The sequence below is a fragment of the Phyllostomus discolor genome, chromosome X (genome assembly GCF_004126475.2).
Source record: "Phyllostomus discolor isolate MPI-MPIP mPhyDis1 chromosome X, mPhyDis1.pri.v3, whole genome shotgun sequence".
In the NCBI taxonomy this organism is placed as follows: Eukaryota; Metazoa; Chordata; class Mammalia; order Chiroptera; family Phyllostomidae; genus Phyllostomus; species Phyllostomus discolor.
This window is the reverse complement of record NC_050198.1, coordinates 98860730-99004908: the sequence shown is the minus strand read 5'-3', so window position 1 is coordinate 99004908 and position 144179 is coordinate 98860730. Positions and strand designations below refer to the sequence as shown.

The 144179-nt window shown below is 42.7% G+C and overlaps 2 protein-coding genes across 2 annotated transcripts; both read left to right on the top strand.

The window, feature by feature from the left end:
• The first annotated feature begins 2955 nt into the window (after positions 1 to 2955).
• LOC114504637 (potassium voltage-gated channel subfamily C member 1-like) lies at positions 2956 to 7762 on the top strand. The gene is made up of 4 exons (XM_028522407.2): positions 2956 to 3654; positions 3933 to 4141; positions 4762 to 5295; positions 5534 to 7762. Exons 1-4 carry the CDS (start codon positions 3519 to 3521, stop codon positions 6353 to 6355), a joined length of 1701 nt encoding a protein of 566 aa, XP_028378208.1. The 5' UTR covers positions 2956 to 3518; the 3' UTR covers positions 6356 to 7762.
• Positions 7763 to 54639: 46877 nt separating this feature from the next.
• On the top strand, positions 54640 to 122528 carry MSN (moesin). Its single transcript, XM_028522165.2, has 13 exons — positions 54640 to 54863; positions 95657 to 95740; positions 106117 to 106212; positions 108112 to 108386; positions 109778 to 109861; positions 110520 to 110666; positions 111694 to 111790; positions 114313 to 114476; positions 117161 to 117291; positions 117556 to 117716; positions 119145 to 119237; positions 119591 to 119815; positions 120444 to 122528. Exons 1-13 carry the CDS (start codon positions 54852 to 54854, stop codon positions 120606 to 120608), a joined length of 1734 nt encoding a protein of 577 aa, XP_028377966.1. The 5' UTR covers positions 54640 to 54851; the 3' UTR covers positions 120609 to 122528.
• Positions 122529 to 144179: the final 21651 nt, after the last annotated feature.

The window sequence follows — 144179 nt, the reverse complement described above, 5'->3', positions numbered from 1 at the left end:
AGTTGGTTCGAGCATCATCCTATAAGCTGAAAGGTCACAGACTTGATTCCCTGTCAGGGCACATGCCTAGGATTTGGGTTTTATGCCAGGTAGGGGTGCATGCAACAGGCAGTTGATCAATGTTTTTCTGTCTCATTGATGTTTCTCTCCTTCTCTCTCTCCTTCCCTTTCCCTCTCCCTGAAATCAATAAGCATGTCCTCCAGTAAGGATATAAATAAAATAAAATAAAATAAAATTAAATTAAATTAAATTAAATAAAAAATATGAACAGATTTCTGTGTTTTTTTGGTGTTTCAGAGAAAGAGAACACAGGAAGGGGAGGAAAGGCAGCCATTCTTGACAGAAAGAATGGCTTGAGGAAAGATAAGGGGATGAATTAATTTATGCTCTTTGGGGAGAGTAGGGAGTAGTCTCAGATGACAGGATGAATGAAGTGGGAGAGGAGTTTGCAAACATGATTTGTGGCCACATTCTGCATTTATGGAGACCTTTTCACATGCCTAGCTCTGTATAGGGTGTAGAAAACAAAGTCCCAAGATGTGGATAGGGTTCTAGTTCTCCAACTTGGGAAAGGCAAGACCTATTCCTCTACTCATGTAGAAGGCTACCAAAGAACAGTGAAGGTGAATGGAGCAGGTAGGCCTGACTAGATCAGAAAGAGGGCCTAGAAGGGTGGTCTTCCTACAGGGATTCTTCACTCTCCTACTTTCCCCTGCAGCCCAGGTTTTACGTATCTGACCTAGGAGGAACAGGAAGAAGCCCAGAGCCAAAAATGATGCAATCATCTTAGGAGACCTGGCTAACTGCTCGTGCAATGGCTGCTTTGGCAGGGCTAGTTATCAGTTTATCTTTAGCCAGGGCTCACTAGTCAGACGCAAATAGCAAGAGGGTTGAAGCATCAGAGGACCTGGTGTTAGTCCAGTTAGGATAACAAAGCAAGTTGTATTTAGGTTAGAATTATGGAAAGAAGAAGCCTGTTTTATGAGAAGTGAGAAGTTTGGTATCTATGAGAGGTTATAGCATGTGTTTGTTCAATTACTGATGAATGATGAATGCCCACCCCGTGACAGACACTTGGCTGGAGAGAGGAGTGCAGGGTAGGAATTTGTAAAGATAAGTCAGTTATGGCTCAGCCCTTGGGGAATTCACAGTTGAGGTGGGTGTGGTGAGTGGAATAAAGCCCCCTGAACAGATTTTCAAGTCCTAATCCCTGGAGTCTATGAATACCTTATTTTACACGGCAAAGGGAAATTTAGGTTCCTAATCAGATAATGTTAAAATCACATTTTCCTGGATTATCCGGGTAGGACCAATGTCATTGTAAGGGTCTTAATAAATGGAAGAGGAGGGAGGCAGAAAAGAAGGTCAGAGTGATGAGGTGTGAGGGCTCAACCGGTTGTTCCTGGCTTTGAAGATGGAGGGAGGGGGCTAAGAGCAAAAGAATGTAAATGGCCTCTAGAAGCTGGGAAGGTCAAGGAAAGAGATTCTGCCTTAGAACCTCCAGAAAGGAATGGAATCCTGCCAACACTTTGATTTTAATCCAGTGAGACTTGTGTTAGACTTCTGACCTTGAGAACTAAAAGATGATGATGATGATGATGATGATGATAATAATATTAATAATAGATTTATGTTGTTTTAAACCCCTGAGTGTGTGGAAATGTGTTCCAGCAACAATTAGAAAACTAATACAATGCAGAAATGGACACATGCATAATAATGGTTTAGTATGAAAAGTGCTGTAGAATAAAACCTCAAAAGCAGGTTGTGAGAATGCAGAGGACAGGACCTTGTCTTGGAAAGAAGGATTCAGAGAAGTTTCCCCCGAAGAGGTGATATTTCAGATGGATGTGGAAGAAGTAGTCAATAGATACCTGGAAGAGGTAGGACAGTTATGAAAGAGACTGGCTGGTTTATGGAATGAAGAAAGGCTAGTACAGCCCTGGCTGGTGTGGCTCAGTGGGTTGAACGCTGGCCTGTGAAAGGTTGCTAGTTCGATTCGAGTCAGGGCACATGCCTGGGTTGCAGGCCAGGTCCCCAGTGTGGGGGGCGGGGTATGACAGGCAACTGATATCTCTCACACACTTATGTTTCTCTCCCTCTCTTTCTCCCTCCCTTCCCCTTTCTCTGAAAGTAAATAAATAAAATATTTTTTAAAAGAGAAAGGCTAGTATGGATGAAGGGCAAGATATGGGAGGGAAGTGGGGTGGGGAGAGTAAGAGAGACAATTGCTGCCTCTACCCTTCTCACTTAGAAAGTGCTGAAGGGCCCAAGCTATTGTCTGCCCTCCTTGGCTGATGTAAGAATAGGCTTAGTGGAGCTAAGGCCTGCCACAGCTGTGTTTGTCACTACCGCCCACTGCTCCCCCCATTCTCACCATGAAGTACACTGAAGGGACCTTCCCCTTCACCAATTCCAGAGCAAGGCAGTGATGAAGAAAGAAGCCAGGAGCCTGCTATCATGTCTTGAGACTCTCAGTCCAATTCTGCCCTGGCTCTGAGGGATGGGCTGAAAAGGAAGAGCTGGGGAGGGTGTTAAACTGTAGTAGGAATCTTCATTCCTCCTAGAAAAGTCTGGTCTGGTGGTGGGAGGGAGGCATGGGGGCTGGGTCAAGAGGTGGGGGTGGGGGCTTTCTTGGAATTTACAATCTTCTGTGTCCTTGATTGGCAAACTCTCATCAGTAGCAAAAGAGGAGACTGGCCCAGTTCCCAGGAAGGGGTACTGGACTTGGAGGTTGAGAAAGAGGGGGAGGAGGGGATGTGGCTTATCTCAAGGGGCTGGGGACTCTGCCAATCCTGGCACAGGCCACAGGCAAGCATGTTTTTTTCTGAAGCTCCTTGTTTTCATGCCCCTCCTTTTCTCTGATTTCTACTCCCATCCTTGGCACCAGGGCCTCTGGAGAAAAAGGAAGAAAAATGACTGGGGGTAAAAAGGAGAAAAAGAAAGAAAGAAAAAAGAAAAAGAAAGAAAAATGAGTGGGCAGAAACAGCTGGATACAGCCAAGAGCACATCTGGCCTCCCAGGCTGTTTTCCTCGCTTCCCCCTCCCCCCACACTCCTTGCTCCTTTTCAGGCTTCTGATAGGAGGACTGTAGTGGATCTGGGGGGATGGTGGGGGAATTACAGTGACGCTGGGCAGGGGTGGAGTGGGGGAGAAAGTTGTTCAAAATATTAACTGGTCGTGTGAGGTGGCCTCTTGGCTGGAGCCTGACCACCTAACTTCCTGTTTTTCTTCCAGCTGCCTCCTCCCCTCCCTCCGCTCTGGGCTGGAACTAAGCTGGGGGAGGAAGGAGGAGCAGCAAAGTTGGCTAGGGTCTCTTGTCTGATTCCCTGCAGGCTGGGGGCCAGGAAGGCCTCCCTAACCAAGCAGGCGGGAACACATATAGCCCTGAGCCGGATTGTTGCCTCTCAGCACTTGCTCTTCTGGCCACAGCAGGAACGGGAGGCTCCTGGAAAACCCCAGCTCCTCGCCAGCTCTTCCATGAGCACACCCTGGTCCTGGGGCCTGAGATCTCTCCATGCAAGAGCAGTCAAGAACTCCAGAAGCGGCAGCAATGCGGACTACACCACCCGCCCCACCGCCTCCAGCCCCACCGCCCAGCCAGCCGTTGGTTCCTTCACTACCAGTGTTCGTGGATCACGCAAAACAACCAAGTGAGTGAGGAAAGATGGGCTGAAACGTGGGGGGAGTGGGAGGTGGGGGTGTGAGGTGTGAGGTTCCCAGGCTGGAGGTGGTTGCCTGTGCTGTCTTCCCTTTTTGCCCTCAGGGACAAACATGGGAGGCCCTAGCAGGCTGCCTGTCAGGGGGTATGGGGACACTAAAATGTGGATCTGGGTAGGTGTTTTGACTCCCCTGGTTTGCCTTTCTGTACTCCTACCACCCTCTGTCTTCTTTGCCCCCCCCCTTTCTTCTTATCCCTCTCTGTTCCCAGGCAAGGAACTCATTAAGCCCAAAGCAATTTTAGGGCGCCCAGTAGAGAGACCAACGGACTCTGCTGCTGCTGATGCTGCTGGTGCTGCTGGTGCTGCTGGTGCTGCTGGTGCTGTTGGTGCTGTTGGTGCTGTTGGTGCTGTTGGTGCTGCTGACGAGTGCCCGGGACCAGGTGCCAGGGGAGTCGCAGTCAAAAATCATCGTTGTCAGGTCTGCCGACCCCCCAGCCAGTTTCTCAAGTCAGGCACTTCCTACTCCTTGTGGAGGCCAAGGGATCTCTAAGGCCCTCCAGCTTCCTCTGTCACTCCCATCTTCACTCCACATTTCCTGCACTTAGCCTCCCTTGGCATCTTCTCTTTTTATCCCCTCCCCCACCCCATCCTCCACCCCTTTTTCAAGGTTGTGGACAGAGGATTAAGAGACATCCCTGCCCCCATCTTACCCATGTAGTCTGCGGTTGCCTGTCTGTGACTCCTCTGCTGTATACCATGGCACAGTTGTTCTCTCAGAGTCACCAGGCATCTCCTAAGATCCCCTGAAAGACATCTGTTTCCAGACTAGGCTGGCTTTTCTCCTGGAATTGCTGGGCCCAGGAGAGATTCTGGCTAGTCACTGTGACTACATCTGAGAGCTGGCTGTCCTCCTGATTCTCGAAGACCCAGGAGGAAGAGACACCTCCAGCTCCCAGCCTGGGGTAGCCTCCCTTGGGTGCCTGGGCTGCCACATCACTTCTGTGGCCCTCAGCCCTCTCCCTGCCCTGGCCAAGCCTGGGAGGGGAGAGGAGAGCCGGAGGACCTCGTCCTAACCCCTGTCATCCCTCCTCTTGCCAGCGGATCCGAGCCAGCCGAGAAGCAGGCTCACAGTTTGCCATGGAGGGCTTGGATGATAAACTGATCCTGAACGTGGGGGGCATGCGCCATGAGACCTACATCAGCACTGTGCGGGCCTTTCCAGGCACCCGTCTCTACAAGCTGACCGAACCACCCCCGCCTGGCACCCCAGCTGCTCAGGGTCCACCAGTTCGAGAGTTTTTCTTTGACCGAAATCCTGAACTCTTTGGCTACGTGCTGGGCTACTACCGTACTCGGCAGCTGCACTGCCCTGCCAACGTTTGTCGGGATGTCCTAGAGGAGGAGTTGGCTTATTGGGGCCTGGCAGAAGCGCCACTGGCACCTTGCTGCTGGCTCAAGCTCAGTGGCAAGGAGACCCGAACCCAGGACTTTCTGTCTTGGGAGGCCTGTGAGAATGCCCACATGGATGAGCGCCTTCTGCTGAACCCCATCGAAGGCCAGGGACTGCGGAATGCTTGGAAGCCGTGGCTCTGGGTGCTTCTTGACCAACCCCAGTCTTCCCTAGGGGCCAAGGTAACTTATTAAACAGTGTTGTAGCACCATGCTAGACACTCTTTCTCCCACAGGGCCCTCCCTGCCAAGTTGCCACAATGGCCACACATTTGGCTTGGTGTTTGGGCCCCGAATATACAAGTACCCGGGAGAATTTGAGGGGATTCCAAAAAGGGAGACAAAGAAGGGTGGGGTCCAGTTAGAGAAGTGGGGATGGCTGGTAAATGGGGGTACTTCTAACATGCCTCTTTTCCCCCAGTGCCTTTCCCTGATCTCCACACTCTTTGCCGTGTGTGCTCTGGTCATCTTCTTCCAGGAGACGGAGGTCCAGCTGGATTACTTCTCTGCCAACTTCACTCCTATGGGACATGGGGTAGGGGTGGGGGAAAACCATCGGCAGCAGCAGAACAATGGTCTTGTTTACCGCCGTGCCCCCCACCTGCTCTACCTGGAACTGCTTTGTGCCCTTTGGTTTGGAACTGAGCTCTTTGCCCGGGCCATTTCCTGCCCTGATAAGGTGCGCTTCCTGTGTAGCCCTCTCAATCTCGCTGACATTTTCTGTCTGTTCCCTGTGCTGGTGGAATTAGTGGTGGGTGACAAGGCTGAACAGCAACCACGTCTCAGCCTAACACTTGGGGCCATTCGTTCTCTCTATGTCCTCAAGCTGGTTCGTCTCCTGGGCTTCCTTGAAAAGTCCCTGGCCATGAGAGTCCTGGTCCATACCCTTCATTCTTCTTGGAAGGAGGTGTGTGCCTTTCTCCTGATTTGGGTGGCTGAGATCTTATTCTTTGGCTTGCTCTTCCTCTATGGGGAGCTCTTGGGCATGTCCACCCCAGGTCAGGGTGAGCCCCACTTTGGAGACATCTTTACATGTCTCTGGTGGACTGTCATAACTCTTACCACTGTTGGCTATGGAGATGTCTACCCCCTCTCTGCTCTGGGCCAGCTCACTGCTGCTGTCACAGCCACTGTGGGCATGTGCACTGGTGTCTTGCTGGTTCCCGTGCTCCTGGTTCGTTTCCAGCGTTATTATGCTGTCGCCCTGGCCCGCCAGAAACTGAGGCCTAGTGGGATTCTGTGATGGGCCCATTGGTCCAAAGGGGTGGACCCCACCTTCCCTTCCTTCCTCTTGCCAGTTTTTGGTTACAGATAAGGATTTCTGGCCTTAGATTTTGACACAGAATCCTTAAAGTATAATCCCAGGTCATGGCAATCTCTGCTAGTCAGTATTAGCTAGCCATGGCCTGAAGGGTAGAATCCGCCCCCCCATCCAACCCCCGCCATTATCAGGGGTGGGGGAAACCTGAAGGAAGAGGGTTAGGGGCAAGGCCAGCTAGGCCTCAGCTTCTCTCTGCCCCACCCTAGGCCTTCCTCTTAATCCTGAAGTGACCAGGAATGATAGGGTATAGTTCTTCCTGAATTCCTGGATTGGTGCTAAATCCCCCTCTCAACAATTTCTCCCCTCCCATCCCCTCATTGCTGTCCCCTATACCTCCAACTAGACCATAGTTTAGATGGGGGACCTTTAGTGATGGTTGCAGTGAGATATTAACATCATTCACCTATGGATATCAATGATGATTGGCTGTGGGTATTGATAGCAACCGTCTGTGGATATCTCACAGCAACTGGTTATGAATATTGATGGTAATCAGTACCAGCAATGCCCAGGCATAGCCAGATTGTAGCATTGGTCCCTATACTGGTCTTGGGACAAATGCTCCTTAGAGCCATAAGGAGGCCTTTGGAGATTCTCAGAGACTAAAAAGAGGCGGGTCAGCCAGGTCTGAACCCGGGAAAGCACTCTAACTCCATAATGTCCTCTTTATCCCATTGTATCTTTCCCTACTCCTTCCCTCTTTTCCCATCTCTGTGATTTTTTAAAATAATATTTTAGATATAGTATTAACCATCATTAATCACAATATATTAGTCAATATTAACCACACTATCTCAGCTACAGTAACACTATGTAGTCACTAGTAGACATGAAATGTTATTGCTACACATTGCATGAACGGGATTGAGGAAATTGGATTTGTTGCCAAGAGTAGGCAAGTGATTTCCTCTTCCATATTTTTTTTAACATTTGTTTGGATATACTCATTTACAATTCTTTTTAATTTTTTTCCAAACACTTTTCAGTACCCACAACGGGTCTACCTCCAATCCTGGCTGCTATTGAATATTCCCACCTTTCCATGTCTTCTTCTCCCCTCTTCCTCCTTTTTCTACTGCCTGCATGCTCTTCCCTCCTGGCATTTCCTGTGGTGCCAACAACCATATACCTCTCCTGGAACTGGCTTTCAGGAGGGAGTGAAGGGACCTCCTCAGGTCTGACTTCAAGTGAAGCCACTGGGGTGTGTGAGGAAGTGCTCCAGGCAAGTGGGCTGAGCAGGGAGGTAGAACTGAACTCTCACTGTTGCTGAAGCTGTGAGTATAATTCTGTTTACAAAACTTTTAAATAAAGTATCTTTTGAACTCTCCATTCCAGGGTCTATCTGTGATTTTGGGGGTAGAGGCTTATGGGCATCAGCAGGGATGGGGTGGTGTAATAAACTAATGACAAGATGTATGGGCAAATTATTTGGTAAGGTAAAACAATTTGCTATCTTTGTTGCATCGTTTCTCAGAATAGACTATTATCACACACTTTGACGAGGAAAGAACATTTTGTTTTTGGTGGGAACAGGGTGAGGTGGGGAAGAAGACAGGCACAGGGGTTGATGAAGTAAAATGGAAGGCTGGCTATGCTGTTTAGAGCATGGTGGTGGAACCCTTAGGCACTTAATCAGATGCGGGAGCTTATGTGGGGAGAGGTTCTCATTTAAGAAACACTGAAAGAAGATCAAGATTATAGCAAAACATCAAAGACAATCTCTACCGTCTTACTGCCTAGAAGTGGAAGATATTGGAACAACTCGCTGCTTTCAGAGAATTCTAGTCCACTGCCCTTAAGTTAAAAATGGGAAAAAATGAGGTGTAGTGAAGGCAGAGGATTTCTCAAAGGCACACAGAAGTAGTAGTAAATCTGAGAGTTCTGTCACTTCAGAGGACTACTATATCAATCTTTGTTAACTTATCAGTATTAAAAGTAGATAAATAGACATTCCAACCAAAAGTAGAGACCACTGTACCCTGTTGTAGGAAGCAGCAATGGTGGCAGTGGGATGAGGTAATGGAGGTGGAACTAGATTGTTATGGAGAGCTTTGGAAGCTTGAATGAGTAGGGTGGGACCTTAGAGTTGAAAGGGCTTTAGGGGATGGCTGGGACCTATTTGGTTAGAGGGAGAATGCCACAGAACATTATAAAAAGAACCAGGTAGAATAAATGTCGGGATTGGGAGAAGCCTGGGAGTTCATAGAATTGAACTCCCTCCTGTTTCAAGTGGGGAAACTGAGGCTCAGAGAGAGGCTGGGACTTGACCTGGCTTATATAGTGAGTCAAGAGCAGAACTAGAGCTGCAACCACTTCTGTACACAATAAGGAACATTACCTCCCTTTGTTTTGCCCTTTGCATCTGGGTAGGATGGTCAGACATTTTAACCAAGAAGGAGGGAAGGGTGAGGGAAATATAGAGTTTCATGATCTGCCTAGTACTTCAATAATAAATCATTATAGAATAACAGTGATGAAAGGCTTAGTATTTGCATATTTCTGTAACAGAATCCTATATCTGCATCTCTCCTAACCCTCTAGAACATAATGCCTTGCAAGAATGAGCCCACAGATTGCCCCAAATTTGGTGATACTCCAAGATTGAGCCAACAAATCCCCTAGACTTCAGGACATTTCCTGGACACTGATCACTCCCCAGTATCTTCTCCTCATGATTTATGTTCTCACTTCCATACTAAAGTCATACTGGGTCTTTTGCCCAGGTATGAATTGCTTCTACTATGAAGAGGGTAGGGAATAGATTAGAATGCAGAAAAACACTTCAGTTTAAGCAGCTCCTTCCATGTTATAAAGAGTTCTTTGTCTCACATGTGAAAACTTCTCAGCCATGAAAGTAACACATTCTCATATCCGCCTTCACAGCCTAGTCACACTCCATCCTCAAACATTCATACACATCTCCTCAAATGTGTGGAAAAATTATTTGATAGGGTAAAAAACATTTTTTACCTACTTTACTTATGGCAGATACCCCCAGCCATGTGCTCCATACAGCCCTGTAAAGTCTCTTGTTACTGATGACAGGGAATGAAAGTGCAATCTCCCGGCACAAGCTTCTATCTGGATTCCTTTCATTAGGATGGGGCGGGGAAGTCTGTGGGCCAACCCTAGTCTTTGTGTCCGGTCCTATCTGGCCAAGCATCCAGTTGTCCCTTTGTGTTCCACTCTTGCCTCAGGTCTTGAGCAGTTAGTTGCCTTAGTAACTACAGTCTAGTTGGGCCTGCACTTCTAGGTCAGACCTATAGAGGGCAACCACTACTAGATTATGAGAAATTATTCTGGGCGTGGCCTTCTCCTCACTTCCTTTTTCAGTGCCTGTAAAATTCTAGAACCACAAGCTGTTAACAGGGTGTATTTAGATAACTTATATTTGGATTCCTTCATGATACAGATAGGGAAATTGAGGCCCAGAAAAAGGATGAGACCAGTCGAAACTCAGGCAATGATTCACCCTGTGGCAGTTAGAATTCAGATTTCCCGAATCTCAGTCCAAAACTCTTAAAACACAGTATTAAGCATCTAAAACAAATACATCATTTTATAGTAGCAGATCTGAGGTTTGAGGGGGAAAAAAACTTGTCTTGGGTCATATAGTTGTGACAGGGCTAAGACTCAAACCCAACCATTCTAAATCCAAGACTCTTGAAAGGTAATGTTAGGCATCTGAGAGGGAATGCAATTTGCCTGAAGTCACAGAGTAAATTACAATCAGAAATAAAGCCCAAGGCTGGATGTAGAACTGGGACTGAATAAGACTTGGGAATTTTAGCTTCTTATCTCTCAGAAACCTCAATAGCTTGGGGATTTGGCATCTCAGAATTAAATAGTGGAGGAAGGGGTACAATACTTCCTTAAGCTGGCTTTTTAGCCCCCAGGAAGCTGGAATTTGGGGCACAGTGTGTATCTGTGGGGGATTGCTCTGTGCACTCCTGTTTTGGCCTCCCCTTGCAGGAAAAAAAAAACCCCTCATAACGAAAGGCTCACCTCATTTCTCCCCTTTCAAATCCTCTGGCTTTAAGAGTGAGAGGATGACTCACTCAGCGCCCACAGTCGCCGAGAACATAATTGCTAGTTGGGACATCACCATAGCACCCAGACATCACATTTGCAGAGTGCTGTCTTGTTTTTGTCAAAGCTCTTTCCTATCCTTTTTTTCATTGCAACTTCTCTGAGCTCTAGGGAGCCAGATGAGGCAGATATCATTAATCCTTTTTTATAAAGAAGAAACGGATTTATGGGAATTGGTGAGGAGGGGACTCTTGGCTGAGCAAGTTTAGAAACCACTAAGACTAAATCCCTTCATCCTTTGATTTCCAAGTTTCTGGATTGTTCCATGTAAATACCCAGAGCCCCAGAGGAAGCATCAGAGTCTTCCAAGTGCTCTTAAGGCAGCTTCCTCCCTCATTTATTCATCACTGAGGTGGAGCCAGATACTATTGGGCCTTTCAACTGATGGTGTTGAATCAATTTTATAATCTTTTCAGAGCACTTTATTACGAGTCAGGAGACCAGCATTCTAGTTTGAGTTCTTCTATTACTTGACTGTGGAGTGGTGGGCCATTTTCATCCTGTCTGTGAGCCTCAGTTTTCATATCTGTAAAATGATGGGGCAGGGGAGTGGGAAGGTTAAGTATATGGTTGTTATGAATCTATGGCTCAGATCATCTAGGACATGAAGAACATTTGTGAACTGTGAGGAATGCCCTCTCTTTGAGTAAAAGGCTGGAGGGTAGGAGCCAGTTGGCCCTGCTATGAGACCCTTCATCCTGCTGTCTCTCCCCTTAGCTCTGTGAGCTTTTCCTCTGGGGGGAGGGGGAGGTTGATCTTCCTGAAGCCCTCAGAAGGACAGCATGTTCTACCTCTACTAACCAGCAGCACTCAGGAAGCATCAGAACTATTTTGGGTTGGAAGCTATTCAGCCACATTCACACTCTAGGGTTGGGAGTGGGTCAGGGAGCATGAGATGGAATCAGAGACAGATGTAGAAGAGTGGGAGGATTAAAAGAAGAGGAAGAGAAACAGACAAGGAGAGAGGAGAGAAAAAATGGAGAAGGGGAATGGGAGAGGGAGAAGAAGAAAGTCATGGAGACAGGGGAGGAAGGAAGAGAGGGGAGAGAGAGAGAGAGAGAGAGGAGACAGAAAGACAGAGAGAGGGAAACAGACAAAGAGAGAAGAGAGAAACAGCAGAGAGGAAAGAGAAGGAATGATAATGATAGTAGGCATGTCTGTTACCAGATGTAGTCCTGGGAAGAACTGCACAGAACCCTGCATCTTATAAAATCCAGAACTGGAAGGATCCTTGAAAAAATCAGGGCCAAAGAAGGATGAGACTTGCTCATAGTCACACAGAAAGCTAGTGACAGTGCCAGGACTCAAATCCATGACTAGAACAAGGTAGCTTGATCAGGCCTCTGAGACCACAGAGGCCTGGTCTTTGTAAACCTGTCTTTGTAGGACTGTGAGCAATGCAATAACGCAAGATTATTGTCCAGCACATTGTCTGCCCTGGAGGAAACACTAGCATCAGAAAGTTCTGTTTTTCTCCCCCCATCAGCTCTCCTCTGTGAATCAAGACACATACCTGTGAGGGCTGAATAGGGTAAGTTCAGTTCACCAATATAGTGATTTTAATAGATTAGAGGCAGACTTCATGGAGGAGGTAACTTTAGGGTTGAGCCTTGAAGGATGAGATCATCAAAAAAATTAATGTCAAAGATGCAATTATCCTTCTGAAAATTTCAAACAACCCAGGGAAATCTAAAGTGGGTAGGATTTGGTAGGTGCAGAAAGAAGGTAGTGGTTATAGCTCAAGTGAATAACAAGGGGCAGAAAAACAGGAGGTGGGCATGGGTAAGGAGGTAGACGAGATGCCCTTTGCCTTTTAGAAGGCAGAGGACATAAACAGGGGCAAGAAGCCCCAGGTAGTATTTACCTCATGAATGTCAGGTGTGTGGATTGGCTTGTGATGACAGCGGAAAGGAAAGGAAGGATTTTGAGCAGGGACAAAGCAAGAACAGAACTGAGCTCTAGAATGATTCCCTCTGGCAGGCAGCCTCATGGAAAATGGATTAGTGGAAAGATACTGACATCAGGGAGTCCTGATCAATGATCTTTGTCATAAGTCCAGACAATAAATAGGTAACAAGAATCTGATGTGGTGTAGTAGGAATGAGTGTGGATGTGGTGTGGTGTAGGGTGGCTTTCTAAAGCTTCTATAGAAAAAAATACTCTATAGTATTTGAATTAAGACAATTGAGGGGAGGAAGGAGAAAGATGAGCAGGTGGTCAGAAAGTTGACCTTCCCAGAACTCCCAGACAGCTGGCTGTCTTTTTCTAGCTTCTGGTTGGACTGTGTGTGTGCATGTATGTGTGTGTCTTTTTTTCTGTGTGTCAGTGGTTCTGAGTGTGTGTATGTGTGTTACTTTGCATTCCTCAATGTGTGTGTGCAGCTTCCTGCATCTGCCTATGGATGTGCATCTCTGGGAGTTTAAATGCATCTATATTTTCTGTGTGTGTGTGTTTTATCTCATCCGTGCTGTGGTTAAATTGATTGGCTAACGGATTGACTTCACATTGCCTTGTATGTCTTTAGATGCAGGAATAGGCATCATTTTCCCTAAACGTGTCTGAATTCCACTTGCTAATCTAGGCTGTGATGAACTTGATTGGTTAAAAGAGCTATTTTGAATTGCCTATGCTCCATGGCACAGCTATGGATTGAAATCCAATTACTGCTGGCTGCAAGAATTGCCATAATGCTTTTGGCTTGATTTTCCAGACAGTAATTTAGGACCCCAACCCCTCTCCATGCAAATCTACCCAGCTAAATGAGACCAGAATTTGGAAACTTTTTTGCAAGCAAAACTCTGGCCCAATGAGAGCTCCCTGCTGCTTTGTAAAGGGGGTGAGGAGGAAGCTGAAGTCCCAAAGGACCCCAGAACCCTGATTATGGTTCAATTTTGCCTAGAGACAGAGGCATGGACTCCAGACTGTCTTTAGGTCTACAGAATTCATACCATCTCTTTTATTTTCTTTCCATTCCAACCTGTGAAATGGGGAGTGTTCTCATCATACTTTTTTTCCACTCCCAGGTGCCACCAGCTCTACCAAGCATAGTAGGCTATCAATATAAATTTGCTGCCTTTAACTGAATTATAGTTGTCTAAGCCAAGGTCCAAAGGAAAGAAAGAGTTTATCCAAGCTCTTGAAGAGAATTATAGGTTGAACCCTGGTTTCTGAATTTCCTGTCAAGAGCTCTTACAACTATGTTGTTGTGCCTCAATATAGCTCAAATTCAGATTTCCAGCAGTGGATGACGAATATGCTGTACTGCCCAGTTGTGTGACTGGGACCAGTCTCCTCCTCTCTGAGCTTCACCGTTCTCATCTGCACCATGGAAAGATTAGACCACAAGGTTTTGAAAGTGCCCTTGTAGTTCTATTTCTAGAAATTTTTGACCAACACTGAGAACATAAACCTGTATGTTCTTGGGTGGGGAGGAAGCAGTTAGGGCCTGTCTCAGAGGCTATGTCATATTCTCCTCCTCTTCTGACTCAAAATCCCTGTTAAAAGAAGTAAAATAACTTTTCCGGTTGGGAAATCTTGCTCTGGCCCATAAGCCACTGGGCCTCTGGGAAGTAGGACAGCATGTCCGGCCTGCAGCTTCCAATGCCTTATAGGGCTAGAACGGCCTAAGTGACTGGCTGGGCAGGTGGGGAATGGTTGGCTGGGAGAAATTCTCCAGTTCCGGAGGATCTAACTCTGAAGGCGACTGCCACTCAGCCCTGGGCATGTTGGCAGGCTGGGCCAAACCAGTGTGTTCTGGAAAGGCCAGGAATGATGTCATGGGACGCTTTGGGCTGCAACAACAGGAAACCACTGAGTGTTTATATTGGCTAGCAGAGCCCAGGCGGCCTGTTTTTTCTTTACTTCCTCAGTCTATCTGTTTCCTCTGATTCAAATACTATGAAGAGGGACTCACTACCCAGGCCGGGGAAAGCGGAAGGGAGGCCCCCAGGAGAAATAGCCTCCTTTCCAGCCCAGAGGACTAGATGATTGGGAGGGAAGGCCAGTTTTACTCTAGCTGGGGCCTTGCCAAGGACAGACCTAAAGGTAGGGAAAGCAATGTAGTTAGGATATGCTTTGAGTACTACAGCTCCATGGAAACAACTTCAGAATTATTGTTAAGACTGAAGTTCTAAACCTGAAAGCCATCCTGGTCTTCTCCTTAGATCAAATCAGTCACCAAGTCTTATAAATTCAATTTCATTGAATCCATTTAACCAACAACAGATTTGTGTGCTAAGTGTGTTGTGTTGTGTTGTGTATATATCTGTGTAGGTAAATAATACAAGCAGTGATGGGATACAAAGATGAAAAGGACAGTTATTACCCTCAAGAAATTGACAATAGAGTAATAGAAGGGCAGTGAGATCTGTTATGTTGTCTTTTTTTACAAAATAATTTATCTATTTATTTTTAGAGAAGGAGAGAGGAAGAGAGGAAGAGAAGCATCGATGTGAGAGAGAAACATTAATTGGCCACTTCTTGTAGGTGCTGAGACCAGGACCTCACATACACGCCCCCACCATGGAGCAAAACTGCAGCCCAGGCATGTGGCCTGACCAGAATCAAACCCATGACCCTTTGGTTTATGGGACAATGCTGCAACCAAGTGAGCCACACTGGCCAGGGCTGTTATGTGGTCTTTTTTTTAATTATTATTGTTCAAGTACAGTTTTCTGTCTTTTGTTATTTGGTCTTTATATACAAGATTGTTGCCTCAGTTCAGGACCTCCTATACTTGCCCCCTGAATGCAACAGTTTGTTAATGGGTGTCCATGTTTCCAGTTTTTCCCTTTCTCATACCTCTTCCACAATTATATCAGTCGATCTACCTCTATAGCTCTACTCTCTCCCATCAAGGCTCCTAGGCAGTATGACAGGGTGGCTCAGAATGTGGTCTTGGTGCCAAGCAGAACTGGGTTTGAATGCCTACTTTATCACTCATTATTGACTGTCCCAAAGCGGGCAGTGGCTTTGCCTTTCTAAATCCCTACTTCTCTAGCCTCAGTTTTTTCTCCATTGACAAAATGAGGATAATGACTACCTCAAATGGCTGTTGTGAGAATTAAATGACATAATGTATGTATGGTGCCTGGTGCAGAATCAGCACTTGATAAATGGCAGCTCTAATAATTCTCTCTTACGTGCCATGTTTTTTTCTATTTCAACTCTTTTTTTTGCCATCTGAAATAGGAGTCTTTCCCTTAAAGAGTAGTGCAACTGGTAGGGAAGAAATATAATCTAGAACAGTGCAATCATCCCACTGAGGCCAGTGAGGGGAAACAATGTGCCAAGGTTATACAAAAAGGAATTCCAGAATCATGGCTAGAACCACTACTACAACTAGAAGGAGGATTCTCCAGAATCCTAACCCAGTGATGGTTCCAGTGCACCATGCTGAAATCACATAACACTAACTGTTGGACCAAACCCTGAGCCCTTAAGATTCATCAACTGATAATGTTCTTGTTCTCTGAGTGTGTGTATGTGCATGGGGGAGATGCATGTGCACATTCATAAGTATTAACTTATTTCAGTTTTACAACTCTTTAAGGTGTGTGCTATTATTAGGCCCATTTAATAGATGAAAAGATAAGCTATGTAATTTTGCCTAAGGTCACACAGCTGGAAATGACAGGTCCAAGGTGTGAATCTAAGTAGCCTGAAATGCCAAGCTGTTGAGCACTTGAAATGGGGTTTACTGTGACTAAGGAACTTAATTTTAATATGATTTTATTTTAATAAACCTGAAATTAAATTTTAATGGCCACTTGAAGCTAGTGGCTACCATGTTGGACAGAGTCTTGTAGGCTATATTGCTTCTCTAGGCTCCGGGAGGATAGGAATCATATCAACCAAACGTTTGTGTCATGACAGTGCCCCACACACATGACATATCTGTTATGTTTAAATTCAGCTAAGTTAGAAAGCTCTTGAGATTTATACAAGACTGGAGTCTACACTATGGCAGTCACAGTCAGTAGGGCCTGAAGGGGACATATTCAAGGGATCATTGTTATCATCATCATCACCATTTTCATGATAGCTGACATGTAATGAGTGCTTACTCTTTGGTATGCAACTGTTCTAAGTGCTCTTCCTATATTAGTTCATTTGATCCTCACAACAACCTTATGCAGTAGGCGTAGACACTACTATCATCACTTTCACCTTGCAGGTGAGAGCCCTGAGGCAGAGAAAGTTTAAGTAATTAGCAAGTTGCAGATCCAGGATATAAGCCAAGGAAAGCTGGTTTTAGAAGCTAATCTCTTCACCATTACTCTATACTGTGAAGAAGGTAGCATTTGTAGGACTCAGTATTGGGTTAGATATGGGGACTAAGAACAGTCAAAGATGAGTATGTGTTCCTTGGTCAGGTTACTCTGGCTGTACAGTAGGATATTCATGCAACTAGGGGACACTGGGGCAGAAGAACAGGAAGCAATAAGGAGAGACTTTAGTTTGGTTCATGGTAGGGTTGTGGTATATGTGGGACTTCCAGGGGAAGATGTCTAGTAGGTGGTTGGCCATGTGGGTTTAGAATTTAGAGAATAGTGCAGGGCTAGAGATAGAACATGGGAAGTCATCAGAATAATCATGGTAATTGAAGTCACATAAATAAATGCGATCTCCCAGAGGTCACGTGTGTTGTTAGCTGATGTAAGAAAGCACTATGCATCACCATGAAGAAGAGATTTTCTGATGGTGGAATTTAGTGTACATTAAGTGTAGAATGTACACTACATTCTACATTTAGTGTAGAATGTATGGGCCCCTTTTGAAGATTGCTGCAGATCAGTAAGAAATAAAAGGATCAAGGACTGAAGTTTTGTCCCTGAGAGGGAACCTTTCCTGGCTTCCCCCATGGGGAACATCATTCTCCCAGACCTGCTCTTCTCCAGTGGTCTCTAGCTAAGACTATCACCATCAACACAACTGGACAAACCCCAAACCTGGGGGTCATCTCTGACTTTTCCATCTCTTTCTCTCATATACAATCTATTGTCAAGGTCTGTTGACTCTTTTTCCAGAATATATCCTGAACCTGACCTCTTTTCCTCATCACCACCAATGCTTGGGTCTAAGCTACTATACTTTTTTTTTTTTTGCCTGTACAACTGAAGTAGCTTTCTTCACTGTCTCCTTGCTTCCGTCCTTTCCTCCTTACAGTTAATTGCCAACTTAGTGTCCAGAATGATCATATTTTTATTAATATTTTATTTATTTATTTTTAGATAGAGGGGAAGGGAGGGAGAAAGAGAAGGAGAGAAACATCAATGTGTGGTTGCCTCTTGTGTGCCCCCTATTTGGGGACCTGGCCCACAACCCAGGCATGTGCCCTGACTGGGAATCGAACTGGCAACCCTTTGGTTCACAGGCCCACACTCAGTCCCCAGAGCTGCACCAGCCAGGGCCAGAATGATCATATTAAAACAAAAGTTCATGCTGCTCCTCTGCTTAAAATGGGCCCATGGCTCACTCAGCACACTCAGGACTTATAATTCTATTAAAGATGCCTTGGCCTCTCTTCTGGACTGCAGACTCATGTTTGAGATCTCCATTTGGATGTCTCACTGATAAACTAAAGAAGACTAAAACAGAACTTTTGTTTCCCTCCACCCCAAAGCTTGTTCCTCCATAATCTTCCCTATCAAAAAAAAAAAAAAAAGATGACATTACTATGTATCCAGGTGGCAAGTCAGAAACCTAAGAGTTATCCTTGTTTCCTTTTTCTCTATCATCCCTTAAACAACCAGTCCATCAGCAAGTCTTGTTACATTCAGAATGTATCTCTAATGTATCCACATTGTTCCTCATTTATTTCCAATCAATCAGGTCTGAGTTCCTAATACTTCTTACTTGTGCAACTGCTCTAGCCTCCTAACAGGTCTCCCTGTGTCCACCCTTGAACTTACAACCCATTCTCCACAAGTAAACCAGAAGAATCTTTGTAAAACATAGATCATACCATTACTGTGCTCAAAACCCTCTAGTGGCTTCCCATCACGTGAGAACCACAAGCCAAATTCTTTATCATTGCCCACAAGCCCTACAAATGCCCTACATGATCTGGTCCCTGCCAGCATCTCCAATCCCAATTCCTACAACGTGTTGCCTTTGTCACCACAACCCAGCCATGCTGATCATTTTTTGATCTTTGAACAGTCTAAAGTTCATTGCTACCTTTTCTTTTGTCACCTGATTCACTCCTTCAGGCTCAGATGGTCACTAGCTCTAGAATTCCTCTCATCTCTCACACTAAGAAATCCCTTTTGTGTGTCATTCTTTTTTTAAAGGTCTTTTTTAAAAAAGACTTTATTTATTTTTAGAGAGAGGGGAAGGGAGGGAGAAAGAGAGGGAGAGAAACACAAGGTGTGGTTGCCTCTGGTGCATCCCCTACTGGGGACCTGGCCCACAAACCAAGCATGTGCTCTAGAGAAATCAAACCAGCCACCCTTTGATTTGCAGGCTGGCACTCAACCACTGAGCCACACCAGCCAGGGCTGTGTGTCACTCTTATAGCACCCTACTCTCTTTTTTACACAGCATTCACCCTGGTTTTATTTATTGGAATGCTTATCAATTTAATCATGATATTGTATATCTTAGGATTCTATCTTACATGCTTAACATAGTGCCTGAAATATAGCATTCATTCGTTTGCTTATTCATTTAAAACATACCTAAAATCCTTGTTCTCATAGAGCTTATATTTCAGTGGGACACATAGTGAGTGGTAGGTATTATATCTAATATTTATTGGATCTGCATTCTTGAGCTTCATTAGAACTGTATTACTTAGTTTATTCATTTATTCAACAAACATCTATTGAATATTTTCAATGAAGCAGGCACTTTTGCATCCTCTCATTTAATCCTTGAAACAGCTCTGTGAAAGAGATTTCACCATTAACCCCATTTCTAGGACAGAATAACTGAGGTTAGAGAGATTTAGCAACTTCCCTGAGGTCACACAACTAATAAGGAGTCAGGTGCAGGCAGTTTGACCACAAAGTCTGCTAGCTTACTCATCACACTACAACACAATGCTTTTATCACATCAGTTCTGGCCTAAAATGATCCACAGAAACATCTGCAGGCTCCTAACACTGAGGGAGACTTTGAGAAAATGAAGACATACAGAATGCTCCCAGCCTAGACCAGGCTTGTTATGCCCCCCTCCTTGCATTTTCCATCTCTTGTAGTGATAGTGTAAATATCATAATTAGTTTCTATTTGACAGATGGGAAAAGAGAGGCTTAGAGTCAGGGGTGGAGTCACCTAAAGACATGTGGGCAATGAAGAAGGATCCTGGTACCCAAGGAACCATAGAATGGGGCACTAGAGATTAACTCCAGGAAGGGGAAGGGCACTGGTAGCTATACAACAAGTAGTGGATTGTCACTTTAAAGCCTGGACTCCTGGGGATAATCTAACCTCTATGCCTTTGTATGAACTCTCTTTTCCCATTCCTCCTAACTGTGAGCCAAGCATAGTGTATCTGGAAAATAGGGGGCAGAGGAGATGACTCTGTGGTTCATACTCTCCCACCATAAAGGCAGATATAGGGAAAAGACTACAACACTGAAATGGGGGAAAGCTGCAAAGACAGGCAGAAGAGGGCACAGCTCTACCAAATTGGTCTTCCCTGAGGTCCAGGGCAGAGATCTTTTTGCACAGCCACCTTCTGCTTAGTGCCTCTAAATACCACAGGATGGTAGAGACAGACATGGGATGGAGATACAAAATTGGCAATTTCTGAGTATGGCCTGAGCTGGGCCTGTCAGTGATTATGAGACTATGTGTGGTGTTTGCACGTGGGTGAAAAGAGAGCAGTGTGGCATGGACACAGGGCAGGTCTGGGAGGGGAGGAGATACAGAGTGGGATGTGGCAGAATGAATGAAGAATTTCTGCTCGGTTTTGTTGCCAGAACACAGTATGACTATGAATTTCTGAGAAGCATGTTCATACATGGGGTAGGTGTGTGGGAAGTACAGCTTATCACATGCATGGTCTGTGCATATGTGTGTGTGTGTGAAGTGTCAGGAGAGGAGGAGTTGTGTTAGTGTCATTATAAAAAGTCTATATGTCTAGATGTATATGACAGTTTCTGTGGTATTCAAGGAACACTAGATATAGGCATTATACCTGAGGAAGATGTTATATATAGGGTCTACAAAGGAAACATGGAGTGAAGGGTGCAGTGTGTGAATTTTCTTTTTTACTACATTTATTGGGGTGACATTGGTTAATAGTATCATATAGGTTTCAAGTTGACATGTCTATGATACATAATCTACATATTGCACTGTGTGCTCACCACCCAATGTTAAGTCATCTTCCATCATGTACATGGTCCAGCACAAATAATGCCCCTTTTTATTACAAAATCTTTTATTCAAAAATCATAAGCACATACTTCTGTAACATAACAATATCACACTCAAGCAAAGCATATGACATTTTAGGTGAAATATTCAAATTAAATCTACAAATTATTACACACATATTATTACCCTACCAACCACACTCAAGCAAGCCTTACTTCTGCCAGACCCTGTATTTGCCCTACTTTACCCCTTACTATCCCTCATCCCCTTTCTTTCTGGTAACTGCCATGCTGTTTTCTGTGTCCATGAGCATTTGCTTTTCTTATTTATCATCTGTTGTTTTCAGTATGGTTTTTAACTTTTTTCATAATATTCTCAAGGTCTACCCATATTAACTCAAATGGCAGTATTTCTTATGGCTGAATAGAATTCCATAGTATGTATGTATCACATTTTCTTTATTTAATTATCTATTGAAGGACACTTCAGTTGTTTTCAAGTCTTGGCCACTTGATAATGCTGCAATGAACAGAAGGGTGCATATGTTTTTGTAAATAAATGTTCTAAAAAATTTCGGGTAACATTTGAGATTGGCTTTTAAAATTCAGCATAATTCTTTGAGGTCCATCTAAATGGTATTAATAGTCCATTGCCTTTGTATTGCTGAGTACTATTCCATCTTATAATGCACCATAGTTTGCTTAACCATTCACCCATTGAAAGACGCTTGAGTAGTTTCTGGGTTTTGGCTATTATGAATAAAACTGTTATTAACATTCATGTACAGGATTTTTTTGTGTGGGCAGACATTTTCATTTGTCTGGGGTAAATGCCTAAGAGTGCAACTGGTGGGTTATGTGGTAGTTGCATTTTTAGTTTAACAAGAAACTGCCCAACTTTCTGAGAGCTATGCTATTTCACATTGCCACCATCAATGTATGTATGAATAATTCATATTCTTCATATAATTATTAGCATTTGGTGTTGTTATTGTTTTTTATTTTATGACCTGAGCTATTTTATAGTATCCATCTCAGAGGGGTTCATGTGTATAAAGTGTCTGGCAGAGCTAGCTAAATATTAGCTATGGTCATATCTTATTACAAAGATAGCGATAATATGGTCTTCATTCTACTAATATTCATTATTTTATGGAAGACAAAGACATGGAACCAAGACTGAAGATGGAGGATGGCCAGGGAAGATATCCTAGGAAAGGTGGTCTTTAACTAAGCCTACAAGAGTAAGTTGCCTTAGCTAAGACAGGGAAAGGTGTCATGGATACATTTCAGTAAGAGAACATGCAGGGTACAGTGGCCAGTGTTTAATATAATTGTAGGCCAGGGAGATAGGGGTGGAAAAAATCCAGGGATGAAGCTGGGAAGAAGATGGTGAAGGATCAGGCCAGGATTTACATACTAGAAAAAGTAGTTCAGAATCAACCTGATAAGCACTGAGGAGCCATGGATTCCCCAAGAGTGACATTTGGTCAGGTGGGAGACTTTCATAGTGCCTCTTAATTCTTAGGGTTTCCTGCCCAGACTCCCACTGGCAAGAAGGTGTGTACTTCCTGGGTCCTTGGTGGGCTCACCATACTCCCCTTTCAAGGGCTTCTGTTACAAACAGCTATATACATATTGGACATATTTACAAATCCTGTCCACTTCATCACCAAACAAAGCCTAAACATGGCCATAAACATTTAATCACATCTCAGTTTTTTTAAATCTTCTTTCATTATTATTCAAGTATAGTTGTTTCCATTTTTCCCCCACCACTCCCCCTGCCCTAACCACCCTCACCTCCTACCCTCAATCTTCCCCCCTGTGGCTTTGTCCATGGGTCCTTTATACATATTGCTTGATGACCCTTAATTTCTTGGCCCTGTTATCCCCCTCCCACCTCCCCTCTGGTTACTGTCAGCTTGTTCTTTATTTCAATGTCTCTGGTTATATCTTGCTTGCTTGTTTGTTTTGTTGATTAGGTTCCACTTATAGGGGAGATCATATGGTATTTGACTTTCACCACCTGGCTTATTTCACTTAGCATAATACCCTCCAGATCCATCCATGCTGTCACGAAGGGTAGGAGCTTCTTTTTTTCTGCTGCATACTATTCCATTGTGTAAATGTACCATAGTTTTTTGATCCACTCATTTAGTGACGGGCATTTAGGCTGCTTCCCTCACTTGGCTATTGTAAATTGTACTGCAATGAACATTGGGGTGCATAGGTTCTTTTGGATTGGTGTTTCAGGAATCTTAGGGTATAATCCCAGCAGTGGAATTGCCCATTTTTCCATTGGGTTGTTTGTCTTCCTGAAGTGGAGTCATGTGAGTTCTTTATATATTTTGGAGATCAAACCCTTGTCCGAGGTATCATTGGCAAATATATTTTCCCATCCATCTGGCTCCTTTTTCATTTTGCTGATGTTTTCTTTAGCTGTGCAGAAGCTTTTGTTTTGGTGAAGTCCCATTTGTTTATTCTTCCCTTTATGTCCCTTGCTCTAGTGGACATATCAGTGAAAATGTTGCTGCATGGAATATCTGAGAATTTCCTGCCTGTGTTCTCACCTAGGACTTTTATGGTGTCAAAGTTGATATTTAAGTCTTTATCCATCTTGAGTTTATTTTTGTGTATGGTGTACATTGGTGGTCGAGTTTCATTTTTTTTTTTTGCATGTAGCTAGCTGTCCATATCTCCCAACACCATTTGTTTAAGAGGCCATTTTTACCCCATTTTATGCTTCTTCCCCCTTTGTCTAATGTTAATTGACTGTAGAGACATGGGTTTATTTCTGGGCTCTCTGTTCTGTTCCATTGTTCTATGTGTCTGTTCTTAGGCCAGTACCAGGCTTTTTTGATGACCATGGCCTTGTAATATAGTTTGATGTCAGGTATTGTGATCTCTCCTACTTTATTCTTCTTTCTCAAAATTGCTGCAGCTATTCTGGTCGTTTATGGTTCCATATAAATTTTCAAAATATTTGTTCTATATCTGTGAAATATGTCACTGGTATTTTAATAGGGATTGCATTGAATCTATAGATTGCTTTGGGTAGTATGGACATTTTGATGATGTTAATTCTTCCAGTCCATGAACACAGTATATATACTTCCATTTATTTGTGTCTTCCTTAATTTCTTTCTTCAGTGTTACGTAATTTTCCAAGTACAGGTCTTTTACCCCCTTGGTTAGGTTTATTCCTAGGTACTTTATTTTTCTTGTTGCTCTTATCAAATAGACTTTCCCCTCCTGATTTCTGATTCTGATATGTCATTGTTGGTGTGCAAAAATGCCTTCAATTTCTGAATATTGACTTTGTATCCCACTGCTTTCCCAAATCCACTTATTAGGTCCAGTAGTTTTTTTGGTGGAGTCTGTAAGGCTTTCTATGTACACTATCATGCCGTCAGCAAACAATGATAGTTATGCTTCCTGCTTTTCAATTTCAGTGCCTTTTATTTCTTTTTCTTGTCTACATCTCAGTTTTTATTAAAACAAATGAACAAACAAAAAACCCCTGAGAGTTCCATTCTTTAACTCCTTGCTCCAGTCTACCTTGTTTTTCCCCAAGCCTCTCTCTGGCTTTCTTGCTCTGTCCTCCTGTTACTGCCCTAGTGAAATTCAGAGAGCCTTTGTTGCCTCATCTGTACCAGGAGGTGTGTTAATGGTCTGACATTCTCTAAAGCTATTTGTAATAATAGGAACTCTTCTTACACTTTTAGTTTCTAGTGGCCTGTTCTTCTGCTAATCTCATGAGAACTCAAGCACAACTAATATTAGTTTCGTTTTACTAAGCAGGAGGCTGAATTTCTAAAGGATGAAGTCACTACCCAAGTTTACACATTTCAGGGGCAGTGTGGGCCTTAAATGTATGTGGTCCTATGCCTTACCACTTCTTCACCTTCTTGGTTAAACCTCCTTACTTTCTCCCCTACTGGTCCTTACAACCCCCAAATGAGAGGTTTTACTTAAAATGTTTCTAGTTCTTAGCCATAAATCCTGCTAAAGATGACTGAGATGGGACAGTCAGAGAGACATCCAGACAGAGCCAGGAATGGAACATGTTTTTCCCTTCACCCTACAGTAACATCCAGAACTATGGTGGCAGGTGAGGTGAAGTCCTTTAAAGGCCCTAAATCAGGGGTATCCAGTCTTTTTGCATCTCTGGATCACACTGGAAGAAGAGGAGTTGTCTTGGGCCACACATTAAATACATTGCAACATGTAATCACAAAAAAAATCTCATAATATTTTAAGTAAGTTTACGATTTTGTGCTGGGCTGTATTCATAGCCATCCTGGGCCATATATGGCTCACAGGCTGCAGTTTGAACACCCCTGTTGTAAATGATGAATAGATTGTGGTTTCCCTGCCTATATGTAATTCAAAATAAAAACAATAATAAACCATTGAAATCAGTACACGAAGTTCATTAACATTTAGATATCTCTTATAATGACTTATTTGAAGTCGTTTAAAATATCAAATAGAAAACAGTTCTCATTTTGGGAGCCATTTTTATGTACTTGTTTTGAGAGTGACTATTTATTGGCCTATCTGCAGTACATGGTGGGTTTGAGTGCCTGATGACAGCATTGTGTAAATATGAGGGCTGCTTGATCTCACTGCCACGCTTACCTTGATCTTGGTCTGTCATGGCCTCTGGGAGGCCCTGTCAACTCCTACCCTTGAGAAATTGTGTTCCATTAGGACTACTCCCAGGACTCAGTTCAAAAGGTCTATAGCCACACAATGTTGGCTTGTTGCGGAGGTTTAGGGCAGGAGAAGGAAAGTAGACTCCTCTTTTTTTCTGGCTCTCACTCTTCCTGTCTCTGATTTTATATACCTTTTTCACTCTTTCATTTACTTTCTTTCTGGCCCTCTGTATTCATTCCTATCTCAGTCTTTTCCTTTTGCCCCAGGCTCTGAAATTGTTTCTCCTTTAATGTCATCTTTTCTATTTCTCTCTTTGTCATCTCTTTCCTTGTCAATTTCCCTAATATCCCAGTGTCTCTAGCTTCTTAATCTCCGTGGGTATATGTCTTGGTCTCACCTCTCCCTGTCTTTGTCTTATTTTTCTTTCCCATCTCAAAGCCCACAAGCACTTTTAGAGAGGATAAACTTTATATCCTGAGCTCTTTCTTCAGAGGAGTTAAGAATGAAGTCTTAAGGCTAAATTAAACTTTTCAGGCTTGGGTGGGGCCCTCCAAGGAGACAGCTAAGGAAGAAGGGAAAACTGGCTTATTCAGTCAGAGGATGGAGCCTGGGGTGGGAACTTGGCAAAGACTGTGAGTTCCAATGTTCAGTTAGTGTCTTGGCCGTGAGCTCTCTGACTGAGGCCTTGAGGCTATTTTTGGAAGCTTTCAAAATATCCCAGAAGGCTTCTACCCCCTCCATTCAGCTTGGGATACCAGAGGATACACTGAAGATAGAAGAACTGAAACTTGCCTCAGCTTCCACCAGCCCTAAAAAAAACAATAGTAACACTGCCCCAAAGTGGGCATTATGGAGGGAGAAGGCAGTAGCGGTAGCAGATAATGAGCTAGCCAGAGAACAGGAAGGAAGTGTAATAAAACACCTCAAATTCCAAGACCCCAAAGTGTCCTAGCTGGAAGGGCTACTAGAGGTCAGCTGGTTTTGCTCCCTCAATATTTATATGTAAGGAAGACTGGAGAGGGCGCTATTGATAGCTCTCAAAAAAAAAAGGAAGGGAGAAAAAAAAGACGCCCTTAGATTCATTCCTTTCACCTCTGCCCTAGTTTACAATCTCTGGCATGAATTGTTATTACTTCTGTTTCTTGGCCTTTTGGCTAGGATCAAATGTGGCATGGATTGTTGCAATATCTTGATTATTTTATTTCCAGACTATCTCTGGGTGATCTAGACTCCATACTGGCTAGAGAAGCCTAGCATATTTTGAGATGGGGCTGGGAGTGGAGAACCAACTCTGACTATGTCACTGCTGCTGAAAGCTTTCCTGAGCTTCCCCTTACAGTACCGGTTAGAATAGATCCAAAATCCGTTAGCCTGACACACAAGCCTAAGTCTGTTTGTCATTTAGTCCTTGGTTACCTTCCCAAATTCTTCTCTTGTAGAATTTGTTTTTTGGAAACTTCAAAACTCTCTGTCATCCCTTCCCACATTCATTCTTTCTCTCTCTCAAAAAGTTAATGCACGTCTATAGGTAAAACATCAGACAGCATAGTTACCTATTCCCATCCAAAGGTAACCACCTCCTATGTCCCTGACTTGATTCCTGTTATTCTCAATGTCTCACTTTGATGCAGACATAAGAACCTCCTTGTTGTTCCTAGAGCCCATGAACTCCCACCTCAGGACCTTTGCCCTTGCTAATCCCAACACCTGGAATGTTCTTTCCTGAGATGCCTTGTTTGTTCCCCCAGTTTCTTCATTTTACTACTTAATTGTTTCCTTTTCAGTGAGGCCTTCCCTGACCTCTCTTAACTAAATTTTTAGCTGCCCCCCCAACATCTCCTATTAACTTCCCTGCTTTATCATTTAGCACTTATCACCATCTAATTACTACATATTAGACTGACTTACTTGTTTATTGTGTGTCTTTCTTACTAGAATATAAGTTGCACCAGGGCAGTGATTTTTTTCTACTAATACATCTGTACCCCCAGCAACTAATAAAGCACCTGTTACATCATAGATTTTCAATAAAATATTCATCGAGTGAAATTTAAAGGTCATAATCATAAATTCTCTTATGTATTTGAGACTATGTCTACAGTCTATTCTGACAAGCTGATTTGTTTGTTCTTTCTTTGGTGCAAATGACTTTAATTGCTACAGGTTTTTTTTTAAAGGATCATCAATTACATTCTTTTTTTTAAAGATTTTATTTATTTATTTTTATAGAGGGAAGGGAGGGAGGAAGAGAGAGAGAGAGAAACATCAATGTGCAGTTGCTGGGGGCCGTGGCCTGCAACCCAGGTATATGGCCTGACTGGGAATTGAACCTGCAACGCTTTGGTTTGCAGCCCGCGCTCAATCCACTGAGCTACGCCAGCCAAGGCTTAATTGCTACAGTTTTTTATAGTTCAGGTATACTGGCACACTTTTGGGTTGTGTATATGCTGTTTCTGTCCTCGGTCTATGCGAGACCAGTGAGAACTCTTGCTCACTCCACAGATCTCAGCTGAAGCTCCATCTTTCTGTGAAACCTTTTCTGCTTATGCAAGGTTGAATTAGATACCCCTCCTCCACTCTGTCGTAGTCTCTCTGCCAGTATATTTTATCACCCTGTGCCTTATTCAGCTATTTATGTACCTGCCTCCCCTCCTAAACTGTGAATAACCTGACAAACCAGGACTTATTGATGGTGGTATCCTTATAGCCTAGCATAGTGCCTGCAATTCAGTAAGAGCAGCTGTAATTGGACAGACCTAAATTTGAATTCAACTCTACTACTTCTTAGCTGTGTGATCTTGGACAAGTTACTTCACCCTTCTGCATCTTAGTTTCATATCCTGTAATACAGGCGTAATGATACTTACCACATAGAGTTGTGGTGAAGTTGCAATGAAATAACTTTGTATGCAAAAGTGCTGTAACAAATATGTGTTACTGTAGTTACCTCACTTGCTCCTGATGAGGGAAATAGGGCAAGTATTATGAGCTCCATTTTTCATAGACCCAGAGAATTGAAAGTGAATTTCCCAAGGTTACAGGATAAATAAGTGGCAGAGCCAGGTTCCCAATCTTGATCTCCCAGATTAAAAGATTGCTCTCTGTCTGGAAAGTAGAAAGGTTATGGACTCCATGGCTCCTGGCTCCTAAACCAGCATATGGGTGTGGTGTACTACCCTCAGAGAAGACTGGTACCTCTTTGGCAGCAGGCCTGGCCCCACTGAGGGAAATTGAGAGCAGTTCCTCTTTGTCCTCAGCTCCTCCTTAGCCCTGGGGTTTTTAACTACCTCAGCTTCTTAATCAGGGAAAAGGAGGTAGTCCCCTACTGTCTGAGGTTGAAGTGAGGAGAAATATGAAACTTTTCTTTCATAAGGGGCAGCTGAAGGCTGGGCCAGCTCTGGGGGCATTCTAAGAAGGAAAGCACAGGAACTGTTGCACATAGTGCCTACTGTTTACCAGCCACTTTCTTATGTGTACATTCATTCAGGTAATAAACATTTATTGAGTACCTACTGTTTGTCAGGTGCTATGCTAGAGGCTGGCAGCGCAGTGGTGAACAAGAACAGAGGGGCAAGACACATATGGCAAACAGGTGATAGCCATAAAGAACACATGGTAATGTTCTCATTTTATGGATGAGAAAACTGGGTCTCAGAGAGGGGATATAAATCGATCACAACACACTACTGCTGGGATCCAAAATGTATGTTTGTTGTGCTAAACTTGCCATTCTTTCCAATATACCTTCTACCTCCCTGCATCTGGTGCCTCTAAATCATTTCCTTCACTTAGATACATAATTTAACATTCAAATGGCACCCTTACACACATACTCCTGTGAGGTAACGCTTGCAAGAATTCCCTATCAACATGTCATGACAGCATACCTGGGATCCTGAGAACACATAAGCTGCTATTGGCATATCTCAGTTTATAAGTTTAATCTAGCAGTCTCCTAGCAGGAAGCAGAGGAGAGTGGGTACTAGATCGTGAGTTCTGATGAAGGGCAGGATATAGGAGGAAAGGTATAGTAATTGGAAGGAGACCCTAAATGTATAGAAGTAAATATAGATTAATATTTTTATAACCTTAGCAGGATAAGAGAAATAACAAAATGAGTGTTGGTAGAATTGACAATAAAAATAAAAAATATTTTGTGCTGTAAAAATTAAAATCAAAAGACAAAGGACAAACTGGAGACATATTTGCAAGATATTTGACAAATGAAGGGCCGATATCTTTAAAAATATAAAGACATTTTATATATAAATAATAAAAAAACACCTCAGGAAAAATCGAACAGAATATATGAATCAAATACCATATGATCTCACCTGTAAGTGGAACCTAATCAACAAAACAAACAAGCAAGCAAAATATTACCAGAGACGTTGAAATAAGGAACAAACTGACAGTAACCAGAGGGGATGGGGGTGGGGGATAATGGGAGAAAGAAGGGGAAGGATCATCAAAAAACATGTATAAAGGACTCGTGGACAAAGCCAAAGGGGGGAAGCATTGAGGGTGGGAGGGTGAAAGTGGTGGCAGGAAAATGGAGACAACTGTACTGGAACAACAATAAAAAAAGAAAAAAATAAGTGTATTAATTTAAACCAAAAAGATATAAATCAATAATTTAAAAACAACAAATATAAATGGCTAACTCAACATGAAAAAATGCTCCACCTCACTAGTGATTAAATAAATGAAAATAAAGGCAGAGGGGACTTTTTTGTGGTCTAGCACATTGGCAAAGATTAAAATGACTGATACCCCAGTATTGGTGGGATAAAAGTACTTGCATGCACTGCTCATGAAAACAGAAGTTAGAACAATATCTCTGAAGATTATTTGGCAATATGTATCAAAATTTAATTTTTTTTTTACCACTGGACCCACCAAGGAGTAAATGCAGACCAGTGTGTGGAGATACATGCATAAGGTTATTCATTACAATGCTGTTTGTTATTACAAAATTGAAAACAACTCAAGTGTCTTTTGTTAGCAGAATGGTTAATTAAATGTCAGTACATCCATGCATTGAGACACTATGCAGCTACTTAAAGTGGTGAAATAGATTTATATTTGTTGACATACAAAGATGCCCATCAGAAATATTAAATGAAAAAAGCAGATTATAAATCAGCATATCAGCATGTAGAGAGTGTAAGTTATGGTGTGTCTGTGTGCTTGTGTGATATTCTGAATTATATTAATATAAATATCATTTCTAGTAGTTCACTTCTATATTGGGCAATGTTCCCCAGGGTCCAGCTTCAGCATGGCATATTAACAGGCACACAGACAAATAACAAATCAGGGTCTGTCCAGAAGGAATTAAGCAGGCTAGAAGGGAATGGGCCCAACTCAGGGAAATAGCTGAAAAAGCTGAAACTAGAAAGGATAAAAATTATAAGGAAACTGATTTAGACTTAAATAAAAGAAGCTCTTCAAATACTCTAGTCGTCTTGTGATTGAGTAGGCAGGCTGTCTAGCTAGGTATGGAAAGTGAGCTTCTCACCACTAGGGGTGTGTAAAGAGAGAGTCAGCAAGTCAGTTAGATGGCTTCCAAGTCAGTTCCCTTCTAGTGTTTGAGAATCTCATACTTGACAAATGTTGTGGATTTGCACTGCTTGCCTGGGGCTGATTGGAAAGGTAAGAAGAGCACGGGACCCTGGCAGTAAAGCCTAGTTGGACCTACAGTGAGTTCAAGTAAAGACCACAGTCAGCTTAGTGTCCCTCCCCTATCCCATTCGAGAAATTTTCCCTTAAAAATTCCCTAACTGACCTCCCTGCTGCATCAGCCCCTCCATTTTCCCACAACATCTGACCACTGGGAACTATAGGACTTCCAGCAAGGAGACTGACACTCCCATAATTCTTCCCTCCTTTTGGGTCAGAGAGTTTAAATTGACTCTATTATTAGGTCGAATAGGAAGGTGACTGACCAACCAATCTCCCTATTTTAAGAGACTTCCCCAATGTCTGATTTTTCACCATTAGTGTTTTGTCCTTTGAATCTTGAATGCTTTCCAAAATTCCTTAGCAAAAATGCCAATAATTCCGGGAAGGGGATCACCTTAAGCTGCCAGGAAAAGAGGAGGGGTGGGGAAGGGCTTATGCATTCTGCTGAAGGCCTCTTCTAAGTGTCTAGAGGAAGTTTTGTGTTCTGGGAGGCTGAGCAAGGCAGAAGAAGAAAGGAGGCTTTTGGGGAGAAATTTTTCTACGTAGGGGCCAACCTATTCTGTGATTAAAACTTACAACAGCTAGACTGAATAGTTCCTAGGCCTGGCTGTGCAATAGAATCACCTGAAGAGCTTTTGAAAACACTGATGGCTAGACTTCACTTAAGCCAAAAGATTCTGATTTAATTGGTCTAGGGTTGGGTCCAGACATGGTTATTTTTGCATGTCTTCCTAACTGATTCCAGTGTGCATCTAGCGCTGTGAACCATTAAGCCAAAAGATACCCAGTCAGATGTAATCCTGCTTGAGGGAAAATGAGTTCGATTAGCCTCATGATCCCCAGTAGGGCAGAACCATGGGGAAATGATGGTGCTACCACACTGCTCCCCAGTTACAGCCCCTTGCTTCAAGAGTATTTAGGGGCAGGATGGCTAGTTATTTGTGTAGATGATCCAACTTTCTGGTGTGCCTGGAACTTTTCTGGTTTTAAAACTCAAAGTCCCACATCTTTGGCAAGCAAGAAATGTTGGCCCCCTACACAGGGTGACTACAACTATTTAAACCTTAGGTCATCTGAGCACTGATTGGGACAACCACTTCTTTCTCAGTTTTCTCTTCTGTGAAACAGGGATAGCCTTTAAATGCTTGTTCTGCTTCTGTTTCTGGCTGATGTAAAATGCAACAACGTTAGTGAAAGGGCCGAGTTATCTATAAAGCATTGCACACACCAAACTACTGGATGGAATGTAATAAGTAATAAGCAATACCTGCCAGGATGAAAAGGTCACAGAATTCTTGCCAGGTAAATCTGCAGTGTTTATTGTGGTGGTGGACTGGCTCTCATTTGTTCTTTTCTTCTCTCCCATGAGCTCTTTTACCTCTTTCTCCAACATTTAAAAAAATCTTAGGATATCAAAGCTAGAAGGGACTACCAACAACTTTCAGTCTTACCTCACCATCAAACAACTGGAGAGATGGAGGCAAGAAAAGTAAAATAGGTCTCGTTAGTGTCAGGGCTGTAAACTAAAACTCAGCACACCTTGATGTCCAGCCCCTTCATTCCAAAGTTATGTAATATTGCCCAATCACCTCCCTGACTCCCACAAGCCCATATCATATGTCCTTTTGGAAGGCATTGCATTTTTAAAAAAATATTTTTAATTATACTTGGCATACATTATTGTATTAGTTTCAGGTATACAACATAGTGATTAGACATTAATATAACTTACGAAGTGATCACGCCAATAAGTCTAGTCATTATAATACTATTGACTATATTCCCTATGCTGTACTTTATAGTCCCATTACTGTTTTTTATAACTGGCAATTTGTACATCTTAATCTCTTCCTTTTTTCCACCCAATAGGAGGCATCTTATTTAATTTCTCCCACAAACACTGAGTACAAATAAAAAAAAGCCCAAGAGCTGTGGAAGCTCAGGGCAAGGGAGCCAAATTCAGCTGGGAAAGTGATGATGGTTAGGTAGGACCTCTTAGATAAGGTCAGCTGATACTAGAAAAAAAGTAGTAGTTCTTTAGGTAAACAGAGGAGAAAGCCAGCAGAGGAAGGACATTTTAGGTGGTGAGAACAGTATATCTAGTGGTCCAGTGGAGTCATAAAACATGGTTTTTCAGTTCAGTCAAGTGTTCGGTGTGGCTGGAGAGCAGGATGATAAATAGCTAGACAGAATGAGGGTGGTCACGTATGCCCTGCTAAGGAGCTTGGACTTGAGCCTGTAGGTGTCAAAACACCATTGAAGAGTTTTAAGCTGGGGTCATATATGTAGTTAAGTTTCTTTAACTAGTTATAATTTCAGGACAAACAGAAAGGAATTAACAAAAATATGCAAAAGTTAGTTATCCTCAGTCTCAGAACAAAGCTAACACTCACTTTCTTGGCCCAAGCTGCCAAGTAATAAAGCTGACGCCTAGCCCTGACTCATCACTAGGAAGCATAGCTCCTGTGTGGAGGTTCAGCCCCACCCTACCCTGTCTGGGCTGAGTCTAGGCTGAGACAGGTAGATTCTGGGCCCAGGCTGGCAGGCCTTCAGGCCATCCCTCCCAGAGTGTGCCTCCCACGTTGCTCTGGGGCTAGGGGCCTAGGGGTCCCTCTAACCATAGAAAGTACTAACCCTGGCATTGCATCCCCAAGATCTCTTCTTTGGCTTTTGTTCCCATCCACATAGCAGAATTTTTCCCTATCTGTCTTCTGTGTTTCATATAATTACCCTTCCTACTCTCAGGTCTCTATAGCACAAGGTTCTTTTTCTTTTTCCTCCATGGAATTTCCCTGTTGCATATGCATTAGCTGACAGTCTAATGGGGAAGGCAGACAAAAGTAATTATTGGACGGTAATTTTGACATCTATACCTAGGTGTCAAAAGCATAGGTGGAGGATAGAGAAGGAAAGGTGTTTTGTAGGGCTTAGGAAGCTTCCCAGAGAAAATGATATTTGGCTTGGGTTGTGAGGAATGCATAGGAGTTCGGGAGGTAGAGAAGGATTACAAAAGTGATGAAACAATAGGCACAAAGGGAACAGAACTTTGGACCTACCTGGGGATGGTTAGGTGTGGTTCTGACATAGAGGAAATACATGGTGGGGTGAGCGAAGGCAGGAAATATGGGTGGGAATGTTGAGATGAGATGGCTCAACTACCTCCTTTCCATTTGAATGATTCATGCGTACCTCAGATTCATCATGTCCAAAAATGTCATCATCTTCTTCTTGCCTTACAAACTGGTCCTCTTCTAGGGCTTCTAATCACTAAGTTTTACCAGTTTTACCTCTTTAACCTCTCTAATGTATCCTCTTCTTTCCGTTCTTAATACTACCATTCTAGTCCAGAACTAAAGAATGAGTATACCTTTTCCTGCCTGCAATGAAAACTATGTGGATGATCCTGTCTCCCTTTTTACAGGGACTCCAGGATGATCAGAGCCAAATTCACAGCTAAACTGTGTGACACCTACTAGCTTCATATCTGTGCTTTATCCCTACTGATATGTCTTTCTCTCTCACCATTATCAACAGGGTTCCTCAGTTTTGACTTGCTGATGCGCATGCATGTTTTCCTGATTTTAAAATTTTCCTTATATATTTTTATAACTTTACTGTGTTTCTGTGGTGAGTAACCTCAGATCATTTGTGGAATAAGCTGAGGGATGGATTGAGAGATGGTTGGCCCAGAGGAGATAAAGTAGTTCAGATCGTCATTATTTTTTGTCTGAACTATTACAATGGCTTCTAAACTGAGTTCCATACCTAGCACGTTATCTTATTCCTTCTAGTCTGTATCCTTCTGGCCTGCAACATTATCCTCTCTAAAAGAAAAATCTTCCCTTGCTGGTGCGGCTCAGTGGATTGAGTACCAGCTTGTGAACCAAAAGGTTGCTGATTCCATTCCCAGTCAGGGCACATGACTGGGTTGTGGTCTGGGTCCCCACTTGGGGGCATGTGAGATACAACCAATTGATGTTTCTCTCCCTCTCTTCCTCTGTCTCTAAAAATAAATAAAATCTTAAAAATAATAAGCAAAACCTGATCAAGTCACTCCCCTACTTTAAAACTATCAGCAATTCCTCATTACCCTGAGGATAACATTAAAGATCCCTAGTGTGAGGTGGACAGGCCTTTGTGAACTTATTACCTATCTGTCACTTATTCATACTTATTGAGTACTAACTATATTATGTGACACTGTGCTAAGTACTGGCACTCAATAGTGATAAAAATGACACTGTTCCTGCCTTAGGGAACTTATGGTCTACTTGGGAAGACAGACTAATCAATTCAAAACTCAAATAAATGTATACTTACAAATTGTGCTAAGTTCTCCAGAGAAAGGTTGGCTAGTTCTCTGAGGACATATGCCAGGGTGCCTAAGTTATAGGAAATTCTACAGGAATTGACATTTGATCTAAAGGAAGGATTGGGTTTGTATTAACTAGGTAAATTGTAGGGGGTGATGAAGCATGTGTCCCCTGCAGAATAAATAGTATGCAGCAATCTTTTTTTTTGAAATTCATAAAATCATTTATTTTAGGTAAAACAGTTAATGCCTGATTTCAATCTGATAAAAATAATTTAAATAAGCACATTAAAAGGCACTTCAATAATAAAACCTGCAATATATTTTTCCCTTTTAAAAAAGATTTTATTTATTTATTTTTAGAGAAGGGAAGGGAGGGACAAAGAAAAGGAGACAAACACCAATGTGTGGTTGCCTTTTGTGCACTCCCTACTGGGGACCTGACTCAACCTAGACACGTGCCCTAGCCTGTGAATCGAACTGGCAACCCTTTGGTTTGCACACAGACACTCAATCTACTGAGTCACACCAGCCAGGGCTCCCCGCCCCCCGTTTTTAAAATTGCTGTTCAAGTCTCCATTTTATCCCCGCCACTCTCCCCTCCCCCAGTTCTCACCTCCCACCCTTGATCCTATCCGCCTTTGGCTTTGTCAATGTGTACTCTATACATGTTCCTTGATGACCCTTCCCCCTAGTTCCCCCATTAACCCATACCCTCACCCCTCTGGTTACTGTCAGTTAGTTTTTTATTTCAATGTCTCTGGTTATATCTTGCTTGCTTGTTTGTTTTGTTGATTAGGTTCTACTGATAGGGGAGATCATATAGTATTTGTCTTTCACCACATGGCTTATTTCACTTAGCATAATACCCTCCAGATCCATCCATGCTGTCACGAAGGATAGGAGCTCCCTCTATCTTTCTGCTGCATAGAATTCCATTGTGTAAATGTACCATAGTTTTTTGATCCACTCATTTAGTGATGGGCAGGCACTTAGGTTACTTCCCTCACTTGGCTATTGTAAATTGTACTGCAATGAATATTGGGATGCATAAGTTCTTTTGGACTGGTGTTTCAGGATTCTTAGGGTATAATCCCAGCAGTGGAATTGCTGGGTAAAAAGACAGTTATATTTTTTTAGTTTTTTGAGGAAATTCCATACTGTTTTCCACATGGCTGCACCAGTCTGCATTCCCGCCAACAATGCACTAGGGTTCCCTTTTCTCAACAACTGTGCCAGCACTTATTGTTTGTTAATTTGTTTATGATGTCCACTCTGACTGATGTGAAGTGGTATCTCATTATGTTTTAATTTGCATCTCTCTGATGGCTAGTGATGCTGAGCATCCTTTCATATGTCTCTGGACCCTCTGTATGTCCTCCTTGGAGAAGTGTCTGTTCAGGTCCTTTGCCCATTTTTCCATTGGGTTGTTTGTCTTCCTGAAGTGGAGTCATGTGAGTTCTTTATATGTTTTGGAGATCAAGCCCTTGTCCAAGGTATCATTGGAAAATATATTTTCCCATCCATTTGGCTCCTTTTCATTTTGCTGATGTTTTCTTTAGCTGTGCAGAAGCTTTTGTTTTGGTGAAGTCCCATTTGTTTATTCTTCCCTTTATGTCCCTTGCTCTAGTGGACATATCAGTGAAAATGTTGCTGCATGGAATATCTGAGATTTTCCTGCCTGTGTTCTCACCTAGAACTTTTATGGTGTCAAAGTTGATATTTAAGTCTCTATCCATCTTGAGTTTATTTTTGTGTATGGTGTACATTGGTGGTCGAGTTTCATTTTTTTTTTTGCATGTAGCTAGCTGTCCATATCTCCCAACACCATTTGTTTAAGAGGCCATTTTTACCCCATTTTATGCTTCTTCCCCCTTTGTCTAATGTTAATTGACCGTAGAGACATGGGTTTATTTCTGGGCTCTCTGTTCTGTTCCATTGTTCTATGTGTCTGTTCTTAGGCCAGTACCAGGCTTTTTTGATGACCATGGCCTTGTAATATAGTTTGATGTCAGGTATTGTGATCTCTCCTACTTTATTCTTCTTTCTCAAAATTGCTGCAGCTATTCTGGTCGTTTATGATTCCATATAAATTTTCAAAATATTTGTTCTATATCTGTGAAATATGTCACTGGTATTTTAATAGGGATTGCATTGAATCTATAGATTGCTTTGGGTAGTATGGACATTTTGATGATGTTAATTCTTCCAGTCCATGAACACAGTATATATGCTTCCATTTATTTGTGTCTTCCTTAATTTCTTTCTTCAGTGTTACGTAATTTTCCAAGTACAGGTCTTTTACCCCCTTGGTTAGGTTTATTCCTAGGTACTTTATTTTTCTTGTTGCTCTTATCAAATAGACTTTCCCCTCCTGATTTCTGATTCTGATATGTCATTGTTGGTGTGCAAAAATGCCTTCAATTTCTGAATATTGACTTTGTATCCCACTGCTTTCCCAAATTCACTTATTAGGTCCAGTAGTTTTTTGGTGGAGTCTGTAGGTCTTTCTATGTGTACTATCATGCCATCTGCAAACAGTGACAGTTTTGCTTCTTCCTTTCCAATTTCAGTGCTTTTTATTTCTTTTTCTTATCTGATTATTGTGTCTAGGACTTTCAATACTATGTTGAATACAAGTCATGGAAGTGGACATATTGTCTTGTTCCTGATCTTAGTGGGAAAGCTTTTAGTTTTTGCCCATTGAGTATGATGTTGGCTGTAGGTCTCTCATATATGGCCTTTATTATTTTGAGGGATGCTCCCTCTATTCCCACTTTGCTGAGTGTTTTTATCGTAAATGGGTGCTGTACCCATTATCAAATGCTTTTTTGTGTCTGTTGATATGATTATATGATTTCTGTCTTTCCTTTTGTTTATGTGATGTATTACATTTATTGATTTGTGAATATTATATCACCCTTGCATCTTTGGGATGAATCCCACTTGATCATGATGTATGATCTTTTTAATGTATTGCTGGGTGCAGTTTACCAGTATTTTTTTTTTTTTGAGGATTTTAGTGTCTATGTTCATTTGCAATATTGGCCTGTAGTTTTCTTTCTTTGCCGTGTCTTTATCTGCTTTTGGTATTAGGATGATGCTGGCTTCATAAGAAGTGTTTTGGAGTCTTCCCTGTTCTTGGATTTTTTTGAATAGTCTGTGATGGATAGGGGTTAGCTCTTCCTTAAATGTTTTGTAAAATTCTCCTGTGAAATTGTTTGGTCTAGGGCTTTTGTGTGCCGGGACTTTTTTGATTACTGCTTCAATTTCACCAGCAGTTATTGGTCTCTTCAGGCTTTCTGTTTCTTCTTCATTCAGTTTTCCAAGATTGCAGTTTTCTAGAAATTTGTCTATTTCACCCAGGTTTCAAATTTCTTGGCATATAGTTGTTCATAGTAATATCTTGCAATCCTTTTTATTTCTGTGGCATCAATTGTAATCTCTCCTCTTTCATTTCTGCTTTTGTTTATTTGGGCCCTCTCTCTTTTTTTCTTGATGAATCTGCTTAATGGTTTATCAATTTTTTAATCTTTCCAGAGTACCAGCTCCTGGATTTATTGATCCTTAAAATTACTCTTTCAGTCTCTATGTCTTTTAATTCTGCTCTGATCTTGGTTATTTCCTTCTTTCTTGTTGCTCTGGCCTTTGTTTGCTGTTGTTCCTCCAGTTCTTGTAGATGTAGGATTAGGCTGTTTATTTGAAATGTTTTTATCTTTTTCGGTAGGCCTGTATCACTATGAACTTCCCTCTCAGGATTGCCTTTACTGTGTCCCATAAGTTTTGGACTATTGTGAGTTCATTTTCTTTTGTTTCCAGAAACTTTTTGATTTCTTCCTTGATCTCATTCTTAACTCATTCATTGTTTAAAAGCATGCTATTCAATCTCCATGAATTTGAGTGTTTTGAGATTTTTGCTTGAGGTTGGTTTCTAGTTTCAGGCCCTTGTGGTCTGAGAAAATGCTTGGTATGATTTCAGTTTTCTTGAATTTATTGAGGCTTGTTTTGTGTCCTATCATGTGGTCTATCTTTGAAAATGTTCCATGTGCATTTGAAAAGAATGTGTATTTTCGTTCTTTGGGATGAAAGATTCTATATATATCAGTTAAGTCCATTTAATCTAGGGCATTGTTCAATGCTGCAATATCCTTATTGATTAATCTTGATGGATTAGACAAACATAATACATTTTAGAAACAGAAGGAAGGCCAGTGTGGTTGGGCTAAAAAGCAACAGGCAGAATTGGTGTAAGAGGTTGGAGAGGTAGTCAGGAGCCAGACCATATAGGGCTTATAAAGGTCTGATGATTCTGTTCTGCATCATAAGAACAAAGGGAAGAAACCATTGAAAATTTTAAAGCTGGGGAGTGAAATGATTATATTTCCACATTGAAAAGATTCCTCTGGATGCTTTGTGGATAATAGACTGGAAGGAAGCCTGAAAGATGTGGGGAGATCAGTTAGAAACTGACCCAGGTAGTGACAGTGGAGATGGAGAGAAGTGGGGTGATTTGAAAGATATTTAGAAAACATCTCTCAATGGACTGAAATGGAGGGGGGGAAGGAAGAAGATGTGAAAACAGATTTGAGAAAGAAATCAAAAGGGCTTTTAAAAGTGTTAAGTTGGAGGCATCTGTGAGGTGGAGCCTCTTTGCCATATCACATGACCCTGTGCTGTAACCTCATCAGAAATCTCTAAATTTCTATAATTTCTCTTGCTTCCTTGACTTTGTAGATCCTGCTTCTTCTGTCTGATGCACCACTCCTTCTGCCCATTCTCACTTTCCAGAAAGAAGAAGTAGGGAAAGAAAGTCTCCAAGTGAATGTGAAGGATGTATGTTTGTGTGCGTGTGTGTAGAATAACTGAGTGAGCATAGTAGCTAAAAGTGTGGGCCCTCTATCATAGCATCTGGGCTAATATCTAGTCACCTTCAGGTGCCAATGACTTGGAGTAAGTTACTTAATCTCTATCAATTTCCATTTCCTCATCTACAATGTGGAGCTTATAATACCTATGATTTTAAGTTGTTATGAGGATTAAGTAAGTTATTAATACACATCAAATACTTAGAAAAGTACCTGACATGTAATAAACACTCAATAAATTGACTGTTGGTTATAGTTAATGTAGTTGTGTGAGTGTGTTTGTGGTGGTGGAGGGTGTGGACATGGGCAATGAAGACACTAGCATGACTAGGGAAATCTAACTTTATTGAAAGGGAAAGTTGGGGTTGGTTGTGGACTGGGAGGGAGGACCAAAGATCACATTGTTTGTAGTTGCCAAGTGAACACTTAAACTTAGGCCAGGATGGCAAATCCTGTGGTCCTTTTTCCTCAATTTATGTCTTCCTTTCACTGGGAGAAAAAATGGGGAGAAAATGTTTACTAAAAGGCAGGTTGATTACTTCAGCAGGGAAAAGTTGAAATAATCAAGACTTAGCCTAATGGAAGAGATAAGATAGGTCCACCATCACTATGTTGTACATCTGAAACTAATATAACACATGCTAATTATAATTGAAAAAAAAGATAAGCCTAGTATATGGGAGAGTGTATATAGCAGTAGAGGTAAGAGGTAGTTAAAAATAAGGCTATTACTGGGTTTGGTGTCTGGGCAGCTGGATTCTAGTTACAGCTCTTATAATCACTGGCTGTGTGGTCTTGAGCAGGACTCATACCTTCTCTTATTTTTTTTCATATTAGGGCTAGGAATCTCTACCTTGTTAAAGCAATAAATACCTAAGATAAGAAGATATAACATGTGGGAAAACAGACCATCACCACCACCATCTACAAATAATATATGAGCAAGCTTGTAACATTGCACATGGCACATGGTGGCTGCTCCAGAATAAGTTCTAGGGTGAAAATCTGCATCTGTATATATGAAAATAATCTGTATATTCCTGTGTGAACAGACAGGTAGCTGAGATGGAATATTAGACCTCCTTTTCTGAGACATAAAAGTATAGGTGTTCCCAGGCTTCCAGCTTCTGTCTACTACCAAACACTTGCTGAGAGGGTATTAGCTTCTTTTGGACTCAGGCACTTGGATAGAAGGTCACTCCATAATGAGGGACATTATGGAGGGATGATGTATAAGGCATGCTCAAGCTTCATTTATTTATCTAAACCAACCAATATCAATTGAGATCCTTTTTTGTGTCAAGACTATAGTCCATGCTGAGGCTGTGATGGTGAACCAAACAGTTCCTGCCCTTATTAAAATCATGGTCTAGTGGGGAGTGGCACAGTTTTTAATGGCTTCTATAACAAATTACTACAAACTACTGGCTTAAAGCAACACCAATTTATTCTCTTACAGTCCCAGAGATCAGAACCGTAAAATGGGTCAGCAGGGCTGCATTCCTTCTAGAGGATGTAGTGGAGAATCTATTTCCTGGACTTTCCCAATTTCTTGAGATTATCTGCATTCCTTGACTTGTAGTTCCTTCCTTTACATTCAAATTATGTAAATCCTCATCACATAACTCTGACCTCCTCTCATGCTTCCCTATGGCACTTATGAGGACCCTTTTTTTTTATTAATTGAACTTCTTGGGATGACATTGGTTCACAAAACCATATAGGTTTCAAATGTATAACTCAGTAAAACATCATCTGCACATGACATAGTGCACCCATTACCCAAAGCAAAAGCTCTTTCCATTCCCATTTATCCCCACTTTGCCCACTTTTACCTATCCCACCACCCTTTCTCTCTGGCTATCATACTGCTGTTTGAGTCTCTTCAGGGGGGTCAAACTCATTTTCACCGGGGGCCACATCAGCCTTGTGGTTGCCTTCAAAGGACCAAAATAATTTTAGGACTGTATAAATGTAACCACTCCTCAACTGTTAAGGAGTTGAAATTACATTTGGCCCTTTGAAGGAACCACAAGGCTAATGTGGCCCCTGGTGAAAATGAGTTTGACACCCTTGGTCTATGTGTTATATGTTTTGGCTAATCTCTTCACCTTCTTTCATCCACTTCCCCCACTCTCCTTCCCTCTGACAGCTATCAATCTGGTCCATGTATCCATGTCTTTGTTTCTCTTTTGTTTCTTAGTTTATATTGTTCATTAGGTTCCACATATAAGTGAGATCATATGGTATTTGTTTTTCTCTAACTGGCTTATTTCACTTAGCATAATGCTCTCCAGGTCCATCCATGCTGTCACAAAAGATAAGATTTCCTTCCTTTTTGTGGCTGCATAGTATTCCATTGTGTAAATGCACCACAGTTTTTAAAGCATTCATTCATTCGTTTGTTTGTTTGTTTGTTTGTTTATAGAAAGAAGGGAAGGGAAGGAGGAGAAGGAGAGAAACATCAATGTGTGGCTGCCTCTCCAGTGCCACCTACTGGGGACCAGGCCCACAACCCAGGCATGTGCCCTGGCTGGGAATTGAACCAGCGACCCTCTGGTTCGCTGGCCCATGTTCAACCTACTGAGCCACACCAGCCAGGGCTGTACCACATTTCTTTTTTATCCACTCATCTACTGATGGGCACTTGAGCTGCTTCCAAACCTTGGCTGTTGTAAATAACACTGCAATGAACATAGTGGTGCATATATTATTTAAAATTAGTGTTTCAGGATTCTTAGGATATATTCCAAAAAGTGAGATCACTGGGTCAAAAGGCAGTTCCACTTTTAATTTTTGAGGAAACCCCATACTGTTTTTCATAGTGGCTGCACCAGGCTGCATTCCTACCAACAGTGTACTAGGGTTCCCTTTTCCCAAAATCTTTGCCAGCACTTGCTTGTTGATTTATTGATGGTAGCCATTCTGGCTGGTGTGAGGTGATATCTCATTGTGATTTTAATTAGCATTTCTTTGATGATTAGTGACATTGAACCTTTTTGCAAGTGCCTATTGACGATCCATACATCCTCTTTGGGGAAGTGTCCATTCAGGTCCTTTGTCCATTTAGGTTTTAATCCTCACCTGAGGATATATGTATTGATTTTAGAGAGAGAGGAAGGGAGAGAGAAACATTGATATGAGAAAGAAACTTCAATTGGTTGCCTCCCATATGTACCTTCATTGGGGATCAAATCTGCAACCTAGGAATATGCCCTGATTGAGAATTGAACCCACAGCCTTTTGGTGTACAGGGTGATGCTCCAACCAACGGAGAGCAACCCTGTCAGAGCCCTTTACCCATTTTTTAATTGGATTATTTGTCCTCCTGATGTTGAATTGTATAAGTTCTTTATACATTTTTGAGATTAATCCCTATCGGATGTATCATTGGCAAATATGTTCTCCCATACAGTGGGTTCCCTTTTCAATTTGTTGATGGTCTCCTTTGCTGTGCAAAAGCTTTTTAGTTTGATGTAGTCCCATTTGTTTATTTTTCCTTTGTTTCCCTTGCCATAGGATATATATGGGCAAAAATATTGCTGCAAGAGATGTCAGAAATTTTGCTGCCTAAGTTTTCTTGTAGAATTTTTATGGTTTTGTGACTTACATTTAAGTCTTTAGTCCATTTTGAGTTTATTCTTGTGTATAGTGTAGATTGGTGGTTGAATTTCATTTTTCTTGCGTGTACCTGTCCAATTTTCCCAACACCATTTGTTGAGGAGATTGTCTTTACTCTATTGTATGCTCTTGCCTCCTTTGTCAAATATTAATTGACTATAAAGGTGTGGGTTTATTTCTAGGCTCTCTATTCTGTTCCATTGATCTATGTGTCTGTTTTTATGATGGTACCAAGCTGTTTTGATTACAGTGGACCTGTATGATGTCAGGTAGCATAATTCTTCCAACTTTGTTCTTCTTTCTCAAGATTGCTATTGCTATTCAGGGCCTTCTGTGGTTCTATATAAGTTTTTGGAATATTTTTTCTAGACCTATGAAATATGCAATTGGTATTTTAATAGCAAATGTGTTGAATCTATAGATTGCTTTGGGTAGGATAAACATTTTGCTGATATTTATTCTTCCTATCCATGAACACAGCTTATGCTTCCACGTGTATCTTCCTAATTTCTTCAGTGCCCTATAGTTTTCTGAGTACAGATCTTTTACCTCCTTGGTTAAATTTATTCCTAGGCAACCAAAATAGTTGTTTGTGTTGTTGTAATAGTAAATGGGATTGTTTCCATAATTTTTGTTTCTGAGAGTCCATTATTGGTGTATAAAAATGCCACCAATTTCTGAATATTCATTGTGTATGTTGCTACTTTACTGAATTCATTTATCATTTCTAGTAGTTTTTTGGTGGAATATTTAGGGTTCTCTATGTACAGTATCATGTCATCTGCAAATAATGACAGTGTTACTTCCTTTTTTCCAATTTGGATGCTTTTTATTTCTTCTTCTTGTCTGACTGCTGGGACTAGAACTTCTAGCACTGTGTTGAGTAAGAACAGTGAAAGCGAGCATCCCTGACTGTTGACATTGGGGCCACCCAGATAATCAAGGATCATCTCTCTACTTTAAGGTCAGCTGACTAGCAACCTTAATTCTATCTGCAACCTTAGTTACTCTTTGCCATGTAATATTATATATTCAAAGATTCTGGGTATTATGATGTAGGAATTTTTGGAGAGGCATTATTCTGTTATTTTGCCTATGACAGGGAGGTAGACATTAAACAATTAAGGACATAGATAAAATAAATTATTGAATGCATTATCGCAAACTATAGTAAGTGCTGTGGAGGAAACAAATCTCTGAGACTGAGAATAAATAATTTCTTAAGAGGGTAGGACAGAGGGAATTCTATTTTATAAAGAATGTACAAGGAAAGGATTTATATATTTAAGCTTAAACCTAAAGAAAGGGAAGGAGCCAGCTATGCAAACAGCCAAAAGAAGAGTATTACAGGAAGAGCATACCAGGTGAAGGAACAGCAACTGCAAAGACCCTAAAGTGAGAAAAAAGTTCACATGGCAGTGAACAAGAAATAGAAGTAGCCCAAATCTGGCCTTGCCTAGGGAGTGGGAGAGCTCATGTAGGAGCAGGACACCTTGAAAGGGTAAATGAGATGATAAATAAGTAAGTGCAATGTGGTAAAGGGGTTTCATTATCTTCACCTTCATTCCCCATACAGTCTTTGAAGTCATATCCTTAGAAATAAGAAGCAGTCCCCCAACATAACCAGCAGGAAACTCTATGATCCATGGGGTATACTGTGTTGATTCAGCTTCCTAGAAGATGGAAACAACCAGAATGTGGAACACCAGAGGGCTGGTGTACTTGTAACTCAAGGACACAGCCAGCCAGTGGGTGGATACAGACAGAATCCTTTGCCCAGGAAGCCAGGATGATCTCATTTTCATGGCAAGCATCATTAATCAGGAAGTCTGGAGCTGGCAAAGTTTCTGGGAGATGTGGAGAGAATTTAAGCCACAGTCCTTAACTTCAGGAGCTGTTGTTGGAGATCTGGAACACATGTGACAGAAACACGACCACCCCAGATTCTAGAGCAGCAACTGGACAATAGAAGTCAGCACTTTCCCTCAGTCTCAGATGCTGCCCTGAACGATCATAGGTACTTTGTCCAGGCTTGCTCTTGGCACAGAGACCTACAAGCCAGGGTCTGTACCTTTATTCCTCTCCTTAAGAACCACTCAGCTTCTATTTTCAGGAGATGTCCCCAAAGCAACAGAACTATAGGACCATTCTTCTTTTTTTTTTTTTTTTTTCTAACATGCTTGATCATTATTACTCTTGTGTTTGGAGATCCAATAGCAAGAATACTGGCCTGGGAGTCAGGAGAGCTTGGTCTTCCCCTGATCCAGTCCATTTGCTTCTTTTGGCCTTAGTTTCCTTACATATGAAATGGTGACATATAGTGTAGATGACATTAAAGTTGTGTTATTCTAGGATTCTGATTCCTGTTTTCATTCTTTAACAAGATATGGGAGAGGTTGGGTTAGGCAATGATGAAGGATCCATCTAGCTCTATCATTGGGTGTTTCTATCAGAATAATTGGCTGCATGTCTTTGGACCTGGTCATCTGGCAGCACATTTGATGCTTTGTTTATCTGAGGAAAGTAGAGCCAGCCTTCTTGGCCCCTAATCCTAAAGCCTTGGAAAAATTGAGACTGAGGGATTTGGGAGTAATATGTATGTGAGAGGAAGTGGAGAAGGGCTCTTCTACCCCCAAGGCATTATACAGCAGCACATCCTCTGAAGCCACTGGGGAGGCCCAGGAACACATGATGTGGCTGGTACTGAGGGGGACATAAAACCTGGTGGAAGGCCCTGCATTTTCCCTGGTGAGACAAATCTATCCATGGGTTCTTTTTTTTAAAAAAAAAGATTTTATTTATTTATGTTTAGAGAGGAAAGGGAGGGAGGGAGAGAGAGAGAGAGAGAGAGAGAGAGAGAGGGAGAGAGGGAGAGAGAGAGAAACATCAATGTGCGGTTGCTGGGGGTTATAGCCTGCAACCCAGGCATGTACCCTGGCTGGGAATCGAACCTGCGACACTTTGGTTCGCAGCCCGCACTCAATCCACTGAGCTACGCCAGCCAGGGCTTATCCATGGGTACTTATCTGTAGATTCACATATGAATGGGTTGAACATAATCAAAGTGTGTTTGAGGAGTGGGGAGGAAGAAAAGGGCTCTCAAAATATAATTGGGAACATTTGAGACCTGTATTTCTTAGATAATAGAGTGCTCTAATATTTTCTGGTTTAAAATTGGGGGTTAAGAAATGTGAAGAAGTATTTCAGATAGATGAATTTACATATCTGCAACTTAAAAATAAACATTAAGCCTATGCACCCACATATATGTAGATGGACACATAAACAGGCAAGCATGGAAGCATACAGAAAACACACACATGGTCAAAAAGAGGCTTATCTGGGCCTAGGAAGACCCTGAGAAGAGAAGGAATAATGAGATAAGAATAGGAGGCTCTGTTTGTTAGTTGCTTTTGTCTCCTAACAGGAAAAATTGAGGCAGTATAAAGGGGAAATAGGGTCTTTGGAGAATCTGGATAAAATGCAAGTTGATAGAACTGCAGGCTAACATGAGAATGGCAGATTCTCTGGCCCAGCTGAGCAATCTGTCCTGAGCTTCAAAGACGTGCCTGCACGCACACTGGGCTCCTTCTGAGTGGATCCCAAGTGTGATCCCTCTCTGGGAACAACTACAGCCCAGCCTGGAATGGATAAAAAGGAAAAAAGCAGTAGTTGACAAGACAAGGCAGGATGTAGGAAGGATGTCAGGTGAGCACTGAGGACCGCGGGCACTACTGGAGCTGGGGGAGGAAGGAAGCACAAGGACTGAGCACAGGCACAAGGTGCGCCTCTGAAGATGGCTATGGTGCCCGTGTGGAGGACGGCCACGTGGAGGGTGGCCTGGATGTGGCAGCTTGGAGGCGGGGCGGGGTGGGGGCAGGGAGAGTCGATGAGGGCCCACTTAAGACCTGGGCAGTGGAGATGGGAGGGAGAGACGCTGTGACAGAGGGCAGCGCTGGATGAGCAGAGGGCAGGAGTCCCGCAGAGCGGAGTTAAAGATGAGGACACGGTGGCGCACACAACACACAGACGGTGCTCACAGCAAAACCAGCAACAGATACAGACCCCTGGGAAGGGAGAGGGTGAACACGCCCAGCAGAACCTCGAGTAGAACCAGGCACCTAGCAGGCACCTGCTCACTGACGGAGGAAGGGTGGGGCGGACAGATGGATGGTTTCTTCCAGGTGTATCAACTTTGACCTGGGGGCCATTCTTGGAGGGGTCCTATGTTCTGAGGGGGCTGCTTGCTCTCTGCGCCCTACAGGCAGACTGGCCACATTCAAGTGACCTCTGGTCACTGGTCACAGGGAGCAGGGCTGGGGGCCAGGGACTCTACTGGCAGACTGGGGCACCATCCCTGTGGGGCTAATTTCATATGCCACTGGGACACTGGCTCAAATTGCATTGATATTGGCCAGCTGGGGAAAGCTCTTGAAAAGCTTGCAGCTTTATTAGAGAAAAGCCAGAGAAAAACTCTCTTCCCTTTCACTGTGGTCCATTAGTATGATTAATAATAAATATTCCTAGGCACTTGATATTGGCAAGATGCCATATCACTGCTGTTTATTATTACCCGACCGCTATCTCGAGCTGTCTAGCCTGCCCACTGAGGTGCAGGGGTGATACGAATCTTAAAATGCACCTCCGTCCTTGGGTTTGTTTTGTCGGGACACAGGTGAGGTTCATGAAAAGAAGGTGCATTTTGCATTCACAAGACCTGTGCCCAAATCCCCGCCCCACCATCAACAAACCATGTGACTTCTGGATAAGTCACTTTGCTCCTCATAGCCTCAATTTCCTCATTTCAACCTCTAAAGATTCTTGTTAAATGTTGAAATGGCCTCCCCACAGCTCAGCACATGATATGTGCTGATGTTATCTTCTGCCCTTTTGTTCAAACCATAGCTTTTGCTTCTAAGAAGTGGGTGGAAGATTAAAGATGTTTAAAAGTAAGATTTCTCTACTGCTGTTGTTTGTCCTCTCAACCATATTGTACTAAGAAGCCCTCTTTGTCTGGTGGAGACAGTGGTATATTCTTCTGCCTATTCTATTGTTTGTGTAAAGGGCACAGCTAGCCTAGTGCTTGGGCTCCTGTCCTGGGGGAAGGAAGAGAGAGAAAGAAGGCCTCAAGCCAATGTTTGTCCTCATCTCTCTGCCACAATTTCTCTTCTAAGAATGGAAGAGAAGAGTAACATCAGCTTCATAGTTAATGCCTTCCCCAAGCATAAGAGAAGAGCAATTATACTGAGTGAAGCAGAAGACGCCTACTTTAAATATAAGGAAAGACTTTCAAAACAGTGATGAAAATGAAAAGCAGCCCTCAGAAACTACCTCTTGCTAAGTGGCCCCAGGCCTGGCACTAGCAGCAGCCAGCCTTGATTTGCAGTTTGGCCTCATCTGAGCACCTACAAGCCCAGCACAATTAGCAGCCATCTGCAGATTGCTTTATAGCTCATGCTGGGTGGCCCTGGGTAGAATCTGGGCAGTGGCTGACCTTGGTCTGCACCTCCAAGAGGCTGGAAAGCCAGTGTGCATCATGGACAGCTTCTGATCATGTCAAAGCACCACCTCTGACCCACTTACAAAAGCAACACATTCAAGGGGTGGACTCAGCAAGCAATAGAGCTCTGCTGAAGTAAGTCCTGCTTGGTGGGTTGAGCTCCTGCACAGCTGATCCTCCAAGGTGGTAACAGCCAGTACATGCAACTGATTGGCCTTTTGGGTAAATCTCTCCCATTGATCTACTAACAGCAATCAAGGCTCAACTACAAAAGGAGTGTGTACACAGCCTACACAGGGGAGCACATACTCAGTGTGGGTGATTGGGGAGGCTGTGCCACTGGAACCTATAGGACACCTACTACATTAGGCCACTCTAAACTTGGGAGATGTAGCAGTTCTACCTAATATATGGAAACACATACAGGGTAGCTGCCAAAATGAGGAGACAAAGAAACATGGCCCAAATGAAAGAACAGAACAAAACTCCCAAAAAAGAACTAAGCAAAAATGGAGACAAGCAATGTACTACATTCTGAGTTTAAAATACTGTTTATAAAGATGCTCAGTGAACTTAGTGATGACCTCAACAACATAAAAAAGAACCAGTCAGAAAGGAAGGATACACTAAATGAATTGAAGAATAATTTACAGGGAATCAACAGTACAGTAGATGAAGCCAAGAATCAAAACAGTAATTTGGAATATAAGGAAGCAAAAAAACCCCCACTCAATTAGGTCAGCAAAATGAAATAAGAACTCCCCCAAATGAGAATAATACAAGGAGCCTCTGGGACAACTTCAAGCGTATCAACATTCTCATTATGGGGGTGCCAGAGTGAGAAGAGAAAGAGGAAGAAATTGAAAACCCATTTAAAAAAAAATGATAGAAAACTTCCCTAACCTGGTGAAGAAAATAGACATACAAATCCTGGAAGTGCAGTGAGTCCCAAACAGGCTGAACTGAAAGATGCCCGCACCAAGACACATCATAATTAAAATGCCAAAGTTTAAAGACAAAGAGAGAATGTTAAAAGCAGCAAGAGAAAAGCAGTGAGTTATCTACAAGGAACTCTCATAAGACTGTCAGCTGATTCTCAACAGAAATTTTGCAGGCCAAAAAGGATTACCAAGAAATATTCAAAGTGGTGAAAAGCAAGGGCTTACAACAAAGATTACTTTACCCAGCAAAGCTATCATTTAGAATTGAAGGACATATAAAAAACTTCCCAGATAAGAAAAAAACTAAAGGAGTCCACCACCACCAAAACAGTATTATGTTAAATGTTAAAGGGTCTTCTTTAAGAAGAAGAAAAGAAAAGGATAAAAAATATGAACAACAAAAATGGCAATAAATAGCCCTGGCTGGTGTGGCTCCGTGGATTGAGTGCTGGCCTGTGAACCAAAGGGTCGCTGGTTCAATTCCTAGTCAGGGCACATGCCTGGGGTACAGGCCAGGTTCCCAGTAGGGGCCGTGTGAGAAGCAACCACATGTTGATGTTTCTCTCCCTCTCTTTCTCCCTCCCTTCCCCTCTCTCTAAAAATAAATAAGCAAAATCTTTAAAATGGCAATAAATACATGTCTATCAACAACTGAATCTAAAAACCAATAAATGAACAAGTGGAACAGACACAGACTCATAGATACAGAGAACATTTTGATAGTTGTCAAATGGGAGGGAAGTTGGGGAACTGGGTGAAAAGGTGAGGTGATTAAGAAGTACAAATTGGTAGTAACAAAGTAGTCATGGGACATAAAGTACAGCATAAGGAGTATAGTCAGTAATATTCTAACAAACATGTAAGGTGTCAGGTGGGTACAAGATTTATTGGGATGATTACTTAGTAAGTTAAATAATGTCTAGTCACTGGGGTGTACATGTGAACCTAATACAATATTGCATGTCAACTGGCATTTAAAAATAAAGATGATTTAAGAAAAAAAACTATCACCATTCAATGGATTGGGGGGCAGGTGCTTCCTTATCCAAAGTACTCCTAGGATTCAGGACTGTTCCCTACCCAGTATCTCTCAGGTATTGCCTCTCCTGAACTATTGTGTCCTCTGAAGGGGGAATGCCATTTAGAATGCAGAAGTTTCTTTACTGCAGTGAGCTTAGGTCTTGGGTGGGAGGTGATTACAAGTCCAATCTCATTTCTCTCTTGAGCTTGGCATAGGCTTTCACATAAATCAGCCTTATGCAGTTTATGCTTGCTATTCCCTTGACTTTGACACTTAAACTCACTGCAGCTCCAGAGCAGTCTCAGCACCAGAGCAGTCTCAGCCCCCTAGGAATTCTGAACCTTTGTACCTGGATCCCATGCCTGGCCCTAAAGCTCAGGTAAAATCTTCTCCTTTTTCATCTCCTATCCCCTGATTCAGATGTCCCCAGCTTCCTTGGAATCCAGCTTCAGAACGCCCCTGAACCACTCTTTGCTCATACTGACTGTCATCTAGCTTTATGGCTTGAAGAATATTTGCCTGTTTCTTTTTTAACTTTCTGAATTCAGCTCTTCTAAAAACCCTGGTGTCTTCATACATCTTACTTCCCACACCAAGGGTAGCCATATCTGTGGGGATATTTAGCCCTTATTCCCATGTCTTGCTTCTAGAAACACTGGCAGAAGTCTCATCATATCTAAATGTAATTGTGAGGATTACTCTGGTTCCAGGAAGATTGAGATAACTCAGTTTACATGGGATCATAGTAAGGAGTGAGTTGGGGAGAGATCTGAAGTTCTGGCCATACAAGCATGAAATGTTTTGCAAAGAGGTAGCAAACAAAGGCGTGTTTCTCTGGCTATCTTGAAGAGCAAGAGAGCAAACACCTCAGCTGCCTCTGTTCTGAGATGGGTTCCTCCTAGCCAGAGAGTTTCAAGTCTAACCTTCAAGTAACATCAGCTACTCGATTATAATCACCATAACCAGCTTCTGTTTGGTGAAGTGGCAGGGGAGACACTACTTCCCTGGGGCTAGACTTCAAAATTTCTTGCTTGTGTTATTGCAACAGGTTAACTGAACTTGTTGTCTTCTCTATTCCCCTCTGAATCCATTCTCCACACCGGTAGCCCAATCTTGGGTAAGTCTTTTCCTCTTTCTGGTCCTCAGTTCCTTTGACCTTAATGGAGGCCCTGATAGTCTATGATTTCCTTCCATTTCTCACCTTCCCTTCCCCAGAGGGCTAATTCTTCTCTCTCAGTCCCTCCTTCCATCAGCTTTCTTAGCTTCTCCACCCTTTGACCTCCTTTACCCCACTAGGACTCTGGTGCTCCTTTTCCCTTTTAATAGAGTGTTCAGCTGCTTGATGCAATCTAATCAGCGCCCCCCCCCTCTCGTGTGTGTGTGTGTGTGTGTGTGTGTGTGTGTGTGTGTTGGGAGGGGTTGTTGGCATGGCACATGGAGAATGACACACAGGGGGTTTCCACTTTCCAGAATGGATAATGAAAGCTGGAGTCTCCAATCAACTGCCCCTCCCCCTTTAGGCACTTAGCCTAGTTCCAGGCCCTTGTGGGCTCTAGGAGAATATAAATGAGGGAATCAGTGAGTTCTTTGAACTTCTGGGAGAAAAAACGGCCATAGAAATGACAAGGAATGTGATTGGCTGCCATTGCTACCCCTGCTGCTGAGGCTTTCCGGGGAGTGCTACTCTTCCTTAGGTCAACTTCTCAGCACAAGGAAATGGTTTGGGAAAGGAATTTTATTTATGTTAGCACACATCAGTGGATCTTGGCAGTCATGAGAGAAACTGAGGCACATTGACTCATGAATGCTGTTGAAGTGGGAATGAAGAGAAGCAGGAAATAGGACTGTTGATTCCTGAGTGCAAATGCAAGGGCAGTCTTTATGACACCCTACTAGACTCATGTATTTTCCTAGGGAGTCTACTTTGTTTCTCATTATTTTATAATTTCAAGTGGGAAAGGATGTTGGAAGTCCAGGAGTCCAGCCCTTTCTTGTCATAGAAGGGAAAACTCAAGTGCAGAGAAGAGAAAGGACTTACCCCAAGGCCACACAATGGTCACAGAGTGAGTTAATGGCAAAGCTATGACTAGAAGCCAGGTGTCCTGACCACCCCTCTAAAATGTCCTTTCTGTTGTCCCAAGTTGGCTCATCATCCCTGAGGTATGTGGAACTCTGCTTCAGAAAGGTTACTCAGAACAGTTGCCGGTGGATAGGAGGAAAAAGGACTATGGCTAATCACTTTCAAACTAAAGCTCAGACAACCAGTTAACTGCTACAGCCTAGAACATGGCCATCCTGGGATTCTGTGACATTGACAAGAAATAGAGAGGGGCTAGCAGGCACAACTCAAGGGAATGGACTGGGGATGCCTCTAACCTTGTGTAATTATAGCCTTATCAGAAAGTGAGTTACGTAGATTGGTGAATGTATCTGGGGAGGGGCTAAAGGATCAGGACAGTGATTTGAAGAAAGTGGAGACTGGGATTTGAAGGGAAACAAGTAGTAGAGGACAGATATTGGGGAAAGAAGCCCAATTCTGATGAAAATGACAATTGGGCAAGGATGGGGAGGAAATATGATGGGAAAAGGGATATAAAGTCCTACAGAAGAGAATTGGTGAAAGTGTTGGATGAGTTGAGGCGCTTTAGCCAAGAGAGAAAGAGAGGTTCAGAGGGATATTGGCCCTTCAGATCTCTGAGGAGTTGTTAGGGGCAGCAGGTAAGTTGTGTGGCCCCAGGAAGCAAATATGACATCCACAGGCAGAAGCCACAGAGGAAAGGGGTTCAGATACACACAGGAAGAACTTTCTAAGAGTCAGAACTGTCTCAAATTGGAACGGGCAGTTTTGACAGCTAGCGAGATCCCCATCAGTGGAAAGTTGCAGTCAGGGACAACTTAAGTCTCAGCCAGGGTGCGGCCCAGTGTCCGGCCCTCCTTTGGGGTGGGGCTGGATGGCCCGGATACGGGGTGGGGGGGAAATAAGCGCTGTGAAGGGAGTGGGAGAGCGCAGGGTGGGTCTGGGTAGGGGGTGGGTGCCCCCCTTGGGGCACCAATGCCCAGTCCGACCCCCACGTGGCTGGCGTAGCCCGCCAGGGAAGGGCTGGGCTGGGCGGGGCGAGGCTGGCGGCCGGCAAGGAGGCGGGCGCGAGGGCGGGAGCGGCGCGGAAGCCGGGCCACATAAAGGAGCGGGCGGTGCGACGGGGGCGGCTCTTTCCTGGGTGGGGTTTGTGAAGTCGTGGCCCGTTAGCAGGAAGCCGAGCAGTCGCCCGGACGCTAGCGAGGGACCCAATCCGAGCCCTTAGCCCCCGGAGTCCGAGCCGTGTGTATTGCGTGTTCAACGCTGCCCGACAGCTCCTAGCCAAACTTCGCCAACTCTGCCGCCTTTGCCGCCACCATGCCCAAGACGGTGAGTGCAGGAGGTGGGCGCTGCTAGCCCTGGAGACTCTAGCTGACCCTTGTAGTCCGTTGATGATGGCCGAGGGCTTGGCCAGCCACCCGGCCAGCTGGGGATGCCGCACCCTTCGCCAAGGCCTGGGGTGGGGAGGGGTGTGAGTGGAGTCCTGGTGTAGCGCGCCTTCGATGGGGGACTGGGTTGAGGTGGTCCTGGGCTAGAAGTGTGGACTGGGCGGGGCAGGCCTCTTTCTCAGATTCCAGTTCCCTGCGTCTGGGATGCGACTGTAGGGTTTCCTTGTGGGGCCCAAGTTCCCTCTTGTCCCCGACAGGCTATGGGCACAGGGAAAAAGACTCTGGTTCGGAGGGGAGCACGTCCCCCAGTCCAGGAATTGGCACCTTGTGGGGAAAGGCTGTCACTGTCCAGGAGGGACCTTGGGAAATGAGAAGCTAGGAGGAAGGAGATGTTAAGGGCGGATCCCACACCCTTACTCATCTTTCTCACAGACTCCCCAGGCAGCCTCAGCTGTTTTCCACTAGGAGAAGAGGAGAGTTGTGGAGGGACTCATTGAAGCTTCTTGCTTTTACCCAGGAGTGCTAACACTTCACTAGGCACCAGTCTGAGGAGCAGGTCTTCCCTGTTCTCTAAGGGGAGAACACTGGTTTCTTCCTTTTCTCCACTTGCCAAATCCCTGCCCTTCAAGCCATTACTTAATGGCTCTTTATCTCTTACTTTCCCCTCTGGACTGTTCTGTGAGGTGTAGATTCTCTTCTGTGGGGCCACACTTTTCTAGAGTGGTGGTAGCTTCTAGGATCTGGTCTCCACCCCACTGGCTGTTATGAGAAGAGAAGAAGCCTCTTGGGAGTGGGGCCTAGGGGGGCCGGATGCCCAGGAGGGAGGGGCAGGGGAGGAGTGTGCCTGAATAATGAGCCCTGCTTGCTTTTGTGCAAGTCATGCCAAATGGCTGCTGGGGCCTTCCCTTGCCCAGGGAGGCCTGGTGACCACCCTAGTTTGAGTCCTTTATGCCAAGCAGCTTGTTGGGCTGGCCCAGAATATGCAGTTCTCCTAGAACCCTCTCCCTAGGACTACCTGAGCTTTGTGGAGCTGAGATAGTGACTAGTAGCCTTGAGAAAGGGCCGAGGGTCTCTGGATGAGCGGAGCAGGAGAGAGGGGGCAGTTTTTTGGGTGTGTGCTGAGCTTTGGTTGCCACGTTGCTGTATTCCAGCCTTACTGCCAAGTCATTCTTGCCCTTCCCGAACCCTGTCCTTCAGAAAAACTAAGCTTTCAACAAGTATGTCATTCTACCATCACTCTTTGTTAAATTGCTTTTGGTTTTACGGCGTGAGGCTTTTCCACACTTGTCCCCCCGCTCCCACCACACACAAAGCATGAGAAAATGGTTTTGAAAAGAGAGGGTAAATACCCCCACTGTCTCTGCCAACACAGGATTATAAAGAACCTTCCAGGAGCCTCTCCTTGGGTTTATCTCTCTGTGGTTGACTCCTTGACTCCTCTTAAGGTATAGCTTTGTCTAAATAGGTGGGTGGATCTCTGGGAATAGACAGTCCTGTGACTTCTCTTGTCTAGTGGCATTTCTCATTCTCAGTTCTGTGATATCTCACATTTAAACACAACTTGATGGTCCTGGAAATTGTCTCAAAGTGGCTTTAACCATTCAACTCATCCCTAGTCAAAAGTGGCAAAGAAGATGGCGTGGTGATCTGTTTCCTGGATGTGGAGAGAGATGAATATCAGCTGTTTGAGGTCATACCTAGTGCGCTGAATGTACCTGAATACTGAAGGCATTTTTTATACAGATTGACTGAAACTTGAATCAGGTTGGAAGGAGAGGGCTGAATTTTGATGGACAAGAAGATCTGGATATTTTTCCATGTTGTTTGACTCAAGGAATAGTCAACTTCTAGGAGAAACAACAATATCATGCCTTTTAACTTGAAAGAGATGTCAGAGACTATCGATTTAATAACTCCCTCAACTGGTGAGGTTATTTACACCTACAGGAAAGGACCTACATAAGGGCACATGGTGAGAACCAAGACTGGGGTCCAGGCTGGTTGGTACTTATTACTTTGACCCTCTATTCTGACTCAGTGATTGGGTTCTTAAAGTTGAGCCCTCCTCTTGCCCAAAGCAAATTGCCACCCTTTTTTAGGCCTTTCTGGACCTGAGATAAAAGGAAGTGGATAATTTGGGCAAAGTAACCAACATTTGCATTTGTGTGGTCTCTTGGTGAGAGTTAGGGGTGTCACAAGGTGCCTCCTGTTTTCTCATTCCTCATCTCAATGCTGAGGTGTTTAGTTCACTGCATACCAGTTCCTAGCTTTAATGAAGGAAGAAAATTCCCCTGTTCTCTACTCCCTCTTCAGTAGTGTGCTTTAGGCTATTTATGGAGTATGACAGAAAGGGAAGGGTAGTGGAAAAATCAAATCCATTCATTCATATGAACCGTGTCTACAGTGTTTCCAGGGTTAGTTTCACTTTTGCAGCCAATTGTCTCCCAGTCAGCCCAACCTCCCCTAAATCTGTTAAAACATACCCCTCTGCACCCCCTTAGCCAATCCTTAGATTCTGCTTCTAGTTGCCAGTTTTCCTGGGTCTGCTATAGTAGCCAGAATGGAGAACTAATTAACTGCTATTTACCCTTTATGGTGATTATAAGAAATTTGAAAAAAAAATATTTTTCTCCCTCCCTACATTCTTTAACTGATTTTAGATCACAAAGTCTTTGGGACACTCTTGGGTTCCCTAAAAAGAGGTTGTTTTGAATTTTCAAGGTGTTGTTGAGTTTTTGGTTTGTTAGAGTTGAAAATATTCTTTATGATTGTCAAGTCCAACATTACTCATTGTATAGATGGAGAAACTGGGACCCCCAGATAGGGAAGGACTGACCTAGAATGATGCAGCATGTCAGTAGTAAAGCTAGGACTTGAATCTAGGTCTTAGATGGTCAGTCTTGGTGAAATCTCTTCAGTTTGCTGGGATTTTAGCCCTAGCTCAATAGGTCAGAGGAAAGATGATCAAGTAGTCATTGATGGGACCATCCATGTCAGCAGACATAAGGCCCAGTTCCTTGAAGTATTTGAAGGCTTCTGGGTTTGCATTTCAGCTAAACTTTAACAGGGGCTATGTGGACTGTTTATTCTCCTGCCATTCCTAGCATTGCTTGAGCCACTCGAGTGGCACTAAAGTGGTACTTGGTGAATAGGAGGAAAAATCTCAGTTTTTTAACCCTTGAACTAGCCCTGCCTACAGACTTTAGGGTGGGGCAATGGATCAGGAATGGGGGTTATGTGAGAGAATGGTGACTCTTTTGATCCTGCATCTCTCCAGTTTGGTTCTCAAGTTTACTTGGCCCGTTGTGAAGGTGTAGGTGATAGAGACAGAGCAGGGACTATCTTGGAGATTTCCTTTAGGTTTCTTTTTGAATAGCCCTCTGTGCAGAGAGGGGATAGTGGGACAAGAGGGTCTTTTTTAAAAAAAAGATTTTATTTATTTATTTTTTTAGAGAGAGGGGAAGGGAGAGAGAGAGGGAGGGAAACATCAGTGTATGGTTGCCAGTCATGCACTCCCTACTGAGGACCTGGCCCGCGCAACCCAGGCATGTGTCCTGTCTGGGAATTGAACCAGTGACCCCTTGCTTCACAGTCTTGTGCTCAGTCCACTCAGCCACACTAGCCAGGGCACAAGAGGGTCTTTATGGGACCCTTGAAGGTATCAACTAATTTATACTCTCTCATGTTAGGTTTGGAGAGGGGAAGGTTGCTCCGTGAGTGGATGACAGAGGTGGTATTGACCAGTAGTCTGCTAACTCTCCATTATTCTCTAGCTTCCTATAACAATAGCTTGTTTTAAGTGTGTTCCTACTTTTCACTCTCTTCCTCTTTTCAGGGGATTGCTTTACTTAATGCTGGATCTGGATGGGACATTTGGAGGTCATCTGGTCTATCTCCCTGATTTCAAATTGAATTCTCTCTAGATGAGACGAGATGAGATGAGATGACAGCTACGTATATTCTGAACTCTGTTCTAATAGTGTTGCTTGACAACAGTGTGTCTAGGTCCCTTTGTATTTTCCTGGGAGTCCCCCTCACTGGAATTTATAGCCTCAAGGTCTCCAGAGGGGAGAAGATCTAGTATTCCAACACTACTAGGGTTGGGCTTTTCATGGCTAGAGTTACTGAAAATTGGCATCATTAGTGGTTCGGCACAGTCTGTTTCTGATCTTTCAAATATAGAACTGAGTTTATCATGTACATCTTTTCCAACTCAAAATCTTTCCTCCCTGCTGCTCCACCCTATTGTTCTGTCCCCATAGGGAAAACAAACAAACAAACAAAAAACCAGAATACAAGGGCGGTCTCTTTTGGGGTATAGTCTATTGGTCAAGTGAATGAGTTGCTCCTGTCATAATTGACTGGCTTTGATGTTCATCCCTCCTCCCATTTCATGCTTGATAGAGCTGAAAAACTTTAATTCCAGGTTCTGATTTGTGGTACTTGGAGGGTTAGCTCAGGATTCCATTGACTTGGAAGGTGGGTATTGGGAAATGGCAAGTACCACTGACCTGAGAATTTTTCTTGTTTCTTTTTCCATGTAAGAAGAACATCTTCCCTGTCTTCAGTGAACTGACCCAAATAAATGGGCCTTAAGCAAGTCCCTTCTTCAGGCCCTCTGCCTCTCTAGCTTGTCATAAGGGTACTGTACTAGCAGTAGGTATACTCTGGGGACCCTCCCAGTACTGATGTTCTTGAGACATTCTTTCCTCAAAATTTGAGTGCCTTCTCTGTACCAGGCAGTGCATGCTGGCAATCCAAAGTTGAACAGCACTTGCTAAAATATATGTTGTTGTCCCCTTAACCTCTGGAATGTTGTTTCTTTGTGGATACCAAGTTGAGTATGGAGAGTTTCTAGCTTGGGAGTTGGTTTGTTTCCTTAGTAGCACTGACAAGAACACTGAGGAACAAGAAGAAACAAATGAGACTATAATCTGAAAGCTGTGGGTTGACTGAAGTGTCTCAGACAAACACTGAAAACTTCATGGCTTCCCTCACTTTCTTCTCACTGTCTGTTAGTAGCATAGACCCATTGTAATTCTGCCGACAGGTCAGAAAACTACTGGTTATATTTCAAGTTTTCTTTTAACCTCATGAATGTAGTAGTTTGATATATTGGTGGACATTAAAAAGCTGGTGGGCATAAACTAAGCTCCTAAGGTATCTACCACCAGCTGTTCTGGGATACAGCATTTCAGATGTCTCTGTACTTAGGATGACTGAGAACTTCCTCAGTCTTAAGCTTCCTTTTAGCCAATTGTTCTGGATCGTCTAGGTTTCTCACAGGAGCGTTTTGAACCACAGATCAACTGAACTGGTTTTAAACATTTTAGCACAACCTTAATGTTTTAAACAGGGACGCCAAACCCAGAAAATGGAAGTGATTTGAAGGAATTGGTAATAGTACTGGCACTAAAATCCAACTTGGCCTGGCCTGTGGTATAGGGGAGGAACTTCTAATGTCTGCCTTCTAAATGGTACTCTGTGCAGGGTGCTCAGTGTTTTCTTCCTCTGTGCTGAGGGTGAGTTGATCATACTGTTATTATGGTCATGAGAAGAGCAAGTTCTTGTTAGTGTGTAGAGCTGACCTCAGAGGTTACTTTATATGGACATGGTTTAGGCTCCAACTGTGCCTTTGGGATTCTTTGTAGCACTTCCCAGGAAGGTGAGTGTTCGGCTTTGACTGTGAAGGGTGGTGGAAGGCGGATGTGTACACTAAAGGGAGGTGAGGAGAGGCCAGTAGCAAGAAACTCCTGCTTGAGACTAGGCCTCACTCTCCTAAGTCTTTATAGAATATAGTTATTTATTTTCCATATGTAGATCTAGAGGCTCCCCCCGCCAGCTTGTTAGGGATCACATGAAGTTGGTAATAGTTTGGGTAGGAGAAATTGGCTTTCCTGATTCCCAAGGTAAGTGGTCTCTCACTGGATTTGCCTGTCTTGGAGCATTGGCTCTTTTCACCTAGGGGACACAAGAGTTCCAGAGAATTAGCTTGTGTTGATTATGTTAGCAAGATGGCTACAGTGGAGTTCCCCTATATAGCTTCTGCTGCAGTAGGTTTCAGTCAGTGGGTGACTCAGTTCTTCTGGGGCCTCAGAATGACTTTTTTCTCTTCCTTCCTGCCCCTCACCCAAATTCCCCACTTTCTCTTTGCCACTTAAAATTTGAGCTCTGACCTCTTTGTATTCTTACTCAGTACTCCATCTTAAGCTGTTCTTGAGTTAGGAGGATTTTATGGTACTTTCCACTTTGGCGACAATATTCGCTGCTGTAGCAACCATTTGAATACAGACTGCAGTCTCCTGGCCTCAACCCTCGCTAGTCACCTTTAGGTGCTGTAGGCAGGTAGATAGCCCAAAAAGTTTTTTTTCAAGCCTTTATAGAAAGGGGGCATAAAGTAGTGGTGAAAACCAGACTCTGGAACCAAACTGCTTAGGCTCAAAATTCCAGCTCTGTGACCAAATTAGGTGTATAGCTTTGGGCAAGTTACGTAACTTCTGTGCCTCATTTTCTTCAACTGTAAAGTGAAGATAACAATACCTATCTCATAGGGTTGTTGTGAGGATGAAATGAGGCAATTCATGTAAAGTGCTTAGAATTGTGCCCAGCATCTAGTAAGTGCTGTGAAAATGTTACCTATTATAATTACTGCTATATGCCCAACCCTTTTCTAGGTAGGATGGTAAAAAGAAGGCAGGCAGCTGCATTTTCACCATTTATTGAGTGGTTACTTGGTACTATTTACTATAATGGATGCAAATAAATTAGTGGAGGATACAGTTACTGCCTTTGTAGATCTCCTTCCTTCATGTTTCCGTATGAGCTAAACCAAGGAATAGAGCTCAGTGATTACTCTCTAGGTCCACAGCCTAAAAACAGCCTTCAGTTCTAATACCTTTGCTATGAGATAGGTATTTGGGATAGGATGAAAATGAGGGGAGGATTTCTTAGTGTGTGATAGTGATAGGTTAAGAAGTGTGGCATTTTCTGGCCAGAGCCTACCTACAGCATCTGGACCTTAAATTTGGAGAAAGGGCCCTTTGGGTTACTTTCAAGGCATAGTTCTTTGGCTATGTGTGATGACATGCCTAGATTTCATGCTCCTTTCAATGGGCTTCTTGTGGGATAAGGTTAAGTGTTGACATATGTCCTAGGCCACTAGTATGGTGACCTACCCCTGTGCTTGCTTTGTAGTAATGATTTGCCAGGTAGCTCCTGTGATTGGTGACTTTGAAGGTTGAAGTTTCTTTTCATCCCTGGTAACCCTTCTACTTTCTGGGAATTGGAGAAGATACTTTGTGTGGCCAGGGCATCAATCAGGGCCTAATGAAAGAAAAGTTGAGATTTGGGCATTTGCTGATACAAAGCAAAGTATAATCCTGAGGAATCCTTTCCTGCATAAATATTTGGGAGGGGCCAGGTCCTGGGAGGGGGAGCAAGGCTTATCTATTACCAGGCCTGGTCAGCATTTCGTTCCCTCTCTTTAATCCTGGCCTCACTTAAATACCTGGGAAGGATTGAGGCTTGCTTTTCTCCAGCGAAGTGTGTTTAGAGAAGGCTCCTGACCCTACTGTCTTGGTCTACTTTGCCTCCCCATCCTTTTTCAGAAATTTCAGCGTGAAGGTTAGATGAAGTACAACCAGAGTCTCGTAGCGGCTGTAATTTTTAACTGGGGTTGACTAATCTGTGGTATGGAGTTGGAGGGTGGGGTTAAGATAACAGCCAATGTGGGTGTCATTGGTTAGGTTGTACAAATTGTTGCTATCTTTAAGGGTTTTAAGTGAGCTAAATTCCTTTCCAAACCTCCTTGCAGATACTCCTGAGAGACTGACGAGCTTATAGCAGTTTTCCTTGCCGAGAACAAAAGATTCTTAACCACTTGGCCTTTTATTTTTTTCTCTAACATGAAAATATCAACAGTATGAGAAATATGTACCCATAGTACATCCAAGTCCCCTTCTTCAGGTGACTTCTTGGCACCTGGACCATGGTAGACCTAACATATGCTTGTTGAGGATATTCGCTGTTTTGCCTCAAGGTTACATTACACATCTCTGCTGGTACTTGGAGAGCTGTTCCAGCAGGGCCTGAGGTGGGCCTGGGAGAAATCTAGCCTGGTTACCTTTCTCTCTGCCATAGCTTGGGCATTTTCCTAAGGTTGGGAGTTTGCCTCCTGGCCTTAGGCCAGTTGCCAGAGGAAACCAATGACTAAAGGCTTCCTCCCTGTGATGTCAGCTTCTGGAACCTTTCCTGATGATTCCCTACCAGTCAAGTATGCCTTATTTGGCTATTTTCTCCCCCCTCAAATGCCCTTCGCCACCTCAACTAGTCATCTGTTCCACTTTGATACAGGGAACACCTTCCTCAAGTTTGTATAGTGTCACCTGCAAACTTTTGTCCTTGTTTAGGTAGGGCCTGTTTAGAGCAGGACTTGAGACTCTTTGATGGGGGTGGGGGATGAGTAGGAGAGGAGAGAGGGAGATGGGAGAGCTCTGGAATGGGTGATTTCTTTACCCTGCTTTTTAATTTCCCCTTGCCCTCCTGACCCTGTCCAGTCACCACACTCGAGCTTCTTACCTAGATTTTTGATAGTTTAGGAGTAGCCTTGCTTGGCCTGAAAAGGCTCAGATTATGGGGGTGGGGCAGAGCAGGGTGGGTCAGGAGCTCTCAACAGCTGAAACTATTCTTTTGGAGTAGGTAGAGCTTTCCATTTTGTAAGTTCTTTGTGTGTGCCTTTTGTATTCCTAGGCTTCTCACTTGGCTTTCCTGAGTAGGGTGGATCCCAAGACCCTCTGGCTCCCATCCCCAGAGCTGAACTGTCTAGTGCTAGGTTTGGAGAGCTGAGCTTTTTGACACTTGGAGTTTGGGGCACTTGTGTAGATTTTTTAAAAATGCCGTTTAGTAGAAATGTCGCAATAAAAAGAATAGTGGACCGCCAAATCAGGATATCTGGTTTTTAGTTTCTGCCTTTGTGTCCTTGGGCAAATAACTCTTACGGGCTTTCATTTTCCTGTCTTCAAAATGAGAACATCATTTTTTTCTGACTTCCTAATTATTTGTGCCCAGTCTTTAAAAAGATAATAAAGGGTTCTTGGAAAGAGTATAACAGAACGGAGAGTAGTGACTATTTGGAGAAGTTGCCATCTCTTCTTTAAAATGGCATTGGGAGTGTCATCCCCCGCCCTGCCCCCTCCCCAGCTATCAATGTGTAAGCATCCCTCTTTATTTCAGTAAGCTCGGCTTAGAGGTATTGGGTCTACCTACTACAGAGGTCGCTGTGGCCATCTTGGCTTGGAGAGACAACTGTTGACTGAATGTCTTGGGTGGGGCCTTAGAGTTCAGCCTGAAAACTATAGTTGCTGGCTATTTTCAGTCATCGGTGTCTCCAGGAATAATAGAAGACTCTTGGATTGGTTATTGTTCTAGCAGAGAAGAGGGAGATCAAGAAACAAACCATAACTGAATGCAAACTATATTTGACTTCCTCTGCTTCCCCCCCCCCACAACATCCCTCTCTTTATGGCTATGAAATTACTTTTGGTGAGTCTTAAATTGGTAAGCTTCTCTTCCCCTTCCTCTGTCTGGTCACTGCTGTCTATGTTGCCCTTGGATGGGGAGAGCTAGGTGATAGGGGCTTGAGTGGAGTGAAGGGGAGGGATTTCTAGTGAGGGAGATTGCTACATGCCTAGTTCAGCCTTCAAAGGATGCCATATTTTGTGAATATGACTTCTTTTGATGTTCGACTTGTAGATCAAAGGAGAGGGATTTCTGAATTTCCTTTGAGGGCCTGATAGGGTAATGGGGCATGATCACGTTCCGGGACAGGGTGTACCCTTGGCTGGATCTGTTTTCACTCTTCTTCCTCCTTCATGACATTTTGTACAGTACTTGCTAATGAATCAAGGGTCCCAGGCTGTATCTCCACCAGCTAGGAGTTGGTCATGAACATGATCTTTATCTCTCCTGAGTCCCTTTGAGGGAGAAGAAAATTAAATTCTTCTTGACACCTGTCCTCCCTCCTTAGGGAAAAGTTCCTAGGGCAGTTTTCAGAGCAGGCTTAGTTAGGTAGAGCTGGATAATGCTTTTGCATAGAAGATCCTTCCCCAGCATTGAGCTGGAATGGCTTCTGGGCCATGCAGGAGCTTGCTGCTGGGAGCAGCTACCTTTATGGCAGCCTTTAGTTCCATGTGGGGCCTCACATGGGTAAAAGATTCCAGTTGCGGGTGGTAGATTAGAATGACTGTTAGCGAGAGAGAGAGTACGCAAGCAGGTGTAGGTGAGGGGGAAGGGGAGAAGGAAAGAGGAGTCAAATGGGAGAAGAGTTGTTCTTTATTTTTCTATTTCCCCTTTTTATAAAACTCAGCATGGTATGTGACAAAGTTTAGCAAATAGAGGAAGAACTCTTCTATAAGCCCACCATTTTAACACAGCAATTATTATTTATGTATATTTCTTGTCACACATCACGTGTGTACCTTAATTTTCCATGGTGCAATTGTGGTGTACATAAGAAAATCCTACTCCTTTATCCCTACTTAATATATCAATAAAAACTTAAGTAAGTGGGATTTAGTTTTTTTTAAATCAATATTTTAAAAAAGATTTTATTTATTTTCAGAGAGAGGGGAATGAGGGAGAAAGAGAGAGAGAAAACATAAATGTGAGGGGGAATCATCAATAGGTTGCCTCCCATATGCACCCTGACCATGGACTGAACCCGCAATGCAGTCATGTGCTCTGACCAGGAATCAAACCAGTGACCTTTGACTTTGTGGAATGACACCCAACCAACTGAGCCACACTGGTCAGGGCTAAAAGTGAATATTTTAATGGCTTTACAAGATTTCTTCCAATGGCTGTCATAATTTACTTGACCATTTCCCTTTAGGGGGACATTTACGGGGACATCCCAATGTTTGCCAATATTTATAACCTGGCAGTGAATGTGAACAAGAGAAAGTTTAAACCCCTTAGTATGGTATATAGGAAGAACCCTTTGACACATGGCTCTAGCTTAGCTCCTTCTCTGTACTCAGCTTCCACTTCTCCTCACATGTATACTTTGCCATAGTTTTGTGGGATCAAGTGTCCCCAAGTAAGTTATACCTCTTGTATCTTTTAGCTCTAGCATATGCTTTTTCTTTTAGCTTGAAATGTCAAGTGTCTCTTCTTTACCTCCCTTCACTCCATATCACCTGTACTGGAAGCTTTCTTTAATACTCCCAGATAGTATAAATTACACCATCTTCTGTGTGCCTGCTGTACTTTGTAAAAATTTCTATTATCATACTTATCAAGTGGTATTGCAGTCCTCTGGTCTCCCAGATTTCTCTAGTAAACTTGTGTATTTGAAAGTTTCTAATCCCCCCCAGTCAAGAAGGGGTTGTTGTGCATGTGGAGGTAGTTAGGGATGGGCAGGCCTTTGAAGAGCATATAATCAGTGACAAATATGCAGAGAGTGAAGCAGCAGTAATGCATACAAGGGACTCAACAGTGTTGGATGAACACCTGGTAGGACATACTATGCACTAGTAATAGAGAAAATACACCTTGGAGAAGGGCCTCAGGGTGCATTAGCACTTAGAGGGAAGAGAGACCGGAGAGAGTCTTCCTGGCGTTGACCCACCAGAGTAAACTTCTTAAATTATTCCAGATAACAGTTTCCCGTCTGTGAAATGGAAAGAGTAATAGCACCCTACTTGTAAGGATTATGGTGAAGATTTAGGCACTAAAGCATCTGAAAGCACCCTGTCAGGTATGGGGCACAAGGGAGGGAGAGTAGGCCCAGTTGGCTTCTTAAAGTCCTGCTTTTTGTTTCTTTCCCATCAAGCCTCTGAGCCCAGAATGTCAGATGTCTTAGTTTCTAGGAGCAAGCATTCCTGTAGGTGCCCTACAGCCTGGTGCTTTTAATGAGAGGTATGCAGGGAAGTCTCATCTCCCCACTCATCTGAGAGCATGGCTCCAACCATTCCCAGCACAGCCCTACTCAAGAATGGCCATAAGTGGCTGGGGAGGGAGGTGCCACCTGTTCCTCAGCTCTTTAGCACCATATGAGTGGTACTACAGTAGAGGGTTTCCTAATATCCCTTTTGGTGGAGGTGTAAGTATTTATGGAAGCTGCAGAGCTGCAGTGAAACTGGGTATTTTTCAGGCCTTCTGGCCCCAAGCCTGCCATGCATTGTTAGAAGGACATGTCTCTGCATCTGTCACTGACTATATGCTCTTCCAAGGCCTGTCCATCCCACTCGTGTTGGGCAAACAACTTACGGGGAACAGAAAAACCAGATTTAAGATCTTAGGGTGGAGATTCTCCTCTATCAGGAGTCCTTTTTTTTTTTTTTTTTTCCACATAGTACCCATGGCTTCTTGCTATTTTGAAAACCCACAGTCCACCCCAGGATTTTATGTTTTATGAAGGAAACAGATTACCTGGATCTATGGAAGATCTGTTGGTCAACTATAAGACACAACCAGGGAAAGGGACTTGCTCAAGGTCACTTAGTGAGTCAGGGCAGAAGCAGGTCTTGACTTCAAGACTCTCAGGTGGGTATTCTTTTCATTCTGTCAGCTTAGCCCGCTAAAGAATGTAAGCTTCATGAGAACAAGGATGGTTTCCCTTTACCCACTGTATCACAAGTACCTAGCATAGTGCCTAGCATAGAAGAGGTGTTCAACAAATGTTTGTTGAATAGATATTACATTAATAGCTACTGTTGCCAAGTTGGAATTGTCTTTAACAAACTCTTTTGGCCAGGTGTTCTAGAAAGCCAAACAATTCTGGTGGCCCACTAGAAATTACATAATGAGGACCCAGCTGGGCCCTGGCAGAATGGAGCTGAGTAGTGCCAAGGAATGGGGAGGAGTTGTCCCTCTTGTGCACCTTGGAGAGCCTGTTTACCTGTAAGTTGCCAGCTTGTTCACAGACTATTTCCAGTCCCATTTCCCATGTCTTTACACAATACAGTAGTGTTCACACCAGGAGGCAATATTGAATCAGACATTTCAATGAATTCTAACAGGGAACCATGCAAATATTTCTATCTGCCTTTGTGAAGCAACCTTGAGTTTGGCCTTAGAGTACCTATTTGAGGCATTACCCAGTTAAATTTTTTTTTGTACCTGCGCTTCTCATTATGGCATGGCTGGCAGGCAGGGCTGCATTGTGTATCATAGTCCTGACAGGTTTGTGCTCTCTAGGTTTAGGGATTGAGTTGGCTACTATGTCCAGGGATGGGCAGGGCCAGGAACAGATCAGGGAAGGACAGCAGAGATGTCCTGTCGATCTCAAGTTGGGGCACTCAGAAGCTGAGTTCTTCTGTGGTTGCTGCTGTTGCCACCATCACCTACATTGCCTTAGGGCCCAGAGCTTCACATCTTTGCAGATTTGGGCTTGTTTTAGTCAAAGCAGGCTAATTTGGGGAGCAATAGGAGGTACTCTTCCTTTCCCCCATTTCTGAGAGAGGGGTGTAGGTTTTAGAGGTATAGGTTTTAGGCCTACTAGATAGGTTCTGTGCTCTAAAATAGCAAGAGCCTCTGAAGGTCATCTTGTCTTTATTGTAATTTATTTAAAAATGTTTTCTTTTTAACTTTTAAATTACAATTGGCATTCAGCATTATGTTAGTTTCAGGTGTACAGCATAGAGGTTAGACATTTCTATAACTTATGAAATAATCTCCCCAAAATGTCTAATACCCACCTGGCACCACACATTGTTATTACAATATTATTGACTATATTCCTTATGTTGCACTTTACATCCCCATGGTGGTCATCTTGTATTTAAAGGAATTTCTTTTCTGTGCCGAGCTAGACACCATACAAGAAATGTTAATAGGCAGTCTGTGCTGCTTGGTAGGGCAGACTTAAATACAGGCAGACTTCATTTATTTTACAATTTTTGATTTATAATGTTTTTCATTATGAAATGAATACATAATTTGCTATAAGAAATGAGACAGCACTGAAAAGTATAAAATCCCCTGTCTTCTTCCTGTGACTATTCTCTAGAGAGAACCATCATTATTAAGCAGTATGTGAACTTCTTTTAAATGCATTTATACACATATATGTTTAAACACACATTTAAGACAAATCTATACTATTCTACAACTTTTTTTCTACCATGTGATGGCCATCTTTTTACATCAAATTAGATTTTAATGTCTGTATGTGCTCATTAATAGGCAAATTATCAAATGAGTGCAACACTTAAAATCTATGCAAATGAAAAGGGCCATATTCTTCATTGAGTGGAAAATAAAGAGGATATTGTAGGGGTTGCCTGCCTGAAAGAAAAGGCTTTCTGGGGAAGATGGGAGTTGTGGCCCTTCTGTTGGGATAAAAGATGGGGTGATGAAAACTGTTCCCCTTTCTAAGTTGATTAGGTCTCATATCTAGAGATTGCTTTGATTTCACCTGTGCCTAAATGATCTTAGTGGAGTGATTGGCCATATGATAGACCACTTTTCTGTAATAAAAGTGGCTCCCTCCCTCTTCTCTGGCTTTGCCAGTCTGGGGTAGTTTATTTCCAAACAGTACCTGACTGAGAACCCTGTTCCTCAGAAGATCTCTGGCTGTTGTAGCTGTCTGAGGTTAGAAAAAGAAGCTGTGTGTGTGTGTGTGTGTGTGTGTGTGTGTGGCGGGGGTCGGGGGGGGGGGTGATGGGAATGTGTCTTTCCAGTCTTCTCCAAAGAAAAGCAGTGAAGCTGGATTAGATTCTGTCTCCTCTCATACTTACCAGGGATCTAGTCCAGGTGGCAGGAAAGTAGAATATTGCAGAATACTCAGCGGTAGTTGAGCCATTCAGTTGAAGAATTGAGGAAGATAGAAACTTGTGATGTATACATAACCATAAAATATATTATGAAGAAAAATTCTAGCCCAGTGGCTGCTCCTGGTCTTAGGAGCTTGCTAGCTTGAGGATATTGATTGTGTTGAAAGAGCCAAGCCAGGCAAGGAGAAGCAGAATTACCAGAAATGCAGGCTCTCTTCTGCTCACTCATGGCATGCCCCACCTTTCTCTTGCCTTTTTAGTTCTCAGACTTTCACAGTGGGTGGAGCAGAGCTTCTGCTTGTGTAGCCTTTAATCCGGGAGCCTTGGCCACCAGAGGTTGACCTTGACTGTGTTAGGTCTATGGGCCACTGCAGGCATTATTGCCTTCCCCTTTAGATAAACAGGAAGCTTTAGACAAATTTTCAGTGATTGGAGCTTTTGAATCCTTGTGGGGCAGAGAGATTTTTAGTGATTGGAGCTTTTGAATCCTTGTGGGGCAGAGAGAGCCAGGCTATAAGATCAGACACCAAAGAGGGAAGGGTATACAGTCTTTTTTTTAATCATTTTTAATTTTTCAATTACAGTTGGCATACAATAGTATATTAGTTTCAGGACATACACCCCAGTGATTAGACATTATATAACTTACTAAGTGATCATCCTGATAAATCTTGTACTCATCTCGTAACCATACATAGGTACTAGACTATTACCGACTATATTCCCAGTGCTGTACTTTACATCCCCATGACTGTTCTGTAACTAATATTTTGTACTTCTTAATCCCCTCACCTTTTTCCCCACCCCTCTTAGCCCCTGTCCCACCTGGCAAGTGTCAAAATGTTCTCTGTATCTATGAGTCTGTTTCTGTTCTGCTTGTTCATTTATTTTGGTTATTTTAAGATTCACTTGTTGGTAGATGTGTATTTATTGCCATTTTATTGTTCATACATTTGATCTTTTCTTTTTCTTTAAGAAGACCCTTTGACATTTCATGTAATACTGGTTTGGTGGCAATGAACTCCTTTAACTTGTTGTTGTCTGGGAAGCCCTCTATATGTCCTTCTATTCTAAATGATAGCTTTGCTGGGTAGAGTAATCTTGGTTGTAGGTCCTTGCTTTTCATCAGGTTTATTATGAAGGCTTGGATCCAAAGTATCTCCATGCATTTAGACCAAGCTTGTAGGAAGTTCTGTGTTTCAATGCTGATTGGCTTTGTGACCTTGGGGAAGTCCCTTAAGCTTTCTGAACTTCCCATTATTCATTGGTAAAGTGGGGATGATAATGTTGGCCTCAGAGATGTTGGGAAACTTGAATAAGACAATACTGGAAAGTCCTCAAATAGTAGTTCTGGAGAAAATCAAACATAGAGGATTCAGGTGCTCAGAGAAACTTAAATCATGATTTAACAGCCTCTGTTGACAAAGCTAGTAGAGTGTGTCAGTGGATGAAAGACTTCCACCTCGCCATTAAGGATAGTTATTATTCTTAAAAGGGAAAGGCTTAGTTATCAGGAAAAGTTCACTTCTGTGGAACAGCACACAGACCGTTTGGGATCAATTATGTGTTGTTATATAAGCAGCTCTCAACTATCTATAACAAAATTTTCTTTTCCCAGCTACCAGTGGACAGCCTGTTCTAAGTCATGTGAGTCTAGGGAATGCAAACTTCCTTGGTTCTTCTGAGAGCCCAAGCAATACATAATTAGTTAGATGAATTATTGAAAAAAATATCAAAATAAAGTGGTGAGATTGCTATAGCTGAGTTATCCATAGGTGGTGTAAATAACTGAACTTAACCACAAGGAAAATGGTGAACTTTGATCTCTGGAGCAAGGAAAGTGATGGCTTCTCTATACCCTTACTGATAATCCCTCTAGGTGTAAACTCAGGTAGGGGTAACAAATTTATGAGGCTGGGGTTGGGAGAGAGGCAGCCCTTCAGAGTGGAGGTAGAAAAGAGCAATCTCATGTATGAGATTGCTATATATAGACTATTATTCCAGGGAGGATTTGAAGTTTTTCTCTTCCCCTGACTCCACTAGGGTTCAGCCTTTGTCAGGAAGAGCCAAGACTGAAGAAATCTTGAAACAGCTATTACAGACCTCTCTGGGCAAGTTCCTCTGGAATCTCTAGCTATTGAACATCCCAGAACAGGGAATGCTAAGATTAGGAAGGTAGGAGGGAAGTTTAGGGGATGGCTTCCTGCTTTCCAAGTAGTTCCCTGTTTAAAACAGCCCTGTAAATTGAAGGAATCCCCTTTTCAGGTTGTCTGGCATTGCCCTGCAATGATTTTCTAGTGTTTCTAGCTTTTTTCATCCCATGTCTGGACCAAAAAATGAGTACCCAATACAAATGCTGAAAATTCTCTACATTTGTGGTATTCATTATAGTTGTCAAAGTCCTTTTACTCCTACTATTGTATCATTTGATATTAATTAATTCCAGCTGGCAGATTAGGAATCATCTCCACTTTCTAATATGGAGAAACTGAGGTTCAAAGAAGTTAAATGACTGCAAAAATTACTCGTCTAATGAATAAGGAATATAGAACGTGAGTGAGAAAACAGAAGACTTCGGTTTTAGATTTTGCATAGGGTGGGGTGTGGAAGGGGACAAGTGCTGTTTCATAAAGTCCTGGACTTGAGCTGTAGTCATGGTTAGGTCAGGGTTCTGAGGCTAGAGAGGAAGTTTCAGCTTTGAACACTTGGCCCTTCCCCTGTTCCAGTAGTTGCCCAACCTCCCTTCAGTTTTCTTCTTCAGAAAAATTTCATGACTCAAGGATAAAGTTTAGAGAGAATTCTAGTAGTTGAGCCTGTGTGCAGATGTAATGTTGTTTGTGTTCTGCCTGTTTGGAGCCTGGCTTGACTCTTGTTTTTGAAGCTGGCTTCATGTGTCACCCTTCTTGCTGGAGTCAGACTACTGCCTTCAAGGCTAGATGAGCTTTCCACCTGGTTGAGCCAATAACTTGGCTTTGCCTTGCTCCTGGACACGTAAATGTAGCTTGTTAGGAAGTGGGAATTGTTTGGGGATTACTTAGACATAGCTAATGTAGGGTCTTCTTTGTACCTTGGTGGGAGCATGAGCATTGGTCCAAGTTGTTGCTGAGTGGAAGAGGCATTGCAGAATTATGGAAAGAGCACTTTTCTGATGTTGAAAAGCTGGAGTTTAGTCTGGGCTCTGCTGCTAACTTCCCAGGGCAATGTTGGCTAGTCCCTTGCCTTTTTTGGGGCCATGGCCTGTTCTATAAGGAGTTGGCTTGGCTAATATTGGAGAGGAGACAGGGCCTTTGAACATTCAGGAGTATGGCTGAGTGGAGGAATAGGCAGGTGAGGGTGGCAGGAGTCATTGCAGGCCTGACCTGAGTGAGGAGGGAAGAGGTGCCATAGAAAGGTAATTCTTAGGGATCCCACCAGAAATAGGCGATAGGATGACATTAAGAGATAGATGGTTTAGGTAGTTCCTGGCCAAATAGTCCCTGGTCATAAGTAGTTGGTAAGCCCTCAGGAATGTGACACAGTCACATGGGAATGTGTCACAAGAGCAGCCAAAGGCTATGGAAGCAGGAAAGGCAGTTCTTCCTTGTCACTATCCTCTATGTGTAGGGTGTGAAGTCCTTAAAGTTGGGCCATAGAGACCAGATGTGGCAAATGGATAAACACTGTTAATAATGGAAGATAAGCCTGGTTCTTTAGAAGAAGGAAAAGTCATAATACTTGCTTGATATCAAAGCATGTAAAGTTGAATTTACTAGTGCTGATACATTTTTTTTTCCTTGTGGATTTGAAGCAATATTTGGAAAAGGAGGAAATTTGAACTTATGACTCTAGAGACCCTAGGAGCAAGAAAGGAGGTCAAGTTCAGCTATTAAAACTGCCTTTCTTATAGTGGGGGACTGAGTTTTGCATTGGGCCAGCTAGGCTTCTTTCCTTCTCATCTACTTGGGAAGCCCAGCTTGCCTATGCAGTTGGTCTTTGCCAGCTTGTGGAAGCACAGGTAGACTTTGATTAATTGTTCTGGCTTTAGACAAGAGTATTTTTTAAGAGCTTCCCTAAGATATTCTAATGTTGGGCCAGTGTTGATAACTACATTCCTAATTGAAGCTTCTCCATGTTACATGTGAGAAAAGTCTGAGAAATAGGAGGCCTATGCCCATGGCAATACAGAATCGTTACAGCTGAGCTGAGCAGAGTCTCTGTCCAGGGGCTCTTTCTACTCCCCTCTGATAGCTGGAGGTAAAAGTTGCCCTGACAACTCATTTGGGAAGCTTTTAAACTTGGCCATTGGGATATGCACCACCCTTAACCTGAGTGCTGAAGGAAGGAGCAAGGATCAGAGTAACTAACTGGGCCCAAGGGAGGTAAGCATCTCTTTAGAGCACCAATTCACTGTCTGGGCATGTGCGGACCAGTGGTGGTGGCGGGGGGGTGGGGGGGATAGAACAGGATGGGAAGTGAGTAATGCTGTGGGCATTACTCAGTTACTGGGAACATTACAGTTAGTTGGTGAGTAAGAGCCCAAGGACGACCTGGTGGTGGCATTCCTCAGGTTTATATAAAGTGCTGGCCTGGGACCCAGCCCTATATTCAAGGCAAGGTGCTTGGGAAGTGAAGACTGCTTGTTCACTGCCTCCTGCTTCAGCTGAATGGCCTTTACACTTGACTAGACCCTAACCCCTGCTGCTCTTATACTTTTCAGAGTGCACCAAGCTCTCCCACAAGCTCTGGCACCATATCACGGTGTGGTCTTTGATTATTTTTCCACTGTTTTATATGTGGTATCCTGATTAGAAAATAAGCTCCTTGTATGGTAGGAAAGAGAACTTTGTTCTAAACTCTCCCAGAGGCACAAGAACATGTTTAATGTGGAGAACCAGGTAGCACCAGGAGGACATCTTGTTTTGTTTTTCTCCCACTAGATTACAAAGGAAATTTTCATTTGGGGAGAAAGGTGACTGGGAGTTTTAGTGTACATATAGCATGCACTGCATTCTCAGGGATCCAATGATTACATGTTTTCACTACTAGATGGGGAACCCCTTGAAGTAAGGGCTTGTCGTAATCTCTGTATTCTCAGTGCCCAATACCCTGCCCCACAGTTTGCAGGTGCTTAATAGCTGCTGAATTGCTTTGAAGGCATTTCTTCTGTCTCCTCCCTTGAGTCAGACCAGATTCCCTAGAAGTCTTCTGCCTCCTGGGGGAGGAATATGGAAGCTAATGGGGAGGAAAGGACTACTTCTGAGCATTGGCCACCCTTGGCACACCTTGAATCCAGAAGCCCATAGTTCTTAGGTAGTGGTTGACTTTTAGGGTATGCATGCTTTCACATGTACGTGATTTTCTTATTTTTGTCCTTTACAAGAGAGGCAAGTATGAGGAGAAGGGGTATGGTGTGGAAAATTAGAAGGTGGGTACTCCTGAGTGGGTTTTTTTTTGTTTGTTTGTTTGTTTTTTTACCACCTAAATTGTGAGAGAAGTGCTAACTGGACCCTGAGGATCCTAGATGTAGTTCAGAGGAGAGAAAGGCTTGTGTGTAGTTTTGGCTATTAATGGAGGTTTTTAACCTTGGAGCTCTGTGATTGGCATTAATTTCATTCTTAGCAATCCCAATCACTGAGTTTGGCTTCTCTAACTCAATTTCCTTTTGTTCTCCAAAGTTTTTCTAAGGGGATGGGGGGAAACAAACAACTTATGTCCATCCCTTTATTTTCTGAACCCTTGATAGGTCAGTTAGGATAGTTTCCTTTTTACTTTTTTCTTCTTAATGTATGCCTCATGTTCTTCAGGGCCAGAGGTTGGAGCCAGAGGCCTAAGGGCCAGGCTCTGTATGGCTCAGCCCCTGGCCTGGGGCCTATTGAGGGGAATCAACTTGGCACAGGGCCTTTCTGATATGTGAAGGAGCCTTTGTGGAAGACAGCTAGTGGTCTAAGCTGATTACTTACGTCACCACCCCTCCCCAGTGGCTTTACTTAAGTAGGAAGAAGGTACTGTGTATTATTGTCTGGGCCAGTTATCTGGCTAACTTTCAGATAAGACCCTTGCTGCCCCATTTTCTATGGCAAATAGAATGTGAAGAGAGCTATTAATCTGGGTTTGTGGCCCTGCAGGTTATGGGTGGAGTTACTAGCCTGATAATAGTTGGTCTAGTCTAGCAATTGGCAAATTTGCTTGCTTAGACCTGTTTTTGTATATATTGTAAGAATAAGTTTCATATTTTTTATTCGTTCATTTAAAAAATTTATTGTTGTTGAAGTACATTTGTCTCCATTTTCCTCCCACCACATCCCCCTGCCTCATCACTCCCTGCCTCCCACCCTCGATCGTACCCCCTTTGGCTTTGTCCAAGTGTCCTTTATACATGTTCCTTGATAACCCTTTCCCCTTTTCCCCCATTATCCCTTCCCTCCTCACCTCTGGTTACTGTCAGTTTGTTCTTTATTTGAATGTCTCTGGTTATATTTTGCTTGCATGTTTGTTTTGTTGATGAAGTTCCACTTATAGGCGAGATCATATGGTATTTTAATTCACTCTATTTTTATCGTATAAAATTATGTGTTGGCTACAGCTGGAGCCTGGGTCCTCTGCACAGAAACTCTGGTATGGGTCTTTACAAGATGGTTAGTGAATTCCTGATACGGAGACTTGTTGAACACAGTCTCTTCCCAGAGGTCAGGGGAGAGATAGTTGTAGGTCTTAGAGATATCATCAAAGGTGTCCTGGAGGAAGCTGCCCAGGGTGGCAGTGTAGCCCCTAGCCAAGGTGTAGCAGTTTTTGATACCGGCCATCAGCAGTGGCTTCTTGGGCAGAGGGGCCGAGAAAATGCCAGTGCCCCTGGGGGCGGGGGTAAGGTATACCAGGACAGAACCACAGTGCCCCGTCACTTTGCAAGGGTCTTACTGATCTTGCAGGCCTTACTGATCTTCATATAATAGTCTTGCTACACAGGGATAATACAGAGCTTGGCCGGATGATGGCTGAATGGATGTCAGTAGCTACCTCCTTTGGAGCACTTAAAACCCAGATGGACATGTCCATTGTAGTCCCCTGATGATGACAAATGCCTTGAACTGGGACCTCTGGCCAGCATGGGTTTACACCAGCATAATTTTCAGTGTCTCCAGGAAAAAAGTCAATCATTCAGATTCCTTGATGGGCTGGGAAGGAGAAGGCATAGATTTGTCCCAGAGACTTGATAGTCATGTCCTTGACCAGGAGGCCCAGTTTGGTGATGATGATCCACCAAGTAGTAGACTACTACTCCTTGTAGTCTGCATTGCCTCTGTGAACTCTGCATCCTTGGCTTGGCCAAAACCTCAGCCCAGATGCTGCTGCTGATTGCTCCACGGAAGTCACAGCATCCTCCAATTTCAGGACCTATTAGGCCTCTGGGTCCTCCTGCAGCATTGATGTTATCCACCATTTGGTGTTTTTCTTGAAGAAGCCACATTTTAAAAAAAACATTGTTTAAAAAGTAAGAAGAGGAATATGCAACAGAGATCATATGTGGCACATGGAAACAGTTCAACCCCTGGTAGCCTTTACACTCCCAACGTATTGTACACCAATTTCTTATAAACTCATGACTCCGTTATAGTCACCTCTTTTCTGACCCAGACACATTTGTTAGACCTTTGAATCCTGATTTATGATTGCGCTGCTTGTCACCATCCCCCTCCATGTTGGTCACTAAGTAACCAAACCACTCTGTCTCCTTCTCCTGTACACTTGGAATCACAGTCACGGGGGGGAGGGGGTTAAATTAGAATTGTATCCTTCTTGGAGTGGACAGAACCTCATAGATGATGCTTTCCTCTAGCTCACACCTCCTATGTAAGATTTAGTTTTTCATCGCAGATGGCCTAAAATCTGATAAGTGTGCAGCTGGTGTTGATAGTAATTAGGGAGATTTGAAAACAAAAACACAACCATCCAAAGCTGTACTCACCAGGGGATTCCAGAGTTGGGCCTAGTTGTTCCTGTTCCTTCCCCCACACTTCATCCCTAGCTTTGCTGAGCCTCCTAAAATCAAACCTGGCTTTTTGAGAAGGTGCCTCCTTTGTGTTCTTGTGAGACCATGCCTGAACACAAGGAATCCTGGGTACTTTTGGAGCTAGATACTGAGATTTTTTGGGGTTTTCAGGAGGGGGTGATACTACAGTGTAGCTCTGTGATAAGCTTACCCAGACAGGGAGGCATTCCCAGCTCATTCTGTAACACTTACACTCAATGTTGGTGTGTGTGTGGGGGGGGCACACTGTGTTAGCAATTATGTGTTTATGTGGGTACATGCCTTTTTGGGCACCCATGCCCATTCATGCCAAGTCTTTGGGAATACTGGAATGGAGAGAGTGTGGTGCCAAAGCTGACTCACTCTCCTGGAAAGGTCAGGGATTAGGAGGAGTTGCACGAGATCTGCCCTGGAATGCATTCTTTTCTCCTTTTTGCAATGCCTACCCTTCCCCAAACATACCTAGAATTCTAGATAGCCATCCAACTCCAGGTTACTAGGCCTGGGAGATTCCACCACTGAGCTTTCTGACTAGAGATAACCAGAGCACAAGGAGGTAAACAGCACTCACCAGGGGTGTCCCTCTTCTCCCCTTCCTTAATGTCCACAAAGCCTTGTACCTCTCTCTAACCCCAAACAGTGTAGAAGACTTGTTGAATATGCACAAATGTTTCTGACCCTAAGGACTGAAGTATACAGCCAGCCAGTCAGTGAGTGTGGTTAGCTTAAAAGTTTTTAAGGTGACAATTAATGGTGAGTGTGCCAAGTAGAGTTGCCTTAGCTTTTCCTGTGACTATTTTGGGTTCAAGCCTGGTCAGCATTGATCAAGATGACTTGAGACAAAGGAGGGTAGTAGCCATCAGATAAATGAAGAAGGCCAGTTAGGTAGAATCATTTTGAAACATTACTTATAGCATTATCTGTAGCTTCATGACCTTGGGTGAGGCATTTAACTTTTCTGAACCTTATTTTTTGATCTTTAAAATGGGGATAATAATGATATCCACTTCCTCAGGATTTATGAGAGAGAAACAAGCTTTTAATTGTGAAAGTACACCTGGAAGGGTGCTTGGCTTATTGAAGGTGCTTGATAAATGCCCTGTTTCTCTTAGTTTCTTTCATCGTGTTTTTTCCTCTGTAAATATTTGAGATCAAAGAATTTTAGGACCCTAGTTAGGCTTTGTCTCTAATTTGTAAGTGTGCTCCCTATACTGCAATATCTCTGTACGATTGTTTTAATAGATGAGGAAACTGATATTTGTAATAGTGATTGATGCCAATGACAGGCATAGTTTGTAGCAAACCCCAGTGTGCCTTTTGCTGCAGTTAGTTGGGGACAAACAGTCTGAGAATCTGTGTGGGTGTGTCTGTTGCTTTGTGAACAGGAACTGCAGCTCTAGGGAGCCTTGAAAGTCCCAGGATGAGCGAATGGGAAAAAGTAGAAGATGTGTATGAGACCCAGGTTAGACAGGATGGTTATTGGGTGCAAAGAATAGAGGATGTGCAGAGGAGAAAATGATTAGAGGAACCTTTACTCAAGAGGGCAAAACAGTTTGTGAAATTAGTGGGTCCACGCCTCTTTGCAGAAGCCAGGCAGCACTGGCTGAGACCCACCCCAAGCCCTTGCTGTGCTGGTAGCTTTCACTTCCTCTTTGGGTGTGTGTGGTGGGGTGTGGGTGCAGGGGGCTATTAGTTGGGTCACCCTTCCAGGTCTATCTGTAGGGTAGATAGGTTTTCCATGTGGACTAGAAGTAAGTTGTGGTATACTCCCTTGAGGTCTGGAGAGTGGTTCCCTCAAGGTTTGTGGGTGTTGGGATAGGGAATGCTCATTAAGTTAAGCTGGTGCCTTGGTGGGGCTGTGCAAAATAGTCAGCTTCCTACCTATATTTTGTACATTAGACCACCTTGTCTGGCTGTGTCTTCAGGGGATTCTATCTCTTGTCTGTGACACACCTCTTCCTCATATCTGCTGAGGTAGTACCTCATACTGTAGGGGCAGAAAGGTCTTAAAATTTATTCTCTTCTCATAGATTCTGAGAAAAGACTCTGAGTTGGCAAAGGAGGCCTTGGTTCTTAAGTTTGTGCCCTTGGGAAGGTTTTCAAATACAGTATATTTCCCTGTGGCATTTGGAGGGCATGCATTTTTTTTTCTTGCCTATTTGTCTTTGTACATGCTTGTTTCTCTCCCCTGAACAACATGTTCTGTGACAATCTTATTTATCCTTCAGGACAGGTCAGTTCTTCCTCTAGAAACCTTCTGCCTTCCCACCTTTTCCATTTTGGCCTGGGTCCCCCTTTATGTTTCCATAGTTCCCTCTGATTACCTCTATCACAGCCCTTGCTGTATGGAATGGTTAATTCCTCATTTCATTTGCCTGCTTGTTTGCCACCTGTAAACAAAAATAATTTCATGTACTCACTCACTTGCTTTTTTACACATGCACATCTATAAGCAATCATCTCAAGGCCTGCTCTATCCTGTGTCTGATAACTTGGCGGTATATGAACCAGCATGTGTGCATATTTATATGTGACAGTGTCAGGGATGTGGGTGCTTTCTAAAACACCTGAGGTAGGTTAGAGGTGGCCCTGTTAGCTTTTCTAAGTGTTAATAGAAATGTAGGTAAAGCTGTAGGGCTTGCTTTGGATTATGGAGCAACGTCTGGAGCAATTGCCTGGGCCATTAGGGAGGCTGCTGAGTAATTTCTGTAGAGATTTGGTGTGCCTCTTTCCTGCTGCTATCTGATATGTGTATGTGTGTGTGTGGGGGGGTGAGTGGTTTCATGCATACTCACCTCAGCATTAGGGGGTGCGAAAATTGTGTTTATGTGGTAGGGGTGCTAAAAACCCTAGTACTGTTGGCTAGATAGGTTAAAAAAATTTTGCCAGTCTCAGTAAATTGGTAGCTGAGTTTGTGGCTGGAAGGGCAAAATATGGCTTCATCAACAACTCAAAAATACAAATCCATTTCTTTTTAGAGAAGTTATAGTAACCTAGCTAGGAACCAAACCTAATAAGCTGGGTGTTGTGTCCCTGTTCTCTTACTGCCCCACTCTGGGACTTTTGCATAATAATCATAGATCCACAAGGAGTTCAAGGGCATTATTTGGGTTCTCTATACCTCTATTTCTAGGAAGGTGATCATGATAAAAATGAAGACTGAGCTAGTAGCTATAAACAGAGATTCTTAGGGCAGGTATAAGGCAAGGAAGATGCTGAGAGTCGGTATTTTGTTAAAGCCTATGTAATAAACCTTGTTCCTTGATGGAGCAAAAGTTAGATTGTGCTGTAGGATTACATATGGGGAAGCATCAGGCTCAGTGGGACTGGGGTAATTCTATTTTGGGGGTGGTTAGCCAAGGCCCTCTATACAAGTCTAGCCAAGTGTCATGCTGCATTGAACATCTGCACTTAGTGAGGCAATGCTTTAGAATGACATCTGCCTTCTGACTTCTCACCCTGGATAACTGAGGAGGCCCTCCCTGAAAATTCAAATTAACGTTCAGCCACATTTTTGCTGCTTATAGTTTGGGAAAGGAAGACAAGGGGAGGGGCAGGGAGTAAGCTAGTCAGAGAGGAGTAAAAGGAAATTGAACAATGTGTGGGTTCAGGCTGTGGTACCACCTCATCATCCCTTCCTCTGAGTTTCTTGGGGGAGCTGTTCATATGGGTCTAAAATAATTTTCTTTTTCCAAGTAGCCCAAGCCACTGTAGGTCCATCAAAACTCTGCAAATCATGCTGCTTTAGCAGAAATACTGATATTGGCATCTAAAAACCATATGTAGTGCAACTTGTGCTGTCTGAGAATCTTTTTTGGTTTTGTTTTGTTTTATCCTCACCCGAGAATACATTTTTATTGATTTTAGAGAGACAAGAAGGGGTGGGGGAGAGAGAAAAATGTGATAGAGACACAGGCCTCCAGTATGTGCCCCAATCAGGGATTGAACCCGCAACCTAGGTATAGGCCCTGACTGGGTATCGAACTCACGACCTTTTGGTATATAGGATGACACTATAACCAACTGAACCACCCTGCCAGGGCTGGGAACCTTTTTTAAAAATAAATTTGTTGTATTTTTGCATCTCCTCTTTCATTAATCAAGGTAGAACATCAGCATATTGTCTTCTAGTTTTCAAATGTAGGAGAAGTTGCCAATTTGTGTTTTTCCAGAAAATTCATTTTTCCGGAAGTACTTTGGACTATCACCCTCTGGCTCTGTGCATGGATCCTCTGATTGTGGAAGGTGCTCTCAGTGTTAACTGGTCACCTTCTAGTCCTTATCTGTGAAACTGGGAGATTTACTGCAGATTATTCAGCCTAGTCAGGCAGAGAATGCCAGCCCCATCCCCAGCCAACCAAAGCCTCCTTTAGGGAGGGGAAGTGTGGTAAATGACAATATCTTTCCCCAGGCAGTCACGTGTTCTCTGAGAACAGGATGTGGGGAGGGCTGGGCCCCAGTCACAGGGTATGGGGGCGGGTGCGGGAAAGTGGGCTGGTGGTGTGGCCATGTGAGTTGGTGCTTGTCTCCTTGGCTCTGAGAGACATGAAGAGCCCCTGTATTTTCTAGTGTTCACTCATGTGTACACCCACCCACCCATAGCATGTCTGTGTTCTTACCCTAAGAAAGAACTGTAAATACTTGTGAATGAGGCCCAGCTCTTCAGGCTGCAGAAACTCAGTGCAAGGAGTGGGTGCGCCCAGGTTGCCTGCTGTACCAGCCTATGCGTTGTGACTTCTGAAGCCATAGGCAGTTTTGGCTAGGTTTTGTCCTGGGAGCTGGGACCCAGTAGAGAATGAGGCTGTGGTGTTACTCTTTCCCAGGGCCCTAGTCATTCCCCTCCCCCAGATGGCTTCTTAGCACACAGAGGTGATTTGCATGTTCAGTTTCCTTTTAGGCCCCATCCTCTTCTTCTCCCTGCCCCCACTACTTCTGCTGGGGACCTTTGGAGATGTTCTGCCTGGGGCGGGGAAAAGAGGATGTAGCTAGCTTCCTGTGCAAGGGAGGGTGTGGCGCCCGCCTTCCTGCCTGTCTGCCCACCCGCCCAGACGCCATTTACCCAGTACTTGAGGAACTGCCTAAAGAGTTCAGTTCAGTCACTAGAGGCTGAGAGGCTCTCTGGGGTTTAGGGACTTTGCTTCCCTTGGTCTCTTTATAGTTCTCTACCATGGGGATTACCAGGATCCGTTTTTCTGGGATCACAGTGCTGAAAAGGCCTTTAGAAGTTGAGTGGTCCAACCACCTCATATTACAGATGGGGAAGCAGAGGTCTGGAGAGTCCTTTAAGGAATCAGTGGCAGAATTAAGATGAGTAGAATTCTGGAAAGTTAGACCCGGATCTTCCCCCTTCCACCAAACTGCTAGTCCAGAAATTTGCAAACTGGATTTGGCTGAGCTATGTGGGGAGCTGTAGTCTGCCTTCAACCAGAACAATTCTACTTTTATATACTCCATATTTTAAAGTGCCTTGCAATTTTTGGTTTGGGAGAGTGAAAAGGCAGGAAGGTGCTGGAAAAGTAACAAAATTTAGAACCACTGAGCAAGACAGTTCATCTGGGGGCACTCTGACATAGGTTACTGGGACCAGACTCAGAACAAATTTCTTGGTTTGTTGCTCCCACCTAATGGTGTGGCATCTTCCACTACAGGAAAGACTACCTCTACCCTGTGCTACCTTGATCTCCTATCCCAAGGAGAGCTCTTCTTGTAGCACCCTGAAACAGAGCTAGAATCTAGTCAGAGGCCACTAGATTTCTTGAATAAGATAAATAACAGCTAAGCCTTTGGAAGGACACTCTTGTAACCTTAATAAGGGAAACTTGGAACAGTAATAGTGTATTGGTAGCTGGGGAGACCTGGGTTCTAGTCTTGTCTCCTTCACACTTGAGCAATTTGAGGTTTACCTCATTAAGCCTCTATTTGTCCCTTCTATAAAATGGTGCTTCTCTGCCTTTCCTTTCATACAGAGTTGAATTTGGTGAGACAACACACGTGTACAAGTGCCTTTTAAACTGTAAAGAACAGTGCTAGGATGAAGCTAGGATTATTATTCTATAAGGGTAAGACAGAGGCCATGGAGGCATTTCGGTTGGATAATGAGGTTGCAAGAGAAAGGAATGAAAACTTACCAAACATTTAATACATATGGTAGTTCCAAGCTACATCCTTTATTGTAATTAAAGCTAAGGTTGTCCTCACATTTACTTACTCCTGTTTTACTTGTAGGGAAACTAAGGCTTCAAGAGTTCTTGGGCATGGAGTGTCCCAAGGTTTCCTTCCAGAGCCTGAAATCTCTGTCAGATATTTGTGAAGAGACCTTAAGAATTTATTGTGGTTTCCACTGGGGCTTTCCAAACAATTCCCTGCCCCTCCAGGCTCTCTCCTCTGGTGTAGATGTTGCCTTCATGTTTCAGTTCAGGGCTCTTTAGCCCCAGCTTGCCTTGGTGGTACTCCAGGCATACCAGGTACCCTTGTTTTGCCTTTAATTGATGGAGGAGTCCTTTGGGTCAGCCACTCTTTCCTTGAGAAGAGGGGCTTTCTACTCCCATGAAGAGCTGATACAGAGAGCCAGGGATTTGTTGGACAGATGTGGCTCTTGGCCAAGGTCATACAGTTGCTTTCGTTTATTAAGACTCAGTTTTCTCATTTGTAAAATGAGCTTAAGGATGCTTACCACACATGTGTTTCATGTACTGGTAAATATTTAACAACAAACTCTCTGGCGAAACCATGATTTATACTGTTTACTGATTGATTCTTGTGGTGTAAATACCCTCATCATGGCTGATTTCACGCTACCAATACAGCTTTGAAGGAGGAGTTGTGAAGAGATGCATGTGATCAGGTCCAGTATGAACTGGTTCCAGTGCACCATTGTTAATCACAGCTATAGACTCCCATATTCACCTGCCACCCTAGCTTGCTCACATCCATATACAAATGCAGGACCCTCTCACTCTTCCCTAGTGAGAAGAAGGTCTAGAAGAGACCTAGAAGAAGGTCTCTTCTCTTCCCTAAATTCCTAGAGTATGTAGGAAAGGGAGAGTGTCATTTAAAGTCTTCTCCCTCTGCTGCTTGCAGAGCCCAGTCTGCTGGGTCCTAATTTGAGGTCCTCGTAATGAGGATCTCTGGGCCAGAAAGCCTTTCAGAACCAGACCTCTGGTCCTACCCCTTATCTCAACAGCATCTGTGCCAGGTGATGTTTCTTGAAACTTCCCATAGGATAAAAATCGTTTGGAACAAAACTACTAGTTCTCAAGCTCCTCCTCTGGAAACCCTGTTTTAGTGTCTTTGGAGTGGGGTTTAGGAATCTGGGTTTTTAAACTAATGCCCCAAATGACTGTTAAGTTTGGGAAACACTGTATTAGCATTGCATAACATTCCGCCAGGTTGGCATCATTATGCCCATTTTATAGGTGGGAAAGTCAAGAGATCATGGCTTGTTATTAGTGAAGCTGGACCTTGCTTGCACTAAGGTTTTCAGTTTTCTCCTACAACAGACACATTGCTTTAGTGCACAGTAATATCTGTGGTGGTGGGGGTGATGATACTAAGTGGGGAGCAACAAGGATAATCCTTGCCTTACTTTACAAACAGGGAGACCAGTTGCAGAGGGGTTTGGGGAACATAGCAGAACTGATTGCATTCCTGATCTTCTGTGGATGTTGACTGTGTTCAATTTTGGACAGTTGTTTCTCCAGGCCCAGCAGCCAGATGTCTCAACAGTCGTTCTCTACTTTGTGTTTCCCTTCCCCAAAGCATCCCTTTACCTATGTGAATACCAGCTCATGAATGGCTGGTCGGTTCATGGAGCTGTATTCTGTTCCAGACATTCCCAGATCTAGCTGGGACTTAGATTTATCTGAAGCTCTCAACGTCTGATGCTTGAGCTCTGCTTCTCATATAATAAATCAGAATCTCTGTGGGTGAGCCCGGGGGATCTGTATTTTAAAAATTTACCCAGGTGAATCTGATGAGTCAGTTTGCAGACCCAGTCTGTGATTGTTTTGGATACCAGCTGAAGGAGTTTGGAGGTCCTGGTAGGTTGTGTTGAGGGGGTGGGGACTTGTATATATTGGTAAGACATGATTGAAGAAAATGGCAAGGCAGAGCCCAGAATAAGTAAAGAAGATCAGGCACCTTTGAAAAAGGACAAGGTAGCATTGGTGCTCTGTTGATTTCTGCCTCCCCTCATAGCTCTGCTTCTTGAGGCAAATCCCCTTCCCTCTCAAGAGAGAACACATTTAAGATACTGCAAGTGTATATGTGTGTCTATTTGACGTGCATGGTTTCACATGGTCTAATCAACTAGAATTCCAATCACATTTTAGAATTTGCCCTCAAAGTGAAAGAGTCCTTTATCCTAGAAGGACTCTCTGGAGGTCTTCTTGGGTAGACCTTAGTTTCCTCTGCAGCTGAACAGGTTTTTATTTTAAATCATTCCTGAGAGGTAGAACATTTGTAATACTAAGGCTGAAAAAGGAGGGATTAGTAACCATCACATTCTACTGATGATGGGCCAAGTATCTTCATGTCTATTATTTTAACTTAAATTTCCCAATAACCCTGTTGTAAGGTTGATATTATTAGACCAATTTTATAGATTAGGAAACTGAGTTTCAGAAAGAGGAAGGTCAAAGAGGCCCCAAAGACTCTCTACTATGCCATGCTTTGCTCCTCAAAGAGCAGACATCAGTATTTCTGGGATGAGAGCTCCAATTTTGTGGGTTCCTCAGATACTGAGTTTGGCTGTTGGCTGACCTGCAAGGTTGGCAGGAATCTGACCTTAGCCTAGCTCTGGGGCTCAAAACAGAGCTTCTTGACCTGGGGTGGAAGCCTTCCCCTGCCCCAGCATACTTGACTGATCATGACTTCAGCGATGTTACCACCCAGGAGCACATCACAGGGCAGAAATCCCATGAACAGTGGATGGAACCTAAGCTGAGGCTTGAATCAACTCCAGTGTGCTTCAGAGTTGTGATGCTGGAGGTTGCTGGAATTTGTTACTGATCAGAGAGAATAGAGCCCTCTTCTGGTGCTCTAGGCAGAAGAGGCATCTTCAGGCAAGTTATAAATGTTCTGTTTCCAGTCTACAAGTACCTCCTGTGAAACTTGCAGGCAGGAAGCTGGGTCAACCAGGAAACTGATTTGAGAGACTGAGACCCAGCTGGGTGTGGCCCTGAGAGGTTTAACCCATTTTGGAGATTTACTTTAATGATGACTCTTTCCTTTAATTTCAGCAGTTTCAAATTTTTATGGGAATTGAAGAATCTGTTGTTCTTGGCTACCTGGATATAAATCTGTTCCCTAAATTCCCCTGCCTCTTTCCTTGCTGAGCTCCCCTCTCCTCCCTCCTCCATTCCTGCTGTCCCTAACCTCCAGCTTGGGTCTTAGCTATGCCTCTTACCAGGGACCTTCCCAATCAGTTGCTACCTAAGTTTTGGCAAAAGAAACTGTCCTATAAACAAAAGATCTTTGAGTTTCTTTCTATGTTGTTGTAAAAGGTTTAGTCTCCCTAGAATAGATGGTGGTGAATGTCTCAGAGCCTGAAAGTTGGGGCTGCTCTTTATTGAGAGCTAGATTTCCAAGCATTGTTAGCTTGGAGTTTTTAATGGAAGCAAGCTGAACCAGCCTTCTTCACATAGTCCTTCCAGATCAACAGTAGTTAGCCTGAAGAGTCTACTGTTTTCTAAGTTTGAGGGTGATTCTATGGCTTATTGAGTAGGACATTTGATCAAGAGCCAAGTTTTTCATTTCTGTTGTCATACTGCCTAGCAGCTGTGTGACCTTAGGCTAGTGCCTATCCTTTTCTGGACCTTAGTTTCCTCTGCAGTATATTGCAGAGTTTGAATCATGATCTATGAAGTTCCTTTCAGATTTGACAGTTTGGGATTCTGGACTCTTTATTCTCTTGGAGATTAGGGATGAGAAATTCAGAGGGGTATTATTATTGTGGAGGAGCCAGATGAGAGTCTAGGATGAGTGGATTGAAACCTTGAAAACGTATAAAGAGGAGCAATGACTTGCTAAGGAGGTGGTGGGGCAGCCCCCATGCCTAGGACAGAAAGATGAGCTAGGGTGGGAAGTAATGGAGTAGATGTTGTTTGTTCCTGCGGTATGGTTTGGCTGAGCTGATTTTGAAAGTAAGTCCTGGAGTTAGACACAAATGATGAAGAGCTAGTTTCCTTCCTGACCTTCATGTGGAGAAGAAGGTAATCTTACCTTGGCCTGAGATTGAGCAAAAGGCTTTGCAATTAAGTCTGGGTTACCAGGGAAGCTACAGCTTGCTAAAGTAATCTCACTGTTTCTGACCTTTTCAGCTTTGGCTTCTACTGTGAGCTCTTTTCCCATAGTGACAACATAGCTATGTTATCACTGCTAAGAGGGATTAGTTATGTTTGGGGTTGCTCCCTTAAATATGTGCTAACGAAAGGAGTAACAGTGTCCAACTGCCATTGTTTGACAGTTGAAATGGTTGTCGGAGAGTTTTTAGAGGGCAGAACTAAGCTAAAGCAAGTGAAAGGGGGCCCTTGTCTCCCATACCCTTTGCAGCAGTTGGAGTGGTTCAAGTTATTGTTGACCTGTTAAGGTATGAGTGTACGTTGGGTTGGGTGTGGTTCTCTTTTCTAGAAACTACCGAGAAAAGGCACAGGCCTAGGAAGGGTTAACCCCAGGCAGGTCTTGTTAGTTGTAACAGTTTGGAAATTGGTAGGAAGAGGTCAGGACAGGACTGTTATTCCAGGTACCACTTCCAAGTCAAAAGGAAGAGGCTGAGTTGCTGAGAATTGAGTGAGTCAGTGGAGGAGGAGAGGGAGGGAAAGAGAATGTCTCCTAGGGTAGAGATTCAAAGCAACCCTTGTTTTCCTCCTTATGGAAAACAGCTGCTTGAGGCAGTGCTGTCATCCCAAGAGGCAAGACAGACTAGGCCTTGCTCTACTCTCACTCCAGTCCTGGTAGCAGGAAATGGTGGGTGCTGCAGCCTAAATAATTGGGATAGGCAGTTTGGATAACACTGTGGTGACTACTCTTTGTCCAGTGAAGAGACTGAAGTTTTGGGATTGCCCTAGTAAGGCTTGTCCTACCTCTGTTCCCCCTCCCTCACTTACCTTTTCTTTCTTCATACCAGTAGCGCCACTGAAAGCCCAGAACAGGTGGGCCCTAATGGAGTTTGGGGAGGTAGCAGATGGGGGGAGGTGAGGTCATTTAGCTCAGACTCAACTGACTGACTCATAAGCTGTGCTATGGCGAGTTGGCCTTCGCAAGCAGTGCTTCCCAGATGTGCCAGGGGTCCTGTGTCAAAGTGTTTCGGCCTTGGCCAAATTAGTTGCCAAGGTGGTGTCTGAAGACAGCAGTGAAATCAGAATGGCATACAGGTGGGTGGAGTCATGAAAAGAGTTCCAAGAATGTCCAGAAAACCCATATTCACTACTTGCTGGTTGAATACATGTGGTTTCAGTGATGTTAAGTGAAACAGTGGGTGATAGGGCTTGGCACATAGGTGGTATTCAGTAAGTGCTCATTTCCATTCTTATGTCAACTGCCTGTATGTACTTCAGCTTCCCCACCCATGAAGTGGCACCCTTTGGCTTACAGGTCTGTGCTTCAGGCAAGCTACTTGTGATTATTCAGCTCTCTCTGCTTTCATCTCTTTCTCACCCAAACTCCTCTCCAGGAAAGAGCCATCCTGATGTTCAGGAGCAACACATTATTCAGAGGGAACACATTGCCCTCATCTTCTCACTGTGGCCTGGCTACTGCTCACCTGGTTGCTTCTAGCTCTAGGCAAAGAGAGAGTCCACTATTTGAAGCTGTCCAGCCCCATGGACCAAAGTACCCCAGCTGCTGAGGTCAAGGAAAAGGTAGCATCTGGCCTGGGTTTTTAAAAAGATTTTATTTATTTTTACAGAGCGGGGAAGAGAGGGAGAAAAAGAGGGAGAGAAACAGATGTGGGACAGAAACATTGGTTGCCTCTAGCACACCTCCAGCCAGGGACCTGGCCCACATCCCAGGCATGTGCCCCAAGCAAATCAAACCAGCAATGTATTGGTTTGTGGGACAGTGCTCGACCAGATCCACATCAGCCAGGACCCTTGTTATTTTTTTTTCCTTAGGCCAGCCAACTGGGGACACAGAAGAGATCCCAGTTTGTTGAGAACTTTAGATGGCAGATCACTGTGATGGACTTGTTAGTCCAGTGAAGGGCTTGGTGTGGGAAGTGTCTTTGTTCAATTGTTTAATAAATAACACTGGATTTATTGTTCTTGGGCTGGGGGTAGGAGGGCTAAGTGTGTTTGGGAGGGTGACACCCCTATGACCACACCCAGACTTTATTTTTTGTTCCTTAAACCCTTAATGTTCTCCAGAGACAGTCCACACCAACTCTGTCTGTGCCTAAATCTTCTGGGACAGGCTTAGGCAGGGATTAAGTTTTGTGATGGGAGCCATCTTGAAATGCTGCCCCACCCAGTCTAGCTCCTCTACTCTTAAGGAGCTGAGGGGCTGCTTAAAACTTCTGACTTCAGAGGCTTTATTTTCAGGCTTTTACCTCCCAAACTTGATTACCCTCTTCTGCTTAAGATTGCAGAGGCTGGGTTCAAAAGGTTAGTAGGTACTCACTAAGGCAGGAGTGTCAAACTCATTTTTACCAGGGGTCACATCAGCCTCGCAGTTGCTTTCAAGAGGCCAAATGTAATTCCAACTCCTTAACAGTTAAGGAATAGTTACATTTATACAGTCCTAAAATTATTTCAGCCCTTTGAAGGCAACTGTGAGACTGATGTGGCCCCTGGTGAAAATGAGTTTGACACCCCTGCAGTAGGGTGAGAATCTAGTGGGCCCTGTGTGGCTTGCAGCTCATCTTACACACTTGGGTCCCAGATTAGTCTAAGGGAGACCAAGAGATCTTCTTTGATCAAGATAGATTTCTGTTCCATCTGTCACCTTTAGGTTTAAGTTACGGTATTATCCTACTCCTCTCTACCACCAACACACAGAAAATGAGGAGCACGGATGCATGACCCTGACCACATGACTCACATTTTCTTCTGAGTTAAGTGGTGGCAAGAATAGAAGTCCCTTTGTGTTTGCTTTTCTTTCTACTTTTTTATTTTTTAAGATTTTATTTTTATAGAGGGGAAGGCAGAGAGAGAGAGAGGGAAACATCAATGTGAGGTTGCCTCTTGAGCACCCCCTACTGGGGACCTGGCCTGCAACCCAGGCGTGTGTCCTAGACTGGGAATTGAACCAGAAACTCTTTGGTTTGCAGGCTGGTGCTCAATCCACAGGCCCTCTTTCTATTTTTTTTTAATGTAAGATTATTTGTCTCCACAGTAAAATTCAAGAAACCTCATACTACCCTCCCTGGAGAAGCAGCCACAGTGGAATGGCAGAAACCCTAAGCAGGAATTCTGGGGAAGTAGGTTCCAGCTTGGTTTCAGCTGGACATCTTCAGAGTTAGTTCTCTGCTGAGAACTTTAGAAGAGCTCTTGTTCTGAGGGAGGACATGTGGACAACAGTAGACTCTCTGACATGTTTATTCCTAACATAGGCTGGATGCTTTTCTATTAATTGACTTATTTAAGATGCATTTCTTTTTATTATTATTTATTTATTTTTCAATTACAATTGACTTTCAGTATTATATTAATTTCAGGTTTACTGCATAGTGGTTAGACATTAATATAACTTACAGGTAAACTCCCCAGTAAGTCTAATACCCACCTGGCACCATACATACAATTATTATAATACAGTTATTACAGTATTATTGACTTTATTCCCTATGTTGTACTTTACATCCCTGTGACTGTTTTATAACTCCCAATTTGTACTTCTTAATTCCTTTTCTGTAACGAATTTGAATTCAATATTTGGGCCTGTGGGCTAAGCCCCAAAGATGCTAAATTGACATAACCTGTGATTCACATCCTTTGAAAAATCTTCCTAAATAGTGTGAATTAAAGGGAACTCCTAGGCTGTGGAATGTGGCCCTGGAATCCGGCCCTGGAATCCCATCCCTTTCCTCAGTTTCCTTCCTGGGTGCATTCTTCCAAAAAGCCCTGTTCACATTCTGCCCCACCCTGCTCAGGACCTCCAAGCTGGCTGTCCATTGCTGACAGGATTAAGGCCAAGCTTTCTAGCATAGTCTTCAAGGCCCTCTACTTACTCAGCTTCTTGCCCACTCTTCACTTTGCTGGCCTCATTCACCCTGGAGTAGGCTTGCATGCTTGCTTCTTTATTGCTGTCTCTTGTGGGCCATCGTACATCTCTCTACCTAGGACATTTGAGTGGTCTTACCCCTAGTCCCACAGACTCCTTTTTTCAAAATCCAGCTTATACTTAGAGACCAGTGCAAATACCACTGAATTGTGTTTTCTTAAGATTTTATTTATTTTTAGAGATGGGAAGGGAGGGAGAAAGAGAGAGAGAAATATCAATGTGTGGTTGCCTTTCACATGGCCCCCACTGGGGACCTGGCCTGCAACCCAGGCATGTGCTCTTACTGGGAATCAAACCAGCGACCCTTTGGTTTGCAGTCTGCACTCAATCCACTGAGCTACACCAACTAGGCTGAACTGTATTTTTGTTTCATTTTCACAGAAGGCTTTTTCTGTCCTACTATGGCACTTCTTAGGATGTCTCTCTTATTAAAAAAAAAAAAAGATTTTATTTATTCCTTTATTTTTAGAAAGAGAGGAAGGGAGGGAGAGAGAGAGGGGAAGAAATATCGACGTGTGAGGGAAGTTAGTTGCCCTTTGAGTGACCTGGCCTGCAACCCAGGCATGTGCCCCAGTTGGGAATCGAACCAGCAACCTTCCAGTGTGCAGGGCCGCACTCAGTCCACTGAGCCACACCAGCCAGGGCAGGATGTCTCCCCTTTATACAATTTTCTGTTACTCAGTAAGTGCCTTGTGGTCAGGGATTGGTCCTACAACTCTATTCTAACCATAGCTCCTTAAACACAGTGTTCCATTAATATTCGGTGAACTGAAATTTATAGGAAGCTCCCTAACCTGGAATCCTTAGACCTCCATGGGATCTGTAGATTTAATTAAAAGTCTGAAGGATACAACTGGACAGAGGAAAATTACATATTGGTTTTCACTCTTACTAAATTTAACCCCTTTTCCAATAATGAATATAGTTTAAAAAAAGGAAGTAGTAATGGCAATATCTGTGACTTTGCCACCAATGGAAGTCAAAGGTACTTTTATATCACAATTTAGTTAGTATAGATATCTCAGAATATTATTTATGCTCAACACAATGTTGAAATTAAGATGGTAATAACTAATAAGACCCAGTGTTAGGTAATTATTTAAAATGATAATAAAGGTGTACATATTAAATTCTGATAACTACTTCAATATAATTGGGTTCTTTTTATCTACTTTATTTCATGCATCTTTAAATATTCTGAGGAGGGATCCATAGATTTCACCAGACTTTCCAGAAGGGTCCATGGCACAAGATGTAAAGTGTTACCACTTTTGAAATCTGTGTGCTATGCTATATCTGTCTCTTATATCCCCTTGTTTAGTACTATTTATTTAGTCAACATCTTGTGTGTATCTACTGAGTCTTGTGTATTGGAGTGGTAACTCTAAGTAGGACAGTAGTAACCTTGAGGTAAGAATGAAGTCCAAGGTACTAAAAGACCCACTGTCCCTTTTCCACTTTTTCCTATTCCCTCAGTCACTGGTGTTTTGAAGTCTCTCCTGACCCAGCTCAAGGGTGGGTGATTTGAGGCTAGATGTTGTGGCCAAATTCTAGCCCACTGGGCCTCATTCTCCCTACTTGATGAGGCCCTATTCTATGGAGGTCATTGGATTGGCAGAAAGCCAGTCCATGGTGAGGGTGAAGAAGTAGATATCTGTTTAAATCCAGTAACACCAAGTCTAGGTAGCTAACCTTGTCCATTGCCTCCCACTGGTGTACTTGCCTTACTTGTTCCTGCCTTCAGGGCCTTTCCTGTCCCATTGTCAATCCTGAAATAGATTTCCTCCCTGGCTCCCTGGCGAGATTTATTTACAAAGTTGTTCCCCAGGCCTGGTCCTCATCGGAATTGTTTCGCTAGCAAAATGGCTGTCTGGCCTCCTCTTCCCCGCTAACTGACCCCTGTGCTCAGGAAAGGCCCAGAGGTGTCAAAGACTGATAAGGCTTAATGTTTTACCCATTCCATGGGGATTTTCATATTTGACAATTCTATTCTTAGTCTCCTCACCAATAGTATAAGTAGTATGTGAACATCCTAGAAAAATGTAAAATATAGTCATAAGATCAGCACCCCAAAACTAAGCCTAACACACTTGGATATGATTCTAATCTTCTCCCTATGCATAGTTTTTACAAAATTGAGCTCATATCATCTCGTTGCTTACTCTTCCTCACTTAATATTACTGAGGTATTTTTCCTGGGCATGAAATACTGTTCATAAATATTTTGTACGATCATTTAACAAGTCATCTTGTGTCTGTACCATATAGATTATTTAAGTAAAATTTCCAACAATTTAAAAACTTTGATTTCTTTTTTTAAAAATATTTTATTTATTTTTACCAAGAAGGTAAGGGAGGGAGAAAGAGAGGAGGAAAAACATCTATATGAGAGAGAAACATTGATTGGTTGCCTCTTGTATGTGCCCCAGCTGGGGACCTAGGCAGCAACCCAGCCATGTGCCCTGACTGGGAATTGAATCAGCAAACTTTTGTTTTGCAGAATGACATTGAACCCATTGAGCCATACAGCTCAGGACTGATTTCTTTTAATGGAAGACATTTTACACTTTGATGTAAGAGATGTTCACCATATTGGTTTAAATTAGAGGTTTGGACTTAGATGTAAATTCACATCATGTGTTCTCCCCTTAGTAGAGATGTGACTTTAGACAGATATCTACTTCATCACCCTCACTGTAGAGATGATACCCTCTACTTCACAGGGTGAGTATTGATATTAAATTGGGTGGTACATACTGACTAGTAAGATTCCATACATGAAAGCTACTGCTTATTGCTGCTATTACTACTGTTACCACCTGGGAACTACCAAGTTTGCAGCCAAAGGAAGAAATCTGTACTGAAGAAATTTCAGCTATAATTGACTTGGGCTAGGGGATCTATTCATAAAGATAGAGGATACTTTTGTTAGTGCCTATGAAATCCTGTGTGTGGCTACCTCCTTTTTTAAAGATCTAGGGCTCTCTTTGTTCCTTTTTCCTCTGCTGACTTGGTGTTGGTAGCACTTCAATGATACCCAACCTACTTCTGCTGAAGCTTCTTTCCTCGCTAGTGCCTAAGGAGGCCAATGAGGCATGATACAAGAAACATTAATAATGCAAGTTAGTATACAGAACCGTAGACATCAGTACCAAAATGGTCCTTAGTTATCACCTAGTGTAATTGACCCCAGCACCCCCATTCCTTCTCTGAAACAGATGAGGGGAACTAAGGTTCAGGGAAGGAATAAGACTCATCCAAGGTTGTAGATAGTTCCAGTTATAGTACTAGGCTTGGAACCCAGTGTTCTTTATCCTGTCCTTAAGTTGGCTCTCCAAAGACCAGTGCTGCAGATAATCCAGGCTGTAAATCAGAGGTGGAGACAGAACACTGTGGGCTTAGGGCTGGCTGGAGTAGGTGGGGAAGGCTTCCTGGAAGAAGTATAGTCAGCACTTTCTTCCTCTTGATAGTAAGCTGATTTCCATTCATTTTGTTTGCCCCTTGCTAAGCATTGCTCTGTTTCTGTGTTTTTTTATCTTCAGTAGTAAGCTAGTTGGAAACCGAGTCTGGGTTATTGTTTGTTCACTCCAATATCTCCTTTCCGTGCCACCAATATCTAAGTTGCTCAGGTTCTTAACATCCTAGTTCTATCTTCTGTGGTTGGGCAGAGACACTTGTCGCAGACTCTGCTGAGCACAGAGCCAGACCACTAACTTGCTTCCTTTGATCTCATCCTAGATCAATGTGCGTGTGACCACCATGGATGCAGAGCTGGAGTTTGCCATCCAGCCCAACACCACCGGCAAGCAGTTGTTTGACCAGGTAAGGGACAAACTCATTGCCCCTTAGCCTCTTCCACTTTTCCCAATGCCCACTTCTTGGGAAATTCTTTTCCTACTTGCTTCTCTAAGATAGGTCTTAATGACAAAGGAGGCAAAGTTTAACTTTGGCATCCTGTACCTTGGATGGCTCTGATTAATCCTGTCCTTGGTCATGAACATGGCAGAAAAGAGAAGCAAGTTGGGTATGATTCCATGCCAGATGCTCCAAACAAGGAAAGGGTTGGGGGGCTGGGTGAAAAAGGCAAAGGGATGAAGAAGTAGAAATTGACCCTGGCTAGTGTGGCTCAGTGGATTGAGTACTGGCCCGCAGACCAAAGGCTTGCTGGTTTGATTCCCAGTCAGGGCATATGACTGGGTTGCAGGCCAGGTCCCCGGTAGGGGATGCATGAGGGGCAGCCACACATTGTTGTTTCTCTCCCTCTCTTCCTCCCTTCCCCTCTCTCTAAAAGTAACAAAATCTTAAAAAAGAAGTAGAAATTAGTAGTCACAAAATAGTCATGGGGATATAAAGTACAGCATAGGGAATATAGTCAGTAGTACTGTAATAACTATGTGTGGTACCAGGTGGGTACTGGAAATATCAGGGGAGCATTTTGTAAAGTATATGATTATATAACAACTATGTTGTATACCTGGAACTAATACAGAATAATATTTAATGTAAACTGTAATTTAAAAGTAAAATAAAAAAATAGAAATGTTAGCTTACTGAGCCTTCCTCTGAACTCTGAAAGATGTAAGCGATCTCTTCTCCATTTTAATGATAAGGCTCAGAAATTGAAGAACTTAATTCATCTAGCTGGTATTTGGCTGGGATTTAAACTCCACATTCTTGTCACTGTACCACATGGCCTTTGTCACATGTATGTTATTGTTTTCTAGTACACAGAAACTGACTTAATGTCCCTGAGGTTGTATACTTTATGTACATCTCCCTCAAAGGAATATTAGGATTTAGGATACCCCTGAGGATGATTAATGCAATAGGAGGGTGTTTAATCTCCTTTAGTCATGCCATGAAGATGATATTGATGTGGTCATTCCTATCTCCAACCCAAACGGTATCCCTTTGCTGCAAGTCATTATTATCAGAAGAGATGTGCTATGGAATAGCCAGGTGGAGGCCACAGAATCTTTCAGCATTCAAAATCTCTCCAGGGGCAAAGGGGATATGCTTTCTGTGACCAGAATTTCAGAAGTGAAAATGTAGCTGGGATTCCTCCCGATGGGTTATTCTGACATTGTCCAGGATGTTAGGACCACATATTACCTTGATGAATTTTCCAGGCACTCTTGCTTTCCTTTTTTCTTTGCCCTCAGAGTGCCTCTATAGTTTGAGAGCTTCCCTAAAATTGGGAAGGGTAAGGAAGAAAGACAAAAGAGGTTATATTCAAATGAAATAATTCTATTCCTACAAATACTCCTGACTGGTGAGGGGGAAGATAATTATGGAGAGGATGGAGATGGTAAGGGGCTATTTTATTTCTTTTTTAAGATTTTATTTATTTATCTATTTTCTTAGAGAGAAAGGACAGAAGGGAGATATAGAGGGGGAGAAACATCAGTGTGTGAGAGATACATCATCAACCAGTTGCCTCTCACACCAGTGCCCCCAACCCAGGCACATGACCTAACTGGGAATCTAACTGGCAACCTTTCACTTCATAGGCCAACATTCAGTCCACTGAGCCACACCAGCCAGGGTAGGGCTGTTTTCTATTCAGGTCTCCCTGTAAAAGGAAGAAAGGGATGATTAGATATCTGAGGAAATCTTGGTAGGGCATACCCCTCTGGGTCCCTGATATCACATGGTAGACTGAGAAAACTGTTTATGCCTAATACAGATGAGAGTTAACATTTGTCCAAGACTTACTATATGCTAGGTACTGTGACAGGCATTTTGTGTACCCTATCATTTGACTGTCACAAAGTCCTTTGAGTGTGGAAATTAGTGTTGGCCCCATTTTACAGAGGAGGATACACAATCTTCATTTTCCTAGCTAGGCCTTATGAAAATTGTTGAACCTCTCCTGTTTGGCATTTTCATTAAAAAAAAAAAAAGTTGGTCTAATGCCTATCTCAAAGGCTTTTTGTGAGGTTATGAATGAGTATATTATTTATCACTTGTCACCCCCCTAAAAAACTTGTTATAGTGGTTTATAAGGATACATAAAATTCAAAAAGATAAATTAGAAATAGGTGAGAAAGACAATGAGAAAATACAAATAAGGAAGCAAGTGTTATGTGAAGCATCCAGCGTGTAGTAGAAATGTAATTAATGATAGCACCCAAATGCCATGATACTTCTTGTCTTGTTAAACAGATAGAGTGGAGAGATAGGCTTGAAGATCCTCAGAGTATCCAACTTTGAATTTAGCTGGAACTTGCTTTTTTCTGGAGTTTTTGTTTGTAATAGTGAAGGGTAATCATTAATATTTAATTTGTGAAAGTACAAACTAGTTAGAGGAACATTTAAACACACATTTACTACAATTAAAGTACTATGCTAACATTCACATAGCTCACAAGTAATTACAGTGCTAGCCTAGAATGAGTGCATTTTGATTATATTAAGGCTTTGCATTCTCCCTTTGTATGCAGGTTGTATTTTATTATTATTTTTTAAAATTTTTATTTATTTGTTTTTTAAAAGATTTTATTTATTTTTAGAGAGAGGGGAAGGGAGGGAGAAAGAAAGGGACAGAACCATTAATGTGCAAGAGAACCATCAATAGGTTGCCCTCTCGCACGTCCCCAGCCAGGGACCTGGCCTACAACCCAGGCATGTGCACTGACAGGGAATCTAGCTGTGACCTTTCAGTTGATGAGATTACACTCAACCCATTGAGCCACACAAGTCAGGGCTTGTATGCAGGTTTTAATTGGAGAGCTTTTAAAGGAACAGACTGGTAAACTTGAAAGGGCACTGGATAGAAAGTTAGAAATCTTGGGCCCTAGGGCTGGCTGTATTGCTAACTGTCCTGGTACTTTATACAAGCCTTTTTCTTTTTGGGGCCTCAGTTTACCCATCTGTACAATGTCTAATTGATCTCTCAAGTCTGGTTATCTTTCTGCCTATTGAATTTATTGGGGTGACACTGGTTAACAAAATTATACAGGTTTCAGGTGCATAATTCTACAACGCATCATCTGTACACTGTATTATGTGTTCACCACCCCAAGTCAAGTCTCTATCTATTGCCATTTATGGCTATCTTTCAAAAATGTATCTCCAGCATTTGTTTCTGCATTCTACATCCCTTTCCCATTTCTAAATCCACTGTTTTGAGTTCATATGACTCCCTTCTATAAAAAAGAAAGAAATGCCTCACTTGAGTATGATTAGCAGTTGGCATATGTGTGAGGGAGGGGAAGAGTACCTGGCATGCAGGACATCTCCTACTGGACAGGCTTCTTAATGTCTCTGGGACTAAAGGGAGAGTGTCTGTATATTCCAAAGGCTATTTGGCCCTTTGCTTCATAAAGCAATGTCACTCTGGGCAGCAGCTATAGAGGGGAGTATCAGCCATTGTGGGTTTTATGGTGCAGCTGGGAACCAGAGGCTTCTTCAAACTCTACCCAGACTCCTTCCCAGAGCCCTGATTTACACCCTACTCTTCTCAAGACAAATGACGCCATGTCCTGTACTCAACACTGGGGGCTTTGTTCATTTGCATTGGAGGGGGATAGCTATGGAGAGTGAGGAAGGCATAATTTAAAGCCCGGGGCAGAAAAATCCTTGAACAAAGAAGTTTATTAATTTCGAAAAGTCCCAATGCCTAGTCATTCTTTGTTAGTGTTGGTTTGGTTTGTGTACTGTGGGTGTGGTTCTGAGGAGAGCCTAGATGGTAGGGATCTCTGGCCAGATTGGTATGCTAGTTCTGAAAGTTACTGCTTCCCAAAGAAAGCCCTTGAGAAACTTTCATCTTTCATTGGTGGAGGAAAGGAAAGGGAGAAAACCAGGAAGTTCATGACTTCCCATCGTGAAGACTGGTCATTTTGAGAAATATCATTTATTGAGTATCTATTATGGAGTAGCCCTGGGCAAGTGCTTTAATTCTCACAAAGATCCTTTCTATGAGAGGTGAAAGAACACAGTCTAGGTTATGTAGTTAGTAAGTTGTGATATGGAGTTCCAAAAATAAAGCTTTTCCCTGCTGTACTACCCTGTTTAGAGTGAATAAGGCTGTTTGGCTTGCAGAACACACAAGAAGAGATGTGCCCTGGCCAGATAGCTCAGTTGGTTAGAGCATCATCCCAACATGACACAAGGTTCTGGTTCAATGCCCAGTCAGGGTACATATAAGAATCAACCAATGAATGTATAAATATGTGGAGCAACAAATCAATGTTTCTCTCTCTCTTGAAAATAAATTTAACAAATTAAAAAAAAGGAGATGTGTTCTCTGTGTTGGAATCTCTGAGAGGCTGCCTTAGCAAGGAGAGGGCAGTTCTGTGAAATCAAAAGGGGTAGAGTTGGGACCCCATAGGTTAAAGCTACAAGGAAAAAGATTTGACCTCAGAGAAGGAATTGAACATCTGGCACTTTTGGGGCCAAGGACAGGAATCCACAGAAGGATATGTTAATAGTCTATTGGGGGCTATAATCTCTCCAACTAAATTGTTGAGGCATAAGGGAGGAAGTTCATTCTGTCTGGCCTTTGAGACTTACCATTCAAGGAGGCCTTCCTGATGTAGCTGGGAAGGAGCTGGATTCCTTTGGGGGAGTTGACAAAAGCTTTGGGGCCATCCAAAAACCTAGCAATTATCTGGCTGATGACCAGAGAGGAAGCCAACTGGAGAGGAAACACTCTTGTTGGTACCAGCAATAAATAACAGGCAACAACGGGAAGCCATAGCTTGAGGAGGCCCAAGGACTGGTGGGAAACGGGATTGAGGCCCCTAGTTCCTCCATTTTACCTTTGTTTCTTGTCAGTGTCCTCACAGGTAGGGAGGGGAGAGAACATGTTTTGTAACACTGTTTTCACCTCCACTTCTAAAGCCTGAGGTTCTTCCGGGGGCTCTTGAGTACCTAGGTGACACTAGGGGGCAGTGCCGCCATAATGAATTCCTCTTTGAAAAACCTTTGCTTGGCTCCTCTCCAGCCAGAGGCTATAGCTGTATCTCTAGTGTAATTTCACCTGCCTCCTTTCTTCAAGGTTTTGAGCTGTAGAAAGGAGATGAAATCTCAGAGTATCCATTAATTCATCTATTCACTAACTGATTCAATATTGACTGAAGGTCTACTGTGCCCCAGGGAAGATCTCTAGGTCCATCGGATACTATCTTTGTCCTTAAGGAAAGTACATGCAACTCTTCCAGACAGAAAGAAAAAAAAATGCCTTTGAAGCTCAGGTTGTGTCTAGAGGTGGTATATAGAGCATGGGATTTGATGTTGCCCTTGGGTTCAAATTCTGTCCCTCTATGTCAGTGATTTTCAACCTTTTCATCTCATGGCACACATAAACTAATTACTAAAATTCTGTACCACTGCAAAAAATGTTTTTGCCTATCTGACAAAAAATAGTTATAATAAGTATAATTTTGATACATTCACACTAACAGCTATTGTCATATTGGCTATTGTCATTTTTTCATTTGACAATCTAAGGGAAAAGAGGTCAGTGCCCCTGACTAAATAGTCAGGTATTGCATGTCTTAAAAATTCTTGTGGCACACTGGTTGAAAATCCCTGCTCTATTTAGCTGTGCAAAATTGGATGGCTCATTTAACCTCTTAGGACTTTACTTTCCTCAATAAAATGGTAATTATACTAATCTCAGACATTTTTGTGGTCTTAATTAATCTCAAAATAAGTAAAGTACCTGGTACATAGCAAGCATTTTAATGTTGGTTCTTATTAAGGGCTAAACAAGTAGGTGGAAATTGCTTTGGAAGTTCAGATAAAGGGAGCCATGAGAAATAAGGAAGTTTTTCTAGCTCAGTAAAATCCTTAATATTTGTGGACTCTGCATTGAAGGCAGCAGCCCTTTCTTCATTTTCTTACATTTGATTTTATAAAATAACTCATATCTATTATTATAATTGTTGTGTCTCCATCTTATAGATGAACCGAGGCTTTGAGAGGGAAAAAGATCTGTTTAAGGTCCGATAGCTAGGAAATAGTATCAACCTTGAACTAAGCCTTATACCATTTCCAGCTTGCTTTTGTCAGCTGTGTCCTTTGTGACCTACCTTTTCTTTGCCTGTTCCCATTATGAGTAGATGCAAGTTTGGTCCCTAAACTTAGAACTGTAGTTGAGCTCTATGCTATATAGCAGGTGGCCACTTGAACACAGGCAGTGTGGAGTAGCAGAAGTAGCAATGGTGGCATCCCCTCCTGGAACTTTATACAGTTGTGCATTGATTTGCTTTTAGGTGGGCAGCTGATGTAGCTGCTGCCAAGGCTACAATGGGATCTCAGTGGGCCTCAGGTGTTTGGGCATTGATGCAGTTTTGCAGATAATTTCTCACCCACTCTTCCTTTCGGGGCTCCAGCCCTGTTTCCTGATCTTTTTTCTGGGCTTCTGAAGTGGCAGATTACATCACTAATTTGTTTACTCAGATAGATTCATAGGGTGTATAGGGAGGGGGTGCTGAGGACTCCACAATTGACCTGATCTCTCCTTCCCTCCACAGACCAGATACGGGAAGGCTTCACATGCAAAAGAGAAGCAAAAGGGGGCTCTTTCTTACATCCAGATGCTTTTGCTAATTAGGGAGGATTTTCTCAGAAGCAAATCTTTTCTCCTCACTGGGTCTCAGTTTTCAGGTTTGTGCTGCTTGGACCCTATAGTGTTCCACAGCCTGTTTTGTGGGTTTGTATTGTGGGACTGAATAGAATCCACAGCCAGAGTCTTACAAACTGAAGCTATAGTCCCTCTCAGTGTATGTGGCAGTTCTAGGAGGTACACAGAGCTGTGGAATGAATGAGATTTAGTATCTTGGAGCATCAGTTTTACTTGTAGATGCTATCTATTTCATTATTAAACCATAATGATTTAAAATTTTGTAGAATGTAAAATTTGCACAAATGATTAAGACTAAACCTGTGGCTTCAAAGAAATTTTGACTTGCAGTCCCCCCACCCTTGCTCCCTCCTTGTGGCCCTTGGGTATATGTATCCATTGTTTTATGCTTGTTAGGGATTTCTTCCATGGCAGCTTTGAGAACTACTATCTCAGGCCAGATGAGCTGGCTGTCTGGGGTCAAAGGGAGCCAAGAAAGATTTTTTTTCCTCAGGGGTGGAGCCATTTCTCAAAATAGAAGAATAGGATCCTAGTTACTGGAGCCACAGATGCTGTTCCTGGAACCAGGATCTAGATAAGCTCTTCCACTAGAAAATGAGGTTTCTCCTGCCTCTGGAGTGGATGTCTCACCTGGAAGGAAAACTGGAAGCAAGCAATGCTTGGCCTCTTTTCCAAGACTTGAGGTTTCCTTATAGTCTAGAGTCCAGGGGTCATCTGTTGTATCCTTTGTTCTTTTTCAGTCTCACTTCTGCTTTCAGACCATATTTCCTCCTCCTACACACACCCTTACTTCCTTACTTTGGGACTTCAGTAGGGTGAGAGACATTGCTCATCTCTGCAAGCACTGGAGCCTAAGGGAGTGGAAAATTTATATGCATCTGATTTCTCTGTGTTCTTAAGAGAAGACGCCATGCTTTGAGAGATTAAAATTCCCTACTGATTCTGAAATATATTTTTTGGGGGTAGCACTTTAGCTATTACTTGGTCCAAGTTTTCCTCAGAGATACTCCAGATCCTGGAACTATTTTGGCACCCATAATCCTCCTCTCATCACACTTTTACCAATCTCACTAGTGAAACAGAAAATCTGGTGCAAAAGAGGCTCAAGAGCTCACTCCTGGGACCTATGGGACTAGTCGTGCAGTCTGTGCCTGTTGTACTTTTTAGTTCTGGGGTCTCTGAGCCCCTACAATGGACCTGTTGACACAGGTAAGGGACAGCTGATGCTCTACCAGCTCTGTTCCCAGTTTGTTCTACCCTCACTCTATGACCTAGTATCCTGGCCCTCTTTGTTGATCTTCAGCATCGTTGGTGGGTTTCTTTCTGTACTGGAACATACTTCTGCTTACTGATTTCATCTGGACACACTATCCATCTGCAACCCTGTGTAAAACCATTAGAACTGTTAGTTGGCCCCTATTTTATACCTAGGGTGAGATAAGAGATGCTTTAAACAAGCTTTCCTGTCTACACACTCATCCTCTATCTTCTGCAAAAAAAAAAAATAGCCAATATCACATTTGAACATTAACATTATGTATTCTCCATATAAAACCTGCTAGCAGTTCTTACTGCTTATTGACTTAGACTCAGGGATTCACCTTGCCATTGAATCATGGAAGTCTTTTGATCTTTCCTTACATGCCCACACCCAGTTTATCTTTTCTAAACATGCTTCTGGTTACCTAAGTCAGCAAGAAGTAGATGGGAAATGGGATTGTATTTCTTAATTATTTACAAAAACCTAATTAATAGAGTGATAAAGCTTGAGAGAAGAAAGAGGCCATTTATGCCACACCACTTGTAGTAGATGGGGAAGCAGAGGTTCAGAGGGGAAATGTACTGCCTTGAGATCACAAAGCAAACTGGAGACAGAAGTGAGACTTTCAGGTTCCCTGACACCTGCTTTGAGATATGAAAGGTAAGGTCATCAGTCTTTACTGCCCCAGGGAGCAGTGAAGGTTGATGACTTGGGAAAGTGGCTTCTCCCCACAGTGGTTGTTGAGGGAGCCTAGTGGGAGAGACAGATGGTCAAATTTCATTACCTGTCTGGGATATCTGGACTAAAAATGAGACATAGCAGTTAGTCAGTTGAGAATGCTAGGGCTCCTAAGCTCCTATGAGCCTTTGGCATTAGGAGAAAGCATGCTAGAGAGGAAAGGGTAAACGTTTTGGAGTCAGCATGTCAGCATTCTAGTCTAGGGTCAATGGATTTAGAAAGATTGCCTCTCTAAACCTCAGCTTCCTCATTTATAAAATGGAAATATAATAGCTGTCTCAGGGTATTTCAGTGTTCACTACTTGGCATATACAATAGGTACCTAATATATATATATATATAAAGTTACTTTTTCTTTGGGGTCCCTGAAACTCTACATTGTAAGTTCTGAGATCCTGGCTTTGGAAGCACAGTAGAAACTTTGTGGATACAGTAGAGGGGTGTGTGTATCTGTGCATTTTGAGGGGAGATAGTGATATATTCACAGGGAAGGATGTCAGTAGCACTGTGTCCTTGTTCCCTGTTTCTATTTCCAGGTAAATTTTTTCATCTCACCCCTACACCTCTACTGCCTTCCACTCCTCCCCTGCCCCAACCCCACCCAAAAAAATAGAAGATAAAACTACCTGATGCCAGCATGGCCTCATTAGGATGTGGCTCAGCTTCATTGCCTTCATCCCTTGTGGTAGGCATGCTGGGTTTTAGCCGTTGGTCAGAATTATTAACATGCTAATGTAGGGGACTGGAAAACAGATCCCATCTATCTTCTCCTGGCCAGCCCCACCTTCCTTCCCACTGCTCAGCTAAGAGGCCCAGAACATCAGGGGGCCCCTCAGCTACTACACTGAGGTACTCACTTTGTTTCCACCCTCATTCCCATTTTTAAACGGAGTGATTGGTAACAGAAATCATGACTGGGCTCTAATTAGGGCTGGAAAGAAACATCTCAGCCCCCAGACACAGCACAGCTTTGGGGGATATAGATACCCAGTCCTTGCTCTGTCTCTTCAAACATTTTTTCTTGGGGCACTGTAAATGGGACTCAATCTGAATGTTGTGGGCATTATTTTTAGTTGCTAAAGATAGAAGAACAACCCAGGGGAACAAGATGCAGGAGTTAAGCCAGTAATCTCTACCTTCAACGTTTAATCCATCCTGGGGTTGGGAAGCTGCATGGCATAATAGAGGAAGGGAAGTGGCAGAAAGCACTAGATTTGAGTAAGTTTGGAGTCAAACAGATCTGACTCTGCTACTGACTAACTGAACCTCTACTTTTCTGAACCTTACTTTCACTATCTGTAAAACGGGCCTAATTGTAATTATATCATAGGGCTGTTATGAAAATTAAATGAGATAATAGATATAAAGTTATTGGTGTTATAAAGTTAGTGCTCATAAATAACAGATCCATTCCCTACCTCAGAAATACTTTGTGCAAAGAGATGCTGACATCACCTCTTGACTGCTGTTCAAGTGTATTTTCTTTCCAGACCCTGGGCACCTTATGTCCTTTAAGGTCAGGGACAAAGTAGGCTCCACATTTGTGTCCTCTGTGCCTGGCACAGGCTAGCCATTCAATCAGTGGTTGTTTTGTGTTTTCTCTTTCAGGTGGTGAAAACGATTGGCCTGAGGGAAGTTTGGTTCTTTGGTCTGCAATACCAGGACACTAAGGGTTTCTCCACTTGGCTGAAACTCAATAAGAAGGTAACTGCTTACCCCACTCTTGGGTTTGGAATTCATTCCTCTTCCAGGTCTTGCTCACAGGAGGTGGGTAACATGTGCTAGCTGGCAAATCCAAGGCACCTAGGGCTGTGTTTTTCACTGGGCCATTTGTTGACCACTAGATTAAAATAAGGGCAGAGGACTCAGCCAAAGCAAAGCTCTTGTACTCTTTCCACTTTGACTTCTCACAACAAAAATGATCAGGATCCTAGGAGGAACATATCTTTCCATTCCTACTGGGAGCTCTGTCTTCAACTTTGACTTATTTTACACCATAGCTTTTGGTTCTTCAGGCGGAGATTGGTATCCTTTCCACCCCCTCCCCCCCAAAATTCAAGGGCTTTAGGAAATTCGTTAAAAAGAGTCACATACTCTTGAACTGGAATCTCAAAGATCTCATAATCTTATCTTCTTTCTTTCCCAACCTTTCAACTGATGCTTGAATCCAATACATAGGTTCTTTCTTCATTTTCTATCTCAATTGATTTCCAAATTCGAGGACTTGAGTATAGGTCAATTTAAGCTCTCCACTTCCAAGTAGCATCTCTGTTGGAACATGGCAGTCCTTCATCTCAATACCCTCAAACTGGCTGCCTTTGACCTTGGAGGTTTCCATTCTTTCCTGTGGCTTATTATGCTGATTGTGTCTAGAGGTTAGGTGCCTCACCTTCTGGCTGGCAGTCTTGTTTTCCCAAAGACTGGAGACTTTTGCTGGAGAAATGTGGAACTGTTAGGAGCCAATTTCAGGCTTTAAAAGGCAACCTAGTTTGTTTGCTCACCTAGTCAATTCCCAGGCTTTAGTCATGCATCCTGGTCTTTCCTTTGCTAATTTATGGAGTTGGGGGAGCCTTAAAGGAGAACCTGTTTTAAGTCTCCTCTTAGAATTTGCAGGCTATATGAGGTGTGTCCACAAGGTATCTAGTCATCCTGGATGTATCCAGTCATTGTACATCCAGGTATGTACAGTGTAATATGAAAAGGAGACATTTATTGATGAAGATACAGATACAGAAAACATTGTACATATGACAACAACACCTCAGTCCCCTTCAAAGGAGGCACCTTGACACCTCACACAGTTTTCCCAATCGCCATCAGCTGCCCCATGGTATTTTCCTGAATCCCATCAACTGTCTAAAATATCTTGCCTTTCAAAGCTGATTTTAGTTTTGGGAAAAGCCAGAAGTTGCAGGGCGCCAAATCTGGGCTGTAGTGGGGCTGAATCACCTGGATGATTTCACGTTTCTCTAAAAAACTGCATGTGGTGTGATACATGAGCAGGCACATTGTTGTGATGAAGCTGCCAATCGCCAGTTGTCCATAGCTGTGGCCTTCTGAATCATCCAAATAGTTTCCACAGAGGAATTTTCAACCTTAATAGAAAATTTGATGCAGATTCTTTGCTCCGCTTGCTCAGTCGTTTTAAATGTGACAGTCACACAGTACACATGCTCACTCAATGGCATCTATTGCCTGCACTGACCGGTACAGTGAAATTGTTGTCGTTTTTCATGTATGCACATTCCAGTCCACTCTCCTTGGCTGTCAGGTTACATCGATGTCATGCAAACTATTCTCGTTACATTAACAGTGGCTGGAGTTTTCCTGGACAGACCTTGTACTATCAGATGATAGTGATTTGGGGGCTTGTGACCATCTTCCTTTCAAGAACAATTGCTCAGCAGAGAGCAATTGTGAACATGGGATTGAGTCCCCAATGAAAATAATATGTCTCTTTTCTGAATTACTAGGAGAGTTGCCCCCTGGCTCTTTGCAATTACCCAAGTTGTTGAACTTTCAGTGTCTTCTCCCCACCCTACAGCCACTCTGCCACCCAAAACTCCTATTTTTTGAGAACCCATAACTCCTTGCTGCTCCTAGGTGACTGCCCAGGATGTGCGGAAGGAAAGCCCCCTGCTCTTCAAGTTCCGGGCCAAGTTCTACCCTGAAGATGTATCCGAGGAATTGATCCAGGATATCACACAGCGCCTGTTCTTCCTTCAAGTGAAGGAGGGCATTCTCAATGATGATATTTACTGCCCACCTGAGACTGCTGTGCTGCTGGCCTCCTATGCTGTCCAGTCCAAGTATGGTGACTTCAATAAGGAAGTTCACAAGTCTGGTTATTTGGCAGGGGACAAGTTGCTTCCACAGAGGTAAGATTGCACCTGGCTGTCTTCCCTGGCCAGAGGGCCTGTGGCCCCAGGCTGATCAATTTCTATTACACAGGGGCTGCCAGATATGTTCCTTCCCACTAGGGTCTGTCTGAAGACCATGTTGTTATGGTAGTCAGAGAGGCACATTCGCACATGGCACCACACCCTGTTGTTGTTTCCTGGGCTCTCACAATAAAAAAACTTCCCTCCTGCCCCACCCTCTGTTTTACTGATTATAGAACTTCATTACCCTGGAAACAAATTCTTATATTGAGAACTAGAGATGATTGATTTTTCTATTCTCCTTGGTTCCATTTTCCTTAACACTTTGTACTGACTTAGATTTCTTATATCAGAGGTTCACAGGGGAGGGAGAGACATATGCAATCCAGGGACAAGGGTAGCTCAAACAGTCTTTTAATAATGGTAATCAATGGCCAGAGCTTTCTGCTTTTGTAAACTTCAAAGGTGAACACTCTAAAACACTCATTATTTTTGTTTTAGCGTCACAACAATGCACAAAATGAATAAGGCAGGCATTATTCTTATTTCCTGGCTAAGGAGAAACAGAGGTGCAGAGGTGTTCTCACTGACTTGCTTGATACCTCACAGCTCATTTGGGGCAGTGCCAGACCTGGAACCCTAGTCTCTTGATTTTTTAACCCTAGTTTTTTTGCCACTGTATTCAATGGCCATTTTCATAGGCTTTTTTTTTTTATTGAAAGGAAAACTTCTTCATTCTGGGAGCCTCTGTCCCATTGGAGCTGTGGCATATGCACAACTGACCTGAAAGTATTGGGGATAGTAGTTGTGTCCTGGGACTCCACCTGAGTCGCTGTCATGATGCCTGACATGGCATATTTGAAAAAAGCCTGTGTATGATCTGGATCTGAGAGGTTGAGCCTGTTAGTTTTTTTCCCAAAGCCATTTGGGCTCAGTTCTCTGTTTTCTAGCCCCAAGCTATAATTTCATCCCTGAGCAGTATTCTCACAGACACAAACTGTTGGTTCCACAAAGATCTAGAGGAAAGTATGCATGCCTCTTTGAGGCCCATCCATACTCTTAGCCACACAAGTCAGAACAGACTCTTGATACATTACTGCTTTACTTGGGGACCATGGCATTATTGGATTTTCTGGTTAAAGGTGTAAAGGAAGGTGTTACCATTGTTTTGCTTGGTCACTCATTCTTGTATCTTTCCTACCTCTCAGGCAGTCCCGTATGTCTAATTAATACCTCCTGCTATAATTTAAGTCTGCTTTCAGTTTAACCTCTGTGGGCTGACTCTACAACCTCTTTGTATCAACACCTTAGAGAGATAAGTGGGCTTTCCTTAACCCATGCAGTTTGGGTTTTGTGCTTCAACTACCCATTACCCATTGCCTTTCCAGGGTCCTGGAACAACACAAACTCAACAAGGACCAGTGGGAGGAACGGATCCAGGTGTGGCATGAGGAGCATCGGGGCATGCTCAGGTAAGCTTGCCCTAGCAACTGTGGGTTTCTACTGCTCTCACAGGGAGAATGAGAGTTGGTTCTGGGGGATAACAGGCAGAGGACCAAGAACATTGGGGATGTTGGAAAGGGAGAGATAGGAATATACTGTATAGGTGAATTTAGAGATAGAAGGATAATCAGAACCATTATAAAGCTATATTTTTTTGTGAATGATGGCAGTTGATAGCCCAGTTTTGACCATAACAAAATGGAGGGTCCCTTAGGATTCCCAGGGAGCATCTGGACCACTAGAGGCCCCTCCCCAAGAAAATAGCAGGGAATGAGCTCTCTCATGGCAAACCATTTGGGGGCTGTCTAGTTGAGGAATGAGTCCTGTCATTTTTGCCATCACCACCTCACATAGGCTCTGTTAAGAATCTGCCTGTATAAGAGGCTTGCTTCTATGACAGCTAATATGCTAGAGGATAAGCAAGGTTCAGTTCACCCTTACTTCCCTTGGGAACTTCATACCTCATGCTTCATATTGTGCTCTGTTCATCATCACCTGCTTGCCTTCCATCCCTTTTCCCACTCTTAATGGCAAGATACTTGTCAGAAGTGCAGAGCAGATAGGCTTTCTTTCTTCCTAGGTCTGATTCACGGGTTCCCCTCTGTAACCTCTGACTCTGTTGTTTAGGGAGGATGCTGTCCTGGAATATCTGAAGATTGCCCAGGACCTGGAGATGTATGGTGTGAACTACTTCAGCATCAAAAACAAGAAAGGCTCAGAGCTGTGGCTGGGGGTAGATGCTCTGGGTCTCAACATCTACGAACAGAATGACAGGTATATCAGAGGTCTCTTAGATTATTTTGGCCACTCTGACACTCATCACAGAGTAAGCCTGTACCTCCTGGGTCCTACTTGGGTAGTTGTTTTTCTGCCTAGTTTAGACCAGCCCAGATAATTGCACAACCTCGCTCAGACCTCTAAATCTTACACTGACTAGACTTATACTATTTACTATGGTGTCACTGGCTACATGTGGCTACTGAGCACCTGAAATGTGGCTACTCTAGACTGAGGTAGGTTAAGTATAAACAGCACACCAGACTTTGAAGACTTAGTGTGAAAAGCAGAATGTAAAATGTTTCATTAATGTTTTTTTTGAAATTTTGATTTGCATGTGTAAATGAAAGTATTTTGAATGTACTAGGTTAGCAAACTCTTACAACGATTCAGTTCACCTATTTCTTTTATTTATTTTTATATGGCTACTAGAAAATTTAAAATAACATGGGTGTCTTATACTATATTTTTGTTAGACAACACTGGGCTAGAACCTACTTTGTCAGGATTTGTAATTAATCTCACCCCTCTATGGTGATTAAGCAGCTTTTGTCCTATAATCTCTCTCACTACAACCTTATTTCATTTGCTTATTTTTCCCCTTGGTCTGCTCTTGGTGAAGATGCAGGTTAATAGATTATTGTTCTTGTAACTTCTGAATTTGGAGCTCATTATTTATTTTCTCTCCAACTTTTACAACCTTGGGTGGAAAAGTCCCAGTTACATAATACTGGGAATACTGGGGAGTCTATGAGAGATTGTTACAAGGTCTATGCCACATACAAATATACTAAAACAAATCTCAGAGATTGGAACAAAGAGTAACATGTTGGTTGTAGTATTAAGAGTTCCTTTGTGCAGCCTCAGAGCTGGCAAACTGACCTGGTAGCATGTGATGACACTGGCTGAGCTGGTAATGAATCTACTTCCTAAAAGGAGAAGCTGGTAGTAGTGGAGCAAGGCACCAACCCTCTATATTCTTGTTTTTCCCTTGTTCTGATGTTTTTGGTCTCTATTTCTATAGACTGACTCCCAAGATAGGCTTCCCTTGGAGTGAAATCAGAAACATCTCTTTCAATGACAAGAAATTTGTCATCAAGCCTATTGACAAAAAAGCCCCGGTAAGTGATTCCTCCTGCTGGCCAAGACATGTACTTACTTGCCAAGGCCTGGATAATGCTAGAAGCAATCATGTAATTACAGTTTTTTTTTTTTTTTTTCTGGTGTGTGTGTGTGTGTGTGTGTGTGTGTGTGTGTGTGTGTGTGTACAGGAGTCACAAAAGGAGATTGGTGATGGAAAGGGATGTTGGTATCAAGAAATGGCTAGGAGGTATCCTCTGTGCCACTTTGCTACCTAAGTCTTAGGGGAGAGCCACAGGCAGTCTAAATGCTATGTCTTAGCCACCATCTTCTGCTGCCCTGGGCTCTCTGAAAATAGAGAGTGTATCTTATTTTTTAAAGCTTCTAGGCTTCAGAAAGTGGGAACTGTTCATATACAGATAGGGCAAAATTAAGTTTATAGTTGTTCATATGAAAAACAATACAATAATTAATCATTTGAGAAAAAACTCTGTATGGGCCCTGGCTGGGTAGCTCAGTTGGTTAGAGCATTGTCTTGATATGCCAAGGTTGTGGGTTGATCCCTGGTCATGGCATGGATAGGAATCAACCAGTGAATGCATCAGTACATGGAAAAACAAGTAGATGTTCTTCCAAAAAGGATTTAAGGGGCTGGGTCTAGGGTATGCTTTTAGAAGATTACAGAAAAAGTCCAGTCACTCATACTGCAATCATTCAGGGTATTATGCATGGATTATTGAGCCTCAAAGAGTGGCCCCTGAGATCCCTAATTAGCAGATAAAAGCAGTTCTAGATTTTTAACTGAATTGAGGGTATTTTATTTTATTTTTTAAAAATATACTTTATTGATTATGCTATTACAGTTGTCCCATTTTTCCCCCTTCACTCCCCTCCACCCTGCATACCCTCTCCCACCCACATTCCCCCCCTTTAGTTCATGTCCATGTATCAAACTTATAAGTTCTTTAGCTTCTACATTTCTCATACTATTCTTGTCCTCCCCCTGTCTATTTTCTACCTACCATCTATGCTACTTATTCTCCATACCCTTTCCCCCTCTCTCCTCCTCCCACTCCCCTGTTGACAACCCTCCATGTGATCTCCATTTCTGTGGTTCTGTTCCTGTTCTAGTTGTTTGCTTAGTTTGTTTTTGTTTTAGTTTTAGGTGTGGTTGTTAGTAATTGTGAGTTTGCTGTCATTCTACCGTACATGGTTTTTATCTTCTTTTTCTTGGATAAGTCCCTTTAACATTTCATATAACAAGGGCTTGGTGATGATGAACACCTTGAACCTTATCTGAGAAGCACTTTATCTGTCCTTCCATTCTAAATGAAAGCTTTGCTGGATAGAGCAATCTTGGATGTAGGTCCTTGCCTTTCATGACTTGGAATACTTCTTTCCAGCCCCTTCTTGCCTGTAAGGTCTCCTTTGAGAAATCAGCCGACAGTCTGATGGGAACTCCTTTGTAGGTAACTGTCCCATTTTCTCTTGCTGCTTCTAGGATTCTCTCCTTAATTTTCATCTTGGGTAATGTAATTATTATGTGCCTTGGTGTGTTCCTCCTCGGGTCCAACTTCTTTGGGACTCTCTGAGCTTCCTGGACTTCCTGGAAGTCTATTTCCTTTGCCAGCTTGGGGAAGTTCTCCTTTATTATTTGTTTAAATAACTTCTCCACTGTTGCTCTTCCTCTTCTCCTTCTGCTACCCCTATAATTCAGATGTTGAAACGTTTAAAGATGCCCTGGAGGTTCCTGAGCCTCTCCTCATGTTTTTGAATTCTTATTTCTTCATTCTTTTCTAGTCGAATGTTTCTTTCTTCTTCTGGTCCACACCATTGGTTTGAGTCCCAGTTTCTTTCCCATCACTATTGGTTCCCTGTATGAATTGAGGTTTTTTAGAATGCAGATGTTGAAAGAAATTGCGGTTTGGTCCAAAGAGCACTGATTTCAGCATCAAGCCTGGATTCTAGTCCTGGGTCTGCTAACTAACCTGTTTGACCCTGGGTAAGAAGTAAATGCATCACTGATAACTAGCCTCCCTATCTGTAATAGAAAATTTAGTTACTTTTTTTTTAGTTATGTATTTTGCTGTGTATAATGTCCACTGTTGCCCAAATCTTTGATGGAAGAACAAAGATGCACATTATACATGGGTATACTGATTACATGCAATGGGCATAACAGCCCCATGTATAATGTGCACAAAAATGTCAGTATGTGTTATACACATGAACACATTATACATGGGAAAACATGGTAAATGATCTTTCCAGTTCTTTTGGACTTAGGAGAAGTTCACCTTCATCTCTCCCTCAAGACTTTTTTTCTTTTTTGATCTAATCTTTATTGTATTTTTTTCCCATTACCATTTAGTCCTCTTATACCTGCCTCCCCTCAGCAATCACCACACTGTTGTCCATGTCCATGAGTCCTTTCTCCTTTTTGCTCCATTTCTCCACCCCCTACCTTCCCCTCCCCCAGCTGTCATCCTGCTCCCCATCTATGAGTCTGTCCCCATTTTCCTTGTTAGTTCCAAACTGTTTCTGATTGTTGGTTTCCCACCAGGACTTTGTCTTCTATGCTCCCCGGCTGCGGATTAACAAGCGGATCTTGGCCCTGTGCATGGGGAACCATGAACTATACATGCGCCGTCGCAAGCCAGACACCATTGAGGTGCAGCAGATGAAGGCACAGGCCCGAGAGGAGAAGCACCAGAAACAGATGGAGCGGTAGGTGATGTGGAGCTCAAGCGGGGACCAAGGCCCGGCCAAGGAAACTGCTCCAAGTTAGCAAGTCTGCTAGAAGCAGGACATGAAGCCACCCTGAGACTGGGGGCAGGGAAGAGTGGTGGAGGGGAGAGAGAGAGAGCGCTGTGCAATGATGAGACCCCCTCCAGGAAGCAGGCATCAGAATCGTAGGCTTTCAGAGGCTCATAGGAGGGAGGGTCATTTCATAGTTCACCACTGTTATGATCCTCATGCCATTGTTCTAGGCAGATTCTGGGTTGTTCCAGGCTATCTCACCAGTATAGTGACAATAGCAGAAGGCTCCATGCACATTTAAACCTAGACTCTGTAGGAGTTTTTTTAGTGGAATTGGGTAGAACTGCCAGAATTTTCCCTACAAAGCCCCTATACACTGGAGGTCCTTGCTACTCAAAATATAGCAAGGCTCAGCAGCATCAGCATCAACTTGGGAACTTGTTAGAAAGGTACAATCTGAGACTTTATCCCAGACCAATTGATTCAGAATCTGCATTTTAAGATCTTATTAACCATTCCTCCAATGAAGATATCCCAATGGCCAATAAACAATAGGCACATGAAAACACCTTTAATCATTGGGGAATTGTAAATCAAAACCATAGTGAGATACCATTTTATACACACTAATATGGATATAATAAATAAAAACAAAATAACAACTGTTGGCAAGTCTGTAGAGAATTGGAACTCATGTGTGTTGCTGGTGGGGATGTAAAATGGTCAGGTGCTATGAAAAAGAGTTGGTGGTTTCTCAATAAGTTAAACTTAGAATTACCATATGATCCCATAATTCTACTCCTAGATATATACACCAAAGAATTTTAAAAAGGTGTTCAAACAACTACACATATACATGTATTCATAGTAGTGTTATTTACAATATCTAGAATGTGGAAACAGCCCAAATGTCCATCACTGGATTAATGGATAAATAAATTATGCATCCATACAATGGAATATTATTCAGCCATAAAAAGGCATGAAGTACTGGCCTGGCTGGTGTGGCTCAGTGCATTGAGTGCTGGCCTTCAAACCACAGGGTCACTGGTTTGATTCCCAGTTGGAGCACATGCCTGGGTTGCAGGCCAGGTCCCCAGTAGGGGGTGTGTAAGAGGCAACCACACAGTGATGTTTCTCTCCCTCTCTTTCTCTCTTCCTTCCCCTCTCTCTGAAAATAAATAAGTAAATAAAATCTTAAGAAAAAGTCATGAAGTACTGATATATACTACAATGTAGATGGACCCTAAAACATCATGCTAGGTGGAAGAAACCAGACACAAAAAGTTACATATTGTATGATTCCATTTACATTAAGTATCCAGAATAGTTAAATCTATAGAGACAGAATATAGATTGGTGATTATCAGAGGCTAGGGGGATGGGAGATGGGGACAAACTGCTTAATGGATATGGGTTTTTACTTTGGGGTGATAAAAATATTTTGAAAATAGACAGTATTATGAGTGAACTAAATGCCACTGAATTGTTTGCTTTAAAATGGTTAATTTTATATTAATTTCACCTTAATAATTTATTTTAAAATAAGATCCCAGGTGATTCCTATGCATTTCACAAAGATCTTGAAACTTCAGGAGGCTTCTAATCCAATAGACTGGAAAATGACACTATGTATGAGAAGTTGAACCCCACGGTTCACGTTTATTCAGAAGAAGGTTACTGAGATTGGGGGGAATTTGCAGAGCTGGATCTGGCAGAAATCTCCCCTCTAGGATATTACAGTCTTATAGGAGGAAAAGGAAATTGAAAGTTCAAAGTATGTTGACTTTTCGTTGGCTTAGTTATGATAGTCTCCATTGGCTGAGCTGTTCCTGGGAGAGGAGGAATCTTTTCTTCCTCCTGCTAAAATAGCATCACTTCCAAAAAGGAAGATAGTCTCTTCCTTTTGGAGTCAGTAACGTGTGTTGAGTGGTACATGCATGAAAGTTCCCTCTTCTACCCTCCTGATTCAATTTTAAATGAGGTTTCTATTTATTCATTTTCACAGTACAAAGTGCTATGGGGAAAAGTAAGATGGAGGTGGAATAGGAAAAAGGATAGTCCAAGTATTCTGAGGGCTCAGAGATAAAAAGACTTCTAGCCAAGGGGGAAAGGTCTCCTGGAAGAGGTACGGGGGCAAGAAAAAGAAAATACTTATTCTAGATTTGCCAAAAATTCTGGGGAAAAGGATTATAGAATTGGGCTTCAGAGAACCAGCAGAGTTAGGCCTGAGGGTAGATGCCCTAACCTTAAAGATCACCATACTTGAAGCACAGTATCCCAGCACAGAGCCAAAACTAGTCTTAAAACTCCCCAAGGTTGCCAAGGCAGAACTTAATAGGCCATTCTATAGATAGGGGTATTGAGAACAAGTGCAAAGAAGTGACATAAGTTAAGGTCATCTACTGATTAGAAGTCTAGGTTGTATCTCCTGAGTCAGACAAACTGATTGAGCCTTGAGCATACTGGCCCATGTGGTAATATGATGTAACAACCAGGATTTGGAGATAAGGGAGAGTGATCCCAACTCACAAGCTCTGGGTGTGTTATATGGGTAGAGACTGAGGGTCCAGGGTCAGGGACCCTTGGGGATCCCAGGTTTTCCATGTGGTCTTGCTATCTTGTTTAATTCCTTCTTTCTCCTTTCCCAGTGCTCTCCTGGAAAATGAGAAGAAGAAGCGTGAGATGGCAGAAAAGGAGAAAGAGAAGATTGAACGAGAGAAGGAGGAACTGATGGAGAAACTGAAGCAGATTGAAGAACAGACTAAGAAAGCTCAGCAGGGTGAGGCTTGACATCACCTTGGAGAGTAGGTTTTCCCAGACCCTAACTCTATGAGCTAGAGACCCACTGCCTGAACTGCAGACTCAGGCCACATAATCCAGATGTGACTACAGAATAGATAAATAGATGGGACAAGAAGAAGAGTGAGTACTCAGAGCTTTCTGCCAGCTGTGCCCTGGTGTGAAACATTTCTAGGAAGGAAGTTAGGTATCTTTTCTTTATCTCTGCACTTTTCACCTTCTTTTCCCTACCTTCTCTTCCCAGAACTGGAAGAACAGACCCGTAGGGCTATGGAACTTGAACAGGAGCGGAAACGTGCCCAGAGTGAGGCTGAAAAACTGGCCAAAGAGCGTCGAGAAGCTGAAGAGGCCAAGGAGGCTCTGTTGCAGGCTTCTCGGGATCAGAAGAAGACCCAAGAACAGCTGGTAAAGCAACAAAATGGGCTGAGATTGAAGGACCTGAATTTTCTTCCCTTTCTGACTTCCTATTTACAGCTACCTCTGCCTGTAGGGCTGGCTCTTTCCAGCAGGGCCTCCAGCAGGTAGTTCACGTAGAGGAGAGCTGAGAAGTCATTGGTTTGGCCCAGAAACCTTTGCAAACAGTCTTCCTTAACCCTTACTTTTATTCTATTTTCTCAGCCTTTGGGGATCTGAGCTGATGACATGACAAAGGAAAGTGTGGGAAGAAGAAATGAAGGGATCTACACTTGATTAACTACCTACTGTGTGTTACAAACTATATTAACACCTTTCCCCCTTTTATTACTTACTTCCTCTTCCAAAGAACTCTATGGCATTAACCCATATTGGAATACATGTCCAGTTAAGCAAATTAGGGCTCAGAGAGGTTTATGAGACTTGCCAGAGGTCACACAGTTGTTACTAAGTAAGGATGAGAACCCATTTCTGACTTACTGAAGGGTGTGCTCCTTAAAATTATATGTGAAACTATGTGCCTATGCATTTTTCAGAGGAGGAAGGTGAGCATCCATACTTTCATTATAATTTCCAAGGGTTCTGTGATTCAGAAGTTAGGAATCTGTGATCCAAATTTCTTGGTATATGTCCTTCCCCATACTATTTGCGGTGGGAGTGCAGGGAACTAAGACTTAATTCTCAGGGGGAAGTTTCTTCTAACAGGGGTGTCCAACCTTTTGGCATCTCTGGGCCACACTGAAAGAAGAAGAGTTATTTTGGTCCACACATTAAATATACAAACACTAATAAAAAATGAGCAAAAAAAAGGTTTTAAGTAAATTTATGAATTTGTGTTGAGCCGCATTCATAGCCATCCTGGGCTGCATGCAGCCCACAGGCCACAGGTTGGACACCCCTGCAGGAGTTTTGTCAAAGGTGTGAGGGTATGCATAAGCTGTTTTCCCTTGTTCAGATCACCTTATGACACTTGAGTTTCTTTCTTATACTTGTCTTGGGAAGAGTCTTAATGTAGCCCTGAGTATTCTAGGATAACAGGGAAGGCACTGCCACTTCAGGCAGTGACACACTGATCTCTAAAGCCCTAACTGCACTGTACAATGGACAATACTGAGAGGGGAAAGGAGTGAGGGATGGGGATGAATGGAGGGGTGGAGAGGTGAGGAAGAGACAGAGATGATAGGCTATTTGTCATCAAGACGTGTACAGTCTAGGTGGGGAGCTCTGACTTATAAGGAAATGGTTTGGAGTTAATAGGGTACTATAGTAGATTGAGAGTAAGAGTGATCCTCTGAGATGCCTGGAAAAGGTGTAGTAAATAGAGCCTCCAGCACAGCAAGCTAGTGGAACAGAAGTTTGTCCACCTGGGCTTTGAGGACCAGAAGGCCAAACTCTCACAAACTTTCAATTTATCTATAGGCCTTGGAAATGGCAGAGTTGACAGCTCGGATCTCCCAGCTGGAGGTTGCCCGACAGAAGAAAGAGAGTGAGGCTGTAGAATGGCAACAGAAGGTAAGACACAGTACCCAGAGCAAAGTGTTGTGGAAAGGGGTACCATATGCATAGGTTCCAGTTCCGTAGAAGCCTTAGGTGTGGGTTCCATCTTCTTTTGATCATTTCTAGACAGCAGGCATCATGGGAGAAGGAACTCAAGGCTTTCTCAGATAACTTCCTAGAATTCTTCAATGCTCCAGGGAAATAGGTACAACTTTTTCTCTTATATAGCTGAGGAAACTATGGATCAGGCAGACAAAGTGATTTGGCCTACCTGGTGCCTGCCTTCTGCTGGGCCATTCTAGGCATGTGTAGGATGTTGCAAATTAGTCTGTTCTGACTGCCTGTTCTCTCCCTCTGTTTCTGGACAGGCTCAAATGGTACAAGAAGACTTGGAGAAGACTCGTGCTGAGCTGAAGACTGCCATGAGTACTCCTCATGTGGCAGAGCCTGCTGAAAATGAGCAGGATGAGCAGGATGAGAATGGGGCAGAGGCCAGTGCTGAGCTGCGGGCTGATGCCATGGCCAAGGACCGCAGTGAAGAGGAACGTACCACTGAAGCAGAGAAGAATGAGCGTGTGCAGAAGCAACTACAGGTATCCTCAGGGCCAAAGGGTCAAGGAGACCATGTGCATTGATTTGGTAGTGCATGGTATGGTCTTCACTAGATTATCATGGGGGAGTAGATGGAAGAGCCTATGTCAGCATTGTATGGCAGCCTGAGCCTTCCTTAAGTGAAAACTTTAATGAGAGGTACCTATTATTTATTAATAAGACCCTGAGCCACCTCTTTCTTTTTAATTTTTTTTTTTTTTGCTACAACCTCCACCCATAGTCCATTTACCTCATATTAAGGAAGTACTTAGCTGACACAATTTCTACCTGAATCTTTAGTAAATTGTTCTACTCTCAGGGAATACTTGTCATCAATTGAAACTTGGCCCCTAAGTTTGTGGTTTTAATTTCTTATTCTCTTGACCCACTGCAGTCCTAATAGGGCTGAAAAAGTCTCTCAAAAATGTGTGTGTGTGTGTGTGTGTGTGTGCGCGCGCGCATGTGCATGCAAAGGGGGCACAAGGAGGGAAGACAAGAGGGAAGGGGAGGGAGGCACAAAGGGAGGGAGGAAGAGAAGAGGAGAGGGGAGAAAAGGGAAAAAAGTGGTTCAAGAAAGGGAGGTAAAATGAGCAGAACCCATTAACCCATCATTCCCTTGCATCCTCACAGGCCCTCACTTCAGAGCTGGCCAATGCCCTCGATGAGTCCAAGAAGACTGCAAATGACATGATCCATGCTGAGAACATGCGACTGGGCCGAGACAAATACAAGACCCTGCGCCAGATTCGGCAGGGCAACACCAAGCAGCGCATAGATGAGTTTGAGTCCATGTAATATGTAATAGGCACCCAGCCTCTAGGGACCCCTCCTCCCTTCTTCCTCGCCCCTGTACTCCTGTACTCTTGCCTAACTCACACTCTGCTGGAGCCACTAACTAGAGCAGCCCTGAAGTCATGCCAAGTGTTCATTGTAGCCACGGGACCAAACCTAGCTCCTCAGCCCTTATTCACTTCCCTGGGCAGAGAAATGGCTCTCACTTTGGTGCCAATGGAACCCTCTTTTGCCTCTCTGTTCCATTCAATTTAGCTTACTAGTACAGACCATTTCTATAGCTCAGAGGCAATTCCCACTTGATTTAGGAAACATTCCCACATTTACTGTTGTTCTCTAGGAGTCAAGTGTGTGGAGTTGGTTGAAAACTAGCCCCCACCATTGCCTTCCTCTTCAGGGTCCTGTGATTTGAAGAATTGGAGCATCACAGGTTTAGAAAAGGAGTCAGGGCCCTGGCTATATGCTCTAGGATGTCAACTGACCTAGGATTAAGCCTCCCAGTGCCCATTCCTTTTAGAGTTATTTAGGCTTTATAATCATTGGAAGCTAAAAAGATGTTCAGTCATTCTCTCTACCTCCCAGATTGGGCCTGTTACAAATTCAGTCCCAATAAGCCTTGTCCTTGACTTCAGGGACTCAATTTCTCCCCAGGTTGAGATGGGGAAGACAGTGCCTTCAAGAGGCTTAACAACATCCCAGAAGGCCATTTGCCCTTCTATTCAGGCAAGGCTGGGTAGAAGATACTTCCCTCAATGCCTTATGGGAACCTAGGCCTGTTTCAAGTGAGCTCTGTGGGTAGAAGTATCCCTTATTATTCTGGGTTCCTTCTCCCTTCTTGGGATTTACTCCTCCTCATTCCAATCCCCAAATCCTGTCCTGCTAGAATAGGGATGGTTACCCCCAAATCCAGCACCCCCCCGCAATCCAGGACTGTTGCCAGAGAGAGGAAATGTTCACACCTGGTTTCTGTGTTTTCCCTGCTATGGGCTGCAAGCCACTTCTCTTATCAGAGCTACTTGGGCCACAGCTTCTGCTTCAGGGCCACCCAGGCCTTGGTATGGTGCACCTTGTATCTTGATGCCAGTTGGCTCAATTGGCGAATGGATAGAAGAAGCTGAGTGTGGTGGGAGAAGTCCATGGCCTGGATCCCACAGTTTACTTGACTCCATCATGTGCCTAATAGCCCCTTTCTGTCACCTACCTCCAAGCTGGTGACTGGGCCTTGCCCATGTTTGACAAATTTCTAACCCAGATCTTGCCACCAGCTGTGCTGTCCTTTGGAGCTGTAAACCAGAGAACTGTTGAGGGCTCTGGCCTGGTCCCTTCCACCCCTTGCTCTTAACCCAGGAGTAGCCTCTTCCTCCTCTCTGTTGCATGTGTGTTCTTTTTTTCCTACCAGTATTAAATATATTTTAGTGGCATCTAACTAAATATTGATTTCTGCATGTCTTGCTAATGCACCCTTAGAAGACCTTAGTCTTAGAGCAGTCATTTTGGCCAAATTCCCTTACTACTCCCATACCTGGGAACCATATACTATATTATAAAAGGATATTTTACCAGAAACGTTAATGTAAGAAGCTTTCAGTATTAGTGATATCACCTGTCACTATAGGTCATACAATCCATTCTTAAAGTCCTTGGTGTGTGGTTTTATTGTTCCTTTTTTGCCTTCTCCCCAGAGTTCAGTCCACAAGGGGCTATACTGTTCCTGCATGAAGTTCCCCTAGCCCAGAGCCCATGGCTTTGATCCCTACCCCTTCTTCTCCACTCTACCTGATCTTGGGAAGTTTTATGTGCATTGCTGTGAATTATATTGACACCCTCTTGGTGATATACCCTATATTAGCTAAATTTAAACCTGGAATTGCGGGGCAATCTAACTGCCTTAAGAGCAGTAACCCACCCCCAGGGAGGCTGGGGGGGGAAGTTAGATTTTGTATTCAGGTTTTTTTTTTGTGTATTTTGGGCGTTTTTAAAAATTATGTTTTGGAAGGGTTTGTGCTCAGCCATGTTCTATTTCAGTGCCAATAAAATTTAGGAAGACTTCACTGTGACTTGATGTTTCTTTCTGGCATGAGTGGGTGGCTGTAAGATACTTCACTGTAATTTTCACTCTATAGATTACCATCCCTGGTCTCATTTCATTCTCACCTCAGTCCTATGGGGAGTGGATACGACTATCTTCATTAAGGAACGGACATGAAAAAGTACAATTACTGTCCAAGGGCACAGAACTAGCTGACTTAACACCCTATGTCCTTTTCACAGCTCCACACCAACTAGGCTGGCCCTGCACATGATCAATGTGATGCTTAGCACTGGGCTCGCTCAGCCCTGGGCTCACTTAGCACTGGGGCTTTGGGGCTTCTTGTGAGGGGTGATTTGTACCTCAACTTCTCCTGGTGTGGTCAAGCCCTATCCTGCCTCCTTGTAAGCAAAGCCTCCAGGCTTGTCTACCTCCTACTTCCCCCATTTATTGCAGTGCCAATGAAGGTCAGATAAATTACTTTGAGTCCTGTTGCAAAAGATAGTGGAGAATGAGGTGTAAAGTGAGGGTGAATCATGTATGTATGTACAATACCTGCTGGGCAGTATTTATGGTTTATAAAATGTCAATTTTGTAACCCAGATATAGTCATCCCAATTTTACAGATGAGAAAAATCTCACCAGCTCCCTTTTTGGTGGGCCAATACTCGCAAGGAAAAGTAAATTAAATATTTTGTGAGCCTTAAATTCTTACAATAACCCTTTGAGGCAGTGGCTCCCAAATGTGTCTAGATTATGTCCTCAAATCAAACTATAATATCTAGTGGTGGCACACAGGCATCAGTATAGTACTTGATGATTACAATGTGTAGAACAAATTGAGAACCACTGCTCTGAAGACATTGTTTTATCTCATTTTACAGGTGGAGAAATTGATGCCCAATAAGATGAATTAATTTGTCCAAGGTCACAGAGATTAGAAGTAGTAGAGTCAGCAGATGAACACAAGCAATGTAGTTCATGAGCCTGTACTCTTAACCACTATGCTATATTTCTCCTTACCAATCCCACCAGAGGATTGGGCAGGATGGGCATATACTGGGAACATGTTCTAAGGCAGCAAATAGAATTCCAGGGCCCTAGAACATCAGTGTAGGAGGGGGGCTTAGGAATTTCTTGTTGCCTTGGGGAATAAAGGAGCTCTAGGTCCCCTCCAACTTCAACCAGAGGATTTTTAAAAAGTTTCTCTTAGGGAGAGGGGAAGAAAAAGAAAGAGACAGAGGCAGAGAGAGGGAGAAAGACAGAGAGAGAGAGAGAGCGAGAGCGAGAGCGAGAGAGAGAGAGAGAGAGAGAGAGAGAGACAGAGAGAGAGAGAGAGGGAAAGAGATTCATTGTTCTACTTATTTATGCATTTATTTGTTGATTCAGGTATGTGCCCTGATCAGGGGTCAAACCCACAACCTTGGCATATCAAAATGACTCTATAACCAGGTCAGATGCTTGGCCAGGGTCAGAGGATGTTTTTTGTATGCTTTGTATGTTAGATTGTATATGTGTAATTAATTATTTTTAAAGGGGATGACAGTGGGACTTTCTGCTTCCAGGACAATGCATGTGATAGGATAATGGCACCTCAAAGGTGTACCTGTTATAATTCATGAAATCTGTGAGTATATTACTTTACATGACAAAAGGGACTTGGGGATGTAATTAAGGATTTTAAGATAGGGAGATACGCTAGGTTATCCAAGTGGGCCCAATGCAATCACAGGGGTCCTTAAATGATGGGAGATGGTCAGAATCAGAGTTGAAGATACTACGCTGCTGGCTTTGAAGATGAAAGATGAGGCCATAAGCCAAGGAATGCAGGTGGCCTTTGCAAACTGGAAAAGACAAGGAAACAGATTCTCCCCTAGAACCCCTAGAAGGAACATGGCACTACTAACATCTTCATTTAATCCCAAAATAAACCCAACTTGGACATCTATCTGACATCTAGAATTGTAAGGCAATAAATTTGTGTTTTAAGTCACTATAACATTGTTATCCACTTCTCAAGATTCTCCATTTTTGAAATGCCAATGTTATTAAAATGGAGAACAGAATAGGTTGCCAGTAGTTAAGGAAAGGGAGTGGGGTGTGAAAAGTAGGTGTGGCTATAAGAGAACAACATGAGGGATACTTGCCATTATATTCTATCTTGACTGTATCATTGCCAATACCTTGTTTATGATATTGTAGTATAATTTGGAAGATGTTACCATTGGAGAAAAATGAATAAAGGATACATGAGATTATTCTGTGTTATTTCTTGTAACTTCAAATGAATTTATCGTACAAGGGTCTAAAAATAAAAAATATTTAATTAAAAAGGGGAAAGTGTTCCTGGGTATAGATTCAAGATCAATGAGTGCTGTTGTGCACTCAAAGAAATAGCAATACTATTTGCAATAGTTCCAATGTGGAAACAACTGAAATACCCATCAACTAAAGAATGGACAGAACTAGTACATTCATTCAATGGTATATTGTTCAACAGTAGAAATAAATAAGTTGATGCATACAACAACATTATGGATGAATCTCATAGGCAACATGTACAAGAAAGGGCAGATACAAAAGAGAACACTGTATAATTACAGTTACTGTAAGATTCTAGTGCAGGCATGCTTGTCTGGAGCTGGGGTTGGAGGCATTGACCGGAAATGGGTACAAGGAAACCTTCTGGGGTCATGGAAGTAGTTTTGGTTTGTGTGGTGGTTATAGAGTATAAACATGCAAAAAAATTATCCAGTTGTATGTAAATTATGACTAAAAAATGGGTGGCTCCCTCACTGTGAATGTTTGCAAATATCTAGGACAATGGTTCTCAAATTTTAGTGTGTATCAGAGTTAGTGGACTTCTTAAAAGAGATTACTGGGCTTCACCCACTGAGTCTCTGATTCATTTGGCTTGAAGTGGGGCTTGAGAATTTGAATTTCTAACAAGCTCCCAGAGGGTTCTTATGCTGCTGTTCCAGGGACCACACTTGGAAAGTCACTGCTCTAGAGTATAGAGTAGACCAAGAGTTTCCCTGTACAGATGGAATGTCAGAGAAAGGAAATACTTGTGTAAAGTCACACAAGCAGTTGGGCATATATGGGTCTAGAAATTGCTTCCTGAATTTTTCATCGGCCTTCTCTGCTATCCAGGAGTAATATTCCATTGCCTGCTTTCTTATATCCCTTAATTATAAGTCCTGAACAGGAACGACTCAGAGATTCTTGGTTCTAATCCTTTCTTATTTATACAGTGAGAAATTGAGACCCGTGAATTAAAGGCTCTTGTCCACAGTCACAATGGCAGGACTGGACCCTGAACTATTTCCTGCCTCTGCCCCAGACCTGTACACAGTCTACCATGGGACACCCTTGGTGTCTTGGGTGGTTTGCCTCCAATCCTCTTCCTAAAGAAAGACTCCCACCCCACCATTTATATATCTGTGTACAGATGTTTCTTGAAACTGTTAGTTAAGATCCTAAGGAAACAGACCACAATACTTCTAGATACCTTTCTAGAGCTGAAATGGAGGGTTCCAAGTCTGTTGCTGTCTGAGAACATGCATTCCATTCTTGAGCTTAAAAAGCACTTATGGCTGTTCACAATTTGCCTTGTCTTATTTTTCACTTTTCATTCTTACTATCTCCCCCCAGCACTTTACATTGTAGATAGAGTAGACCCTTGCCAGCCCCTCAACATCTCAGACTTGCTCATGCCTACATGCTTTTGTAATAATAATTATAATTAACATTAACTAAGTGCTTATTCTATGCTAGACACTATTCAGTATGCTTTATGTCAGGTATTATGTTATCTTCACAACATATCTGAGGTAAGGGTGATTATTATAGATGAGAAAACTGAAGCAAGAGAGGATATGTAGCTTGCCCAAGGTTACACAGCTTACAGTGACAGGGGCAAGATTTGACTGTTTTCTTAGAGTCTCAAACTCATAAAGTCTAATAAGCAAATACATCTTCTCTATTTTCACCCTACCTACTCATCCTCTTATGTTCCCCTCTCATGTGGCACTCTTTTTCCCAAAATAAGAACCTGGATATTTTTTCTTGTCAACCCCCTCTCTCGTCATTGTCCCTGTTCCCAATCCTCCTGCCTTCCATTCTGTTCCCTATATAGCTTTTTAGTGCGACATGTACTTATTCTTCCTCTGCTGCTGGGACCATTGTCATGTCCTCCTCACTAGATCACTGATCTGTCTTTCTACCCTCTGCTGCCAGTCACCTGCCAGAAAACCCTTCTCATCTTCCTTTCTCATCTTTTCCTACCAGTTCAGTCCTGGTTCTTATTTCTGTTCCATTAATATCCCACGCTCATTCTGGTAGCAGGACCTTTAATTGTCCCGCTCTTTGGGATGACCTTCCCAAAATAATTCCAATGGCTGGCTTCTCATCATTCAGGTCCCAACTCACAGAGGCCTTCCTACACCACCCTATCTAATGTAGTTCCAGTTCTGTATGTTGGATCCTCCTTTTCTATCTCCTGTTCCCTCAAGGCCCTAAATTAAAGGGTTAAAACCTCTGAAGCTTGGGGAGAGGGTAATATAATGAAAGGGAGGGGATCATGCCCTTATGGAATCTTTTTTAAACTTAACAACAATTTGATTTAAAAAATAAAGTAGTTTCCAACTCCCAACACATACATGCATACATATATCTATAATAACTAACACATATGGCTTTTAGTGTGCCACATACTATTCTTAGTCATTTATATATTAAATCCTCCCCACTATGCTTCTATGAGGTAAATACTGTTATTATCCCATATTATAGATGAGGAAGGAAACTAAGGCACAGAGAAGTTAAGCAACTTTCTTAAAGTTACACAACTAATAAGTGGCTGAGTCATGATTTGAACCTATTTTATATATAATTTATCCTGTTTTAATTTTTTCATAATGTATCTTACTAGCTGAAATGATATAATCTATTTCTTGATGATTAGTTTATTACCTGTCTTGTCCAACTAGAACAAGGGTGTCAAACTCATTTTCACCAGGGGCCACATCAGCCTCGAGGTTGCCTTCAGAGGGCTGAAATAATTTTAAGACTGTATAAATGTAGCTACTCCTTAACTGTTAGGGAGTTGAAATTACATTCGGCCCTTTGAAGGCAACTGGGAGGCTCATGTGGCCCCCGGTGAGAATGAGTTTGATACCCCTGAACTAGAATATGAACTTCACAAAGCAGAGACTCTTGTTCACAGCTGTATCCTATGATATTGTCTGGCACATAATATGTACTCCAAGTGTTTGTTGAATAACTATGTGGCTCCTTACTGGAAGGTGTGGCTTTCTGTACTTGGAATGATCTCCCCTTTTCCTTCTGAGTTCTGGAGGGGAAGAAAAAATTTCATCTGATGCTGTTTGGGTTCCTAGATGGTTCTAAAAATTAAACTGGCAGACATTAACAGGAGGAAAGCATACCAATTATTTTTTTTTAGATGTACATGGGAGCCTTCACAAGAGAATGAAGAACTGAAGAACTGGCCAGGGCAGAAAAGCTTTCATATCTTTTAGACAAAGAAACAATAAATTTGCGAGGAATTGACAAGACAAACGGACTTGGCTAAGGGTAGTAAATAGTGAAGAAGTAACCAGGAAGGTAAGGGTTAATTTAACAAGGTTTGTTTATACAGGTTTCTGGGCCCCAACTGCCCTATCTCTGGTGATAAGACTATCTTCTTTCCTCCCAGTACATGGAGGGCACCTTTCACTGGGAAGTTATATGACTTCTCTCAGGGAAGAAGAGGGGGAGATCAGAGGGAATTTTCTGCATCTGCCATTTGAAATCATCACCACCAAACCAGTATTACATGAAATGTTAAAGGGTTTTCTTTAAGTAGGAAAACAAAGATAAAAATATGAATAATAAAATGGCAATTAATACATATCTTTCAATAGTTACACTAACTGCAAATGGTTAAATACGCCAATCAAAATATGTATGGTGACTGAATGGGTAACAAAACAAAAGCCTTACCTATGCTGTTTACAACAAACTCACTTCAGATTGAAAGATACACACAGACTGAAAGTAAAAGGATTGAAAAAGTTATTTCCTGGAAATGGAAATAAAACAAAACAAAAAAGCCATGGTAGCAATACTTATACCAGACAAAATTGACTTTAGAACAAAGGCTATAAGAAGAGACAAAGAAGGACTCAGCAACTCCACTTCTAGGTATTTATCTGAAGACACCCAAAACACTAAATTGAAAACACATATGCACCCTTATGTTCATTGCAGCATTATTTACAATAGCTAAGATATGGAAGCAACACAAGTGTCCATCAGTGGATGAAAGAAGAAATGGTACATATACTTGTATATGATGGAATATGACATAGCCATAAAAAAGAATGAAATTTTGCCATCTGCAACAGTATGGATGGATCTAGAGGGTATTATTGTGGGTGAAATAGGTCAGACAGGGAAAAACAAATGCCAGAGATTTCACTTATAGGTGGAATCTAAAACAACAAAATCAGTAAACAAGCAGAATAGAAACAGATTCATAGGTAGAGGATTTTTTTTTATTTGTGAGATTTATCCACGTTGATAAATACATATATTTATATTCACTGTTCTATGATATATTGTACACATTCATTATAAAAATAAAACAATTAATTTACCTAATGTATGTTAACTAGGTTGAGCAGTAGGAGATTGGAACTGAGGCAAAATGAATACTCTTTAAGATGATTTTAAGAAGACAAAATGAAAATGGAGACAACTGTACTTGAACAACAATAAAAAATGAAATAATAATGAGTACATTTGATGACACCCATGAAATCTTCAGGTAAAGCTCACTGCTTCTTTCTCTGTAATCTTTCATATTTCTATCATATCATGATCTATTTTGACATTTTCCCCTACTAAAGTGAGTTTTATCAGAACAAGGACTACATCCCATTCATTTTGATATCCTATAGAGATAGGATATTGCAATGTTTACAAAATATTATGTTATATAACAGGTGCTTAATAAGCATTTATTAAAATATTCCACTGAAAAAAAGAAGACAATGAAAATGAACTCATAACAAGAATAAAGTAAATTTGATAAATTGGCCATTGAGAAAATTGATTTAGAATCCAAAATCTCAATAAGAGGAAAAACCAGCTCTGGTAGCAAAATAAGTTCATCAACTAATGCCCCCTGTATTAGTCTAACCTGGACACCATAACAGAATACCAAAGGTTGGATGGCTGAAACAACAGAATTTATTTCCTCTCAGTCCCGGATGATGGAAGTACAAGAGCAAAGTCCCATCAGTGTTGGTGTGTGGGAAGGTCTCTCTTCCTGTCTTACAAATGGCCATCTACTCACTGTGTTCGCACCTGGCCTCTCCTCTCTGTGTTCATGGAAAGAGAAAGAGAGAGATCTCTGTATCTCTTCCTCTTTTTAATTATTTTTAATTTCTTAAATATACTGTGTTGATTATGCTATTACAGTTGTCCCATTTCCCCTCTTTTTCCCCTCTTCCCTGCACCACCCCTCCCACCTGAATTCCCCCATCTTAGTTCATCTCTATGGGTTGCACATATAAGTTCTTTGGCTTCTCCATTTCCTATACTATTCTTAACCACACCCTGTCTACTTTATACCTACTATTTATGCTTCTTATTCCCTGTACCTTTTCCCCCATTCTTCCTCTCCCCTATCCCCACTAATAACCCTCCATGTGATCTCCATTTCTGTGATTCTGTTCCTGTTCTATTTGTTTGCTTAGGGTTTTTTTTTTTTCTTGGTTCGGTTGTTGATAGTTGTGAGTTTGTCGTCATTTTACTGTTCATGTTTTCTTTATCTTCTTTTTCTTAGATAAGTCCTTTTAACATTTCAAATAACAAGGGCTTGGTGATGATGAGCTCCTTTAATTTGACCTTATCTTGGAAGTAATTTATCTGCCCTTCCATTCTAAATGATAGTTTTGCTGGATAAAGTAATCTTGGATGGAGGTCCTTGCCTTTCATGACTTCAATACTTCTTTGCAGCCCCTTCTTGCCTGCAAGATTTCTTTTGAGAAATCAGCTGATAGTACTATGGGAACTCCTTTGTAGGTAGCTGTCTCCTTTTCTCTTGGCTGCATTTTAGATCTCTCCTTATCTTTCATTTTGAGTAATGTAATTGTGATGTGCCTTGGTGTGTGCTCCCTTGGGTCCAACTTCTTTGGGACTCTCTGAGCTTCCTGGACTTCCTGGAACTCTAATTCCTTCACCAGGTTGGGAAAGCTCTCCTTCATTATGTTTTCAAGTAAATTTTCAATTTCTTGCTCTTTCTTCCTCTCCTCCTTCTGGCACCCCTATGATTTGGATGTTGGAACACTCAAAGTTGTCCCAGAGGTTCCTAAGCTTCTTGGGTTTTTTAATTCTTGTTTCTTCATTCTGTTCCAGTTGAATCTTTATTTCTTCCTTCTGCTCCAAGCTGCTGATGTGAGTCCTGGTTTCCTTCCCATCACTGTCAGTTCCCTATGCATTTTCCTTCATTTCACTTTTCATAGCCTTCACTCTTTCCTCTATTTCATGACCATACTCAACCATTTCTGTGAGTATCCTGATCACCAGTGTTTGGAACTCTGCATGTGATAGGTTGTCTATCTCTTCATTGCTTAGTTCTATTTTTTTCTGGAGCTTTGATCTGTTCTTTTGTGTGGGCCATTTTTTGTTGTTGTTGTTTTAGTGTACCCGTTACATAGTAATGGGCAGAGCCTTAGGTATTCACCAAGGCAGTGCAACCCATGTCGCTGCGTTGTGGTGCTATATGTGGGAGAGGAGTTCAAAAGGGAACAATGTCACTTGCTGGGCTCTTGGCTGGCTTTCAGTCACTTTCTCTGCCACCCGCATGCAAATTGGGCCCCCCGATGCTGATTCGAAGGCAGGTGGGCCTGTACATGCTCCAAGACCCTGTGGGTCTCTCCAATGACCTCTCCTGTGAGTCTGGGAGTCCCTCCCACCATTGCAACCCCCACAGATTTTTACAGTCAGGCGTTTTGAGGCTTTATTTCCCTGTACTGGAACCCTGAGTTGGGTGGTTTGTCTTACTCCCCAGTTATTCCTCCCTGTTTATCTGTATGCAAATGTGGAACCACCCAGTCCAACAGCCACCTCGCCCACCCAGGTCCTCCAGCCACTACCTTGCAGCAAGTCCTCTCCACCCTGGCTGTCCATCTTCTTTCCTCCTACCGATCTGGATGAATGTTTCTTCTTTAACTCCTTTGTTGTTGGACTTCCTTACACCTCAATTTTCTGACAGTTCTGGTTGTTTTTTGTTTTTAAATTTGTTTTTGTCCTTCTTTTGATTGTGTGAGGAGGCATAGTGCATCTACCTACACCCCCATCTTGGCCAGCAGATAGAGAATATTTTGATGGTTGCCAGATGGGAGGGGAGCTGGGAGACTGGGTGAAAGGAGTAAAGGAATTAAGAAGTACAAATTGATAGTTACAGAATAGTCATGGAGATATAAAATATGGCATAGAGAATATAGTCAATAATATTGTAGGAACTGTGCATGGTATCAGAGTGGTAGTAGATTTATTGGGGTGATCATTTCATAAGTTATATAAATGTCTAATCATAGGGCTGTACACCTGAAAGTAAAATAATATTGTAGAGCAACTGTAATTTAAAAATGAAAAAATAATTGGGCACATATGTGCCAGGGACTGTGTTAAACACTTTACATGCACAAACTCATTGGTTTCTTACAACAATCTTATGTGATAGGTATTATTAGTTCTGTTTTATAGAAAGGAAAACAGAGTGAGAAAGGTTAATTAATTTTCCCAAGGTCATACTATAGTATGATAGGATTCAAACCCAGGGTCTTTGACATCATGACCCACACTTTTAACCTTTGTGCTCAGCTGCTTCTGAAATAATTGTCAAATTGGGATATATGAGGGAGGACACCCCCCAAAACCAGAATTACTTTCTGGAGGGTGGGCCCCTTATAGTAGAGGCTTCCCTTGCTAGGTGAGTGTTCTAGGAACCCATCTGTATCAGTGTATCAGCTGATATTGTTGTGAGAAGCTGAGTAGAGCTTTAGTGAATTTTTTTTGAAGACTCTTTCAATGTCTTTGCCCATTTCATGATGGGTGATTGATGAGCTCACCTGCCCACACCACGCTGCATGTTCAGCAGTTTTTGACCCAAAACAACATGAGCCCCATGCTCTTCCCTCCCTATTCACCTGATCATGCCTTGAGTGACTGTTTTGTTTGTTTGTTTGTTTGTTTCCACAGATGAAAATAGTTCTCAAAGGGAAATGGTTTGCTGATGTGGAAGAGGTGAAATAAAAAACAGAGTTCAGCCTCAGCCGGTGTGGCTCAGTGGACTGAGTGCTGGCCTGCAAACCAAGGGATCACCAGTTTGATTCCCAGTCAGGGCACATGCCTAGGTTGTGGGCCAGATCCCCAGTAAGGGGCAAGAGGCAATCACACATTGATGTTTCTCTCCCTCTCTTTATCCTTCCCTTCCCCTCTCTCTAAAAATAAATAAAATCTTTTAAAAAATGGAGTTCAAAAACTGTTTTGAGCAGTGGAAACAATGTCTTGATAAGTGTATTGCATCAAATGGAGAGTATTTTGAAGGTGACTAAAATTTAAACATGAGAATACACATTTTTTAACAAATAAATTCCATTTTGGGGAGTATATACATATATACACACATACACACAGACATATTTGGGGAGTGTTGCAAGGAAAATGTCAGGTGCTAAAGGATATAAAGTTTGGCAGGATAAACACTAAATGCCTTCTGTTTTACTTATAGGTTTGGGGAGGATAAAACAATGTAAAATATTTTAAAAGAAACATGACTACATCAAAGTAAACAAAAATTTGCATGAGCCCTGGCTGGTGTGGCTCAGTGGGTTGGGTGTCATCCTGCAAACTGAAAGGTCACCAGTTCGATTCTCAGTCAGGGCACATGTCTGGGTTTTTTGTGAGCCAGGTCCCCAGCTGCAGGTGTGGAAGAGGCAGCCGATTGAAGTTTCTCTTGCACATCAATGTCTCTCTTCCTTTCTTTCTTTCTCCCTTTCCCTCTATCTAAAAAATAAATAAATAAAATCTTTAAAAACAAATTGCATGAATATTTAATACACGACATAAAATTTCAAAGAAATTTTGGCTTGTAGTTACCTCTTTTGGGTTGCAGCCCCAGGAACCCCCAGAAGGACAGAATATTTCCCTCAGCCTTTTGGGTTAGAGAAATACTGGCTTAGGGGGCTATGGCAAGAGGGATAGTGGATGTCAGTTGTGAAGGGCATGAATGATGTAATGGTGTACTGGAATGGTGGCAATTAAGGTGACACCTCAGGGAACTGCAATCACAGTTCTGACAGGCATTATTGAGGACAGCAATGATTGTATTGGTGACAGGTGAGATTAGAATGTGAAGATTAACAATGCTAATCACATAATCACAGTAGCTATGATTAATCATGGTTCAGCTTCTTGCCAAACTCTGGTTCACCTTCAAAATCAAACTGAATTGAGAGTGATTATTTGCTTTTCTCCCATCCAAATTATGGGAGCCTATTTAGGAAGCCTTAGTCATTTTGCAAACTCATGAATACATGTTTAGGACCCATGAAGTTCCCTCTATCTGGATTGCCTGCCCCCTTTACACCCACACATCTAACCTCATTCATTTACAAAGCTCCTTTATTTTTCAAGACTAAGTTTTAGAATCTTCTCCCACAGCCGCTCCCAAGGTGAACCAAGTACTCCTGCCTCTGTATTTCCGTTTGAACATTTGTTAAACATTGGATTTAAGTTTTATCTTTTACTCTAGACAATTAGTTCCCATTGCATTTTGCTTTCCATCAGCCTTGGAATGTGGAAGAGGATGAGGATAGGTCAGTAGTAGATTATTCTTCTATTCCACTGTAAGATTGCAATTGGGCCCAAATGTCACTGAACAAACAAGTGGATGTAGTGAAGACTCAGAATTCTGAGACTCATCTTAGAAGTGATGGCTTAGAGTTTCTTGAGAGGTAGGTTGATAGATTCAGATGATCTTTAAGGTACTATTTTATCCCAAGAGTTTGTAGCAGTCATGCTTATGCTGGGATGGTCATTCATTTACTCAACACATACTTATTGAGCCTTTGGTAAATCTAAGGCTATGCTGAATGGCTCCTGCAAATACAAAAGGAGTTAGTTTACTCCTTCCTAGCACCTGCCAATATATCACTCAATAAACACTTATTAAATGCTCACTTGGTGTCAAGCAAGACATTAGCCCTTTTCTATATGGCACCAAGGGGTAGAATTTAAAACTATAGGGAAGCAGATATCAGCTTAACACAAGGAAGTCCTTTCTGATAGTTAAAGCTGGTTATGATTAGAACAAGTTGCCTAAGGAGGAAAACAGTTATCCATTATTGGAGGTGCGCAAACAGGAGGTGGGCCTTGAAGTGAATATCTAAGGTCCATCTATATCTGTTCTGTCCCTAGAAAGAGCTCTGAGTCCCTCCCACCTGCACTCTCACCTGCCACTTTCAAATATATATCGGCCCCTGGGGATACATTCGGCCTTAGGTCCTTCTTTTGTTTACTATTTTCCTACCCCTTTATTTATCGTTTCCAACTTTTTCTCTTCTCTCCATTTTACTCCCATGCTTCAATCTTGAGTCAGGAGTGAGACCAGGTTGCAAAAATCATTTTCTTTATGTGGCTGCAAAACTCTTGACTCTCTTTACCATTTGGAATGGAGCTTTATAGTTTGCAAAGCACTATCACATGTATGAATCTGTTAAAGAGACATTTATTGAGCTCTCCTCTGTTTTATGTACATGATCTTATGGCATCATTACAATAACCCAGTGAAGTAGGTTAAGGGGACCCAGGGCCTAGTTAGGGACCATGGGCTCATGTCACTTGGCTTGTGAGCAGCATCAGAGAAGATTGGGCCTGCATCTCTTGGCTCTCTCCAGTCTTATCAGATGGCTCCCAAATCTATTCCTAAAGAGTCAGTGGTTGTCTCAAAAGGAATGGCAAAAATTTAGACAGGCTTAGAGACAAACTGGTTCAAACCCTACCCTATCCAAGTTGTTCTTCTGTTCCTAGAAAGAACACTGGGTCTTTCCCACCTGTACCCCTGCCCCACTACCTTCAAATGCCTATTGGTCCTTGGGGAGTCACCTTGCTGAAGGTAGGATGGCTTCTGCCAAAACAGCAACCAAGCAACTTGTGTGACCAGCTTCCACCTTTAGGGCCTGAACAATGAGAGTGAATTTGGAGTCTCTTATTCATGGGCACAGGGTCAGAGGCCAGAATGGTTTTGGGCTAGCAAAATTACAGGCCCTCAAACCATTTGCACCACAAGAGAAATCTCCTCCAGAAATATAAGCGGCCCAGTCCTTACATTGCAGTTGAGGGGGAAAAGGAACTGCCCACTGTCTGGCAGGGCTTTGCCCTGACTGTCCCTACCTCCTGCCCTACTCCCTTAATCCCCATATTTCCCACACTGAAATCATCTGAAAAGAAAAAAAATCAAAATATGCAGAACAGGGCAGGTGGCTGAATTTCAGTTTGACATCTTTTACTGATGTTTATACTTTCCTCTTTCTGTTCCATTTTCCTTCTCAATATTTTTAGTGGCACCAGAATACTTGTGCTGACTTTCATATTTCAGTTACAGCCATGTGCCTCTTAATGACAGAGATATCTTTTGAGAAAGGCATCATTAGGTGATTTTGTCATTGTGTGAACATCATAGAGTGCACTTACATTAACCTAGGTGGTATAGCCTACTACACACCATATAGTCTATTGCTCCTGAGCTCCAAACTTGTACAGAATCTTACTGTATTGAATACTGTAGGCAGTTGTAACATAATGGTAAATATTTGTGTATTTAAATATATATAAACATAGAAAAAGTACATTAAAAATATAGGATAAGATAAAAAAGGCACACCTGTATTGGATGCTTACCATGAATGGAGCTTGCAGGACTGGAAGTTGCTCTGGGTGAGTGAGTGAGTGGTGAGTGAGTGTGAAGACCTAGGACATCACTGTACACTACTGAAAACTTTATAAACATTGTACACTGAAGCTACACTAAATTCATAAAACAACACATAATTAAATCAAGCCTAAGAGAAAATGATGCAATCAAGAGATGGTTAAAGATTAGATGTATGAGGGTGCTGTTGGTGTACACAGAATACTGTTTTACAACAAACATGTTTATATAAGTAGAGAGTACACTCTAAAATAAGAATAGAAAATATAGTATAGTAAACAAATAAACTAGCAACTTTAAAAAATCTGTAAGCAGATAAATGTGTATGGCTGGAATAAGATGGAGGGAGTAGAAACCCTGGGGATATGGTCCTGAAGAAGGGTTCTCACCACAACAAGGAAGCAAGCAGAAAGGAATAACATCATTCCATCTGCGCTTGGGTAGAGGTCTAAGCGCAAATGGGCTGATGCCAATTCTCCCTGCTCTGAACTTGGTGGAGATAGGGCTCTTCAGACTCAAAGTAACTTTACCAACCAGTCTACCTACCTACCATTCACCCATCCTGGTCACTTTGACAAGAGCTTCCCTGAGGCCAAGGAGGAACTTGGACAGGAGACATGAAGACAAGTAAAGGGCACAGTTCTTGTCCTCCACAGAACAAGTGCTATATTCTGACCCTTTATTCTCAGGTATTATGTTGGATATGTTGCCTGCCCAACTCCCAAACTGTGGATAAAAGGAAGGCCAGGGTCATAAGCCAAATTTACAAATGGAGGAAAAGTTCTTGGAGAGTTGAAGAGATCTTCCTAAGCTCACAAAGTAAGTTCCTCTAAGAGCCAAAACGAGAACTAAGCTTCTTAAGCATCCAGTTGGCTCCAAACATTTTCAAGGATCTAGTCTCTAATCTTAGAATTTGTTTCTACTCCAAGAGCTACCATGTCAAGTAAATAGCTGTAGTGTCCCTACGATAATGTCTTCTCTAGTGCTGCTGCTGCTGCATGTGTGCGTGTGTGTGCACATGCATTTGTCTGTAAGACTAATGTTCTCACAGACCCTTTCTATAGTATTTAGGGAAATTAGAATAAATAAATGTTGTTCCATATTATTTTAGTTCTTGGAAATTTGTTTTCATTTATGCCAATGTTAACCAGCAATGTAAACTATACTAGTTTTAGCTGAAATATGAACACACAAACTTGTACAACTGACCTTTGAAACTTACCACACTCATATTTATATCCATGAACAAACACACTGCCAGTCATTTGCATAATTTATATAGAAGTCACAATATAACAATAAAGTTAAATATTTGTGTCCTTATGGCTGTTCCCAGGAAAAAGGATTGCCAAGATGACATGCACAATGAACCAGAACTCAGGACCTAGAGGTGATTCTGAAAAATCAATATCTATAAGTAGATGTCCTATGAGCATACAATCCCTGTTCTTCTAAAAAAAACCCCAGAAACTTCAAAGATTTATTACTCATTTCTTTGTCCAGCTCCTAAGCTATGTGAGGAAGGCTATGTGGGCAGCTCACATAACCCTAATCCTAGAGAAAAAGGAACTTTTTTCCAGGAAGAAAATGTAGTCTAGGGGCCAAGGAAAGTGATAAAATGGAAACTTGTTGAAAACCCTGGTTTCCATAATAAAAGCTTCAGATAACCAAGGGTGGTCTGGGACTATTAAGTGTTACAGGAAGAATGAAATAGTAGGAGTGTTTAACCTTGGCTTTTTATCATTTCACTCCTGTCTGAAGTAGCTAGCTGTCTTAGGGCTGCCTTCAGGAGAGGGATTTGTGGGGAGGGGTGATACACAGAGTTAACTGCCTGTGAAAGGGAGGGGTCAAAGACAAGCTGAAAGGGATTTGTAAATGTAAGTCAAAATGAAGATATTGTCTAAGTTCCTTTCCCTTGGGCCCCATCCCACCTTGCCCCATTCCACTCCCCTAACTCCAATATCTCTCTCAGCCTGTTATTGTTATCAGATACCCTAGACCTTATCTTGTTAGTTTCATTACTTTGGTTAAGGATAGCTCCCCCCCCCAGGTCCTCTTTTCATGGGTAATCCACCTGGAATGAATTGGCCCAACACTGTAGAGACCTAAGACTTGTGTGGAGGGATGGGTGAAAGGGATGGCACTAAGAGGAGAGGAAATGATAATACTAGTTCTACACTCTACTCTGCCACTAACAGTGTAACTGAGAAAATCTCTTCTTCTTGAGTCTCAGTTTCCCATCTATAAAATGAGGTGTACAGTCTAGTTCCCTTCAGCTTTGACATCAATGAAAGTATTGTGTTTGGACTCACTCTAACTAAATGTAGGGTGGGTAGGGGAAAGTTGAAGACTAAGCATTAATTATTCTCTCCAGTTAGAAAGTCTGGGTGAGCTCTACTTTACCCTAGTCGTATTTTCCTTGGGAAAGAAAGGCAGGGAGAGAAATGGTTTATTTTGTACTTGTCCCATGAACCTGTTGGTAGAGCAGGCACCCCTAATTTCAGCTGAGGGTGGGGGAAGGAGAAAGGTACCTGGGGCAGAGGGGGGTTACTCTGTTCAGCTTTGCTTGGATCTGAGAAGACACAGGGGACATATTCATGGGGCAGTGTGGGCAGTTTGTTGTTAATGGGTAAAGACTGTGCCTAGGGACTAGTCAAGCTCAGAATTTCCATAATTTACACAGAATACTTACCATGAACTAAATAGCGGTACCAGTCTTAAAATGTTACCTGCATAATTCCTAGACTTTTAGGTCCATCAACAAACCATAGTGCTGGGTCTCTCTCTCTGGGTTTGTGTCAGCAGCAGCAATGTAGTCCCCCACAGGGGCTCTTACTCCTTGGCTGATACCACCAAATGCTGAGATTCTGAATAAGGCAGTGAAAGAACAAGGGAAGACAGAACTTCCCCATTATCCTCTAGAAACAATTATGGCTGAGTTGACCAATTTAAAAAACTAGGATTCCTGTGGGATGAGAGCAACTGAGAGGTCATTGCACTCTGTGGGAGCAGTGTAATCCTTCAGAGACCTTTTCTTGGCATACTTATTAAAGATCCTTGGAGTTCTCCTGGTGCCCTACCCAAAGGTACTTGGCTATGAGCTCAAGATTGAACATAATGGGGTACCCAAGGACACCCAGAGTCTGCCTCTCAGACTCATGATATTTCTTCTGAGTGGTGGCCAGCAGGCATAAGCAATCAAACAGCCACTTGCCTCACTCATTGACTTAATATTGAGTTAAGGCATGAGTGACTGTCAGACCACCAAGCCCAATAAGAAAGTAGAATTTTCTTCCACCTGCACCAAACTTTGGATTTCCAGAAGTCCCTGTTGGCCCAGACAGGACTGTTAGTGTGATGTGACAATGAGACTACCTAGGGAGCTCTTGGGACTCTACTAGGGGGAGTAGGCTGTCCTGATTGCCTTGATTCTTCTAATTGAAACCCTAAGGTGGATAACTAAATGTGCCACCCAGAAGTTGGTTTAAAGAATCACAGAATAACAGAGTATTTCACATGAAGAAACGGAGGCCCAGATGGGAAAAGTGAATTATTCCAGCACATCTACATTCCACAGAGGACTAGAAAAATATACATTTTTAACATTGTCTTATTACATAATGCCACTCCCATTAGTAGATTTTTTTTAATTTTTAGAGAGGGGGGAAGGGAAGGAGAAAGAGGGGAAGAGAAACATAATGTATGGTTGCCTCTCACGTGGCCTGCAACCCAGGCATGTGCCCTGACTGGGAATCGAACTGGCGACCCTTTGGTTCGCAGCCTGCACTCAATCCACTGAGCTACACCAGCCAGAGCAGTAGATTTATATTTTAATAGTGTACTGACAACAGTTATTGTAATGATAATAATAATGATACATTAGTAAAATAATGAAAACAGAAATAAAATGAACCTTGAATGAGAAGAGGTTTAAAAAAAAACACCTCAGGCTAAGCAGCAGAAATTTGAAGAAGAAAGAAAAAAGGTCCTATGCTCAAATATCACTTAAAACCTAGTGGTGTCTAAGCCCTTTAGGGTGTGTGCCTGAGGTAAGGGAAGAGAAAAGGTAGGGGCAAGGAAGATTTTAATTAAGAACCTGAGGCAGGTGTGGTGGCCTAGCCCAACCCCCTCCTTGAGGACTCCCTTATCCATCACAGCCTTAAACACAGACATCTCAACTCAGTCTACTACGGAACAGAAAAGGTAAAAAAAAGATGGAGGTCAGGCTGAGGTTTCAGCCTTCTGTTGGGGTGCTATTCCTTCCCTGAAAGCTCCTTCTTTAGTGGCTACACAGTTCTCCTAGGATCTTTCTATCCCTATTTCCATGAGGACGCTTCTTTCTTGATCTCCTAAGGATCTACTTTTTCTCCCTAGGTACTGATCTCTCTCTGAAAGTTGCTTTCTTCCCCAAGTCCCTGGTACCTCACGTTTTTATGAGGTACCCCCTCTTGTTCTGAGTCTCTTAAGCTCTATAGATACTATGTCTTTTATGTGTTTGCCCCTATTTTTTCTTTTGAAGATTTTATTTATTTATTTTTATAGAAAGGGGAAGGGAAGGAGAAAGAGAGGGAAAAAAACATCAATGTGTGGTTGCCTCTTGCATGCCCCACACTGGGGACCTGGCCTGCAACTTAGGCATGTGCCCTGACTGGTAATTGAACTGATGACCCTTTGGTTCTCAGGCCAGCATTCAATCCACTGAGCCACACCAGCCAGGGCACCCCTACTTTTTTTTCTTAGAATTCCTTTAACTAATCTCCAGTCCTGTAGCTATTTTCTGAAGTCCTATAACTATCTTAAAGTAATGGTCCTCAAGTTTCTGCAGTTCATCCTTTCAACTGGTGTTTCATTCCCAAATTACCTGGGTTTCAACTAGGATTATTAAGTGGTGCTTTAATAAATCTAACTTAAAGTAACCTCAGAGGGTGATTTGATCATAAATTCCCAACTGGGCTGATTATGATGGGTAGTCACATCCCAGACCACTAAGTACTTCAATAAAAAAAAAAAAATTACCTTTGCCTTAAGCAAGCCCCGACCGTTGTTTCTGTGCACCTTAGTTAATGTGCCTTTGAAATGTCTCTCAGACTCCTCAGAAGAGTAACTACCCTCAGGAGACCTCATAATGTAATCTTGTTAACTATCCTGTAATACCATCCCCACCTTGCCTTCCCTCACTTTCATGTGGTCTTTCTTACATTCCTGCCTTAATTCCAAATGCCTAAAAGAAACTGCAAACTGTCATTCTCAGGAGCATTTGAGAACTTGCTTCCTGGCAATGTTCTCAGTTTGGCTCAAATAAACTTGTAAAAATTCTCTACAGGTTTGAACTTTTCTTAAGTGGACACAACTCATTGAAAACTATATTGTTTTCCTAGGGTTCCCTCCCTGCAGGCTTGGGACTCTCCTACTTTTAGGCAGTTTTGTTTCTTGCCTAGAAATCCCTGCTTACATCATTGTGCCTTCACCATTTTTCTGTAGTCCTTTCTTCAACTAACTTGCCACAAATTACTGGAGTTACCCCTTTTTTATGTCACACCATTTTGCAGGGCACATTTTTCTTTCTTATTTCCCTCCTGGTGTCTCTTCACTATATCTAGGACCATCCATTTTGTGAGTCCAAATTCCTTCTGTGGCTCTCCTTCCCATGTCCCTAAGTTAGTCAATCTTCCTTCCTTCCTCCCTTCCTTCCTTCCTCCCTCCTTTCTTTTTTTTTTTTTTTTTTTCTTTTCTTTTTTTTTTCTTGGAGGGTCTTGGATGGGAGGTCGGGGCTGGGCCGGTGGCTGGATGGTATGTGTGAGGGGTAAGGACCTGAATGCCGGCCGGAAGGACTGCAGTCCTCATAATCTTCCTTCCTTTCTCTCTCTCTCTCTTTCTTTCTTTTTTTTCTTTCTTTCTTTCTTTCTTCCTCCCTTTCTTCCTCTCTTTCTTTCTTCCTCTCGTTCTCCTCTATCTATATACACACACATTATACATACACATATATACATATAGCTATATATGTGCAAACATATATGTATACATATACATATATAATATCTCAATTGAGATATCATTTAGAGTCTGTAAAAGTAACATTTAAAGTGCACACTTCAGCCAGCTACCAGAATGGGCGACTGTTGGGGGCTCTCACCTCTAGCACCACAGAGAGCTTTGCACAGGCTTCCAAGCTCGGGGATGGTGTCCCAGGCAGGTTGCACCTGGGCAGGAATGCACTGCAGGAGGAGAAAGACATGAGGCCTGTGGTCCACATGACTGAGGCACCTTGAGAGGCTGAATAAACAAGGAAAATATGGCAGGTGGGGGTGGTGTCATGCTTTGGGTTAGTCACCCTGGAAGCAGTCCCTGGGAAGGGACTCCAGTTGAGTTGTTCCTTTGGAAAGTAAAGGAAAGCATCCTTAGAGAGGCAGTGAAGGGGGCTGGGCAAGGAAGCCTGCCCAGCCCCTGTGGGGGCAGGCGCTGGTCCCAGAGAGTAGGGAGATGGTGGCATTACACACTCTGGGGAAGGACTGCTTCTGGCCTGACTTACTGGGGGCAGAGTGATCTTTTATGGCTGCAGGAAAAGGCCTCAGGCAGAGGGATACAGTCCCTGGCTGCTGGATCTCCCTGAAGTGGAAGACCTGGGGCTGCAAGCAGAGGACTCACAGTTTCTGCTGCTCCAGGGAGGCGGGGAGAAGGGAGAGCATTGCTTCCTGAGAAGAGTGGCCCCTGTCTTCATGCCCCAGGTTCTCTGCTAACACCTCCAGTGCGCCCACACAGCAACCTTATGAGCCATGGCAAAATTCAAAAATAATGAAATAAAGTAAAATAAATTGTACATTTCAATGTTCTTTAGCAGAGTCATAGAATTGTGTAACCACCACCGTGATAACCACTTGTAGGAGTCTCACCACCCTCAAAATAAACCCCACATTTGTCAGCAGTTATCTTCCTCTTTTACAGAGTCCGAACTTTTCCTAGGATTTGTTTCCCATGTCCCTCAGGGTTCCAACTTATCTTTCTCCTGGGGACACTTAACCTTATATCTCTGAAGCTGTACTTGCTTTAAGAGTCTTCTCTTTTTCAGGGTCTTCCCACATTTTGGGGCTATACCATGTTTCTGCTGTCCTCTCCATACATCTCTGCAATTCCATCTCTTTTCTTTGGTCCTTTCTTCTGGCATCCCTAACTCAAATTCCTGGATCTACTTCCCTTTTCTGATGTCCCTCCAGTATAAAGGCCATTCTATTTCAAGGTCCTATCTCAATCCTAGACTACCCTAACCTTTATATTTTTAGTCTTATCTCTCTTTGGGTCCTAATTTTTTTGAGGGTTGCCACTCCATCTTTTCTTAGGGCTTCATCTTTTTTTCTAGAGACTTATCTCTCCTAGGGGCCACCTATACCTACATCTCTTGACTTTTCTCTTTCTTGTGTTCTCTTCCCTAAATCCATGGCACTATGTCCCTCTACTGTTCTTTCACAATTTTTCTGTTTTAGGAACCCTTATCTCTCTCTATTTGATTTCACCTCTTTTTTGCAGTTGTTTCTTACAGACTCTT

Coding starts and splice junctions, on each gene's coding strand:
- LOC114504637 (XM_028522407.2), top strand. CDS start 3,519: ATGCAAGAGCAGTCAAGAACTCCAGAAGCGGCAGCAATGCGGACTACA. Junction 4,142..4,761: donor TCAAAAATCATCGTTGTCAG/GTCTGCCGACCC, acceptor TCCTCTTGCCAG/CGGATCCGAGCCAGCCGAGA. Junction 5,296..5,533: donor AGTCTTCCCTAGGGGCCAAG/GTAACTTATTAA, acceptor CTTTTCCCCCAG/TGCCTTTCCCTGATCTCCAC.
- MSN (XM_028522165.2), top strand. Junction 106,213..108,111: donor GGCTGAAACTCAATAAGAAG/GTAACTGCTTAC, acceptor TGCTGCTCCTAG/GTGACTGCCCAGGATGTGCG. Junction 117,292..117,555: donor GACTAAGAAAGCTCAGCAGG/GTGAGGCTTGAC, acceptor TTCTCTTCCCAG/AACTGGAAGAACAGACCCGT.